General features: G+C 32.7%; 12 protein-coding genes across 25 annotated transcripts; 5 read left to right on the forward strand and 7 right to left on the reverse strand.

Moving 5' to 3' along the window:
* The first annotated feature begins 4,964 nt into the window (after positions 1-4,964).
* LOC130807236 (protein translation factor SUI1 homolog) lies at positions 4,965-7,752 on the forward strand. Of its 3 annotated transcripts, XM_057672379.1 has the most exons (5): positions 5,027-5,122; positions 5,468-5,506; positions 6,577-6,681; positions 7,067-7,326; positions 7,419-7,752. In XM_057672379.1, the coding sequence occupies exons 3-5, from the start codon at positions 6,645-6,647 to the stop codon at positions 7,461-7,463; spliced, it is 342 nt and encodes a 113-aa protein (XP_057528362.1). In that variant the 5' UTR covers positions 5,027-5,122; positions 5,468-5,506; positions 6,577-6,644; the 3' UTR covers positions 7,464-7,752. The 3 variants fall into 3 exon arrangements, with proteins under 3 accessions (XP_057528361.1, XP_057528362.1, XP_057528363.1); XM_057672378.1 differs by lacking the exon at positions 5,468-5,506 and having other exon boundaries at positions 4,965-5,122; XM_057672380.1 differs by lacking the exons at positions 5,027-5,122; positions 5,468-5,506 and adding an exon at positions 5,172-5,246.
* Positions 7,753-9,629: 1,877 nt separating this feature from the next.
* Positions 9,630-26,414, reverse strand: LOC130807237 (uncharacterized). Of its 9 annotated transcripts, none has more exons than XM_057672387.1 (5): positions 26,274-26,414; positions 22,072-23,888; positions 21,842-21,985; positions 16,257-16,329; positions 9,630-11,013 (listed from the first exon to the last, which is right to left on the reverse strand). In XM_057672387.1, exons 2-4 carry the CDS (start codon positions 22,525-22,527, stop codon positions 16,297-16,299), a joined length of 633 nt encoding a protein of 210 aa, XP_057528370.1. In that variant the 5' UTR covers positions 22,528-23,888; positions 26,274-26,414; the 3' UTR covers positions 9,630-11,013; positions 16,257-16,296. The 9 variants fall into 9 exon arrangements, 8 of the variants coding, with proteins under 8 accessions (XP_057528370.1, XP_057528365.1, XP_057528369.1 ...); XM_057672382.1 differs by lacking the exon at positions 16,257-16,329 and adding an exon at positions 16,968-17,199; XR_009040545.1 differs by lacking the exon at positions 9,630-11,013 and adding an exon at positions 16,918-17,199 and having other exon boundaries at positions 16,085-16,329.
* Positions 10,568-10,953, forward strand: LOC130808265 (2S seed storage albumin protein). The gene is made up of 2 exons (XM_057673746.1): positions 10,568-10,895; positions 10,949-10,953. Exons 1-2 carry the CDS (start codon positions 10,568-10,570, stop codon positions 10,951-10,953), a joined length of 333 nt encoding a protein of 110 aa, XP_057529729.1.
* LOC130807240 (2S sulfur-rich seed storage protein 2-like) lies at positions 12,809-13,949 on the forward strand. The gene has a single exon (XM_057672390.1). The coding sequence runs from the start codon at positions 13,012-13,014 to the stop codon at positions 13,435-13,437; it is 426 nt and encodes a 141-aa protein (XP_057528373.1). The 5' UTR covers positions 12,809-13,011; the 3' UTR covers positions 13,438-13,949.
* Positions 24,758-26,502, reverse strand: LOC130807238 (protein NDR1-like). Its single transcript, XM_057672389.1, has one exon. The coding sequence runs from the start codon at positions 26,500-26,502 to the stop codon at positions 25,867-25,869; it is 636 nt and encodes a 211-aa protein (XP_057528372.1). The 3' UTR covers positions 24,758-25,866.
* A 6,880-nt stretch (positions 26,503-33,382) lies between these two features.
* Positions 33,383-35,697, reverse strand: LOC130807241 (polyubiquitin). The gene is made up of 2 exons (XM_057672391.1): positions 35,344-35,697; positions 33,383-34,714 (listed from the first exon to the last, which is right to left on the reverse strand). The coding sequence occupies exon 2, from the start codon at positions 34,712-34,714 to the stop codon at positions 33,569-33,571; it is 1,146 nt and encodes a 381-aa protein (XP_057528374.1). The 5' UTR covers positions 35,344-35,697; the 3' UTR covers positions 33,383-33,568.
* A 5,958-nt stretch (positions 35,698-41,655) lies between these two features.
* On the reverse strand, positions 41,656-53,398 carry LOC130807242 (chalcone--flavanone isomerase). Its single transcript, XM_057672392.1, has 4 exons — positions 53,206-53,398; positions 52,505-52,663; positions 47,383-47,606; positions 41,656-42,049 (listed from the first exon to the last, which is right to left on the reverse strand). The coding sequence occupies exons 1-4, from the start codon at positions 53,312-53,314 to the stop codon at positions 41,867-41,869; spliced, it is 675 nt and encodes a 224-aa protein (XP_057528375.1). The 5' UTR covers positions 53,315-53,398; the 3' UTR covers positions 41,656-41,866.
* A 5,509-nt stretch (positions 53,399-58,907) lies between these two features.
* LOC130807243 (pentatricopeptide repeat-containing protein At4g04790, mitochondrial-like) lies at positions 58,908-80,198 on the forward strand. Of its 4 annotated transcripts, XM_057672394.1 has the most exons (17): positions 58,927-59,188; positions 63,615-63,662; positions 64,780-65,415; positions 66,052-66,228; positions 66,866-66,930; positions 67,365-67,472; positions 67,711-67,824; positions 68,574-68,669; positions 68,779-68,877; positions 71,726-71,845; positions 72,417-72,521; positions 77,918-78,082; positions 78,189-78,316; positions 78,409-78,553; positions 79,032-79,249; positions 79,610-79,773; positions 79,865-80,198. In XM_057672394.1, the coding sequence occupies exons 1-16, from the start codon at positions 59,020-59,022 to the stop codon at positions 79,770-79,772; spliced, it is 2,556 nt and encodes an 851-aa protein (XP_057528377.1). In that variant the 5' UTR covers positions 58,927-59,019; the 3' UTR covers position 79,773; positions 79,865-80,198. The 4 variants fall into 4 exon arrangements, with proteins under 4 accessions (XP_057528378.1, XP_057528380.1, XP_057528377.1 ...); XM_057672395.1 differs by having other exon boundaries at positions 58,908-59,188; positions 78,409-78,487; positions 79,610-80,198; XM_057672397.1 differs by having other exon boundaries at positions 58,908-59,188; positions 66,052-66,153; positions 78,409-78,487; positions 79,610-80,198.
* A 1,316-nt stretch (positions 80,199-81,514) lies between these two features.
* Positions 81,515-82,439, reverse strand: LOC130807244 (protein CHLORORESPIRATORY REDUCTION 41, chloroplastic). The gene has a single exon (XM_057672398.1). It carries the CDS (start codon positions 82,330-82,332, stop codon positions 81,646-81,648), a length of 687 nt encoding a protein of 228 aa, XP_057528381.1. The 5' UTR covers positions 82,333-82,439; the 3' UTR covers positions 81,515-81,645.
* A 1,182-nt stretch (positions 82,440-83,621) lies between these two features.
* LOC130807245 (probable beta-1,3-galactosyltransferase 14) lies at positions 83,622-87,831 on the reverse strand. The gene is made up of 5 exons (XM_057672399.1): positions 87,334-87,831; positions 86,824-87,059; positions 86,205-86,304; positions 84,938-85,051; positions 83,622-84,429 (listed from the first exon to the last, which is right to left on the reverse strand). The coding sequence occupies exons 1-5, from the start codon at positions 87,720-87,722 to the stop codon at positions 84,207-84,209; spliced, it is 1,062 nt and encodes a 353-aa protein (XP_057528382.1). The 5' UTR covers positions 87,723-87,831; the 3' UTR covers positions 83,622-84,206.
* Positions 87,832-94,715: 6,884 nt separating this feature from the next.
* On the forward strand, positions 94,716-99,233 carry LOC130807246 (uncharacterized). The gene is made up of 4 exons (XM_057672400.1): positions 94,716-95,515; positions 96,918-97,487; positions 97,661-98,169; positions 98,463-99,233. Exons 1-4 carry the CDS (start codon positions 94,819-94,821, stop codon positions 98,967-98,969), a joined length of 2,283 nt encoding a protein of 760 aa, XP_057528383.1. The 5' UTR covers positions 94,716-94,818; the 3' UTR covers positions 98,970-99,233.
* Positions 99,234-101,464: 2,231 nt separating this feature from the next.
* On the reverse strand, positions 101,465-121,527 carry LOC130807247 (uncharacterized). Its single transcript, XM_057672401.1, has 20 exons — positions 121,141-121,527; positions 120,888-120,976; positions 120,699-120,796; positions 120,368-120,422; positions 118,524-118,612; positions 118,321-118,387; positions 118,179-118,241; positions 117,803-117,964; positions 117,616-117,709; positions 117,460-117,536; positions 117,301-117,376; positions 117,138-117,181; positions 114,639-114,706; positions 108,879-108,964; positions 107,852-108,009; positions 106,424-107,762; positions 105,979-106,262; positions 105,326-105,535; positions 105,071-105,227; positions 101,465-102,031 (listed from the first exon to the last, which is right to left on the reverse strand). The coding sequence occupies exons 1-20, from the start codon at positions 121,250-121,252 to the stop codon at positions 101,724-101,726; spliced, it is 3,636 nt and encodes a 1,211-aa protein (XP_057528384.1). The 5' UTR covers positions 121,253-121,527; the 3' UTR covers positions 101,465-101,723.
* Between the last annotated feature and the right edge of the window lie 5,178 nt (positions 121,528-126,705).

Raw genomic sequence — 126,705 nt, forward strand, 5'->3', positions numbered from 1 at the left:
TCAAAGTACAAGACAAAACATGTTCGATTAAGTGTTCAAAGTTAATGTCATTGTTATGAATATTGGCACTTGCTTTAACATAACCTATATATGGAGTGCGTGTTAATATGGGACCGTCTCAATGATACCAGAATCGAAGGGTATCTACTAGCAAAAGTCAAAACCTCCATTGATACAGCCAAGGATTTTAACCAAATCGCTGTTAAGGTTGTTCTTAAGGGTACATTATTTGGAGTAAGCCTGGAGGAAACTTGTTATGGTTGTTGAATCTCAAGCAACCATGAGAATAGGAAAGAGAGGGAGAAGAGAAGAAATTTAGAAGAGGAGAAGAATATTGTTTTATTTCATAAACTCTAATAGATCCTCATGTCTCCTTTTATACTACTAAGACTATATCACTAACACCCAATTATAACTAATTACAAATTTACTACTAAATGTACCTATAACATACTTTCCCCCTTCAAAAGAATTGTCCTCAAGTCTATGTTAAGAAATCTAAACAAAATACAAGACAACTTTTAACTATAACTAAACACTATAAAAAATGCCCAAATTAGTGAGAAATGAAATAAGATTATCATTTTGCATCCTTTTAACATAAGACCCTGTCAACATAAGACCCTGTCAACATAAAATCCACATATGTCGGTATTTTCTTATTCCATGACAAATGAGTTCGAGCACCGGAGTTGAAACTCATTATTAGTTGAGCAAGCAACATCATTTGCGTTGAAAATTGTGCTACAATACTTCCATTTTCCCCAACAGTTAATTGAATTTTAAGAGTAACATTGTGATTTTGAGACTCGGATTGTTGATAATGATCAAGTAACAAGGCAATTTTACTATACTTATTCACCACTTCATGAATAAAACTAAAAACATGCATAGAAATTTTGTGTTTCTTGATTTTTAACAACCAATGTGGGTCAAGCACCTCTTTAGTATATTCTTCCCAAAGTATTCTCTTTTTCTTGTACATCTTACATCTTCTTTTAAGCTTCTTGGAGCATGATTGCGCTCTCGACAAAGTACCGATTTCCACAATGCTCTCACATTTTGTACATACCTATTGATGAATTTCTCTTAGCAATTTCTTAGTTTGGAGAATAGAACTTTCAATTGAATGAACTTCAAGAATTTTCCCATATTTTGAAAATAAAATTTCAGGTTCAATTGCCACAAAACATTCATGATTTTTAACTAAATCATGTTCACTCATGTTAGAGGTGTTCATTCGGTTGATCGGGTCGATTTTGGACGGGTATCATTCGATTCGGTTGTATTTCGAATCGGTTATTTTTTGACTGTGCGTTACGACGAATCACACTCGGGTCGAGTCGGTTAGTCACGGTTCGGTTGGAGATCGGTTATTTAAGCTATCGTGTTAGCATCGGTTCGGTGTCGGTTGAAGTTCGTGTCGAGTGTCAATCGGTCTCGGGTTGTCATCGGTTACTAAATGGTTCGGTTTTGTCGGGTACAGATCTCAGGTTCGGGTTTTTATTTTAAAAAAAAGAATTCGGCTACGTATTACTAATTACTATCAACCGAATCAATATCAGATTAAGTTGTTAGTCATTTTTTAATTGATGACAAGATTCCCTTTACTTAAAGCAAAATAGTTAAAAAGCAAATCAATTAGTAATCATTATTACTTTGTTACTTTTACTTGTTTGACCGGAAATTAAAATTATAAAGTTCTATCAATTTTCATTTAATTCGATCAAAAGTAGTTAAATAAAATTTGACCATTGATTATTAACTCTAAATATATGAAACCATGTATTTATAAAATTTAATTTATTAAAAAATCTAACACTTTATTAGATTAACTAATAAGATGATTGAATATGAGTCTATCATACTTCTATGTTAAAAATTGGTTTAGGTCTACAACAGTTCGATATAAAATTCGTTCGGGTTAAGTCGGTTTTAGCCGGATCAAATTTGATTTCGAGCATGATTCGGGTCGGATATGACTCAGGTCGGTCATTAATAGGTTCGGGTAATCTTGGTTGACGGTTATGTGTCGGTTATAAAAATCGGTTACAGCTCAGTTCAGTTTCCCATTTTCGGTTGTCAACCGGTTCGGGTACTGTCGGTTCGATAAACCTAAAAAAGGAACACATTTTCAGGTCGGTTTACTTTCGGTTTCGGTTCGGGTTTTCGAGTCGGGTCACTTTTGAACAGCTCTAACTCATGTCATCAAATCACACAATTAGCGAAATCACCATCCATATGAACAAAGACTTTAAAACCCAACTTATTTTTTGTACATGAATTCATATGATTAACATTTAAAGATTCTTGTGTATCAATTTTTAAATTACACGTCGGTAATGCTTGAATGGTATTTATTTCAAGCATGATATATGAACATCTCTAATGTAATCACATAATCATTTCCTTCGTCATATACTACAATAAATCTCCAATTATTACTACTATGTTGGCAATTATGATCAAGAATTGGTTCATTACACCATTCACACAATCCTTTATCCCAACTATCAAAATTCATCTTTCAAAAGTTTTTTAAGAGATTTGATAACCTTCTTTTGTTTGGCTTCTTCAAGTTGTGGGATAATTGGTTTTTCAAATTGTATGGTTTTGCAGAACTCATCACTCCTCATCTTTGCAACCACTAAAAGAAATCTCTAGTTTGGAAAAAAACTTCAAGAACTCAAATAACCAATGCAATGCCTTTTCACAAATAGATTGTGTGCAATTTAATTGTAGTATTTAATGTCAAGAAATGATATTTCAATAGGATAAAGAAAGAAAAAGAATGAAAGAGAAATATTTGTGCCAAGGAAGAATGGCTCTTGATACCAATATTATGGCTATTGATTCTCAAGCAACATGTAAATAGGAAAGAGAGGGTAAAACGAAGAAATTTAGAAGAGAAGAAGAAATTTAGAAGAGGAGAAGAATTATGTTTTATTTCATTTTATTTCATAAACTTTAATACATCCTCATGTCTCCTTTTATACTATTAAGACTATATCACTAACACCCATTTATAACTAATAACAAATTTACTACTAAATACCTATAACAAAACCTCATACCTAAAGACCATTACACATTAAATTGAAGGTTTCAAGTATCCATTTTCATAAAATAACATGTTATTTATTTGTCGCAACGTTTCCACATGAATAATTGAACTTAAGCAAATATGAGCAGATAGAGTAGAAATTAGAGTACCGCGACAACGATATCATACATCTTTCAATTCTAGTTACTGCCCATTAAATATTAAGATCAACTTATCAATAAAAACCAAATCTTTTCCATGATTAATTGAACTCGATCAAGTAAAAATCATCCATTTTTTAAATTCTACTTTGTACCCATCAAAAATTAGAACCAACCCATCAATTAAAAATCAATAGTCTTCCATAAAATAATGAAACTAAAGTATATATAGAGGAATTGAATGAACCAACCCTATATGAGAAGTGTGACAACATAATGTAAGTCGTAAGAAGAGATTCAACGGCTGATATCAAATGCCCGTTTTTTTTGCCTCATTAAGGGTAATTTCATCATTTTGCGCTATAATAAACAAACCTTCTTCAGTCTTCACCTTCCTTCGTCATTGTTGCACCGCCATTTCAGAATTTTCAACCTTCTTTTCTTCTTCGCTTTCGTCATTTCAGCTGCCAACAATCGCTATTTAATTGTCAAGGTTATTTCAGCTGCCTATAATTGCCATTCAAAAACCTACATTATTAGTAATGGAAAGTATTAATATGCATATATTATTCCATTTAACTCTGTTAAACTATTGGCATTTTAGATTTTAACTTGATATTCAACTTAAATTTGGGTTGTTGATGTTAATTCATATTTTCCGATTCTATTATTCTAGGGTTTAGTGATTGTAATGCTTTTGTAAATATCAGTTCTTATTGTTTTTTAGACAATGCTTTTTTGTCCCTTTCAACTCTATGAAATCCTTTCATTCGCTGTTAGTAACAACGAATAATTTTTCTGTTTAATTTCTTTATTCGTTGTTAATAACAATACATATATCCAACCTCGGGCTCGAACAAGAAGGCATTTATTTTAGGAAGTAAAATTTTCATAAGCTTATTTTGAATAATTTTTTTGATAATAAACTTATTCTTTTCAAATTTTCTACTGCAATTGCATAGGAGATTTACTGAAATAATAAGCAGTATCGTTTTTGAGGGTAGTTTTGATGTGCAACTGCCTAAGGTCCATCTTATAAAGGGGCCCAAATTGAATTAATTCTTATTATTAAAATTTAGTTTGTTGTTAAGTACTCTTATCATTATATGGTCTTAAAATTTGTACATTTATTTGACATTAATGTGATGGAAAAAAAAATTACATGATACATAGTTGGAGAAAAAAAATTGAAACTTTACTCATATAAGGATCCTTTTTATATTTTGCTTAGAGCCCAAAAATAATCAGGAACGACACTGGTAACAAAGCTCGAAAATTTGAAATACATAAGAGAAAAATATAAAAAATTAACAAAATAAACTAAGTTTTAAACTTATTCCAAAAAGTAAGCGTGAAATTCCCAAACCTGAGATTTGGAGTTGTTCGCAGTTACTAACTGCGAACAGCTATTTTGACCTGTTTTTGTGCAGCATGCTGTTCGCAGTTACTAACTGCGAACAGGTCAAAACAGGTCAAATAGCTATTCGCAATTACTAACTGCGAACAGCTATTTTGTCTTTTTTAACCTGTTCGCAGTTACTAACTGCGAACATCCCCAAACCTCAAATTTGGGAATATCACACTTACTTTTAGAATAAGTTTAAAATTTAATTTATTTTATTAATTTATTTTATTTTTTCTCTTATGTATTTCAAATTTTCACAAAGCTCAAAATGGGGCCAAACCAAGAACGAACTTCATTAAAGAAAACTAATGGGCTGGACAGACTTTTATGGCCCAACACCCATTAGTGATACTGGAAACCGACCTAACACATAAAAGCTCCAACTCATCACCCCAATATCAATTGTCGGTTTATATAATCCTCAACTCTCTCTCACCTTAACATTCATTAGCTTTGCTCAGACTTATCCGATCTAGGGTTCATACTTCTCTGTTCCCTCTTTTATCGGATCAGGTATCTCTCTTTTCTTTCTTTAGATTAGATTGTATTTTCTGTTTATTCACCCTTATCTTTGCTTCTTTTGCGTCAAATTTTCGTCCTGTTTCATTTTTTGTGTTTGATTTTGTATCATATCAAGGTCTGTTTTCACTTTTTTCAAATTTCGTGGTGATTTTCGTTTGTTTTTGTTTTTTCTTTTCTGGATTGATTGGTTACGTTCTGTTATTTTTCTCGATCTATAATTATACAAATATTGTTGATTTGTATGATTGATGAATTCAACAGATTAGGGTTTGATATTCTTACTTATTTCCCACTCCTTTTTGCTGATCGATTATTTTGTTTGTGGTGTTGATCTAGACTTTTGGGTGTATGATCTCATCTTCTTATTAAACCCTGGTATATATTTCTTCTCTTCTGGTGTGTTATGACCTTGGGAGATATTTTTACCAGATTATTTGAGCAATTGCTTCTGTGTTCCTTTTTGTCTTGTAATTGGTATAAATTATTTGTTTTTTGAACATTTTTCTGTTGAATTCAGTTTCGTGTAAGTTTGTTTATTTTTGTTTTTTGCGGAATGTTTTAGGAGATGAGAAATTGTTTTGGTGGGAGAGATGGGTGAACAAGATCTTTTCCATGGTGGCATGGTCTGATCAAGGGTTGAGAATACATGGAGGGTTAAGGAATGAATTTTGCATTTTTTTTTTCATCTTACTTGTGCTGGAAAGAATATATAATTTCGCCCAAGGCCGAGCGCTTCCCTCTTTAGTGAGGGGTGGCGTGGTATTCCACGGGAGAGGTTTAAATCGTGGCACACGTTGTGTGATGGGCAGACAGCAAAACTTTTTAGACTCCATGGCAGCTCACTGTTTAAGTTATGCAGCATGAGTGAGGGGACTATCTTACATGTGTCGTTTGTTGGTTGGTTTTTCTTGGATTAGAGTGTTTGGTTGTCTTGGCTTCTAAAATTGCTCAAGATTGTAGCTTATAAGTGTTTTGATGCTTTCTTTACTTGTAGAGTTTTTGCTCTGTTCTCAAATTCTTGGTAAAAGGCAAAGTGAGCGTAATCTGTCCATATTTTTGTTTTATGTTCTGCTGTAGAAGGCAAAGGGCTACTGGTCCAAGATGCTTATCGAGGTTTTCAATACATCAATGTCTTACGGTTTATTACAGCTGATATAATGTCAATCTTTTTCAATTATGATATGATTTGTTCTTGAATGATTGTACTTTATGTCCTCCAAATTTTACCAGAAAGAAGGCTATTTAAGAATTGTTTAGATGCATTATTATATCATCTTCGTCCATCTTGAATCTTTTTTACGAATTGGGGGGTTATTTGTTGTATTTGATTATCGTCTCAGTCACAGGCTCACAGCACATGCTGGAAGTAAATTATAAGTGATACTGGATGGGTTTTTATTTATACTTTGTGCCTTTTTTATGAGTTTTTTTTTAATTTTTGGTAGGTCTGAGCAGTTTATATTATTAGCTTCAACTATCCGGTCTGCAGATCGTTATCCAAACCCTAGTTTTCATGTCTGATCTTGACATTCAGATTCCTGCTGCTTTTGGTAAGTTTACCGAATTAATTATGATTTGTGTTTCTGTTAATATGGATATGGGAAGTGATATTGTTAGTGTATAAGCACTAGAAGTTCAAACTTTTGGCTATGTTCTTGTAATATTTTAGAGAATTTCAAAATGGAGTCTTATCAGTCTTTGAGTTTTAGATTTACTTGAATCTGTTATGAAAATGTATTTTCGTGACAAATAAAAACCCCTCTTTGGGAATAACTAATAGGCTGGAGTCCTTGTATTTAGTGAAGCTTTTTCACCCTGTTTTGGTGGAAAATAAACCACCTTTTGGCGGAGCGACATGAAGGGTGGTTCGATTTGCCATTCATTATAGATTCTCTTTGTCTACCTATCTCAATCTTTCTATAATCAATTTTTCAGATCCTTTTGCTGATGCAAATGCTGAGAACTCTGGTGCTGGGTCAAAAGATTATGTGCACATCCGTGTACAACAGAGGAATGGTAGAAAGAGCCTAACAACAGTACAAGGATTGAAGAAAGAATTTAGCTATAACAAGATATTAAAAGACCTTAAGAAGGAGTTTTGCTGTAATGGTACTGTGGTTCAGGATCCAGAACTAGGCCAGGTGATTCAATTGCAAGGTGATCAGCGAAAGAATGTGTCTACCTTCTTGGTTCAGGTACATTTTGCTTTCTACTGTATTCTCTAGATTGCTATAATATACAATAATACGTTAGTAGGATAAATCATCCGGATTTTGTTTGTCAACAGGCTGGTATTGTGAAGAAGGAGCACATCAAGATTCATGGTTTTTGAGGTGCTACAACTCTAGATCTGTGTGCGTGCTTGTTCTGCGTCATACCTCTAATCTATGATAGCGAAGTTGCGGACTCCTCTAATATAATAACTCTGGTTCCTAGCATATGTTTAGTGTGCATTACAATAAATCTGTTTATTGGCATATGTGTTTAGTTTTAGTAGTGTTTTCTGTTGCTGTGCGATGCAGAGCAGCAGCACATGGAATATGAGACTGATGTGGCTGTGTTTGACAGTAATAGTCAATATTATTATGATATAATGATGAAAGTTGTGCTTGTTTCTGCTACTTGTTTGACGTTAAATGCATTTTTGGTTCAATCTAAACTAAATTTTATCCAATAACAAAATGAATTACAAAACCAAAATAGTAAATTTAATAAATGAAAATCATCGTATAAGTGGAGATGACTACATTGAATAAATTTTTAGTAAAGCCTTATTTTGTTATATATTATAAGAACATATGACTATATTGTTAGTAGTATTCTTTAGTCTTCTATAACGAAGATTTATTTAACTTCAATTTTTGGAAAAAGTGCTCAGGATAATTTAACATTTTTATGATTTTCATACAATAATTCCACTTATTGGTTAATCTTAAATAATTTAAATTTTAGGAATATTTGCCTAGAGTAAATTATAGTAGGAAATTTACTAAAAAAGTAAATTGAAAATGATGATTGGGTTCACTTTAGGAAAATACTTCTCAAAGATGGTATTATTCATGGTTAATTAATAAATTAGATTATTGTGGAAAAATCATGAATAGGTTGAGTTATTCTAGATAATTTTTCCTAAATTTTTTTATGTAATGTATCAAATCAAATATTTTAGCTTTGAAATCTTGAGCAAAATTATAAAAAATCTGAATTAATTATTATTCGGTTTGAACTGATTTAGTTTACAATATATTTGAATAATTTTACTTTGAAACCATACTATGTGAAAGCTATTCTATCAAAGAATATCATAATCACTTTCGTAATTAGACTTGTGCAATGAGTTAGATAGGGCTCACATAAAAATGCACTGAATTGGGATGAACTTATATAAAAAATAAAATGAGCTTAAATAGGTTGGTTCTCTTGATCCGTTTCAACTCGGCTTGTCTATTTTTAATTTTATTCGTTAAAATTATCACTAAAATAGGCATGTTCTATTGAGTGTATTACTTAATAAATTTGTTACTTATTTTTGTTAAGTGTAATTAAATTATTGACTATTATAAATTTAAAGTAATTTATTTGCAAGAAATAGTTAAGAATCTACATAGTCCTTTTTGTGCTCATTTTATTTACATAAATAAATGATTTGTTTAAAGTTCAGCTCATTTAAGATTTAATTTGTTTAAATTCTGCATATTTAAGGATTGGATTCGAACCCCAATAAACCCTCAACCCATCGCACAACTCTAATCATAACATTAAACTTGTTATTCTCCCTGTCTTCCACAACATCAAACTACAGCAGCTAGTTCTCTACCAAAAAGGTGCATACTAGGCCTGTACAATGGGCTAGATACATGGTTGGGAAATTGAAAAAAAATAAACTTATTTTTTTTAAGAAAATCTCAAAATACGCTTCGAGAATTTTAATTCCTCAATAAGCGTCTATGTGTCGGAGCCTAAGTTTATTCGCTTAATAGCGAGCTAGAAGTGAACCGATGCTAAGTAAGAATGTTGAAATTTGGGCACAAGCTTTTAGGGTTTTGTGGTTTTCTCTGCTTGTCGTGTTGTTTGCAATTGAGAAATGAACAGTCGCGTCGCGGGTTTCCTTCCCCAACATCGTAATTTTTGTTTTTTTATTATTGTCCCCAGGGCACGTACCAGAGGTGCCCCTTTAAAATTTGCCCCCTGATGATGGATATTTATGTTGTGTCTTAATATAGAAACTAATTCTGCAAGTTAATCATTAATGATAATAATAAAGAAATAAACGAGACAAAAATTTTAAGGTGGTTCACCAATCAAAGGGCTTACATCCATCATTCTAACATATGATAATATTATATGTTTGAAGGAGAGTTACAAAACTTGATAGAAATTACAATGGAGGTTAAGTGTAAGGAAGAGATGAGCTGATAAGGAAGAAAGCTAAGCGAGAAGGTTGCTCTTACAAATGAGACTTTAGTGCAACATTTACCAAGGATACGAAAAGGTATATAGAGACTTAAGGCTTCAAAAGGGCAGCAGCAAGTCACGACAACAAACTGACAAGCACAAGCAGAGAGTTGGCTCGACCCTGTGCTTGTTTGAGCACTCAGCCGCTCATCCGAGCACAGGTCTTGTTAGCAGTTGTTTGGTCCTTCGTTGCAAGCAACGTGTTCCTTAGTCCGATCATCACTGCTCTTCCACCTTGCAGGCTTGCACTACGTCTAAATGGGATGCAATGCACACCCAAACTATGCATATATCCCAAGCCCCCACTATCATTAGTACAATATACTTTCCTATACAACCAATCACAAATGTGTATTTATGTTCTCTTCTAACTACACTAACATGGATGAATAAGACTCTCAACAATCATGTTTTGATTACTTGGTGAACCAAGTCACCAATAATCCTAACAGATTTCGCGTTACATTGAGCTATAATTATCATCAATGTCATCATATGACCGAAAAAACAAAATATGCACACATTTTGATCATAAATTAAGTAGATATCATCCCATAACCACATACAATAAAAAGAAGAGCTTTAATAATAACTCATAAAATATATACATTATCTTTAATTCATCGTGCTTATATATTTGAACGTGTAAACCATCTCAACACTCACATCCAAAAACGACATTCATATCAAAATTCGAAATTAAATCAAAAGCCACGTAATTAGCATGCAAACACCACACAGAAAAGGACTAAATCTACATGCATTATAAACACCATATGTCCATATCTTTATGTAAAAAAATCCAACAACCCAAGCTTTTCTAGCTTACTAGCTCTGATGCTCATCATCACCGACCACGTAACCGCCATGCAATCGCCTTTAAACCCCTATAAATTAATTCAATTCATTGATCAGAATATCCAACAACTCAATCCAATCAACAATTTAAACAAACCCACCAAAAAAAGGTCCAATTTTTCAATGGCAGGAATTAAGTTTATGATCCTGGCAGCTGCAATGGCAGCCATGGTAGTGATAACTCAGGCCACCATCATAACAACCGAGGTCGAAATCAACGATGATTCAAACCCGATCCCGATATTTCACCGGGGCAAATGTGACCGTCAGTTACAGAGTCAGTGGCCTAACCATTGTGAGGAGTACATGATGGAAGAAATGATGGGTATGAGGCCAAACCAAGGAAGGGGATACTTCAATCAGTGTTGCAATGAACTAAGAATGATGGATAGGGAATGTCAGTGTGAAGCCATGAAGAAAATGGTGCAGCAAATGGAGAAGAGTGAGCGTGGTGAGATGATGGAGCAAGCCATGAAGTTGCCCATGATGTGTGGCACCATGCAGAGTAGGTGTCCCATGCGGGGCTACAGAGGCATTCCGGTCGTGTAAGTGCGCTTCATGGGCAGCATCTGCAGGATCATTATAAGTACGTACTATCAGCAGGAAGAAGATCGAATAAAACATACGCTGGATAGCTGAAGTTTTAATCTTGTTTAGTTAAATTAGCAAAGTCGTGTTGTTGAAGGGATAATAAGTAATGGATGATTTTAGAGCACATCGTCGTGTGCTTTAATGTTGCTTTCCTTTAAGCTTTATGGTTGTTGTAATCGGATGCATGCTTTGATGAGCTTTATATGATGATTAAATAAAACTTGGCTCCATCATTCCGATATATAGTGTTCGTTTCTATTATTCAAGACTATATATATATATATATATATATATATATAAAGTTTGAAAGTAATACAAAGTGAGATAATATTATAAGTAGAGCACGAATCGATTTTATTTTACACATATAAATTAATGTGTTGGTATATTATCACAGTATGCTAAATTTACTTTATAAATTGGGCAGTAAACAATTAATAAGCTCTAGTAAGAATGCGTAGCTAACGAGTCTTAGGCTATAATATTGGCCACCATGGTATTCCACCATGGTATTCAGGCTCAGTACTAGAACAAGATAATTAAGCACAAAACAAGATAATTAAGCAACATATAGTGGTCAAGGTCACGAATGATATGGCCCTTGGTTTGGTATTGTGGAGGGATGGGTTTGGTATTGTGGAGGGATGTTAAGTGTACTTCCAAGTCCCACATCAAACAGCTGAGACTCTTTTAAAAGACGACCTCAAAACAAGAAGTTCGTATTAATTGGACTATTTAGCCGATATATCTAATGCGGCTCTAAAGGACTATTTAGCCTATATATCTAATGCGTCTCTTAGAGAAAACGTCAACAGTAAGAAAATGTATTTGAGTCAACATCAAACTATTCTAAATAAGTATGAGTCATTTAGTAAGGTGTCCAAAATATGATCTATATGAGCTCCTAATGTTTTACAACTGATGAGTCCAACAGATTACCTCGAATATGGTTAATCATTAATTGTATTTGAGTCACATCTAAAACTTTACCAAAATAACTCGTTTAGTCATTTACCATAGTATACAGTATATATCATTAAACGTTATATAGGTAATTAATTATTAATATTAAATTGTGGTAATTAAAATAAGTATTAGTTTTATCCCATGGGGTAATAGAGCGGAGCTCCCAAAAGTGTGTATTTTTCTTTATGGTTTTTTATCATCCTTTAATATCATCTTTTAAAATAATAATAAATTAGATAAATAAAACAAACATAATCATATTCATAATATCATCTATTTGCACCATTTTTTATTTTAGTTTGTCACTTGATTTACGCCATTACTTTTTTAGAAATGGTATCACTCTTTTTCTTTCAATCTCATCAACAAATTTATTCTCTTGATTAGCACTTAATAATTTCTATTATTTACTTATTTTTTGTCTTATTCTCCAATTTAATTTTCTTCTTCACTATATTTCACCTATATTACAAATATGAAAAGAACAAAAAGACACCAATTTTTCATTACCTTTCTGACCTTTTAAAATCAGTCATGTGGCAAGTTGCCGAACACAAAATTAAACATTATTCTGTTGAGATGGCTTGTCCCACATCGATATATTAAAGATGTAGTGACACTTTATAATCATTAGAACTCTTCAACCCATTGTTATATGGTTTTGAGATAGTATCTCCATGGCTTATATAGTGTGTACCTTGTATTTTCCTGATTATATACTGACATTAGCAATAAGTCCAATTCAACTTAATAACTTCAAATGACAAATAATCAAATATGCGTGCGTAATAATCCTTAACGTGTAAACTATCTCAACATGCACTTCTACACCACACCAAAACACCATATATGACCCAAAAAAATAGCTTCATGAGCCACACGTACTTAACATGCAAATAGATCTACAAACTCTACAAATAACCCATGATCACCACTTCTCCAAACACAAATCCTAAAACAAAAACCATCAAAATAAACAATCCATCCAGAGAAAACAATAAAAGGCATCAATGGCAGCCAAAAATCTCCAGCTCCTCCTAGCAGCCATAGCTACTTACCTCCTCATCTCCACCTTCAAACCCGCCGGCGCTACATCGAACAAAGGGCAGCTAAGCTCACAGTGCGAGCGACAGCTCCAATGGGAGAAAATAGATCACTGCAAGAACTACCTAAGGAGTGAAATGAACATGCTGATGTTCCCAAATTCAGGGAACCAAGCATGTTGTTTAAGGGAATGTTGTGAGATGCTTCAAGAAATGGATGAGAATTGCGTGTGCGAGGCGGTCAAAAGCATGGCCGAGGAGGAGACGGAAATCATGATGAAAAGGGGAGAAGGAAGGCAAATGGGGAGGGTTGTACTTAAGAAGGCCATGCATTTGCCTCAGAGATGTGGTATTAGTGCACAATGTGAAGCTTTTTCCAGGAATTATTACTAATTTAGTATAAATGTATTATTAATTAGTTAATAAAGGTACATGATCGTGTGCATTTCTGTAAGATTTGGTTTTTAGTAGCTAGCATAGTTTAGAAATAAAAACAAAGGCCCAATCGTATCGTTCGATCGCATTGTAAAAACTTTCAAAATAAATAAATTGATATTTCTCTACCTTGCAAAAAATGTAAAGAAATCGTGTTTTAAGACTGTTTTGATAGATTTCGTGCGCTTTTGAGATTAAAGCAAAGGTAATAATTTTTGTTCATTCTTATTTATGGTACAATTTTTAATATCAATTGTTTTGGTAATAATTTTTGTTGATTATGGTACAATTTTTAATATCAATTGTTAGTTGTTCAACGATCCAACCCACGGAGCAAAGTGTAACAACCCGACTTAACACAACCAAGTTTAATATACGTTTATCATAAACCTAATACAAAACTACGAATTCCCACGTGCTCAGCTTAATATAACATCCTTGGAACTCTAATCAACTCCGCTAACCCATCGTTTCCGACCGGATCCGATCGGAACTCTAATCAACTTCGCTAACCCATCGTTCTCGATCGGATCCGATCTGTAAACAACTAAAAGATGGAAATAACATGAGATTAAATTAACTATATGAGAAATAACAATCCAGAACAACAAAACATAGTAATTCAAAAAGAAGTTTAAAAGCAATATCAGTTTCCTAAATCTATGTGTGCATAGGAAGTCTAGTTGAAAGGAACATCCATTGAGGCTAGTCAATATTTGAATGACAATTCACCTCAAAATAGGGAGTAAGGGAGATTTTCCCTCTCTACTCCCTCAATGACCAGCTCGTAAGCCCGATCCATTAACCATATCAATATCAGCGTAATCATTCATAACAACTTGATCAACAATATAAATTTCACAAACTTTAATAAAACAATTTTCAAAAGGGCATTATTATTTGTCGCCACCCTTTTCATTTTATCGCCACCCTCCCTCATAATGAAATTACGAATTTGCCCCTGATTTTTAAAAATTTACAAATTTGTCATTGAGTTAATAAATTTTCATTTTCATTTTTTTTTAATTTTTTTTAATTATTTTTATTTATATTATTTTTGTTATTATTATTATCATAGTTATTATTATTATTATTATTATTATTATTACGGTTATTATTATTATTATTATTATTACGGTTATTATTATTATTATAACGGTTATTATTATTACGGTTATTAATAATAATAATAATAATAATAATAATAACATTAATAATAAGAATAATAATAATAAAAAAAATTAAAAAAAAATATCAGTCGCACAAAACGTGCGACTGACAGTCGCACAAAACGTGCGACTGACAGTCGCACAAAACGTGCAACTGACAGTCGCACAAAACGTGCGACTGACAGTCGCACAAAGCAGTCGCACGTTTTGTGCGACTGATATTTTTTTTTTTATTATTATTAATTTTATTATTATTATTATTATTATTACGGTTATTATTATTATTATTATTATTATTATTATTATTAATATTGTTGTTGTTATTATTATTATTATTAAATTATTATTTTTGTTTTAATTATTATTGTTATAATTGATGTAAGAAAGGAAGCATAAAAATTGACAAACACAAAACACACAGAATTTACGTGGTTCACCGACAATGTGTCGAATAAATCCACATGCAGAGGAGAGAAAAATTTTATTACTAGAAGAAACCCAAAATACAAATATTGGCTAGATTATAGAAAATAAGAGTTTATAAATTACTCTAATACATAAAACCTTAGCCAAAACAGATTTTTTTGGGATAATGCAAAACTAATGCCCAAGACTCCTTTTATAAGGAGAAGAATAACAAGCCTTTGTTATTCTTCCGATGTGGGATAATGATAAACATTAATCTTCCAATGTGGGATAATGAAAAACATTAATCTTCCAATGTGGGATAATGACAAACATCAATCTTCCAATGTAAGGTTATGTCTTGAATCCCACATTGGAAGATTGATGTTTGTCATTATCCCACATTGAAAGATTAATGTTTTTCATTATCCCACATTGGAAGATTAATGTTTATCATTATCCCACATCGGAAGAATAACAAAGGCTTGTTATTCTTCTCCTTATAAAAGGAGTCTTGGGCATTAGTTTTGCATCATCCCAAAAAAATTTGTTTTGGCTAAGGTTTTCTGTATTGGAGTAATTTATAAACTCCTAATTTCTATAATCTAGCCAATATTTGTATTTTGGGTTTCCTTTAATAATAAAATTTTACGCTTTCTTTCTTACATGAATTATAACAATAATAATTAAAAAAAATAATAATTTAATAATAATAATAATAACAACCACAATATTAATAATAATAATAATAAAAAAAAAAATACAAGTCGCACAAAACGTGCGACTGGTTTGTGCGACTGTCAGTCGCACGTTTTGTGCGACTGGTATTTTTTTTTTAATTTTTTTTATTATTATTATTTTTATTATTAATTTTATTATTATTATTATTATTATTATTATTATTATTATTAATAACCGTAATAATAATAACCGTTATAATAATAATAATAACCGTAATAATAATAATAATAATAATAATATAAATAAGAATAATTAAAAAAATTTAAAAAAAATGAAAATGAAAAGTTATTAACTCAATGGCAAATTTGTAAATTTTTAAAAGATCAGGGGCAAATTCGTAATTTCATTAAGAGGGGTGGCGATAAAATGAAAAGGGTGGCGACAAATAAGAATCGGGTTTTCAAAATTTAAGTCTGGCCAGACCTAAAAGACTGCTACTACTCACAGCAAAAAATTACTAACCACAAAAAATGCCTCAAAGAGTCGAATCCAAATCACGATATCACCTAGAAGGGTTCTTCGATGATCTCGTCTCCTGGAGCATAACAAGGTCACAGTATCACTAAAGAGCGCTTGATACTCCTATACTAATATATAACTTATTACGTCTCCTGCTAGAACTATAATTTAACCAAGTCTCTATTTTAGACTTTCAAACCATTGAAATTGTTCATATGCTAACCTAGTCCAATTCATATTATCCACATTCTTACCCAACAATCATCATTCTATTTATACCCATATCAATAATTCTCAAAAGAAATAGTCCAAACAAGAATATCACATTACCTACTATTTTATCAATGGCAAAAATTTCCTCAACAAACCCGTAATTTCAATAAGCATCAATTTGATATCAAATAATCCAAAATTCATCTTCTCTAACAGGACGGCTATACACACTTAATCTGTAGGTAAATTAATATATCTTATGTAGAAATAAATCTTGAGGTGAACAAGGTAATAAAAAAAACTTAAGAAAGAAGGATGTTTATGTATAACAATATATGAAAACAAAAGATAAAGAATCAAGCATGATTTGTTAGGAAAACAAGGAAAATAAAATATATAAAGAAAAAGAAATATGAATACAAAGATAATAACAAAAGAAGGTAACTAGTACCTTCAGAAACTGCTGCCAAGTACCAAAAAATAATGAAAACCAAATCTTACATGCTTCTCAAAGAAAATCAGGGAATGGAAAAGTGCTAGGTTGCATGCGTTTCACAAAACAGAAGACTGGCAGCCTTCTTCTTTCGACCGTAACGAAGGCTGACCGGTGGTGTAGGCGCTGCTTGTTTAACGTATCAGGCAAAGAGGTGTTGTAGGGTCGGCTTTCGGGGACAAAGGGTTGTACACGGCTATTGTTGCTTGTTTGAGAGCCAAGAACCGAGCAAAACTGGATCTGGATGAGATTAGAAATTTAACAACTAAATGGGGAAAAGGTTGCTCATGTTATTGAAGAAATTCAACAATAAATCAGCCATTTTCAGAAGAAATGGCGTGAGAAGGAAGACAGGAGGCAATTAAAAGGTTTTTAAAATGCAAAATTTTCATTAATAAGAAAAGAAGGAAAAAAAAAATTATTCCCAAACCCAAAAATAGCTCTCACTCTAATACTATTATTATTAGAGAAAATTATAATAAACTATCTATTCTGTACCTTTATTTGCAAAAAACTACCTTATTTAAAATTTTTTGCAAAAAACTACCTTATATAATACATTTCTTTGCAAAAGACTATCTTATAACGGTTTTTAGCGTTTTGACTGTGTAAATTAACCGTTGACTATCACGTAATAGTCACGTGAGCTTATAATCCTTTCCTTCTTCATTTCAGACTCTTCAATGCATTTGCTCCTCCTTCTTCATTCGAAAAACCCTAAATTATTCCTGTAATTGGTCTTTCTTCCTTCTTTCTTTCAATCCCTTGATTTACAATCCCTAAATCATTCAAAGAACCCAATTTTTTCCAAGTAATTAGTAATGTCTTCTTCTTCTTCAACCCAAAATTCGATACCTGAAAAATGTGGGTGTAGAGTTCCCTTTGCAAGGAGGGTTTCATGGACCAAGGAAAATCCAGGAAGAAGGTTTAAGACTTGCGTTTTTTATGATCCTGATACAAATTGGAAGGGATGCAAAAAGTTTAAATGGGTTGATGAACCTGAAATGACTGTTTGGCAAAGAGAAGTCACTAACAACCTTGTGGAGGACAAGCGACAATTAGCAACCGAAATCAAGATTTTGACATCAAAGGTTTGTTGCTTGGAACATAAAAAGGAACAAGCACTTTCAGAAATTAAAAGGATTAAGAAGAAATGGATGAATGAGATGAAGCATGGAAATCAGATTACAAGCTTTGTATTAGGGTTTTTCTTTTGTTTTTTGATGGTGTTGGTTGTTTTAATCACGGCTAGTAAATGAAAGTTATGACCTATTTAAGAATTTGTGTTAGTGATTTCAATATGCAATGGAAGGATGATATCTTTTGTAAAAATGATTATAATGAATGAAATGTCTTTTTATTTTGGCTATCTGATTTCTCTTTTGGTATTGTTGTTTGCTGTTTGTTATTTGGTTGATGTTTTCAATAACATCAGTATACATACTGCTTGCAGTGATCAACATCAGTAGCCTTATCAATGTGTTTCAAATCTGTATTTCAGCACTGATTCAAGACTAAGCAACTTGCACTAATGCTTGCTGCACTGATGAACTGATTTGCAGCACTGACTTTCAGCACTGATTTAATCTCTATGTAATACTGCATTACCAATTAACTTCAGCATACTCAAAACTGATTCAAAACTGATTTTCAACGCTTATCAACTTCAGTAGCTATGTAATAATGCTGTCTTTGTGTATGAAAATTAGATGGCTCATTTGTTGTTTGTTGTTTGCTGTGTTTGGAAATCAGATGGCTCAATAGCAATGTACATTAGATGGCTCAGTTGCATACAGCAATTTACATATTGCTTGGTTCAATTGAACTTAACCCATACAACATACAGCAATTTGCTTACATACAGCAACTACATGCTGCACAACACAATGCACAACACATGTACAAAACACTGATGAACTTACTCATTCAGAACACTTGTGTATGCAATGCTGCACTGATAAACTGCAAATACTTCACTGTGCAGTACCTAAAGTAATGACTAATCAACTACTGTTGCATAAGTTACTGCTGCACACAATCAAGATGAACACAATTCATCACAGTAACTGAAATCATCACAGATCAAATTTTCAGTAGTCATATCGAGAATGTTGCACACAGTGACTACTTCTCAAAACACATTAAGTTTACTGCAATTGACAAATTTACTTAATTCAAGATAGTAAGTCAATGAAACAAAGTACATTCTCAGTTCATATACTGATTTGCTTACATGTAGTACATTCTCAGTTCATAAACTTATACTAATATATGTCTTACATTAAATCAACACATTACATTCAACTTCAATTTACTTATACAGCTCTATATTTGACTTTGTTGATCCATTATACATGAAGTAGATGCTGCTGTTGCACTTTGCGTTTGTTGTTGACTACTGGAGCAAGGAACATCATTTGGTGTGGACTGTTGAGTAGAAGAAGATCCCATTTTAAGCCTTCCACCCTTTGACTTCATCTTTGTTGGTTGTGGTTTGGCTGGATTCTTGCATCCTTTTTTGTAGTGACCTAAGTCACCACAATTACCACATCTTCGTTGCTTGAATTCTCGAACAGCAGTTACAGGCTTCTTACCTCCTTTACCTTCATCAGTTTCCTCTTTTCTTTTCCTCATTTTACGCCTTCCAGGCATCTTTCGAAATGGTGGAGAAAGAGGTTTGGCTAAAGTGGTTGTCGGCCACATTTTGTGTCCTGGCATACCATAAAACTTTGGAGCATACGTCTTTGCATACGTTTCTACAAGATACGCATCATGGACAAATTCACTGGCATCTAATTTTCTAATAACAATACAAGCCATGGCATGTTTACAAGGGATCCCAAGAAGATTCTAGCTTCCACAAAGGCAAGTCTTATTGGTCAAGTTTACAACGTAAGATTCTTCATCATCATCCACCTCAAACTCAGATACATCCACTGGGATTACCCTCAAACCATATATTTCCTTTGAATTTTTTTTAATCATTTTGGTGATAGCTAGCATCAACACACCTTTAAAGTTACTCAACCCTTCTCTTTTGGATGCACTTCTTTGCATCACATATCTCCTAATCCACTCCATAAGAGAAATTATGGGCTTCCCCCTTACTTTCTACCTGTTGGACCTCTTGAGTTTTGATGATGACTACACTTAAGCAAATATGTGTTTAGAGATTGTGTGCAGGTCGATATCCGATTAATTGTGATCGTTGATAGTACCTGTGGCTTAGTTCATGGAAATGTACGTGTCAAAAGGATCCGAAAGATGTTAGAAGAACTATATCGCTTGGGATGTAAAATGGAGACAGCAGGTCTACTGTTCCTAAGTTGGATGTTCTAGCAAAACTGGATTCTGGAAACAGCGCACTGTTCCTGAACTGGAGTCAGCCTACGTTAACTGGAAATTCTGGTTATTTATTTATAATTATTATTTTTAGTTAATGTATTAAATAAAGTTGATTTGTTGCATTTATTAGTTATTATAATTAATTGGCAAAAAGTTTTCTAAAAATTACTTTACGTATGAGCCTCTAAATAAAGATCCTTTATTTTAGGATCTATTTTTAGTAAATAGTGGATTTACTAAAAATAGAATTAGTTGTTGTTGAATGGGTCTTAGCTATCATTCTAAACCGTCTTTATTCCTAAAAGTTAGCAAGTAATCATTCCCAATCAGTATAACCGTTTCTATTTATAGCAAACACGTTCCAGCAATTAGTACTGGAACAGGAACAGCTGTTTGTAAAACTGCTGCCTTAAAGGGAACAGAACCTATTATTAGGGAACAGCGGTTATTGCTAAATAACAGTGGGCTTGAATTGGTCAACTTTAAATGCCTATTTTTAGATTAACCGTAGGAAGACTTGGTTATTAAAATCCACATTACTCCCATGATCTTTTGATAGGGAATAATGGGTTGGAATATTCCTTTTTATTAGGAACTTTAGCTCTATAAATAGTGGACTCGGTTATTCTTCAAAACTCGCCTTAGTATGAGCCATTAAATCATACGTAATTATGGGAGAATTTTTACAAGAAAATTTTGTTTTAAAAATGCCAATTAATTTATAATATTGATTTTATTTTTAGAGAATTTTTATCCTTTTTGTAAGGGTTTTTGAGAGAATTTGTAATTAGACTCGGGTGAGTCTAAGGGGGAAATTAGATAGCTTTTAATGAAGCTAGAGAAGAGATTAGCTTTGAGTAAAGCTAAGAAGAAAGCTTCTAGTGAAGCTAGTGGTGAGAATTAGCTTTTAGTGAAGCTAAGTTTGTTGCTTTGAGTGAAGCAATTTAAGAGAGAAGAGTTGGCCTAGTTGATGCGCTTCGAGTGAAGTAAGATGTTTAATGTAATTGTAACGAGTTGCCTTAAACATAGTGGAGAATTTAGAAATCCCGTGGGGTCGTGGTTTTTCCTTCTATTTAGGCCTAGAAGGTTTCCACGTAAAAATCGTTTGTCTCTTTTAATTATTTCACTCTAAGTTTAAACTTTATTTATTTTATTCAATTCCGCAAAAACAGGGCAAAAATGCTTAAACTAGTAACAACAACAATTCACCCCCCCCCCCCCCCCCCCCCCCCCCCTCTTGTTGCTGTTCCCGTTCCTAATTGAGTCTACATTACCAACACATTATTGAATGACTCACAACAATTATTTAACAACATCCCAGACTTACTCCTACTAGAAAAAGCATGCTTAGACTAGTGTTTAGCAGGAATAGCAGCTAGATATTCATATGCTTCAACAGAAATATTCTTTATTTCATTCATTTCTCTATCAAAATGAAACTGTAAAAGGTAAATTGTTACTAATTATGTAAAAGGAATAGCAGCTAGATATTCATATGCTTCAACAGAAATATTTAATTGTATACTTGATTCCATACCTTGTTGTAAGCTCTTGCTGCTTTCCAAAAGTGATGTTTGTACAACTCTCTAGGGAACTTGATCTTGAAGTTAGCCCATATATGCCTACAGCAGAACCTAATTTCAGTTTCACGAATCACTGAGTTCAAAGCTTCAATCAAACCCTACATTGTCCACAAATTAGTATTAGGGTTATAAAATTAGTTACAATTGAAACAAGATATGTGTTAACAAGTAATTACGTTCATACCTTTTGCCTATCGCTCATGAAGGTAAAATCTTCACATCCTGCTTGTACCCAACTACTCGATGGACTAACCGACTTTAGGTCTTCTACGAGGAGATTTAGAAACCAAGTCCAAGTTTCTATGTTTTCTGTTTCGACCACAGCACATGCAATAGGGAAGATGTTATTGTTCCCATCCTTACCTACAGCAGTCAGCAAAACCCCAGGGAATTGTCCCTTCAAATGTGCCCCATCAACACCTATAATAGGCCTACAGCCAGCAACAAAACCCTCCTTACATGCTGGCAAACATATATACATCCTTTGAAACAAGGGTGGAGGTGTGTCCATTCCAATGCATTTCACGATTGCAGTGCTTCCTGGGTTAAACCTCCTTATTGCTTCCGCATAATCCCACACCCTGCTATACTCTTCACTAGCATCACCAACTATCATTTTCTTAGCAATTCTTTTAGCCATATAACACTTAGAATACTTCACTTCACAACCTAACTCTCTGTTAACCCGTTTCTAAAATGCCTTTAATTCCCAATTTGGATTTTCCCTCCAATCCTCTATATATTTCTCAGCTAAATACAAAGCAGTGACTTTGTTATTTTGGTGTTGGTGACCACAAGTGTGCTCGGGAAAATAACTCCTTATTTGAAGTGTCTCCTCATCTTTCAACTTCACAGTATGAACCTTAAAATAACACTTCTTATCCTTCCCACAAACACAGTTCACAATTCTAGCTTTCGATTTCATGCAATCGCATTTATTGTAGCAATACACACTTATCCTACTTCTACCATAATGCAGGTAATAATAATTGTAACCACATTCAATAGCATGGTACCTTAATGCTTTTCTAAAGACATATGTCGAAGGAAACTTAAGGCCTAAAGACAAATTGATCTTACCCTTGAAATCAACCTCAGGATTGAATGTAGGATAGCTGCCTATATCTTCCTCATCAACATTCAATGCACTCAAATCATCATCATCAGACTCCAGTTCATCATCATTAAAGTATATGTCTCTATTGTTTTCTTCATCAACCTCCTTATCTACTATCAATCTAATTTCATCATCACCTATAAACACATCATCGAGACCATAAACTACATTTTCTGCAAACAAATCAGAATCATCCTCATATTCATCTTCATCACCACAACTATAATCATCATCACTGCTATCCTCAAAATCAGAAAGTTCTTGCTCTATGTGGCCTCTCTCATTTGGTGTAAGGTTTAGGGTAGAAATAGCAACTGAGTTATTTGTTTTAAATCTAGGGTTAGCACTTACACATTCTTTATAACTCGTATATGTGTTTGGTGGTCCCATTTGCCCAACATCAACATCTACATTTGCTCTTTCCAACTCATCTACAACCTCATGTGCCACATCAGATCTTTCAAGCTCCACCTCATCTACCCTAACATTACTCAACTCAGTTGCCAACTCAGAATGCTTCTTTTTCGAACTACTTGCTTTTTTTCAGATTTTCAATTTCTTCATCTTATTGATTTATCTAATTTTAGGAACCCTAATACATTATTCAGACACAACAACAATCAATTTACAAATTACAAGATAAAAAACAGGAAATTCAATAGGAAAAACCGCAGCAAACGAAGCAGATTTGTAAAACGAATTAAATTTTAAAGAGAAAATAAAATACAACAATGAAGAACAAAACCATAATTGAGTAGTACTACATACCTCTAAAGATTAGAAGTTTCAGCAAGATGATGTCGCAAGGAAGACGGTAGCGAATTCAAGAAGCTAGAGGACTGATTTTTTCGAATGAAGAAGGGGAAGCAAATGCCTGGAAGAGTCTGAAATGAAGAAGAAAGAAAGGATTATAAGCTCACGTGACTATCACGTGATAGTCAACGGTTAATTTAAATGGTCAAACGCTAAAAACCGTTATAAGGTAGTCTTTTGCAAAGAAATGTATTATATAAGGTAGTTTTTTGCAAATAATTTTAGATAAGGTAGTTTTTTGCAAATAAGGGTATAGAATAGGTAGTTTATTATAACTTTCTCTTATTATTATTATTTTGATTCTCTCATTCTAAATTATTAATTTCTCAAATATTACACAAAGAAAAATGGAAATGAATTTATAGTGTGTGATCTCTTTAACAGTTTGACATTTACTTGATTATATAACTGAATTAGATTTAACTCGACTTTAAAATAGACTTTCAAATAAATACTAAATAATTCGATTTCAAATCGACCTGAAACACTTAAATTAAAATCAATTCATCAATGACCCGAATGAAAACGATAATCTATATATTTGTTAATGATACTTTTAGAATTACATTAACCACTCTTTTTTCTTATTCTACTCCTTTATATGGAGTTGGAGTGGTATATCAATACAAGCTCATTCTCTATCTTATGAATATTTTTAATGATAATTTATATATTTGTTAATGATAGAATATTTTAAACAATGAAAATATTATAATTAAATATAAATTTGATGGAAGAAAAGTTTAAACCATATACACCAAAAAAAATTTTAAAGAAATTTAGTTAAAAAATATAAGACCACAACTAATAAAAATAATATTTTTATAAAATTAGTGAGAAATATGTGAAGACCACAAGAAATATAAAAATATTAAAATGAAGTATATTAGTTTATTTTTGTCCAAAATTTGTGATATAAATAAAAAAATTTTAATGAAACAATAAATACAACACTCAAAATGGTAAATGAGAACTTATTTAAAAAACGAAGGGAAAATCGAAGAAAAATTAGATTAATCAAGATAATTTTTTTTTTATAATTATTTGAGATTTAAATTTACATTAAAATATACACAAAAAGTAAATAAGAAAAATAAATGAAAACGGAAGATGTGTAAAAAACGTGAAGAAGTATTTATTAATAGATAGAAAATAACAACATAATAATCCAAAATCATCAATTTCCACATAAAATATGGAATCCATACTGTTATGAATGGTATTATGAATGGTGTGACTTGAGTGCAAAATTAATTTGTGCATTCATGTGTAACTCTTGGAATGGAATTTAATAAGTGTGTTAATGTGAGTGTATTAAGTTGAATCTTGATGATTGTGATTTATGATGGTGATTAAAAGTATGGATTAATGAGGTAATAAAGTGTGAATTATTTATGGGAGTTATGAGACTTAATGAAGAAGTGTAAAGGTTTAATTCAAGATGCTCTACTATGCAAGTCGAGAAGCTCTCTAAAGTGCCGATCGACCAGCTCGTTCGACCGAGCGAGCTCCAGGGTGGGTCGAGTGAGCAGACAAAATAAAATCAGAAACTTTATGTAGCCCGCTCGACCAAACCGCTCGATTGAGCGAGCCCCTGTTTTGGACGAGCAAAGTCTCTGATGCTCCTAGGGTGCTGTTTTTGACTCTTCAAGTATTTTGGGCTGTTTAATTATCATTTATTCATAATTTTAATGTACTTAATGTTACTTAGTGTGATCTCTCCTATAAATAGAGAACTCTCATACACACATAAAACACAACCCAGCCAAACACATAACCTTCTGATTTTATCTCTTACTCAAATATTTCAATTGTAAGAGTGTTTTTTATACTCCTTTGATATATTATAAACAAGAAACTACACATGACAGAAAACGTAACCATCATTAAGTGAACCTCCTTAAATTTTTGTGTTTCTTTGCAAGTTTTGCATTATCAAACATTTATTTAGTTTATTGTTATTATTATCGTTCATCAAATCAAAATTCTTAGCATCGTATTGATTTTGACAATTATTTCAAATACAATATAAATTATACAATTGAGTGTTTACCAAAATAGAATAAAAATCAAAAAACCCAAAATGCCCAAAAAATAGAAATTAAAAGAAGCTCTAGTATTCCTAGCTTTTGATGTAAACTTAACCCCTTTCTTCTTCCTCTTAATCAAACTCCCTTCTTCATTAATTAACAAATCAGCCCTCAAATCCAAACGATGTCGTTTAGTCTTCCAAAACACAATCTTAAACCTTACAGACGTATTAAGCTCAACCCTAAATTCCGCCATTGTTGCCGTATCATTTTCCCATTTTACCCTTTTACCATCAATACTAGAAATACGATGAGTTTTCTTTTCATGGCCTTGATAAAAAGCTGGAAAACTAGCATTTCCAAGAGAAATTAAAGTTTGATTAGGTTTATAATAGAAAGTTAGATTTAGGGTATCATAGTAAATACCTTTATCTTTATTCTTCTTATTGTTGAGCTTTAAATCATAATGGATTGTATGATTGTTGTTGATAATCGATGAATTTGCAGATTTGTTGAGGGAAAAAACATCAAAGTTTTCAATGGAGCAAACTGGGTTGTTTGATCTGAGATTTAGCCATAAAAATAGAGCTGTTAAACCAGATGTGAAGATGAAGCTGCAGCAACATCTGCAGCAACTACTATTTTCTGCTGACATTAGTGGTTTTAATGGAGTTTTGGAGTGGTTTTAATGGGGTTTTGGAGTGGTTTTCTGGTGAAGGAAAGATGGTTTTTGATTCTAATTTGAGATAACAGCTGTTTTTGAAGGGGATTTCGGAAAAACAATTGAATTCCAGTAAAGATTGAAAATGATTGGAGTAAAAGGCGAAAAAATAGTCCGATGTATACTATAGGCCTGTAGCCGTGGCTGTGGCTGCATAAGTATCTCAATTATTGTTTTCAAAAAAATTATTCTAAATAATGCAATCTATTTGACCATTACTCGGTTAATAATTTCACCTTTTAAAAAATTTAAATAATTCAACTTTAGCCTTTATTTTGTTGTGAATAGATCCTCAAAATAAATAAATAGACTATTTCAAGTTACTACTAGCTGTTACATTTAACAGGTCATCATCTTTCTTCTTTATAAGTTTGCTTCCATGGAATAACGTCATATTCAACCCCTAAATTTTAATAATAAATTTTCATATATTTAATTTAGTGAAAATCTTAATAAATTTAAAAGGTATGAACTCTAATTCTTCTTCTTTTCGAAGTGTTGGTTCAATTTCCAGAATTTATATGAAATGTGAGCATGATTCCAAAGCAAAGTTGCCAAAGGCCAAAAAAGATTCTTGGGCTAGAGACAATTTTTATTCATGTCCAAAATGAAGCTAAGAGGTAGATGGAGACTTCAATGAAGTCAAAGAGATTTTTACTAGAAAAGTCAAAGTTACTGCTTAAATAAGTTAAAAGGAAAAGCAATTTACCGGTTGTAATCGATTTTTTGCAAAAAAGATCTATTCGCAACAAAAGGCATGCAAAGGTCGGATTATTTAAACATTTTGAAAAGGTGAAATTATTAGTCAAGGGTGGTTAATATGTTGGATTATTAAGGACCATTTTTTCTTATTTTTTAAGCATTAATTATCAATCACTTTAATTAATGCGATTTAAAAGTGATGATTAAGATGAAGATAATGGGGTTGGAGGTGGTAGTTAATATTTTTTAGTTCGTCTTATTAATTTATTTTACTTTTATGATTGGTTTTTTTTGAAATGAATCTAATAATTCATTGATAAAATATCATTCGACATCTATAACAGAATAACAATCGATCAAGTACATAGCATTTTTAATCAAACAAACTTCTATATAGAATAAGTCACGATCATTATAAAGAAGATCTAATACTGAAGTCTTTCCTCTATCACATCGCTATTTGATAAAGTCTCCTTGAAGGGGGTCTTTAATCTAGTGTGGCTTTGAAGTATTGATAAGTTTAATATCATTGACTGTATTAACAGAACTGACATCCATAATGACGCCAAATACCTTTTTACCATCGAATTGATGATAAGACTTCAAAATCTCACCATAAGAAACTTTAAAAATCAATATATGAGAAGATCAAATCCAATAAATGGATAGAAAAATTCTATAATTTAGTGAAAATGAATTTTTTGTATAATTGAAAATGAAAAAAGGAAAATAAAGGAATTAGGGGCTTATCAGTTATCATCAACAAAAAGGTTGAAACTTAATAGTAGCCCCAAAATTAGCAATGGAGAGTGTTTTTTAGAGAAAAAAAGAGATAGTTTTATTATTGGTTAAGACTCACGTTAGTTCTGATATTTTTATTCAGGCACCCACTTTCTCATAAATTACAGATTTGATCAATTTTCTTAACTAAGGCAATTTCTTGAGACAGAGAAAGCATTGAAAAAAACCATTTGTAGGTGATAGAATAGTTAATTAATTACTCATATTGTAATTAATGTCTTATTTGTTTTATTAGAGCTATTCACCAATTATTTTTAATTTGGATTTTATTTATTTTTGAGTTAAAACATAGTCAAGTGAAATTCTGTTTGAATCGTTTTAATGTAAATTTTATCAATATCAAAACTTTTATAACTTTTAATTCCACACATTACACACAAATAAGGACGTTAAGAATTGAATTAAATCATTGTCAAATGTGTAAAAGCAAATAGGATATTTGACTATAATAGTAGGGAGTAGTTGTAAACTAGTAAACAACCGATGAGGAATAAGCTCTACTAGATTGAATGACGAGACAAACACTAATAATATTTTTCGTAAATTAATATATACATTAGAAAAATTTATTTTCAAATCCTACCTTTAGGTGGTTGTCTTTTAAAAATTTTGCCTTTAATATATTTTTATGAAAAATCCCAAGTTTGTACACATTTTTACATTTTCTTTTAAAGGTCCAATTAGACTCCAATTACCTAATTACTCCAATCAGACTCCTCTTCTCAAACCTCTCTCTACCCCTCCAAATCACCACCATTCCCCATCCCAACCTCTCTCTATCCCTCCAAGTTGAGTAACAACATCAACAAAACATTGATGGAGGTGCTGCTGATTATGATGATGAGGTTAAATGAACCTTAGATACATATTTTTCCTTTTTCGCCAATTTTTAAATGGCAAAATGATAAGAAACTATCTAATCTATACCCCTTTTTAAAAAACTATCTTATGTAAAATTTTTTGTAAAAAATTACCTAATACAATACAAATATTTGCAAATGACTACCTATTAACAATTTTCATTTGTTGACTGTTAGTTTTACCCGTTGATCATCACGTGACTGTCACATGACTTAATAAATCTCTCCTTCTTCTTAATTGAGCTTCGACATTTTTCAAAAGCATTCTTCAATTACTCACTCATCAATGGCGTTTGGATCTGGAATTTCAAAAGCATTCTTTCAAACAGGCAAATTCATCCATCGAACTTCCAAAAGTTAATATATTAAAATTTAATAGTATACTATTAAAAATCAATCAATATATTAAAAGAAAAAATTAAAAATTTATTAGAAGTTAATAGTACTTCAATTGAGAAAATTTCCATTCATAGAAACATCCAATACCTAAAAACATTAAAAATCAATATATTAAACGAAGAACTTAAAAATATATTGAAAATCAATAGTATTACAATTAAGAAAAAAATTCATTCCTAGAAACATTCAATACCCAGAAACACTAGAAATCAATACTACTAATTCAACAATGAAATTCCATTATTTTTCCACAGTCTAGTAGCAAAATAAATCAGTTAACAACAAAATGAAAATGATCTTCAAAACACAGTTAACACCAAAACGAATTCAATAATGAAATTACACAATTTTTCCACCAAAATTAAGAAACATAAAAGTTGATACAAAAACGAAAGTCAAGATTTAGTTTCTAAAAAAATAGACCTACAACAATGAAATTCGAGACCCAAACGCCATTGATGGGTGAGTAATTGAAGAATGCTTCTGAAATTTCGAAGCTCAATTAAGAAAAAGTATACGTGACACTCACGTGATGGTCAACGGGTAAAACTAATAGTCAAGAAACGAAAATTGTTAACAGATAGTCATTTGCAAACATTTGTATTATATTAGGTAGTTTCTTGTAAAAATTTTTATATAAGTTAGTTTTTTAAAAAAGAGTATAGATCAGATAGTTTCTTATAATTTTGACTTTTTAAAATATGTTTTCAATAAACTGAAAAATCCCCATGAAATTTTCTGCTCTAAATTAAAAAAAATATAGAATAAATTTGCAAATTCCAGGAGAAAGATAGAAACTTTTAAATGTGGGAAAAGGGTTGAAGCTGATTAAACAATCTTTCTTTAAGAAATTAAAGCAACCCGTATAAATTTTTGCCCCAAAGTACAAAAATTATAGAAAATTTCACTAGAATGATGGGACTTAATGTGTTTTTTCTCTATTTTTTTCAAGAAACGAATGAAATTACTCATCTGGTTCAACAAATTGAAGCAACACACATTAAAATTTTATCCCAGAGTGAGAAAATAACAAAAAAAGGTAACATATTTCAACAGAAAGGTGAAAACTTTGAAAGAAACAAATGAAAACAAAGAAGGGAAAAGATTGAATCTGATTTTTAACTATTATATTTAGCGAATAAGATTTTTTTTGTGAGAGTGTTGGATCACTTCCACTATGACATTATTCTATGCAATCCCCTGACTTAGATGAGGGATTTCCTCACAGGTTGGTCATCCACCACTTGGGTGGTTAGATACAACTGCATATTTTGTTCTGCCAATTTTTTTGGTCGTTTCACATTACATATCAGTCTAAATTTCAGAGAATAATGAAGATAAGAGGATGCAGAATGGTGGTGGTGGCGGTGTTGATTGAGGAAGAGTAGAGAGAGGTTGGAGAAGAGGGATTTAATTGGGGTAATTAGGTAAATTAAGTTAAAATAATAATACAAATTGTTGTGAGAGTCGGTCTCTTCTAGGAATGCATTAGATAAATAGGCTAAATAGTCCAATTAATACAAATTAAAGTGAAAATAAGAATGTAGGCTTCTTGTTTTAAGGTTGTCTCTTTGAGAGACGGTCTATCACAAGAATAGCTGAAATAATAAATTTTATTAAAAGTCAAAACTTATTTAGGAGACTATCTCACCTAAATATTTTTTATACTTTTTATACTTCCACCATTACGAGTTTAACAAATGACAAAAATATTTTGTCTTTTCTTTTTTCTTGTAAACACATGGTACAAGAGGCAATCAAAATTGGCTAAAAAGTGTGCAATTTGTGATTTTTCATAATTATATGTTTTATGTGTGATTTTTAAAAGACATATATCTAAATCTAAAAATTATTAATTACCTTACCATCTTTTATTTAGGCTGAAAAATTGTTATTACTGCGACATTAAGTTCCGCTTTACAAAATTAGTATTGATTGATGATTGATGATTGATGATTGATGATTGATGATTGATGATTCTAAAAAAGTGGTTTGTAAAAATAAATTTGATTTGACTTTAAATTTAATTTGTTGAAACTGGTAAACCAACTGAATTGGTAGTTGAAGGCGAATTTTGCAAACCAATATGAAGTTCAATCGGATTGATGTTGACCTTGAAGGTGGATGTTTGAACTGAATGATAATTGATGTTTTACATAATTAAAATTGACCTAAACTTCAACCTAATTGAACTCAAATTAAACTGATCCAAAACCAAAAATTTGAACACTAAAAATTTCTCAAAATAAGTTTGAAGGAAATTTTATTTCTCAAAATAAGCGTCTGCATATCAAAACTGAGATCAGATATGAAATATGTTCGTTGTTACTAACGGTGAATAAACTAAGTAGTCAAAAGTCAAAATTCTTTGGTAGGGACAAAAAAAATTAAACATGGTTGTTCAAATAACAAATGCTGTATTCCCCTTAATTAACCACATATTTTGAAATTCAATCCACATGAAACTATTAAAAATTAAAGGTCACCACGCAAATTTAAAAAATTCGTGAAAAAATAAAAAAACTCAATCACCACATGGAATTTCTCATACGCTTTACTCTCAAATCCAACTCACACAGTCACACTTTCCAATTTATATTCTTTATGTGAAAATTTGAAACAAATAAGTAAAAAGAATATTAAAAAGTTACAAAATAGACAATTTTTAAAAATATTTTTTAAAGAAAACACTTTTTTCCCATAGCACATATTCGGGTGAACAAAAAAGCTTAGTCAAAAAAGTCAAGGTCTTTGTTCGCTATTAGTGACACCAAACAAAGATTTTAACCAAACATCTTTTTGCTCGTTGTTATTAACAGCGAACAATTACAACGCTAAAATTTTAATTGCTATATTTTTAGGGTCAAGGCTAATTCTTTTAATTATTAACTTCCCTATTTAATTTCCTAAAAATTTGGGGTGATTTAAGGTGCCTAGTTATTTTAATTAAAACCTAAAATTAATTTCTCTATTTTATTTCCTCTAAAATTGAAAAAGTTGATAATAATGAATTAAGTGTGATTTTATTCAATTATAGAAAGTTGATACCGTAGCTTTTTAATAATGAAAAGCCTAAAAATTTTATGTATTTTTTAATTAAAACTTAAAATTAATTTTCCTATTTTATTTTTTAAAAAATTAGGAAATTTGATAATTATGGAATCAAAGGTGATTTTATTCAATTATAGAAAGTTGATAACCATAAAATAGGAAAGTATTAAAAGCCTATAAATTAGCCTTATAAAATTGACAGACCCAAAAAAATATCAAGTGGAATTAGCTTTATAATGAATTGTAATTGTTACTAACAACGAACAAAGACTTTTTTTTTTACCAAGTTTCTTTGTTCCCCAAACCTTGTGTTATAGGAAAAAAGTACTTTGAAAAATATTTTCAAAAGTTGTCTATTATACGATTCACATTAATGTTGCTAATTCCATACGAGACTTACTATGGTAGGATAAAACTTTCAAACTATAACAAAACCCAAAATGTTACTACTATAATCTAAATTATACCTATATTTAATCTAAGTTAAACAATATCCAAAATCAAATCTTACTCGAAAGTCGAAACGAACATTCAACAGTCAAGTGGGCTAATCAACAAAGCCACATAAACACCCAAGACTCATTATACCCATAAATAAACTGCAAAACTCTTGAACCGTTTCCGTGGATCAACAGAAATGTAAATGAGTTTGAAACCCAATAGTATTTTTGAGAGCCTCAGAAGCTACAAACAGGAGTGAATTCTCCTACAACAATCAACAATAACCATCATCTTACTCTCACTCACACTACATGATACTTACATTTTGCCCATTTCATTTCGCAAATGACAGACCCATAATTTCTGATTTTCTCCATCTAGGATATTTAATCATCAAGATATCTATCACCAAAACAATGAAGGACTCGTATGGAAGTTCTGCCTACGATCAATCAACACACTGCCATTACAAATTCAATAAGCTAGGAATCGCTTTTCAAACGGAGTCATTTAAGTGTTCAGGTATGTAGTATGCAACACCATATCTAAATTAGGAGTAATTTTCAACACAAACTAAGATTTATTCACATAAACTGCAGAAACATAGAAAAGGGTACCAATTATTGTAATTGATATCCAGTAGTTCAATAACATTTCAGCAAGCATAATAGGAAAACTACTACTGAACAGAGTTTGAAAATTCAACCACCATGAAAAGCTTAAAACCGACCACAAGCTACGAGAGCTTAAAAACCACCACGGAGACGAAGGACAAGGTGAAGAGTGGACTCCTTTTGGATGTTATAATCAGCCAAGGTACGTCCATCCTCAAGCTGCTTACCAGCAAAAATCAAACGCTGCTGGTCTGGGGGAATCCCCTCCTTATCCTGAATCTTGGTCTTAACATTATCAATGGTATCCGAGCTCTCCACCTCCAAGGTAATGGTCTTCCCAGTTAAGGTCTTGACAAATATCTGCATTCCTCCCCTCAAACGAAGCACCAAGTGGAGGGTACTCTCCTTCTGGATGTTGTAATCCGCCAAAGTACGGCCATCCTCCAGCTGCTTGCCAGCGAAAATCAACCTCTGCTGGTCTGGGGGAATCCCTTCCTTGTCCTGAATTTTGGTTTTCACGTTGTCAATAGTATCAGAACTCTCTACCTCCAATGTGATGGTTTTCCCGGTAAGGGTCTTGACAAAGATCTGCATACCACCACGCAGACGGAGAACCAAGTGAAGAGTTGACTCCTTCTGAATGTTATAGTCTGCCAATGTACGACCATCTTCAAGCTGCTTTCCGGCGAAGATCAATCTTTGCTGATCTGGGGGAATTCCCTCCTTGTCTTGGATCTTGGTTTTGACGTTGTCAATAGTGTCGGAACTCTCAACTTCCAATGTTATGGTCTTTCCAGTGAGAGTCTTAACGAAAATCTGCATTCCTCCCCTTAAACGAAGGACCAAGTGAAGAGTGGATTCCTTCTGGATGTTGTAATCAGCAAGCGTACGGCCATCTTCAAGCTGCTTTCCAGCAAAGATCAATCTTTGCTGGTCTGGGGGAATTCCCTCTTTGTCTTGGATCTTAGTCTTGACATTGTCAATGGTGTCAGAACTCTCTACCTCGAGGGTGATGGTCTTTCCGGTGAGAGTCTTGACGAATATTTGCATGCCTCCCCTTAGACGAAGGACCAAGTGAAGAGTGGATTCCTTCTGGATATTGTAGTCGGCAAGAGTACGGCCATCTTCGAGTTGTTTTCCAGCAAAGATCAAACGTTGCTGATCTGGGGGAATTCCTTCCTTGTCTTGGATCTTGGTTTTGACGTTGTCGATGGTGTCAGAACTCTCGACCTCGAGAGTAATGGTTTTGCCAGTAAGGGTTTTCACGAAGATTTGCATCTGCATCAATTATAACGCAAAAGATGAAAAAGATTGTTCATTGTTCGTCTTAAATTTGAAGAACGGATAGAACAGGAACCAAACTTCAAACACAATAGATTTCTATCAATATCCATCGCCTGATGATTATTTTAACAGTAATCAACCATCAAATAATTTTCAGAAAACCACTTGTAGATCTCAGAAAGCCCAATTCAAGAAACACATCTAAATCAAAAACCTGAACCGAATTGGAATTTACAATCATTGTAAATCTCAGAAAGCCCAAATTTTAGATTTTTATAGACTACAGATAGATCAGAAAACTTAAGCTAAATAACAGATCTGAATCACAATTTTAGCTCATATTTTCGAAAATCGCAAACATCACAGAAAGCCCAAATTCAAGAAACAGATATATACATCGAAAACCTAAACGAAACAAGAAGTAAATAAAATAATCAACCGATTATCGGTTCAAAACTTTCAAACCCTAAATCGACAAAACAGATCTGATGATAAACGAAAATACACAATTTATTTCAAAGAATTAACAATTTCAAATATCAATGAAATCACACAATTTCAATCGAATTACAAACACAATAAAAAAAATCAAACAAGAACGAGAGCAATTAAAGAATTTTTACCTTGAGAGAATTAAAGATTGATTGGAAATTGGATTGAGAAACGGAAAGTTGAAGAGAAACAGATGACGAAAAATCCTCGAAGAAAAGGGGCAATTTAAAGAAATTGTAAACCGACTGAATTAAGTAAACAATAAAATTCCTTCGAATCAGAAATTGCCACGTGTAAAAATGAAATAGCTTAACCTAACCCTTACGGCGAAAGCTACTTTTCTTCTCTTATTAAGGCGGTTCAACAAAAGACGAAGATTCTTTCAATTCCTACCACTAGCGGTAACCGATAAGGACGGACATGGACTACATATCAGGTATGTTGATAGCAAACTAAGGGTAAAGATTGGATTATTATAAAATAAAAGGGTGTGCTGATAGAAAAGCAAGAACAAAGATTGAGATTATTCACACCGGATGAGTGAAAGGTTGGATTATTAATATCAATTTTTCCTTTAATTTATTAAACACTAATCTTTAAATGAGACGGTCTCACAGTGAGACCATCTTTATTAGTTGGCCCAATATACTTTTTTTGTCTTAAAGTAATTACTTATAATGTTAAAATAATTACTTATAAATTTAAAATAATTACTTTTCATAGTTTTAGAGTGATTACTTGTAACCTTAAAACGATCATTTTATGATCTTAAAGTAATTAATCAAAGTAATGGGCTAATTATATGGGTCCGTCTCATAGTGAGAAAGTTTCATACAAGACGAGCTGGTTATTAAATTTTGTTATATTCGATTTTAATTCAAAGAAAAACTTTAAAAAAACACAAAAAATAAATACTTCTATGTGATAAACAGTAAACATCTACTTGACATACTATAAACACTTATTTCAGGTACCATAAACACATATTTTACGTACAATAAATACATACAATAAACATAAACTCATACTAGAAGTTAGAACTATTATAAACACTGAGTTTATGGTTTGTGAAGTAGGTGTTTGATTTACGATAAACATTGACTTTGTGGTATGTGAAGTAGGTGTTTAAGATTATGTGAATGAAGTGGTTATGATATATGAAGAAGAAGGTTATGATATTATGAAGTAGTTGTTTATGCATAAAGATAAATATATTTTGTTCATTCATTTGAGTTTACAATGTATGACCCACAGATCTATCAGATATCTTGTGTTAAGTTATATGGTGCAAATTCATAAGTACATTACAAAGAAAGTATACTTCTACTTGTTACACAAGACATCGAGTAGAGTAATTAGTTAATTAGTTTATATTTCTTGAGCATCAATTTAATGACAAAATAAGGAGTTTTGGACTTCTATTCTTTTATTCTAATTATTTAGCTTTATTGACTTTTAACACATAAATTAAAAAATTAAATATATAATTAGTTAAATTGTAAAATATATAAAAATACAAGAAAGTATATAAGTAAAAGTGATGAGATCATAATAAAAATTAATTAAAACGAATTAAAATGATAAAAAACAAATTGAATGGTATGAGTTGGTAGGTTAAATTTGAGTGCATATGCATTGAATTTGTTAGGTCGATATAGGTTTTGCCGTCAAGTCAAGCGGTTGGTATGACGGAGATAACAAGTTGTAAAGTGGATAGCCCGATAAGATTGATGATAATGCCGTTGTCGTCGCTTTCAGAATTTAAAATATCTTTTGCTAATTATTGATATCCATCCATTTGCAAAGCTGGAGTGATTAGATTTTGGCTTTCTTATTTTTTTTATAGGAAATTTTTCATTAATAATATTTGCAATCTGCTAATAATAATTTCACCTATAATTTATTTTTAAATAAATTCATTTAAAGGATTTCTTGATAAGACTAAACCCACCTAATGTTTAATAGGTTACTAAACATGTAATTAAGAATTCATTCTTAGCTAATCGCAAATAGGTTGTATCATTCTCAGCAAAAAACCCCTTAAATAGGTTTATTAAAAAAAACATAGATAAATTTATTGTTAACGGATTATAAATCGGATGTATTATCAATAACAAATTCCTTTTTTTAAGATAAAAAGCTTTCTTATTATTAAAAGTTTTCTTTGAATTAATTTAAAAATAATAAGTTAGTGGTTCACGGCCTTTTTCCATCCTTTGGAGTTGTGACTAGGGTCTACCACTCTAATTTAAAAATCTGGATCCACTTAATTTGGGACTCTATGAAATTGGATTGGATCTGACTCCGTGATTTTTTTTCATCTTTTTTACAATATCAATAATCAATAATCAATAAGATATATTAATGAAGAAACGATTTGAAACATATGTCACATTGACATTAAAAATTTTCCTGCCTTTTTTGAAAGGGAAACTTTTGATATTTAGGAAAACAATTAACTCATCAAAACATGTAATATTTTGTTGATTGACTATAATTATATGTGGTGATCTATTGAAATACTATATTTCCCTATATAAACCAAATAAATAATATATATGTAAATCTTTATTTTAACTTAGATAATAAATCATCATCATTATCATATAATGAATAAGCTAACTAATTTAGCTATTTTTCAACTAAATCACCCCTCCTATCTATCATAGTTGAAGACTTTTTAAATTTTATTTGTCTCGACTATCAATAATTACTATGAGTATATATTTTAATATTGTTGTATAATAATTTATTTATTCACTTTGATGATAATAATATCATAACAAATAATATAAAGATTTAATAATAAAGTTTATATTGTAAATGAATTAATTTTATAAAATAATATCATTATTTATATTAGTAAATATTAATAGCATCTGTGTTTTGCATGGGACTCTATTTAGTTATATATTAGCTATCATGTGTATTTAATTATTTGATTTGGAATTTTTTTATAGTTTAGAACAATTACATGATTTGAAACTCTGTTGGTTCATATAATTTGAAATAAGGTCGTTGTATCTATATCTTAAAAATCAAAAGACTTGATGAAATATTTCGTTTTATAAACTTGAATGTTGGAAATCTTGATATATTTGGTCTCTAAATTAGTATAAAGTATTAGAAGATTTTATTAGTCAAAAATATTTACATAATTCTATACTAATGGATGAAAATAGTAACATATATTTTTAAAAAAATTTCAGGAGAAAATAAAATATTATTTTCATTCTGGATCCAGACCCTAGACTCACCAAATACTATGAATTTGGATTTGAATATGGGTCCAATAAAAAAATAGGTATAAATCCGAGTCTAGCTAGACCTGAACCAAATCTGATCTATGCCATCCCTTGACAATCGTTTAATTTTTAACTCTACCACTACCACATGAAAATTGGTGCAATTTTCTCCCTTTTTACCCGTAGAAATCATTTAGTCTACACTAAATAAAAAAAATAAATTAAATTTGAAATATTCTTTTATTTTTTTTACAAATTGTCAATTATTAGAAGTATTTGCAAATATTGAAGTGCTCCTAATTGTTATTATTATTATTATTATTATTATTATTATTATTATTATTATTATTATTATTTTTCTAATATGACATTATCTCTCTTTTGTTCGCTGTTAGTAACAGCAGACATACCTGATCTTAGCATCGAACATGAGCACGCTTATCTTGAAAATTATAATTTTCCGAAGCTTACTGTGAGAAATTTTTTCTAAAAACCTTTGTTTCGGTAATGAAACGAGGAAGTGGAAAAGACACTTAAAAATACCTGGAAATAAGGTGTAGTTGTGCGGAAAGTGCTTATGATCCTTCCGGTGATGAGACTTCAAATCCTGCAATACACCGTTACCCTTGCCCGGGGTGGTTTCCCGGAAAACCCCTCCGACACTCAAGTCAGATCGGGAAACAAAAATCAATAAATGTATTATACTAATGGTCGGATTATATAAGCTTTTTTCCAAATAAATTATTGCAAGAAGTATTTTTGGTAAAATAAATTGAGTATAAAAGAGTAAAATTGTGTATCATTTTATGTAGTTTCATGAAATATTTATAACAATTTCTTGTAGGGACTTTAGAGGTGGTTGCTAGATCATGGGATGATCATGGAGATAATGTTTGTAGATATGAGAATAATAGAGAGTTATTTTAAAAAGTGACTAAGAATGGTGATAGTAGTGGACAAAGGGGTAATTAGGATTTGATTAAATGTGTTATTATTGACCTCATAACAAGCTTATTTATTTCAATTTTTACTTGAATTGTAGGAATTGAACTTGGGTTAAAATGTTATTAGCTAGGTTGAAGTGTAAAAAGAATAAAGAGGCGGCCCATGATCGTATGGGTGTCAACGTAAATAATAAAATGAGTTTTTTTAAAATTCACAAAATAAGTTTTAGAAATTTTTAATTTTTAAAATAAGTGTATTCATATGTAAGTCTAAAATTATGGTTTATTCGCTGTTATTAACAAGAATAAAAGAAAGACAATGTCATAATTTATGAAAGGACAAAAAAACTAATATTGTTTGTTCTGACGAACAGCGAACCAACATTGATATATTTTTTTTATCCATTGTAATATTTATGATATTGTTTTTCTATTGTTCGTCGTTATACTAACGAACAAAGAGTTTTGACTTTTTTTGACCAGTTTCTTTATTAGTTGTTAGTAATAACGAACAAATATCTAACCTCAGCTTTAGCATAAATAAGCTCATGTTGGAAATTTAAATTTTCCAAAGCTTATTTTTGAATATTATATAATTTTTTTTTTTTGAGTTTTCAATTGTAAAATCTTTTAGAAAATTCTAGGTTTGTACTTTGTCATAATTCTACCATTTAACTTCTTCATTACTAAAACCATATTACACACATATTATTTCATTTGTAATACCAACCCACCATCAAACTCAAAATTCTATACTAAACAAATTCTACTCAATCCTAAACCAACAAGAACAAGTCATATTTGTGTCTTAATTTCTTTCACAATCTTATCCAATCCTAATTCAGATTTCCATTCATATTTATCTCTCCAAGTCATTATCAAATCATGAATAGTGTTCATTTCCTTGTATAGCAAGGAAAAATGAACATGAAGTACTGTAAAAACTATAAGCTCATTAGTCATTATACTTAGACAACATACTTTCAAATCATTATGTATTTCCTCGGTTTCAATTTACTTCTAATGATTGATTTTTTACAATTTACTTGTAATGATTGTTTTTTTACGCAGTTTAATGTATTAATTTAATTTTTAGTATCTCTAATTATGTATGATAAAAAATTATAAAAATTTGAAATTAATAATCTTTGCAATGAGATAAATTAAACAAGATCTCATTTAACTATGTTTTAACCTATAAGTTAAAAACTAATCACAAGTCAAAAGTGATAAATAAATAGTGTCACTTAATTAATTTGAAACGGAGAAAGTATATTTCAACTTTATCCATCCTTTTTTCGTAGCTACTTTATTAAGCTCATTACCTTTTAACTTATTTTGACCTTAATTAAAAAGTTATTTACTATTACTTCAAATAAACACAAACACGTATAAATTGAAAAGAAAAATAAAGAGAAAGAATGACGGTATATATTATAGTTTTTACTCGTGTTAAAATTAGTCAAATCTTCCTTACAATGTGGGAGAAGTAGGGGCTCAACTCAAGTGTAAGGTTGAAGAAAAGAGAGTTAAAAGAGCACACACGTGACACATGGATCTTCAAGTTCAATAATAAAATGATTAAAATCCATGAGCTTGGTTTAAAATTAGGGAACCAAATTATCAAACTCCTCCTTTGTTCAATGTCAACTCTCTTTAATGGCAAAATCCTTCTCCAATGCTCCATATTCAAAAGTTAGAGAGATGTCGATTGGCTAACTGTTAGCTGCTAACATATAAACGATGGGCTAATCCTCCTAGGTACGAGCTAGCTGCTAATATATATATATTTGATGAGCTACTCTTCCTAAAACCAATTAGTTTTAAAATTAAACATCATCGAACTTATGTACAACCAACTCTCTTTTTATGTGGGTCTTGTGTACAAACCCCTTAACAAATTTATCAATAACAACTAACATCCAATATCAATTAACTTTAGAAAAAATTCCAAACTAAACTTCATGTAGAAACCAAACTTGAGAAGCTAAGTTCAAAATTCAACTCATATTCCAAACTATCCAATATCAAAAATTCCAATAATATGTCATTTTATCTTTACATTTTCTTATTTGTATTTGTTTATTACTTGAGTAGTTTTACTATGTCACTTTTTATTTTTGTTTAATTTTCTATAGTATCTTTTTTAAATTGTATTATTAAAAGTGACATCAAACCTAATAATCTTATGAGTTGTTCTGAAAAGCACAAAACTTTAAGTGTGACTTTTCATAGCACAAACCATAAATACGTTTGCATCACCTTTAAAAATGTGGTCCAAAGGGAACTTTTAACAACCCTATTAGTTGTTTTGGAATAAATGTTTATCAACGATTCAAATTAATTACAACAGAATAATTGCAACATTAATTGAAAAAAAAGTTTTTATTAGATTTGTAAAAGCAAATGAGTAAATATAAATCCAAATTCCCATCCTACATTTTAATGAAATGATGGGTTAAATCTCACTGCTTGTCAAGCTTCTCAGAATTTAGTAAATAAAAAATTCTAGCAGCCAAACTTTGTTTTGCTTCAGGAGAAACGCCATGTTTGCCAATAATGGACTCTAAAATTGCTTCAGACAAATTTTTGTTCTCTATCACAACATTTCCAGCTTCTGGAATGCTGTCATGCTTGGAAAATCCTATCTGAATAACATTAGAAAATCCAAATACACCAACTTAATATATGAATGTGACAATCAAATTGGACAACGATCAATTATTTTATTAAATAGGACTTTTGAGGATTTTAGTATAGTTTACATTAATTTACATTGCTTTTGCTTTAGGCCCTGTTCTCTTCGTCTGATCTGATTGGATCTGATCTGAATTTACTAAGGTTTGATTTGATCTGATCTGATCTGGTCTGAATAGGTCTGATTCAGTCTGATCTGAATCTTTTTGATCTGATCTGATATGGTCTGGTCTAATCTGGTCTGATTTGATCTTATTTGATTTCATAAAGTTATTATTATTATTATTATTATTATTATTATTATTATTATTATTATTGTTATTATCATTATTATTAATTAAATTATTTGATGATAAAATTTTATTATTTAATTAATTAATTCAATAATAAGTTAGTATTGTTAATTATTATTATTATTATTATTGTTGTTGTTGCTGCTATAATATTAGGTGTTATTAATTGTTATTTCCAATTATTAATAATAATAATAATAATAATAATAATAATAAAAATAACAATAATAATAATAATAATAATAATAATAATAATGACAATAACAATAATAGTAATAATAATAATAATAATAATAATAATAATAATATATTAGTAATAATAATAATAATAATTTAATAATAATAATAATAATAATAACAACAACAATAATAATAGTAATAATAATGAGACAGCCCCTATTTTAGAGGTTTAATTAATAGTAATTAATTAAATTAATTTTGGGTTATTGAATTTTAAGTATGTTATTTAAGTTAATTGAGAACAAGTAAAAGATTCTATTATATTTAGGTATCAAACGTATTAATTTTGGGATCAAAATAAGTTGTATGATGAAAATTAGGTAAAAGAAAAATGATTAAAATGTGAAGTGTCATGTGATGACACCTAAACCATGTATGTGTATGTGTAGGTGATTGAGTGTCATTTTGCTTATGACTCATCACCCATTTATTCAGTTGAAGAGGATTGAAGACCAATATATTCATTCATCATCTTTTTCTCTTCATTTTTGAAGAAACAAAATTTAAAAAATTATGCTCTAGAACAAGGTTTCTGTCCGAGTGTTTATGACTATTTTTGAGGTAGTTGTGAATATTTCTGGTTCTGGAGTCTTCATAAGAATTGTAGAGCTCCGAGTCGCAGTTGCGTGGGCACTTGAATCGCCCCAAAGTTAGTTCTTATGAGGAGTTATGTCCAAAATATTAACAGATTGTCATTAGAATCGAGAATAGTCAATTATGAGATTAATTGTTCCAATTGGGATTTCAAATGGGTATTTCTTTAATCATATATTTAGGATTATATTGTATTTCTTTATTGGGTAATTATGGATGGTATGAATTTGTTGAGTATTATTGATGGCAATGCAAAATGGGAACTTGGATTGTTATCTTTTAGGTTAGAAGTTGATGCACACAAGGTGTTTGTTCAAATGCATAAATGAAGTTTTTTGGTTTTTTAATCTGATTTTTGGTTGAAGAATTTACTCATATAGGTAACCTACAAACATCTAAAATCATCTAAAGCTAATTTAAGTATTTTTATGTTAAATTGATGATGGGAAAAATATTGGTTTGATTGCTTTGTTTATGTAATAATATTATTAGTATTTTAAAATGATTTTAATAAAAACTAATCATGTTATAAAAATTATATTTGATTAAAACGTATGTTAATATTGTATTTATTTAAAGAGGTTACAAAAGCATATTTTGTATGTTATTGACTTATAAAATATGAGTCTTGAAATATCTTATTATGAAAATGAAGTATGATTGTTGATTTTAAAGAAAATCAATTGAATTATTGTTATGTTTTATATTGAAATATTCGACATTAAAAAATGTCTGTTTTTGGGTATCGGCAATGGATATTTATATCCGGATTACTATGAAATCCTATAGCTTGATAATAGGTAATGGTTATTCGGATCGGTCTCGAGCCCCCGATCCCGTTTCGTTCTTGCAACAAGAACTATATTTTCGGTGATGACGATCACCCGTGTTCTTAAGATATAGATCAAGCCTACTTCCTAACGGTTCATATATTCCCACGTTTTATAGTGCTGTTATATTATTATATTCATATGAGGTTTGAATAAATACGTTTGGTGTATAAAGTTTTGTTTGTTTCGCAAATGAAATCATATGTTTCATTTGCCGTATTATTTAGCTATTGACTTGTAAAGTACTAGCCGCATATTGATTTTCGCTATTAACTTGTAAAGTTATAGCCGTGTTTTGATTCACTATGAACCAAAGGTTCTTAGTCGTATTTATGTCGATACCAAACGGTCTTTTAAAAGAGTTTGGGTTTTGATAAATTAATGTTTCATAAGGAGATATCAAATGAGCAAAAGATTAAATTGAAGATGTTTTTTAATGACTAGTATATAAATGTAATAGTTTTTCGGATTACTCAACAATTCAATTGTTGACAGTCTTTGATGGGGCCTATCCCTTACGGAGATAGATCCATTTTTAGGTTAGCTCTACTGTGGAAACGATGCCTACTTGTATTATGTGTTACGTGCGAGGCATGGGCTTCTTTTTGAAATTCATAATGTAAATTAGATATTTGTAAATTAAATTGTAATAATTTTATAATGTTTTATAAATAGTATTCACTTATTTACTGTAAAAAGTTTTAAATACTCTGATATTGGTTTGCTATGGCTATCGAGCCACAGGTCGGATTCAGCCCAGACTTCTATAAGTCTTCCGCTGTGCTTTGTAGACAGTATTATTATACTGTTTAGCTGGTTTGCGATGTTTCAAATAATAATAATAATAATAAGTAATCATGATTTGATCTAATCTGATCTGGTCTGGTCTGGTTTGATCTGATTTGATCTGAATTGATCTGGTCTGGTCTGATCTGATCTGATCTGATTCCAATAAGAATAAGTAATTAGTTCAAAAAATAAGTTGAAGAGAACAAGTCCTTAGTTAAATTATTTATTTTCAGGCTTCAAAATTCAAAAAATAAAAAGTAAAACAATTAGGACCTTTAAGTTTATAATTGGTCACATTAAAATTGTAAGTGTTCACTCTAAAACTATAAGTGATCCCTTAAAAGTTATAATTGGTCACTTTAAGATTATAAGTGACTATTTTATGTTTATAAGTGATCATTATATGGTTATAATTGGTTATATATTAAGATTATAAGTGATGATTTTAAAACTGTAAGTGATCACTTTAAGTTTATAATTGATCACTTTCAGAATGTAAATAAGCATTTAAAGGGTATAAGTGATCACTTTAAAGCTGTAACGGTACATTAGGTTAAGCCAATAGAGATGGTCTCACAATGACACTGTCTCATTTGAGAATTTGTATATCCACGCACTACTCACCAAATTTATACCCACACCCCCTAAATTCACCCTGAAACCGTCTCATTGGAGTTATGATGTTTAACTTAGGAGTATTCTCATGTTTTATAAAAAAGAGAGATTCATTCGGACCAACTAGTCAAGCTATTCTTGGTTTGTTTGGGCATATGTTATATGGTCAAGCTTATATGTGTGTGGCTTGTTTGAATGGGCGGATATGTTGAAGCATATAGAAGGACATTTACAGCCCGTTTGGTAGATGTTATTAAACGGTGGTGATGGGAATGAAAATTAGAGTAATTTCGATTGAAAAATCTCTTGCTACCTTGATGACCATGCTGGTCCAACTTCAATCATCTCATTTTCTTTATAAATTTCATTTCAATGCATTACCATTAGGAGATGTCGTATTAGGTGGTAATGGAAATTAGTATACAAAAAAACATTTTTATGATCAAAGTTTCATTACCATGGGAATGACATGGAACTTTTGATGATATTTTATACTATAAATCATTCTCAGTACCACTATTTAATACCACCAACCAAACGGGCCGGACTTTAAAAGCTAGGCTTCAAGGGTGGGGAGTAGTTTGTTGAAGAGCCTTGGTGTAAGTGAAAATGCCACTTAATGTTAGGAAGGCTTTGGATTTTTCTTGGTAGTGCTACATGCACTTGTAGGGACAAGGTGCTCAAGTAACCACTATAAGTTGCCCAGGCAAACAAGTTAGATGAAACCAATTATAGCACCAATAGTTTTGGCCTCGGCGAGCTCATCATAGTTGCTAGATCAAGTAGGTTGTGCAAAGCTCCATTTTGTGTTCTTTTGGTTCCTTTTGGTTGTGGGTTATAAATACACCTTTGGGCACTTGTTTATATCTACGCCAGCTAAATCTTAAACTTTACTATCTTCTTAAGTCTATCTTGCTTTTGTATTCTCGCTCTCTATTCTTTTACATTCTAAAGTTTATCTCCTCTTTATAATACCTTCGTTATAGTCTTGTTATATGGGATGAAATATTGACCCCTTAAGAAGTCTTTGAAATAAAAGACTGATGTAGCAGAGATGCGTATGTTGAGATGAATATGCTAGCTTACGAGGATTGACAGAATTAGGATTTAGGATGTGGAGAGAGGTTGGAGGTTGCCTCATTATCGATGAAGCTACGTGCAAACAGGTTGAAGTGTTTTGGACATATGAAGAGAACGACTGTTGACTCACTCGTGCGAATGTTGAAAAGCCTCATAGTGGAGGATAAGAGAAGTCGATGTACATCTCTCTGAGCACCTGACGAGGAATAAGAGAAGTTGGAGGCGTCAAATTTGTGTCCCCATTCTGTTCTTTGTAGTTTCTTATTCAGTTTTTTTTGTTGACTATTTACTTGGCCTTATGTTATTCTGATGGCCCAATACTAATCTAACTTGTTTTGTGTTTTAACTAAATTGTGGCCTAATAGAAGACGTAACCCAATAGATGTACCACTTAAATTTCTTGTACTTATTTATTTTATTGCATTGTTTTTCATCATATTGCTTAGATTTTAATCTAGTTGGTCTTTGCTCTACCTTCACGTTACACCATTTAGGCAGATCTTCTAATTCAAAATATGTTATACTCCATATATATATATATATATATATATATATAACTCAGAGGTGGAATAAAAATAGGCAAATTCTTCGAAAGTCTTGTGCAATTTCAAAAGTATGATATTTTCTAATGACTTTGTATTTTTAAACACTTAATATATACTATATAATTTAATATTGAGTCTCTTAATATTTTGAGGTCCTGTGAGATCGAACCTTCTCTGATATAACTATTTTTTACTTGAAAAAATCTTTAATTCAACAAAATTAAAATGATAAAGATAGTCATAAAATTTAATAATAAGTTTTAAAGGGGCAACAGAAAATGAGTTGGGTAATACTGACCGTTAGTGATCGAAGAGGAGAATGAGTAAACAAAATAGAGTGTCCAGGTGGAAAATTTTCATTCTTAAAGGTTTGAATGAATTTATCAACAGCTTTAGCTTCTTCATCACTGTATATTCCAATGGCTTTCCAGAATGCAACACAGTTCTCTGTTACCTTTTCTGAATATTGTTGTCCAGTTAATGGTAATATCATGGTCACTTGAGTAAATTTCTCAAATGGACCTACAAATATTTTAAAAATTGTAAGCATTAAACAAAACTACGATTTTTTAGCATTTGATAAACCAAATATATGTGTCAATTTCCATTTTAATTAGAACGGTAAGAATTAAACTCATAATCTTAATTAACTGGAAACATAATACACAATTTATGTTTTATAAAAACATAAGGGCATTGGTCGGACTATCATGAAAATAATACATCAATATGTGTCACACAAACGATTTCTTGATAAATGTCTGTAGACATGGTCCGCCAAACCTACTATGTCTATTATATCTAACTAAAAAAATTAGAAAATTAAGGAAAGGATATTATTAAACTTTGCTATCCTTTTTATTTTATCGTCACTCTTATTTTAATGAATTGACGAAAATATCCCTGAACTTAAAATTTGTTGTATACACTCTTATCTCACTAAATAACACGTTTATCACTCTAAAAACACTAAACCAAAACTTAAAATTTGTGGAGCTAAAGCTAAGGAATTCAAAACACAGACAATAATTCGATGTAATTTCTAAACGAATTTATTTTAAAAAAAACCGAAGACGAGTGGTGTGCGACTCGTCCTTTTTATTTTTTTTTTGTTTTTCAATAATAATAATAATAATAATAATAATAATAATAATAATAATATTAATTATTAATTATTAATTATAAATTATAAATTTTTTAATAATAATTATAAATTAATAATTATTAACTTAAATAATATATTAATTAAATATTTATTAATTTAACTTATTAATTTAATAATATTTATTTTAAATGTTTATTAGTTTTATATGTATGAATTATTTAAAATTAATGTAATAATTTTGATAATTTAATTAACTATTAATAATAAATTACGATAATAAAATATTACGTTAAGTTAATTAAATGAATAAAAAATAATAACTAATGACCATATTAATTCATGATTGGAAACGATTAGTAATTAACATTAATAAAATCCCACCTCTAAAAAGATTATTAAATTAATAAGTTAAATTAATAAATATTTAATTAATATATTATATAAGTTAATAATTATTAATTTAATATTATTATTATTTTATTATAATTAATTTTCTAAAATAAATAATAATAATAATAATAATAATAATAATAATAATAATAATAATAATAAAAAGCAAAAAAATAAAAAATAAAAAATAAAAAAAGAAGCGCGTGACTCAACCTCGGCTGAGTTGCACAAAAACGCGCGACTTGACCGCGGCTCAATTTAGAAATTACGTCGAATTATTGTTTGCGTTTTAAATTCTTTAGCTTTAGCTCTACAAATTTTAAGTTTTGATTTAGTGTTTTTAGATTGATAAAGATGTTATTTAGTGAGATTGGAGTGTATACAACAAATTTTAAGTTCAGGGGCATTTTCATCAATCCATTAAAATAGGAGCAACGATAAAATGAAAAGAATGACAAAGTTTAAGGATCTAGCAATGAAAAAATGGGTATCCCACAATACGCTGCCACAGCCTAGCACAACCTAGGCTTTGGGAAAACGAGCACAACACAGTATGGCTTGTGTCCGACCTAAGTACACCTTCATTAAACGTCCGATCTTAGAATATAAAGTAGGTTGTGGATACCAAATTTTTTTTTATATGGTGGTATTTAGTTCATCAGTGAAGTTAATAGAAAAAAATTAGTAGCATAAAAGATAAATGATAATTATAAGTTGGTTAAATTATTTATTTTAGTAAATTTAAGATTAACTTTACTTCTCAGGTACCACTGCGTGACTATAATTTAATCTTTATGATTGACTGAAAATATATCCCCATAAAAATCCTTAATTCTAAAGCACGGTATGTTATTAACATTTTTTATGCTCAAACTAATAAGTTTAGTGCTTCTATTTACTTTTATACAAGCTAAGGCTACAAATATAATAATTTTGAATCTAACGATCCTAAACATCAATTAATTAACCGAATTGAAAAGAAGGACAAAAAGGAATTTCTTGCGTGAGTAATATCAATTTTGACACTATTTTAATCACTTTATTCCTAAAGAAATAAACTTACTAAAAAAGAAATATTAGCACATTAGCTAGAAGTTTTTCTAGAAGTAGAGACATAGAGTAAATTTAGCATGTTATCTACAGGTCAAGATCAAAGATAGTAGTTAGAGTAAAGAAAAATTAGCACAAAGAGTAGCAGAACCACACATCTTACCTACCACAACTGTCCACACCACAACGAACATTCTAATCACATTTAGATGTGATAAAGTAGTACAATAGTCAAGGCCTGAAAGTTGACAAAAGTCATCGAAAACTGACTTAAGGTGTTTTTTTAATAAAAAGTCTCTTAAAAGGTGTTTTTTACAAAAAAAAATTTTAAAATGTGTTTGTTTACAAAAAACTGATTTTATAAGGTGCTTCTTTACAAATTACTCGTTATTAAATTATATAACCTTTACAATGAGGCCCAATATATAACCTTCATAATAAGGGGTCTCAGAGCCTTAAATATTAGTTTAAATTAGTGTTTCTTTACTTAAATGATTTTTTAGGTCTTGAATTTTTGAAAAATTGTCAAATGAACATGAACTTAAATATTATTATCATACAATTTTACTTCAACTCTATGCATAAAGTTGTACATGGAGAAATATATACCACATAAAATTAGTTGATAAACAGTAGTTACTATAGAAACTATAGCAACTATTAAAATCCAGAGAAAGTATAACATATATTGGGGTTTGAGACATTTTAGTTTTTGAGTATCAGCTCCTCTTGTGATAGATTATTAAAATAAGAAACTTATATTCTCATTATTCTTATTAATTGGGCTATTTAATTAACACTTGTATGGAGCGCGTTACACTGTAAAACCGACTTATATAACAATTTGTGTTTAAGTAATTTCAACTTAAATTGATGAGTGAGGCCCAAATTATATTACATCTATTACGACCTCTCATACAAGTGTATTTTAGGCTAAACGTATAAATGTAGCGCAAATCTTTTTAATAATTCCACTTGATAAGAAGGATAAATGATATTCATGTAACTGAATAAATTTGGCTGTCATATTTCTATATTACATTTCACCCAATTTAATATTAGTATGACTTTTATTAAAAGACTCAAATCATAACCTACACAAACTTGGACGTAGATTCTTCCATGTGAAAGTCATTAATACTTAAGGGCCAAAATGAGGTGATACTCAATCCTATTTCTACTATTCCTATTTACTATTTGGTCACTATGCATTTATCATCACTAGATCTGGGAAAACGGTCGGTCGGTCGGGTTTTGGGTCGGATCAATTTCGGTCGGGTCATTTTCGGGTCGGGTCAGTTTCGGATCGGGTCAGTTTCAGGTCGGATCACTCTGGGTTTCGAGTAGGTTCGGATTGACCCAACGGGTTACCATAAAACATTAGAATATCCAATCGACTAATTCAACGTAAAAAAAAATCATTAAAATGTCTAAAAAAATCATTAGAGAAATTACATGTACGATTTTCAAAAAATAGTTGGTATGTCAGGTTCATTTAAGTGCAAGAAAAATAGGGGAATTAATACTTATTTTGAAAGACTTGTATACGCGCTTTATAAAAGTTATTTTGTTTATTATAATTGTAACGTTAGATAAAAATGACGTTAAAATTATCTTCACAATTTTCATGTTGGAAAGATATACAACTAACTAAGTACTTATTTCGTCTTATAAGATACACATTTTATAATTTAGGGTAGCGACATTCGTTTTTTGAAAAGCTCATTCAAACGTGCGAAACGTTCGTATAAATTATATTGATTTGCTTACTGAAATGTAGAAGAATTAAAAACTCATTTGACTGATTTAACAAGATACATGTATTCAATTAAGATGATTATAACGTCCTGTTTTTAAAGAAAAATAATTACGATGGCTAAAAAGACGTTAAATACGTGTTTTTTGAGATGTATTGATGAGTTTTAGGGTTCAAGTGATATACTCAATATGTTGAGATACTTTGAAAACTAAAATTTTATTTGAAATGAATTCTAACATTGAAATTACTCTAAAAATTGATATTAAATCTGTCAAAACGGGTCGGTTTCTGGTCGGTTTCCGGTCGGGTCATTTTCGGTCGGGTAATTATCAGGTCGGTCATGTTTCAGATTAAGTCGCTTTCGGGTCGGTCGGGTTCGGGTTTTGTCGGGTCGGGTCCCGGGTTCATTTTCGGGTCGGATCAAATTTTTCCAGGTCTAATCATCACCCTTAATTTATATATATTGCTAATCTATAAGTGATTTTGTTTGATTCGTTTCAATGTAAGGATTATTAATATCAATTTTTTAATTATGGAAAATTAGATATTTTATAGTTCAAATATTGCCTTGCTAAATGTGAGAAAGGTAGATGAACTAGTAGACTGAATAAAAAAGAGTATAATTGTAAATTTTCTAGGTGCGGTTCTAGGGCCATTCAAGATGTTCGATCGCCTAGGGCCCTAGAAAAACAGAGGCCTCATATTAACAAATTCTTTATAGTTCATCCATCATATGTAACTCTGTTGGTGATATATTTTTCTATAATATTGTTGATTAGAGATTCAAAACCTACCAACATTAAATTTTTACGAAAATTTTAATCTTTATCTTATCATTAATGATTAATGATTGACAAAAAAACCTCAATTTACTAAATATTAAGTAAATAAGACTATATACTTTTTGCTCCACCTCTAATTACTCGTAATCTAACAAGCTTGGTGAATATTGTAATTGTCAAGAGACCAACTCAACAACCATATGGTAGTAGGAAGATTAGCTCACCCACTATATATGCAAGTCAACAACCCACTATTTTATCGATGTAGGATCTTGTCTCACATGTGAAGTATTTCCAACAGTAATGACAATATAGAGATAGATTTAGCACATACCAGTAACAATATCGCTGAAAAATTCATCAGAATCAAGCAATTGAGTAGTGGTCTTGCCCTTCCACCTATTTGCCAATGCTGAAATCCCAGACTTTTCTAAGTACACTCCTATTGCTGTAAAATTTACAAACTTTCCTTGTATCTCTAATCCTCTCGCACCTGCTTACATTCACATTCATATAAACATCACCATAAAACAGGAGCGGTTCAAGGTCCATTCAAGATGTCCAACTGTCTAGGCCACTAGAAATAAGAGCCTCATTTATTAACAGACTTCTTATAATTCATTAGTTAAATATATAACTCACTTTATTAACAGACTTCTTATAATTCTAATGAAATGTTGGCTAAAAGTTCAAAATCTACAAACTTTAAATTTTTTTAAAAAAGTTTTAATCTCCATTTTATCATTAATAATTAATGAAAGACCTCGAATTATTTCAAAACATTATATATTAAATAGGGTCTTTATACTCTTTGCTCCGATTCTACCATAGAAACATTCATTATATTTAATACTTGTAGATAGCAATAAGAACTAGGGATATCTAAAGTCGTCTAGGATATGACCCAAGTCATTTGATTAAAACCCTTATAAATATTCGATTGGGTAAGATGAATTAATTAATATTATTATATAACACATAAAATGATATGTTATGTAATGACAAAGATGAGTGTTGGACTCATTCTATACTGACCTGCGCCGGCAAGGAAGAAGGATTTATCCGAACCAGGGGCCTTGACGGCAGACGGGAAGACGTAATCATCAACCTTAATGTCGTCAGTGAAGAAGGTGGATACAGCCATTATGAGATTTGTGAGATGAGAAAAGATAGGAAGAAAGGGGGAGTATGAATGAATGAGAATGAAAATATTGAGTACATTAACCACTTTTATAGATGGAAAGTTGTAGTATGAGTTCTAGTTCTTAACGTCAACTATAAAAGTCAAAACAAATTGAGTATTGCTAAGTCTAACTAAGGAAATTGTATTAATCACCTTAAGTAATTAATGGTCTTTTAATTTTTAACAATGATCCAAACTTGATCATACTAGTATTGGTTTGTTAAAAAAGTTGAGATGACATGAATTTTCTATTGATTAAATTGGTGAACTTTTCTAATTTTTGAGTCTTTTTTATTAAAAAAATCAAAAAAAAAAAGCTTTCGCTTAAAAGTAAATTATAAAATATGTCTTTTTTAATGAATTAACTAATAACTCAATTTATACTTATATACAACTTATAGACTCATTTAAGTATTAATGAAACCTTTATGATGTGAAAATTGAAAGATCGAACAATTAAATGAAGACTCATTCATGACTCGTTTAGGACCCTAAAGTCACTAGACACAGGTCTGGATTCGAGTCTAAAATTTTCAGACCCTACGAGTCTGAGTCCATAAAAAATTATTAGGTTTGGATCCATGTCTAGTTAGATTCGATTCAGACCCGATCCATGATCAACAAAAAATTATAGCAAAGTTAAAATTAGTAAATATGATAATAATGATGATAATATGACACATATGTTGTGATACCCCATACTTAGCTTTAAAAAGGATTGAAGGACTATCTATATGAATAAGGTGCATCTTCTTTTCTAAGGAGTTCATTTGCTAATAACTTTACAATTAAGCATGCTTGGTGAGAAAAAATCTTACGATGGGTGATCTCCTAGGAAGTTTTCTAAAGTGCGACGAGTGAGTCCAAAGTGTGCTGAAAGGACTTGTATTGATCTATGCGGCTAATCTGCAGTCTCTATGGTAGTCACCAGCGCTCTGATAGTGTCGGGGTGTTACATATGTACTGTTAGGAGAGGTTTGGACTATTTGGTGGTTGACACTTAAATAAAATCTTAAACCAATCTGAATTTGATGCATGTGGTAAATCTATGCATAATGGATCAGTCGGACAACTAAAAGATAACAACTATTCAAATTACAGAGCACAAAGACTAATTAATATAAAATGTCGATAATACCCTTGGATTCTTTGACCCGAGTCATGACACTATGATTGGTATGTTTTAGAGCACCGATTTTGGTCTATTTCATACTTATTTTGATGGTTTTTAGTGACATTTGATTATATAATGTGCTCGATTGAGTAAGAATTGAGTTCAAGGCTTTATATATACCTTTGATTTAATTCCTTGATTATTTGATGCTTTTGAAGTAATATTGGACAAAAGACTATTATATGCTTAAGGTAATATGTGTAATATAAAATTGAAAAGGGAGCAAAAGATAAGCGAATAGGAGAAAAAAATAGTTTAGAAGAGTGCAAGGGTAAAAAGTGGTTATACTGCAAAATCTTTAAATGTAATTTTGACACTTATTCGCTCTTTTAATCATAACTTCTACATAAGTTGTATTGATGCAAGACCAATTGAGTTGGAAACTAACCTAAAGCGCCTTCAATGGTATATCACATGCCCAATTTCGATAATTAAGCAAGAAAGGACGACCATTTTAAATTGTGATGTCTGTTAGAATGTCGTTGGATCGACAAGTCGTCGAGGTCCCAGATCAAAAAGTCATTCGAACCTTTGCTACTGCACACATAATATTATTATTATTATTATTATTATTATTATTGTTATTCTTAATATTTTATTTATGACAGCAAACCATTTCTTTCAAATTTATTAGTTTGGTTTAAATTCATCATTAATAGTTCAAGGGAGAGGGTTGCAGAGTACATGGCCAGAATAAACATTCACATATCTTCTTGATGGTGCAAATGAGGCTAGGTGCGCTGAGATGAACCTTTTATATCTGATAGGTGTTGTCTTTTATATGCTTTAACATAGTCAAACTCATCTCCCAAAAGCATGTTGCAATAATATGAGCTAGTACAAGACATACATTCGGTGTGCCACACAGGTAGGGATGGAATGGGTATTGGATCCGACTTGGATCCGTATCCGTTTTTACGGATTTGGATCCTTAAGAAATGGATCCTTCAGTTCCGGGTCGGATCTGCATCCGTTTAAATTTCACGGGTTCGGATCCGGATTTTAGAAAAATACCTAGATCCAGACCCGCGAATCTAGAGGACCCGTTTTATATATATATATATATATATATATATATATATATATATATATATATATATATATATATATATATTTTGTAAATTTGTAATCTTCCATTGATGCACTCTTTTCCCTCCCATTTCCCTTACTTTCTGACACAGACTACTCCTATTCCTAATTTCCTATTTCCTTTACGGTCCGTCACTCCATCGCTTCTTGCATTGATGAATGATTGACTTTTGTTAATTATATAAGTTATTTTGAATGAAAGATTATGTATCGGCTATGTTTATTTATGTAACAAACAACTTTAATGTGTTTGTTGGAAATTTTCAAGACAATTTTAAGTTGTATAATTTTTTTGGGTGATCGATTGTGAAATTATACATATTATTATCATTAGGCTATAAATATAGCTTTATTGCAATCTCAACACCATTCAAAAATTTTAAAAAAAAAAAGCAAAAACAAGTCAGACCCGTTTTGAACCCGAATCCGGTACTAGATCTGCAGTATCCACGAATCCGAATCTGGGCCTTGCAAAACTGGACCCGCGAATCCGGATCTAGATCAGGGTCTTGCAAAACTAGACCCGCGGATCCGGTTCCGAATTCGAATCCTGATATACATATATATATATATATATATATATATATATATATATATATATATATATATATATATATATATATATATATATATATATATATATATATATATATATATATACATATATACATATATATATATATATATATATATATATATATATATATATATATATATATATATACATAATATATATATATATATATATATATATATATATATATATATATATATATATATATATATATATATATATATATATATATATGTATGTATATATATATATATATATATATATATATATATATATATATAATGTTTATTGTGTTCAAATTGGATTCATTAATACTCGGAGGATCCAAAAATGAAACATTCTGCCATGAGTAATGTATTGGCGTCATAAGACTTTTGGTTAGCTTGGCTTAGAAAGTTTATTTATTGAAAACTCATCACAACAAAATCAATGTAATATAAGGAAAATGTTGGAAATTCTATGTAACCAAACATATTTTAATTCTATACTTCATACTTTAATATAAGCACTACATTGTATATAAAATTATATCAAAATATAAATAATAAATTAAGATCATTTAACCCTAAAAATATGTGTATTCTAATTCTAATAATTAAAAACATATGTACAACAACAAACCACATTTTTAACAAAATACACATAAATCAAAATAATTAACAAATTAATAACATAAACTTGAAAAATGTCAAACTCACAAATAATTGATATCTTTAGCACCAAATTACAAGTAAAACAATAAAAATATGAACCTGCAGGTTAACAAAATAAATAGAAATGTTAGCCCTAAATTTCGTGGGTTATGAAACTACAATGAAAAACAAAAACAAAAATAGTATAAAAAATGTTAGCCCTAAATTTCGTGGGTTTTGAATAGCTTGCAAAACTTAAAGGTTTAAGAAATTAATAAGAGAAATTATACCTTAATTTTGTGGGTTTTGAAGATAAATAAGAACAAATGCTTAAAGGTTTCAAAGGGTTTTGAAGAACAATGGTGAAATAAAAATGTCGTGGAAGAAGAACAATGGTGAAATACCAGCAGCATTTTTTCGTGTGTTTTGAAGAACAGCAAGGAACAAAGTAGTTTGTTTTGAAGAATTCGAAAATGGAAGATGAACAACAACAGTTTGTTTTCATGGGTTTTGTTTACAATACGTAACATAAATGAAACAGTACGTAGCATGACGAAGAGTATACTATAAGGTGCGTTTTTTTTTCTAAAAAAACAGATGGTTATATGTTGTGGTTCTTGGAAGACCGCAACATATAGTTTGTTATATGCTGCGGTTTTCCCAGAACTGCAGCATGCAGCATATACGCATCCTTTTTTTTTCCTCGTTTTTTCAATTTTGTTTTGTGCTGCGTTTTCTAAAAACCGTAGCATATGTTTCGCAGCAGATGAACTTTTTTCCACTAGTGATACTTCATTACTATTCAACAAGTGTTTCAAACTACAACATTCATTTATAAATTAAACCATACGACGAAGTTTTTTATACTCAATAAAACCTAATACACTACCCTACATTACCGGTTGAATTTCCTTATGATCCTCTCCGTTTCTTCACTCCTATGCACAGTCACAATTTCATACAACCGCTTTTTCAAGCTATTTAACTCACTTTGAAGCTTTTCTTTCTCTTCATCAAGCTTAGTAATGATATCATCTGCTACAATGTACCCTCCAAATCAAACCACCTAAAGTAACTACAGCCTAATGCTTTATCATTATATAACAACACATGCAAAAGAACAACGACAATAATTAAAGTCACTCAAATCTCAATCATATTCAACTTCGTAATCATAGTGACACTTCTCTTGCACAATATTAATGTTTTGACATCTAAAGACATAGATGCTCAACACTAATTATTAAATTAAATAAATTTATCAAATAACACAATCAAAGATCATCTAATAATTAATTTATATATAAAATTCAAATTAAATTGAAAATGTATTATAAATAATTAACTCATCAATAAAAGAAATTAAGCTATACGCCTTAACTAAAATTGTAATCACAATATGTTTAAAAATAATACTTGAGAGAAGATTGAGACTTTGGATGATTTGAATGTAACACTTGTTCGCCGTTAGTAACAACTAAGTAACTTGTTGGAGCACTCATAATGGTAAAAAGAAGTATAGACAACTTTTGTTCGCCGTTGGTAACGACGAACAAATAAATGCTAGTTAAAGATGGCCGACTCTTTATTCGTTGTCAACAACAAATAAGAAGTTGATTACCTTTGATCAACACTCATTTGATTACTACTACTTATGACGAACAAAGATTTTCTCGACTTTTTACTTTTTGAACCTGCTCTATATTTGTCCATTGCTAATAAAAGCGAACAAGGTTCTACCACTTATTTAACTGCATTGACACGTACTCCTTCTATCTTCATTTGTTTTTTCCATTTACTTTTTTCACAGATCCCAATGCAAATTTAAAATTTAAATAATTTTAATTATCAGTCTTTAAAAATTCTATAAAGTTGATATTCCGAAAGTATATGTTAAAGACGAATCTATCAAGATCCCACATAAATATGTTTTTTTCATATAAATCGACGAAAAATCATAATTAAAGTTTGACACTAAAATTCATAAATTCTATTTTTTCCAGAATCAAACAAATATTTTATTGGGGAAGTTAAATGAAAAAGGCTTTTTTTTTTTTTTTTTTTTCTTCAAAGTTGCTTCAAAGAGTAGTTGAAAAATGTTTGCTATCACTACAAAGTACCACAACCTTGCCCAAAAGAGGCCCCTTCAAAACCTCCGACGATTTGAGTGCTGAAGTTTGCCATGTGACGCAAGGAAATGCCCGGTCCCCGCGTCAAAACCGAAGGCCTGAGCAGACTCTTTCGCACCACTTTCCACGGCACCGCACCACCTCCTTCCTCTACAGCCGTCATTTCCTCTCAAAAGAAATTGCGCAAACACTCTCCTCAGCTAAATCATAATGTTTCCGCCAATACTATTCTCCCAGGTCTTCTTCAATACCCCTATTTTCCGTCAATTTATATGGGGTTTGCCCAATTAATGTGTTTCTTGTTTGTTGTTGTGATCTTATTCTACGCTTTCTGTTCTTTCAAATGTGAATTTAGTTGTGGGTTATGACTGATGATGACAAAGAAGAAATATATGAATTACTATTTCATTTGATTTTATGCTACAGATTGTATTGTGACTTTGCTGATGTTAGTTTGGTTGTACCAGTGACTTGAGTTTGAAACCTATGCACACGATTTGATTATTGTATTTTGATGCGACCTTGTTTTTACACTATGGTTCTTGGCGATATAGCTGAAGTTCAACATGTTAATTATGAAGCTAGACATTGAGAAGTTTTATAGGAATACGAATTTCAAACTATGTCAAGTCAAGATGAAAACAATGTTGATACAAAATGATGTTCACTAGGCTCTTGATGGTGTAGAGAAAAGATCGTTCCTTTTATTGATATAAAGGAGGAATAAATGGATTCATAAGCATTATCCTCCATACAACTCTGCTTCTCAAATGATTTTTTGAGGAATGTTTTAAAGAAGAGTGTTTGAAAGGGATTTAAGAAAATTTGGAATCACTCTACATAACCAAGAGTTTTTATCAACCGTTTACACATGAAGAGTCATTCTGTATGGTATCCATTTATAAGAAAGTAAGCTTATGAAAACCCATTTTGATGAGTTTTATCCAAAGCTTAGGATTTGCAAAATATTGACGTCTCTATTGATGATAAAGATTTGACTATCCTTGTATTATGTTATTTTCCATCTTTTTACAAACATTTTAGAAGACTTAATGGTAGGGATATGTGGTTGTTAGGAAGGCTGCTACCCAAATGGACTTAATTGACTCCTATTTGCATTGAAGTCATCAAATGAGTCTACTGATATATATTTTTTTTTTGTTTAAGTAGAGGCAAAGGTTCAAGAGGTTGGACTTGTAATTATTACAAGGAGAAAGGCCATATTAAAAAGGATTTTTTTAATAAAGAAAAGATTTATTAAAAACTATAAGAAGAGGATGCAAGAAAAGGGATGAGGCATCATATAATAATAAATTCCAATCTCTTTGACAAAGATCTCATAACAAATACTCCACAAACCATTAGCCTTTGACCAAAGTGAGGCTAGGAACTTGACTCTCTCCCAAACTACGTCTAGTGAAAGAAATCCATTAATAAATGTTCTTCTATTTTTCTCTGTTCAAATGATTTAAAGAATGGCAAAGATGAACAATCTCCAAAGATCCCTTAAATTCAAAAACAAGAAATCTCCATTGAAGGAAGGATATTCAAGGTTCCATTTAGGCCTCTCCAACGACTCTAAATAATTTTCTTCAATATCCTTTGCAAATTTTTTGTGGAGAATCTGGTGATCAACATCTTCCAAATTGTTACATACATAATGAACCATTGTGGATTACTATATGATTGAGGGCATCTTTTTTGAAGATTCTTTAAGTTGTTGAGTTTTCCTAAAACCACAAGCCATGAGAAAGCTCAAACTGTAAAGGGAAATTTAGCTTTCCAGATCAACTTGGCTAAAGGGGAATAAGGGGGATTATGAGGTGACAAAGTTAAAAAGAATAGAAAGAAGCGCATAAGTAAATCAAAAAAGGGCTAAGATTCCAATTCTAGTGATTAGGGTTTGGGAAAGGATGAACATCTTCAAGAATGGAGAAACATTAAATAATGGACTCACAATCTCTGTTTGGAGGGTCATGTTTAAAGAAGAAAGACCAAAAAATCTTGAATGTATCCTCATGAAATAAAAAGAGTCAATACAAGCATTAGTTTTAGTGCACAAGTTATACAACCTAAGAAAGAGGTTTCAAGAGGTTGATCAGTTGCCCAACTATCTTCTTATAATCTAATCATATCTCACATTCCAATTATAAGGTTGATGTAAACATATTATTAAGAGGCGCGAGGCGCATGAGGCATTAAAGATCCTTTTTTTTCGAGGCGCAAGGCGCAACTTTTTGTATGCGAGGCACACAATTTCGCTAAAATGCTCCAAAATCAATTTAAAAACACATCTAATACTTAACATATAATTAACCTAAACACTACTTTAAACATAAAGTTGTACAATAACTCGATAAGTTGACAATAAAGTCTTGAATTAACAAAAGAAATAAAAACTAAAACAAAAACAAAGGTAAAAGAAAGGAAACAATGGTTCTTGATGCTCAAAATGTTTTGTGACACGGTTAAATAAACACTTAAAATTTAAATCAGAATCATACATCGATGAAGATGACAACACTTTAATTTTATTTTTGCTTTTCCGTTTATCATTCTATATTATTGCTTTAGGCAAGAAAGGGGGTATATTTTTGCTTTCCATTTAATAAACAACTAAGAATTGAGGGTTATTTCGCCAATATTAGGCAAAGACATGTTATTTATCAAAAATCACATCTAGCATAAAAAATACGCGCCTTTGAAGAGCCCCTGCGCTTAGACTTAAGAAGGCGTTTAAGTGGTAGCCTATTAGCGCCTGGAATGTGCTTTTTAAAACACAGTGTAAGGTAAACTAGAGTGTAATAAAGGGATTTCTTTCCAAGGACTAAGACGAGAAGAGGACATACCAACAAGCATATCCTATCCAGCGTCACGAACACCATATTTGTAATATGCCAAAGTGAGTTTGGTTTTGAAAGAAATCTTTAAAACCATTTCTTAAGTAAAGCACTATTTTTGTCGACAAGTTTCCAACTCTAACCCATGAATTTTCTCTAGGAAGCTTCATCTTACTTCATCCAATAAGACGATCTTGTTTGTATCCCTTAAACCTATCCATATAATGTTTCATATCATCTCCATGGTTTTCATGATGTTAGAGGGCGCATTGAAGAGGAAAAGGATGTAACGGATAAATATGAAATTGGCATGTCCTATAGTGTAAAAACAAGTCCGCATTGTATTACGTTGGGGGTGTTGTAAATGTTTTCAAAAAAACAAGTTGATATTTCAAAGGAAACCTTGAGGCAATTAGAACAATATGAAAACAATAATAATTGAATTGTAACTATACTTCAAGTAAAGTCTTTATTTATATGATAGTTAATACTAAATTTGGACTTTTAGAGTTGAGAATCGAATCCTGTTCAGTTGGAGAGCAAATACTACTTTTCCAGGTAAGGTCATGGGTTCGGTTCTCACTTAGCCCTCCCTCTGCTTAGCCTACTGTAGTCATTTTTTAGACTTTTAGAGATTAGAGATTAGAGATTAGAATCAGTTTGGAATTGATGCTTTAAGCCCAATTGAATTCTTGAATTTGGCTAGTGACTTGCTAGGTAGATCTATCAGATTTGTGCATTTGAATGCAAATGTATATAAATGCTTCAACCGAGCCAGGATGAGGTATTGAGCTCATGGTTGTATTAATAAACGAACCTGTTACATTAAGAACAATATATGCTATCTTTGCTGATAGCATGCACGTCTACTCCTCTTCAGATTGCGAGTTTTAAACCTTCTTTATGCGAATTCATTGTTTTTTTCATAAGGCCAGTGCCTCTCACGTGCAGGCACATGTAGGCACCTAGGTCCACCCCTAGGTTTGGTATGATCCCATCATCGGAAAACTTGTTAAATCGGTAACTGGACTCATGTTTGGAGTCTGAATAAGTTGTATTCTCCTTTCAACATTTTGTACTCTCCCTGGGTCCTTGGAAGGAACGAAAAATCTGTCATGTTAAATATTCATTATTGAAATTGATTGGAGTTTTTATTTATCAGTATGGCTACTGTTTTAAATATGTACAGTAACTGTGTCGGGCCATAGGATTATTGTTTTGGTACTGTATGTAGCATGCTATGATAATCTTTTGATGATAAGCTCTCGTCATGTCAGCCCCACATAGAGATTACTGTGGCCTGTGGGAAAAGAAAAGGAAGAGTCTGCTCCTAGCACCTAAATTGGAAAGTGAGGTTTTACTATAGATGCATGATATTTCATACGCCACAATATTGAACTGCTAGCCTATTCTTGAGTTGGATAGTTTTCCAACGTCATTCAGTAGCAAGGCTACTGCTATTGTTAAATGTACATGTGCATCCAATTATTTTTTTGGACTTTCTAAGAAAATATGGTTTGTTGTGGTCAAGAATTAGATATTGAGTTTCTATATTCATCTATAGCCGTCTTGTACTGTTCATGAGGACTTAAAATGAAATTATAGTCGACGTAATGTAGTATTTGTTTTTTTTTACTTGAGTTGGCTTTGGTGGAAGTGTGGAATTTTTGGTTGATATTTAGTGGTTATGTAGGAAAGTTGATTCACAAATGACTTGCATGTTTTGAAATTGTGATTTGATAATGTTTGTCGTGGACTACACTATGATGTATCCATATTGGTTTAAGGTGAGGCACTTATTCTAAGGCTTATTATTTGTGCAGGGGATTCAACCAAGCAAGAATCACACAACATATCTTCAATTTTGATTGGTATGTTTTTATTCAATGTCCATTAGTAAACTAGTTTATGCTATTGTAAATGAGTTTTTTACCTGCATCTATGTTAGTTGAACTTGTATATATTAAACACTAGTGTATGTCAAACTCCTAACCGTTAGACTCGGCTATTTAATGTGATAATTCAATGTTTTTTGGCCCAAAATGAAGTGTCAAGTCTCTAAAACCATATTGGAGAGTTTAGTATATGCTAGATGTGCTGAATTGGTGAGTCTTGTTCGGTTTAATCAGAATTTTGATTTTTAACATGATAAGGATTAATTACTGTCATCAACTAGTTGCACTCTATGGTTTCAACTTTCATGAATGAGGTGATGCTTAGCTCATGAGTGATCACAATACTGCTCCACTTGTATCACGACTTGTTGTCCAACTTTTATTCAATCTCCCTATAAATCGTCATTTTGTTTGGTGTATAAATGTTTACAACTATTTCCTTGGTTTTCTTTTATTTTTTTTGGTAGGCAGAAGATGCTTTATCGATGCAAATGTATGTAATGGCGTTTTTGAAAGCTTGTAAATTTCTTGATTCTTGAAGTGGAAAATGTTGTGTCCATTATTTCGATGGGGCCAAAGATTTACAGTTCTTTGGTTTCAGATTATAGTGGACTTAAGTAAGATGACTCATTAAATCACGTGCACTTCTTATTTATATGAATTTGCACATGATGTTTGCTACCAATGGTCAATGTGCCGCAACAATGACCCTTGCTACAATCGCAACCACAAGGTTCTCTTGCAAATTTTGTATACTGAAAACTCTGCTACTAAGTTTCAAGTGTTTGTTGTTTGGCAGCCTAACATAATACCATGTCCGATGGCTCTCTTTGCAACATAAGGCTGTATCAGTTTGTAATGTATAAATTCCTTGATTTGGGATTTTTGAGTCTTGAAATTTTATTTTTACCCCTATAATGCTGTGGGGATCTGCTATATTCTCCGCTTACTAGGTCCTCATGATCATATAATCAAAAATCTTATACCGACTCATAAAATTATCTTCTCATTTTTTACTTATGAAGAACATAATGATTTGTTGTTCTCTGTTATTTAATTATGAATCTTTGTGATGATACATTGTCTGCTTTAGGTATCAAAAGCAGGAAATCAAATGTCCGAGTTGATTCAGAAGTGGATATTAAGGATGATGAATTAGTGGATGAAACTGACTTACCATGGTTTTCTAATTTATTTAATAGCAGCACACCAATGCGCCGTAAATCATTAGTTCGTTTCCGGAAGAACAAATGGATCTTCAAGAACACCCAAAAGTTACGTTTTGATACATTGCTTGGTATGTGCTTGGATAAAGTAGGTTCAGGCTCGACTTTTCAAATGTTATATAAACTAGGTAGAGGGACTGGTTTGAAAGAGTACGAAGCATTTGTAAAAGGTTGCATACAGACAGCAAGAAGTCTTCAAGATGAAAAGGCTAAGTTAGAACAAATATTAGAGGCATACCGTATTCTCCATCTGATGAAGGAACGAGGTTTCCCAATAGGAGAGGATGCATTTGGCCCTTTTCTTTTGTATCTAATAGATATGCATATGGATGAACATTTTTTCATTCTTCTTGAGATTATTAAAGACGAAGATCCTAATTTACATCCACGGTTAGGTTACTATGAGATGCTTTTTTGGATTGAGATGAATAATGAGGAAAAGATTGAGGAGCTTTGCCAGCATATTACCACTAGTGAGAGCAAAACAGGAAGCTTATTGCACGGTGCGCATTTCTTTTTTATATTTTCTTGCTTCGATTTTCTTAACTTAGCTGATTTTGGCTTGATTCATCACTCTCCATTGGAAATTGTCTTAAATATTACTTCTGCAACTAACTTGATGTGAAAGTTATCAATCAAGCACTTATCTTCTGGGCCATATTGTGTTCAATTATAATTGATAGCTAGATATGACTTCTATGAGATCTTTTCATTGCTTTCAGTAGGAACTTGTCTTATGTACTTGTACCAGCAATCTTTTGACATCTGACAGATACTTTTTTTATCGTTGTTTTGTATCACTTGTTATTGCCTTTAATGTTATCACGGGTTAGTGGTGAGAAACATATTGTATCTGATATATAGCTTACTTGATTAATGATTAGACTTGTTCTTGTATTATTTATTATATTGTGGCTGATGCGAAGAATGTACTTGGTTTTAGTCTTTTGGGCTCTAGCAAGGGTCTTAAGGTTTCTTTGATAATATTATATACCAATGAGTTAGATTACTTCGTTAGAAAGAACTGAGAGACATGACTACTGTCTGTAAACTTTTATGGTCAACTTGAATTCTTATCCTCCATGTTAAGATGTTTCCCTACGGATTTTAATTGCTTTGTGTTTTTCCTTGTGGTGCAGAAAATTATTTGCTTGCACTTTGTGAAAAAAATAGGAAGAAGGAGGTTCTTCAGGTGCTAGAGATCATAGACATAACCAGAGTATCCTCATTGTTTATTGCTGGTATTTTTCAATCTCTAGGACGACTATCATTGGAAGCTTCTGCTGAGAAGTTTCTCTTGATCTTGAAAGAGTGTGGTATGTTCAAGTGAAATTACCTTTTGGTCTTTATGCGGTGCATTCCTTTTCTTCATATTTTATTTATTCCAAATCTGTCATTTAACTGTCTTGAATGTAAAGGGGATAATAAACGTTTTAAACAAAAATATGGTCAACTCTAGCTAGGATTAACCTTTTTCTTCTTTCCGCCTAGTAGTGGAGGACCCATAAGTCATAGTCAGCACAATATATTAGTTGCTTTTATTGCTTGAAATGGCCTAAATTCGTTATTTTTATACCCCGTTGTGACCTGGGTATTTAGTATCATTAGTTGTGTTTTTAATCAGCACAACTTGGTCTAAACATGACCACTCGACCTCATTTGCAACCTGACACTTATTTGTTTGATTACTAATGTTAGGGTGTCAAACATTGTGTTGGATTTGGGAATTGGTAGAATTATGAATGATGTATATCATTGTGGACTAAAATTGGAAATAAATCGTCTGTTATAGTGAATGGCACTATAAGTGTGCTGTGACTAGGATTTTTATTTGCCGTCCATTAATGCAATTTTCTTGTCTTGTAAATTTGTGTGAATCACCACGAGAAATGATGAGTTTAGTTTCGAAATTCCTGTATACTCTTGTAATATTCACATCGTTTCATTTTGCAGATCACATGGCTCAAAGTATTTCAGATTTGATCTATTCATATGTGTCTAGCTTCAAAAACACAGCGGTGAGGAACTTCTCATGACTTGGTAATATCCTTGTGTCCGTCATTGTACAGTTCCCGTGCTCGATTTTGTGCATTCAATCTCATATTTAGGCACTGTATAAGATAATTTTCTTGTAATGACATGATTAGTACAGGCATTGTATGTTTAATCTCTACTGTGCTGCATGCATTCAGTTGTCTTTTTCTATTGGTTACTCCTATCTCGATGCTACTTGCTTATGCTGTAAAGTCTTTCTTTATTACTAACTGTGTTATTGTTGTCATACAATGTGGATGTTTTTGTGCGTAACGCTTGTTGGATTGCTGTGTTTTTGAGTTCCCTTTTAAAGTCTTAACAGAGGAGTTATCATGCCATCTATCCTGACAGTGATTGGTATTGAATCTTTCGTCTTGAGATTGGATCAATTACTGATTAAACTTATTGCTTTTTGAAGGTTGAGGATATTATTTTGAAATTCAAAGAGATGCATGAAAAGCTGGACCTTGCAATCTTGGCTAAATCATACGAGAACCTGATTGCACTTTGTCTTGATTCCAGTAAGGTATGTGCAAACCATGTAGTGTCGAGGTGGATCTTCACTAAATGTTAAGCTACTGTGATCCTTTTCATTCCTTTTCTTTTCTTTTGAGCTGTCTCTTAATTTAGGGCGCAAAAATTTGGGGACTAAGGAGTGTTAATTTAATTTGAATCTTGTTTTTCATTCCTTTTCTTTTCTTCTTTTGAGCAGTCTCTTAATTTAGCATGACTGAGTTCTTTCCTTGCCTGTAATGACATTATAGGTTCATATGGCTTTGGATTTAGTTGATGAGATGTTTGAAGCAGGTTTATGCTTATCCACAGGAGCACTCAATGCCATATGTCATGCTTGTGAGGAGAACTGTGAGTTGGTGCTGGTATGCCTTCTTTCAAACTAGCCAGTTATGGCCATTTCATCCTTTTAAGTTGATGTTAACTGTGAATTTATGTAAGAGTTGGATGTAAATGATGGACATTATTGTTTTGTGCACACAAATTTTGTGATTTCCATCTTGCCATACCTAATTCTGAAACTTGTGGATTTTACAAACCAAGGGCTTATTATCATCAACTGAATTTTAGGCAACTTATTACTTATTTTTATCAGATCACTTAAAACCAGACTAGACCTCTTTATTTTGCATTATTGCCATTAGAATCAAACCATTTTGCAAAAATTTAGACCGGACCAGAACCATTGAAACCCAGAAAAAGTCATATCAGATGAGCATTCAGATTAGATCTTATTAATTATTTTATGTGAAGCAAACATCCAAGTCTGAACTGATTTAAATGAACTGTACTACTTTATGTTGAAGAACTAGGCTAAATATGTGTAAGTCCTTTAAAAATCTCTAGGAGTTACTGTAGTGTTTAAATCAAGGGTTTATTTTCTTTCAGGGTAGGAGGGAAACACATTCTCTTCGCAATGTGTACTGGCAGTATAGTGTATCCAACTAGCCTTATACGTCATGATAGTGGGATCTGATTGTATTGGGGTAGTTGGGTTAATTTCAGTTATATGTTGAACTTTGTTTGACTTTACTTGCTTAATTTGAATAACCCACTCTTGTTGGTACTGAAGCTTTCTGTTCTTTTTATTTTCCTGCTTTTTCTGTGATGATAGGTTCGCCGGATCTATTCACTGCTCTGCAACCACAAATTGAAGCCAAATAGTGAGACATTTAGAAGTATCATCTCCTTGAACGTTAGAATGAAAGATGTGAGTTTGTACTGCACACGTTTTATGCCATTTTCCATATAACTGCTTCAGAAAACTTTTCATTAGAACTGTCTTGTGTCACTAATATATCTTTTTCTGCTCTTTATAGTTTGATGGTGCATATGCTGTTTTGAAGGATTTGGGAAAGATGAATTTATTGCCTTCAGCTAGTATGTACAATGCTATTCTGGGTGGTTATTTTAGAGAGGTCAGTTTTCCAATCTTCAAGGTCCTCCTTCCCCTTTCTCATACGTGCTTGCTTGCCCTATTTGCGCCTTTTTGTTGGCATTTTGAGGTTAGCCTTTAGCATATTTATGCAGATAATAGTGAGCAATATCTGTAGGGTCTTTGGTAACTCACAGTTTTATGCCGATAGCAAACATTTCTGTAGGGTGTTTGCCAATTAGCAGGTCTCAGTGTTAATTGCGAAGTATAATCAAGTTTGATTATGTAAAATGACATATAAGGAATCACATTGATTTGCACTAATAAGGGAGCTGGGGTTAGTGAGTGATCTAAACATTTTTGATGTATATCTTTCATTCTTTACAATCCTCTAATTTGCAATTTTGAAGAGTTAGCTTATCCAAATCTACTCTTCTAATCTACATTACATAGTTAACTAAATCTGCATTTAGGGTCATATATACTATGTTATTGCTCTAATCTATCCCTTCCTATAAGTTCCCTTGTGTGTTTCTTGTCTCATTCTTTTCATTTTCAAACAACTGTAATAAGTGTCTGTAATATCCAAATCTACTCCATATGTTTGGTTTAGGGAAAGAAAAGGGTTATATTTTTGCCTTCCATTCAATAGACAACTAAGAATTTTGGGTTATTTCAGTAATATTAGGCAAAGACATACTATCTATCAAAAATCACATCTAGCAAACGAGGCGTGCAAGGCGCAAAAGGTGCGCCTTTGAAGAGCCTCTGGTATCGTGCTTCGCCTAGACTCAAGGAAGTGTCTAAGTAGTCGCCTCTTAGCGCCTCACACCTTGGCATGCCTCAAACACACTTTTAACAAAACATAAGATAACTATGCCAAATCCTTAATTTAAAAAGATTGGGGTCGACTCAATGTCACATGAGGTAAGTCAGTATGATATGAGAAACAAAAACGGAAATGAGAAACTCTAATCTAGAGTTTCAAAAATGTAGGAAGCGAAATTTGATATAAATGAAAACTATTTTTTATTTACTAATGAATAATGTTAGACCTAACCTCGAAATAGAAAGAAAAAAAAAACTATATTTAAAAATGAAAAATAAAATGATAATTGACAACTCACACCTATAAGAGTAAATAATAATGTTAAGCATAAACTCAAAACAACAAAAGAAAAAATGATAAATAAAGTCACTTAAGTGTCTCATACTCACAAACTACTTGGCTACTTGCAAAAAGAAAGGAAGTTCTATTAGGAAAAGACTAGCCAACCAACAAGCATCTCAAAGTGACACTTATCTTTTCTTCGTTTATCTTATCTCACTTTGATTTTCTCACTCCCTGCTAGAGGTGGTTTTTAATGTAATATGGAGAATATTCTAATGTAATAGTGCCCAATGTTAATATTCTAATGTAATAGAAAGGAAGCACAATGCAAATCATCACATGTGGTTTTAATGGTAACTTCTCTTCGTAATGACCTAATGTTGGGTTTCGTTAAATCCAGAAACCCCTGAATATGTAGGATGCATTCTCACTGGTAAATAAAGAGATTATGTTGGATGCTTTTATAGGAGAGAGAAAGTGACAAAGGCAACAATTAATGTGTTGACTGGGGTGGGTAATCTTTACTTCGTTGACCCCATTGAGTTTATGCAGATTCATTTCCCCATGTGAGAACTTTCACGAAGATATGATTCAAACTCAATTGAACGGAAGGTGTAATCAATGGTGGGGGATAGGAGCACCTTTTTTTTATTTTTTTTATTTTTTATGGTGGGGGAGTGGGGGCACCTTTAGTGCAAAAAGACGATTTCGGTGAAGGTCGAGGTAATGGTCCGAAACTGGATTTTCAATCAATGCAACCTATATTTCAGTTGCTGTAAACTCAAAAAACCTCTATGATATGGTCGCAATAAGGTGACGTGACCTTGTTTTTGCACTATAGATAAGGATTTTCATACATTTATTCATTCCGATTGAGATTGTAGGCTATAAAAAAGCAGTTGTACTCTTGACCTTAAAAAAGATAGGAGAATATTATTTTATTTTTTCAAGAGTAATGATATCTTGGTTGTATTGATTTTAAAAGAAAAAAAATACCATCTTACCTTTATCCCTGAAACTCCAAAGTCCAAAGTAACGGTTTACATTCCTTGATTTGTTTTAGATTCCATTTCGGTAACATTAGTTGTGCCTGTCGAACTAGTTAGTTGAGAATTGAGCGCTCAACTGGATACTTGATAAGCTTAATTGATACTTGCTTGTTAAACTTACTATTGATAATTACTTTTTAAAAAAAAAAGAAAGAAGCAGCCATACCAATAAGCTGCTGTTTGTTGGTGCACTCAACATCTATGCTTTTTTCTATCTTGTGCACCTGAACCTCATGCTTATACTTCTTGTAATGGCCAGATTTTGTAATTCTCCATTCCAAAAGAGTAGATATTTTTTTATTGATTTTATTCTGTGAGCTATGTAGATTTTGATTTTCGAGATTAATTAAAAGTATGCTAATTCTGATTTTATGAACTGTCGAATGAACCCACATTCATGATGGAGATACAAGATAAGGGGAGAGAGGAAAGAAAGATGTTAAAAGTGTTTTCTTTAATTTTTTCTTTTCAGATCTGAAAGTTTTAGGCTGTTTTACTAGTAAACAGGAATAAATGGCCCTTGTGGAACATTTTCAACTTTTCTTTGATGTTTGTTTGCAATATGTTGAACCCCTTGTGAGACCACTAGAATAATATCTCAGTTTTTAATTATGTATCACTTAACCAAACTTATCAGGTCTTTTGGTTATTGACCCTACAAATTACTACTAGAAGTTCATCTACTAAGGTGGTAGATATGCAATAACAATCTTTTTCTTGTCGTTCTGCAGAAAAACATGGGTGGTATGCTAAAGGTTCTTGAAGAAATGAAAGATGCTGATGTCAAGCCCGATTCTCAGACGTTTGGCTATCTGATAAGCACCTGTACGTCTGAAGAAGATATTATTAAGGTTGTCATATGTTGCAAAAAGGATTAGTTTTTCCTCACAAATCACTAAAAGATTAGGGTCATTTTGTGCTATTTTATGCTTTACGATTCATCAGTTGTGAGTAGAGTTTGATATAGTCTCCTGTGATGTTTATTTTAGTCTCGTGTGGTCTTGCTCTTTACTAACCATCCTATCCATTGGAATATTTCTATGAAACATTTATTTGATAGATGACCCCTTCTTGGCAAGAGTCATTTAGTTATTTATTTTTGTGTAGTTTTAAATTCGAACTGTTTTATCGTATTTGTTTTGTTTTATAGAGGTATTCTTGGAATTTTTAGTGCTGTAAGCATTTAGATTTCATTATATATAATGACAAACAATTTTTTTAAGTTTTGGGTGGACTGGTGTTGTGGAAGTGGGTATGTGGGTGTGTAATAATTATAATCTAAGATGATATTTCCATTTTTGACCGTTAATCGAAGTATGGAAAATTTCTATCCCAAGCTGGGCATTTCTTATTATCCCTTATTGTCTTATATTTGTAATCCAACTTCTGTTTCTGACCCTTGTCTATTTAATTCGTCTGCAGTATTATGAACAACTGAAGGATGTTGGTGTTTATCCTACAAAACATATTTTTATGGCACTTATAAATGCATATGTTGCATCTGGGCAATTTTCGAAGGCCAAGGAGGTATACTTGCTTTTATTTAATGTGTTATAGCTCATTAAGTTTTGTTGATTTTTTTTTCTGCACAATCATGAAATCAGGAAAATTGGGTTGAATTTTTCATTAATTAATTAATATCGTGAGGATCAAAATATGTTGTTGTTGGATGCTGTGATGCAATATGAATTATAAGTACTCATGAAATTCTTGATGTTAAGTTCTTTACAATATGTATGTTTCAGGGAAGTTTCTGAGACATTCCCTTTTCCCACTTAATATCCTATAGCTGAGTAGTTTTGTTTTTCTTTAGGTTTATTGGTAGGATGATAAATGATAAGGACTAGATGTTATGCTGGTCAACTTGTCTTATGTACTAATCCATTGCTTGCTATTCATGGTGTATCAAAAAGTTTTGAGAGCATGTACGAGCGCTTGTCAACTTAAGTAATATCTTTAGTTATGTTATATAGATGGTGTCCTTTAAAGATATTCATGAGTTTGAGTGCTAGTGCTCTCTCATTCAAGGATCTTCTTGGATCTATGTATATATCTATTTACTCTTGAACTAGAAAAGAACCCAAAAGAGAAGATATTACTTTTACACTCAGACCCTCTCTCTTTGGTTTGTTATTTTTTTTAAATAGTTGCCTAATAACATAATAACTGAGGAGATATGCAAAGTTGGTCCAACTATAAAGGTATCAAACTCATGAGTCATACTATAGAGGCATGGGAAAGAGTGCTAAAACTATGTATGAGAAGATATACCAACATATTGTAGAAACAATTTGGTTTATGCCATGGAAATCCATGTTGGAAACTATCAATATGATAAGAAAATTGGTGGAGTAATATAGGTTTAGAAAATAGGTCTCACACATGGTTTCCATTGACTTGGAAATAAATGCACGACAGGTTCTTGGGGGAGTATTCGGGTGCACAATGAAAAAGAAGGGCATTCCCAGGAAATATCGTGTAAGATATGTATTGTGAAGTGAAATGAAAGCTTTACGTTATATCAATGAAAAACAAGATGAGAAATACAAACAAAATCAATGGAACAATGGACACATTTATTTATGAGGTATCTTGGATACCTCCCCCTCAACAATGATTTATTTATAATGATTATAAATAACCCTCCCTATCTTGAGAACAAGCTCTCAAGATCACAAATACTAACTCAAAAAAAGAACACTCTTTTAGTAGACTCACCCTAGCTTCTTTACATGTGAATTAACCCTCTCACAATGTGTTGTTGTGGTGATTGATTCTATGAATGATGTATACTTTATATAGAAGAGGAATACATCATTCTAGAAATGCATTTTGAATGCCTTACACAAACCAGAAACTGCCCAGAAGGGATCCTAGGCTGCAGCTCGTTCGAGCCAACCTCTTGCTCGTTCGAGCAGCTTCTTCCAGAAGAAACCTGTTCTGCACCTACTGTTTTGCTTTCTCGTGTTGCCTTGTTCGAGCAACATTTTTCCCATGTCTTGCCTCGTTCAAGGCATGGTTCCACACTTTTAGTAAAGCCTCAAACGCTTTACATCGGTCACTTCATTGATCGTTCCAAACCTTAAAACATCATATAGTTCGACACATCCTCACCGTTCTTCTCCAAAGTACAAGACAATGCATGTTCGATTATATGCTCAAAGTTAATGTCATTGTTAAGAGTTTTGGCACTTTCTTTAACAAGAAGTGAAGGCAAATGTTAGGTCATGTGGAAGAGCAACAAAAGATTTTCCAATCTCAATTGAACTTCACTAATGTTTGACCTTGAGCCCTTTTCTTTTGTGGTGGTCTTAGATGAGATGGCTCGATCGTTTAAAGGAGATATGTTGGGTGCATGTTGTTTGTTGACAACATTATTTTAGTACCCGAGACTATAGAGGGTATAAAGACCAAGTTTGAATGATGGAGAAGATTTGGAGTCATTAGAATTTAACAAAGGTAGGAATAAGACGCAGTTAATGAAGTTTCGGTTTAGACTTTAGCATGAATGACATAAGTAGAGGAATTATATATAGTTGTTAGATAAAGAAATTGTTCCAAGTGAATGCTAAGGGTATATTTTTAGGACAGTCATTAGACTAGCGGCTAGCGCTACTATATGCATTAGAGTATAAGACTTTGTAATGGAGGTAGCAGTTCTAACGATTAAGTCAAAAAATCAAGAGTATTGCAGAGCAAGGACGGAAAGAGATGACATAATGATTGTAGAAGAACAAGAACAAGAAGAAAGAATGATTGGATAAGAAAGGAATGCTTGTATTTATTTCATTATTAATGAGCAATGTACCCACCCTGATCTATTCAAGTGGATCAGAAACTCCCAATGTAATTGAATAAAATGTAATGGTAACAAGCATGAAATAAATCATCCCAGCCCACAATCTATATATACAATATTTTCTCAACAGAATTCCCATAACAGAATTCTAAATAATGCTAACAGATTGCTAACAACTTAGTAATCAACTGGATCCAAATCTAAAGAAAGAACTTCCTTCCAGAAGCTGCTCAATCCCACAGCAACTAACCAACTATTGAATTATTGGCTTGGGTCAACATCCACGCCAGTTGGCCTGCACCTCACACATTCATCACATTAGCCACCCCAAAGATATTCATCTTGTACTTAAGGTGAAACTGAGTAAAGTGAACAGAGATATTCTGAACATGTTCCCAAGTAGCATCTGATTCAGGCAGCCCTTGCCATTTAATGAGGACTTCATCCACAACCTGAGTGTTATGAGCATTGCGAAAAATTCCCAACAAAGCCCATGGAGCAACATCCAATTCCAGAGCAACATTAAGTTGTGAAGTGAGAGAAACAGGCACAAAATAAGAACCCCTAGCTCTGTTCAATTGAGAAATGCGGAACACAAAATGAATTTTACTCACTGAAGGAAGAGCTAGTATGTAAGCCACCCACCTTAGCCAGTATCCCAAAGGGGCAATAGTACATGGTGGCAAAGAGTTCGTCACAGGGGCGTCTATCCTAAGATTGTTGCCTATAAGGTTGAAGTTACAAATAAACAACTTCCTTAACCTCAAAACTGACATCCACCAATTGTTCCTTTTGGTCTTCTGGATTTTCGGATAACGGTAAAGACGCACGCTGATGGGATCCGTGCCCTCCTTAAGCACAATTTGATGTTCTTTGCAGCGGAAAGGGGATAACACTGCTGGCACATGAATGTTAAAACATTCTGTATTATATTGGGAACAACAACAAACTCCTTCGTATGTGTGTCTCTCATCTCCTCTGTATTCAATTCTATCAAAATACCACCACCTTTGTTGCGAATAGTTTTCAACATAGATTTCTGAGAAATTTTCGGACCTACCCAATGTTGGATCATCCTGCAAAATCGCCTATATTCCCTTCCATTGGAAATGCATTACTTGCAAGTTGCAACTTCCAACTGGTAGATACTATCCCAAGCTTCTCTAACCACTTTATTGAATAAAATCAGAATGCGGAAAAAATGTTTGAGATTAGGGTTTGGGTTTCGAATACTTGGTTTGTATTGAGTCTTAATGATGAATTACACTGATATTTATACACGAACTACTAAGCTAATAAAGGTAACAAAAATAACAACTTATACTACTTTCCTAATTTACAAATATACTGATGTATTACTTTATTTCCTACATTTATAACCAATATAACATCAGAATACCCTAGTTGAGTGGGAAAAATTCTCCGCAATTTCTAGTACATAAAGACCTAAAGTCACCTCCTGATATTCTCTCTGGCCTGTACTAGTTACCTCCTGTCCCCAAAGTCACCTCAAACTGCACTGTCAATGACACGGGAATCTGCAGGTGCTGCCAAATGCTTCTATTCAATACGGACAGCCCAATCCATAGTCTTTTTCGGGGTAGGGGGCTCCAAGAGCCTAAGTTCAGTTCTAATCTTCCCTCCAACCCCTTTTAAAAATTTGACATTATGATATCCGCAGGTACAAATTCTAACGAAGCAGCACATTGTATAAATTGTTTACAATAACAATCTACAGTACCTTCTTAATAAATTGAAAGCCACTGTTCGCAAATAGAACCTCCTTCACGAGATCGGAAATGTCGAAGCATCATTTTCTTCTTGACACTCCACCAGTCCACCTGGTCACGGAACTTCTCTGGTTTTCCCACCAAAACCAAAGAAGAGCATCACCTTCTGAAGCGTTGATCTTCTTGATCTTGTCAAGTCTGTAAAATGCAAAGTATCACTCTGCCTTATAAATCCACCCATCAGGATTCTCCCCATTGAATATGGGTAAGTCCGACTTTTTATACTTCCAATTGGATAATTCACCATGGATATTTGGGCTTTGTCTTTCACTGAATGATTGTTTGCCTGCGAAATCTGTGCTAACAGTAGAACAAGAACAAGAACAAAGAATGATTAGAGAAGGATTACTTGTATTTATTTCTGTATAGATGAGCAATGTATCCACCCTGAACTCTTCTAGTGGATCAGAAACTCACAATGTAATGATTACAAGCATGAAATAAATTACCCCACTCCCCATTCTAAATATACAATATTTTTTCAACAGAATTGCCCATAACAAAATGCTAAAATAATACTAACAGAATGCTAACGTAACCAACTGGATCCGAATCTAATAGAGAGATCTTCCTTCCAGAAGCTGCTCAATCCCACAGCAATGCTGACCAACTCTTGTATTCTTTCCCCTCCTGTTGTACGTGAAACGAAGCTTTGGGCTTGGATCAACATCCACACCAGCACCTCAGCTAATTTGTCAGACTTTCATGATCATGAACAGCCAAAATGACGATTTGTAGCAAGTGGACATACTTTGAAGGATAGAATTCAAATTGAAGATGAAAGATAGTTGTTTATGGTGGTTAGGGCATGTGCAACGACAAAGTGTTGGGGAATCGGAAAGGAAATAAAAAGTTTGAACTTAGAAGAATCAAACAAAGAGGAAGACCAAATAAAATTTAGAGGGAAGGTGCGGAATAAAATGAAAAACCTAAATTTATTGGTTAAGATGGTAGATAATCGAAATGATTGGAGAAGAAATATTCATGTGGAAGACCACTGAGACTAATTTGTAGTTCATATAGCCGACCCCAATCTTTTGAAATCACAGCTTTGACAATGTTATTGAGGTGCCCATAATTATGTAGTATCCAAGAAAACTTAGGATAATAGGCTTTAAGGAAAAGAATTAATCTTTTATTGTTACACAAGCTTTAATTGAAAATAAGTATTTACTCCATGAGTGGCTTCTCTCTGTGACATTCACATAAAGCTTAAGAAATGTGTTCTTTTCTTGTCATGTATCTGATAAGGGTTTTCTCTGCCATTTGTCATGTGATTTGAGCTTTGAACTAATTATGATCCCTGAGACTTCTGATTGTCTTTAATGTCTCAGGTTGTCCTAGATAAAGGGATACCGGTGAAGAACATAAATGAAATTAAAAGTGCTCTTGTCTCATCCCTTGCGTCACACGGACAAATATCTGATGCTTTAAAGATTTTCGAGGAAATCAAACAGAGTGGCTGCTCTTTGGAGCCAAAGGCTGTTATATCTCTCATAGTGAGTCGCTTGGTTGCTTGTTCTTCATAACCAGATACTTTAAGTTTCCTGGAGAATGACGCCTCTTTCTAAGATATTGTACTGCCATGCTGCATCTATATTGCAGGAACACCAGCAGTCTAGTGAAAACTTAAATTTATTGCTCCAGTTGCTTGAGGACTTGAATGACGTACACTATTGGGCTGATGGTTGTTTCAGAATTATCTTATACTGTATTAGGAATAAGGAATTAAGGTCTGTTTATTGTTACTTCTGTAGTACTACCCTCCCCTAACTAAGCATATTGGAGCCTATGTTTAATGGCCATATATGTTTCTCTTGTGTAGAACTGCCATCAGTTTGTTGAAGAAACTTGCAGATAACTTCCGGGATGATAACTTGGTTTGCGAAGTTATTTTTGATGAGGTCTTTCCTTCCTCCTGCTTCATCAACAGCAATAGAACAATGCCAAAAACCTTAAGGGCTTGTTTGGTAAGTGGTACTAAATGGTGGTAATGGGAATGATTTATAGTGTAAAATTTCATCAAAAGTTCCATGTCATTTTCAGGGTGATAAAACTTTGATCTCAAAAAAGTTCTTTTGTTTACAAATTCCAATTACCACATAATACCACCTCTCCAGTGGTAATGCATTGGAATGAAATTTATGAAAAATAAAATGATTGAAGTTGGACAAGCATGACCATTAAGGTAGCAAGAGATTTTCAACCAAAATTACATTAGTTTTCATTCCCATTACCACCGTTTAATATCACCTACCAAACGGGCCGTAAGCACAATACTATGTGGTCAACTACATGAACCAAAACAAATCACTGAGATATTATCGTTGACCTGTTTTGGTTAATGTATCCCCTCAAACACTTTTGTAGGAAGTGACCTAATTATGTAGTGCTAGCCCCACATCTTGAGTATTTTAACACTGATTTATCTTAAAATTTCCTGTTTAGGTATTTTCACTAATAGCACACGAGGAGTCTCCTGATTTGCAGATTGGCTTGGACTTGCTTCTTGCTATCAAGGAAGACCTGAAGTTGCATCCTTCACGGAAATGTCTCGATTTTCTTCTGAGTGCCTGTGTGAGTAAGAAGGATCTACACAAAGCTCAATTTGTTTGGAATGAATATCAGATAAATGGCTATCCTTACAACATTTTGAGTTACTTAAGGTAAGCCTAATGCTTAGAACCGCGGATTGCTCTGCTGTTTGTGTAAATATTGATTTTAATCAAAATCAATGCTCTGATGTTTGACCGATTAAATTATAGAAAAAAATAGCAATAGTTGTATTTAGCTCCTTAATTCAATCAGTAGTAATACTTGCTAAGATGTATAAACCTGTGCTCTCGAATATGCTACCGGCTTAAGTGAAGTGAGAAAAGACGGAAAGGTGATGACTAACGAGTGCATAGAATTGTCATCACTCGTGATCAATTTGATCATTTCATTCCATTTTCTCATCCTTTCTTGGTTCATGCGCATGTTTTGTTGTTTTTTGTTTCCCTTATACTCGCTATTGGCTGGAATAGGATGTATCAGGCATATCTGGCTTCAGGAGATATGGCAGCAGCTGTCAGTTTTCTCAACAAGGTACCAAAAGATGATCCCCATGTCCGGTCTGTTATCCACGCGTGTCGTGTGACTTATGGAAAGCCCAAGGACCAGGAGAAGAAAAAGAAGAAGAAAATCTAACGTAATCAGATCTCTTTTGGTAGAAAAGAAAACCAGTGCCGTTTTCTGACTTGTTTCTTCTCATGGATGTTCCATTTCTCAATTTGGCGTAGGTTTCTGCTTAAATCGGGGGAGAAGGAATATGGCTAATTAATTTACCCAAATCATCTTGCTCGCACACACAGCCCTTGCTGATATATTCTTGATGAGAATCCTCCATCCTACTGAGCTGCTAAAATTTTTGATCCGTAAAAATAGGCTCGGAGCAAAGCATTAATTATTATATTTATTATAGATCTTAATTATTAACTATTAAAATGTCATTATTCTGATACTTTTGGATGGGTTTGTTGCACAGGCCCTTTTTGCCCCCTTACAGAGACGGCCTTGATTGTACTATAATTTTAAGAAAATCAATGTAGAGCCATTGGAATACAATTTCATTTATGTCAAGTTCCTTCTTGTGGGGAGTCAGGCTCCAAACCTTACTTCGACATAGTATTATAAGTTTCTATAGGAATAATGAAATAGATAAGATAAATTATTAAAAAAAGCACGAAAATAAGACGAAAATCAACTTATTTCCAAAATAAGCGTTTAATTTCCAAATCTGAGGTTTGGTTCTGTTCGTAGTTAGGTGCTTAATTTTTTAAAAAGGCAAAGAAGTTGTTTCCAGTTAGTAATTGCGAACATGGCTGTTGACTTTTTTGACCTTGTTCGCAGTCACTAACAGGCCCATTATGCTCGATGGTGTTCGCAGTACTAACTGCGAACAGGGTCAAAAAAAGTCAACAGCCCTAACTGCGAACAGCTTCTTTACCTTTTAAAAAAATTAAGTACCTGTTCGCAGAACCAAACCTCAGGTTTGAAAATTAGACGCTTACGTTTAGAAATAAGTTGATTTTCGTCTTATTTCATGTTTTTTTTAATAATATATCTTATCTATTTCAATAATTCGTTTCTATAGTGGCTAGGAAGTTTTGTAAAAGCAACATTTATATATTTGTCTATCAATTACTAACAGAAGCTCCAAACTTGTTGGAAACATAAAACTAATACTAGTATGATGGTCTTCCGTAAGCATCAATTATGCAGTATGATTACCCATTTGTAATTGATTGTTGGTTATACGTTGGATTACTTCGACTTATCTAACCAATTAGTAGTATAGACTCTCTTAAGAGTAATTAATTTTTTTTGTTATTTCAGAGCGATAGACATCATAATGTTTTCATTTTTGTTAATATTTTTATGTATTTCTCTTGCCTAACATTGAAATCTAACCCTAATATCCCTCACAACAACCATTATTTTTTTACTTTTTCCATTTGTTATTCTAACATTTGTTCTCCCATCATCAACTTTTTATGAATGGATTGTTCGTATAGATTCGTCTCACAGTGAGACAGTCTCACACAAGACTGATTGTTCTTCTTTTGCCATTACCTTTGACTAACTTTTTTATTATTGTCTATTTTACCCTGAAATTTTTAAATATAAATGAACAGATAAATCAAATACAAAGACATGGAGAGTAAAATTTTTAAACAATGTATTTGATAGAAACTAAAACCAGGAAAAATTTTAAAACTCAATGACCCAAAATTTAAAAGCTCGATATTCCCATCTAATCCTTATCAAATAGTAGGAATGAGAATGATTTATGATGTAAATTTTCATAATATGTATAATGTCATGATAATAAAAGTTTAATCATAAAAAGATTTTTTGCTCACAATTTTTCATTAACACTTAATAACACATTTCAAATAATAACGGATTGGAATAAATTGTGTGAACAAAATGAGATTGTTTTAAATAAAATAAACATGACTATTAAACTTGTCTATAAATATTCCTACCAAAATTATACTAAGCAGACCTGAAATGATCATCAGAAGGACTTGGCAACCAAAATAGCTTGTCTACACCTAGCCTTAGCTTGTTCAATCCTTTGATTAAGAGTTTCTTCCTTAACAGCAGCTTTAACCATTGCCAAATCCATTTCCATTAACTTCAACACTCTAAAAAGTTCATTTACCATTCTATCTTCAACTTTACCTTCATCTCTCAATATTTCTGCTTCTTCTCTTACTCTTTCAGCCACTATTTCCCCTGTTTTTGCAAGTAATTCTGTTGACCCAAATTCTCTACCCATTAACCCATCTAGCTTATCTAAGAAATCCATGATCACATACCCTGTAGGCTTCTCTAAGTTAATGGGATTAGTCCTCTTCCACCCAATCTCAAAATTTGGAGGATCCGGTTTTACAATTCGAGTCTGGATCTTCCTGTCACGGATGATTTCGGATCTTCTTCTTTTCTCGATGGGAAATTGTTCAGCCGGGTTTGTAGCTTCAAATTCTCGGCTTGGTGTAGGGAAGTTATCTGCCGGTTCGGGTGTTGATAGAGATGAGGAATTTGTTGTGCATTTGGGTATGATTGAAGTAAGGTTGTGTTTTAGGTGTGTTAGAGGAAATGGTGATGGGTAAGAAAATGTGTGGATGGTTTTATTTGGGTGCGAGAGATTCAAGTGAAGAGTGGTTGTTTGAGAGAGAAATTGAAGAGTGGAAGAAGCCATTGTTAGTTGATGCAAAGAAAAAAGAATAGTTGTAGGGAAAGATAAGGAATTAAGGATATTATCTCTTTTTGCTTAGTTTGTGAGGCAAGAGGCAAGAGTCAAGTTCTCATGTAAATGTACAAGACTAGAAGGATATACTTATATTTACATCTAAACAAAAAGAATATAATAAAACTAATTAATTAATTAAGGCAACCCAAAAAATTTAATTATTAAAAATAATTAATTCGTAAAAAGTTTATAGAATTACACCTTAATTTCACTTCACAACCAACCATATTAGCAATTGAGAGATAACGTTGAAAGACAAATTGAGAGTTTTAATGGAATGAAACTAGAAATTCCGATTTGTTTTTATACTCTTGTTCATTATTATTAATAACAAAGAAACACAATAACAAATACTTTGGGCATCACAACGGCTAGTTAGAATAGACAAGGAAAAAAGTAAAAAAAAAAAATGGTCAACCGACCGTTGTTATAAACAATGAACAAGGGTGAGATGATCAAAATAACTGAAGCGCTTGTTCATTGTTACTAACAATAATTAGAGTATTGATTTACTTTGACTTAGGTTCCCTTTTTTGTCGTTGCTAACGGTAAACAAGACTTAGTTGACTTTTTGGCTTTTTAAGTTTAATTTTTCTTATTCGCTAATAGTAATAGCGAATTAATATAGACCTTAAATTCAAATTGAAAGCTACTTATTCAAGTTTTGATGCAAGCTTATTTTGAGAATTTTTTTAGAGAAACTGCTGATTTATTTTAAATTTTCTGATTTAGTTTACCACCTTAAAATTTAAAGTTGGTTTTAGGTATTGAGTATGATCATCAAACTTTAAAGTTCTAACTGACTTTTTTCTTAAATTTGTTGATAAGTTTGAGGCTTTTTTAGCAATTAATTTTCATTATTAATTATCAAAGAGAGGGGAGATATTTACAGAACATTATGACAACAAAATTGAGAGCAAAACCAAAAATTTCCCCATTAAAAAATAGTTTCAGAATGTATATGAAGGCCACTTCCTTGGATTGTTTGCAACATATGTTCAACATGTGCTTGTGGAGTTATAAAACCATTAAAAATGCGGGAGTGATTCAATCATCGTAACGTCTAAATATCAGACGAATTCATGAGATATCTCTTGATACGGTCCATAACACGATTATTTATGAAAACCTTTATAATGCGGCTGACGTGATGCGACAGTGTAGTTATAGAGTTGGTTGAATTAAGAGTCTAGGGAACATGTTTATTACCAGAGACCTAACTTCCATAACCTAAGAACATTTAAGAAGCAGGTGACATTAACAAAATATAATCAACACTGTGGTCATGGCCCCATTTCAGCAATCAATCCTTCATGAATAATTAAAATGGTCTTATTACCAGAAGGGCTATATAGCAAAATTAAGTTCTTTTACCAATAATCTCTCTTGAGACAAACCTTAAACGCTAACAACAAACTTACTGCAAATTAATTGTGTTTAGTCCTTGTTTAGTCATTAAGATGGTCTTCTTACAAGATGGATCAGACACCAAAAATAAGTCTCTCAACCAACAAATTCTGTTAATAAGACAAATCCTAAACACTAGCAATAGACCTAGTGCAACTCAATTGCGTCCAGTCCTTAACAAGAATAACGATAAATATAATTTGACTTATAAAATGATTTCCGGCCAATAGCCTATAAGTATACTAAAATTCATAAAAAAAAATAAATAAATAATCTTCTATATCCCACTCAGATTGTTACATTATGACTTTCAATACGACAGCTTTTTAATCTAAATATAGTAAAATGAGTGGGACGGAGGAGTAATGCAAAAAGTCCCTCAAGTAAATGAATTGAATACAAATGTGAAGTAGTATTTATTCGTTGGTGGTATTGTTGTCTGTGCACTCTTCCTTGTTATGTAGTTCCAATAAACTTGTTTCAGGATCACAAAGACCAGAACATTTAGGTTTATCCCAAACAGCAATAGAAGTTGATGTACAATTGTTTGAACATAAATCAGCAACATCCTCATGATTTACGTTCATAGCCACCATCCATGCTCCAATCATCACATCTTCGTTTCCAAACATTCTAAAACTGCATTGTTTACACATATAGAGACCCTTCAATCAACCATTAATGATTTCGAATTTCAAATTTGATAAATTCAAAGAAACAGAAGAAGTAATAAAAAACTAAAGTTTCAAAATTAAACTCGTTGTAAAATGATTTTTCCTACTTAGAAATGATTGATCAATTGTCCATGTATATAATCAAACTTAAATTTTTAAGGTATGTTTGGAAATGGTTGTTGGCTACTATAACGAGTTAGAAGTTTTGACTAATATTGCTAGCTGATGGTTGTTTATAAGAGAAAACAGAGTTTAAAACGCCAAAAATCAATGAAAAGTCTTGCCACAGTAGTTATTTATTTTGGATGTGACCAAATTTTCAACCGTTTGGAAACCAAAAGTCAACTCAACAAAAAGTCATTTGCTAAGCAAACCCTTAATTAAAAGATCAACATAGAGGGAGGATTTAAGTTTGGGCATGAAGAGATAAGTGTCACATTTGAAATGAGAAGAAATAAAAGTAAACAACTTACTCATCATCACTTATGGAAGCCAATGTTTGGACAACTTTGGCAGATAGGACATAAATTGGACCATAGGCATGGAGGAAGTACTGTGGGCCAAACAGATGAGCCAAAGGTTCATACCTGCAAAGTTTAAACTCATCTTATGTTACCATAAATATCACATGAGTAACTCACATTACAAAACACCAAACAAGATAGCACATAACCCTAATATCAGAGATGTTAGAAAGAAGGGCTTATAGCCAATGGGCATATAACTAGCTTTGTTCAATATGAACCCCATTAACCAAATCTGAGTATATAACTTAATCCAGCTTAATAATGACATTTGAATCAAATTTAACTGAATTGACATGTTTATTAAGCACATACATAACAGTCTCTTGAAAGGAAATCATCAAAACTCAATATACTCAAATAGAGGCACACCTAGGATTATAACTCACAAACATTTTGGTAAAAATTAGCTGTTTGGCAAATGGTTGTTAGTTAGAATTGTTGGCCGGTTTAACCAACTAAAAGTGTTAGCTAATAAGTCAGTTGTTTTCATTAAAAATTATTTATTAATCATTGGTTGTTTATCAGAAAAAAAAGGTAAAAGCCAAAAGCTAGTGAAAAGAGTTATAAAGAGTAGCTTTTTGGTTTTGGCTTTTTAAGTTAGCTTTTGCAATTGACTTAAAAGTCATTTACTAAATAAATTTATTTGCTGTTTGACTGACCACAAAGCCAAAAGCCAATCATAAAGCAAAACGTCAACCAAAAAATCCACAAAAAGGCATTTGTCAAACTAACTAGTCTCTTGAGAGACCGTCTCTTTGAGAGACATATCTCAAGCCCAGCCCATTAAAGATTAATTATCTATTTACCGTATTCTTAATGTCTACTTATATTATCCTTAATGCTTACTTGCGATATCCTTAATGCATACTTTCAATATCCTACTAACATCATTCTTAGTGCTTACTTATAATATTTTAAAAAATATATAATGGGCCGACCTAGTTAGAGATGGTTTTCAAAGAGACCGTATTTCACTAGAATATGTGTTGTCAAACATCCTCATATCTAATATCCAAAGAAAGTTGTGTTTTCTACACATTTATAAAGAAGAATAGACTATGAACACAAGATGTTTATTTATGCGTGGCTTCTATAAATATTCTAGACGACTCTCTTGGTAAACATGGTTGCCGTTGCATGCACTTAGATTGTGTGTAAAAAACTCAAACAATGTTAAACAATCTTAACCAAATGACCAAGATAAATCACTAACCATTTAACTTTGGGAGTTTTGAAGACTATTCCATGTTTCATGCACCCCATATAAGTTCTAGGATTCGACCGTTCTTTATCTAGGAGGAGCGAAAGACGATCTGTTCATTACGACAAAAACAAAGTATAAAACTTTTAAGCTTGACGTAGATAGTGAGCACAAATGAAAGGTAAATAAAAGCTCGGAGGTCATTTAGGTCCGCTCCTTTATATAAATAAGACCAGAGGTAGTCCTCAGCATATGCAAGGTGTTCGACCACATATTAATTTATAATGCTTTTGCTTTAATTTATTTATAAGAAAAATTGACATTAATATTTCAACCTTTTACCAATCTATTGAGAAAAATCTTATCTTTAGATTATTTTCTAATAATCTAATCTTTATAATATGTTTGTCTACAATATATCATATTACTAGTATGATATACTGCTAGCAAACAAAAACAAATGTTGGACTATTTAAAGACAAATATAAAATTATTTAAAAATAATCTAAAAATTAAATTATTCATAGCGAAGAAGAAAAAAATTGAGTTATAAATATCTTTTTTACTTTGTAAAAATTTTTAAAAAAAAATATAAAACAAAGAGGGCTTTAAAGTTGGTAAAGAAAATGACCTGGTCTGAGATAAATATCATCATCTGCTTTGACATAGTATTCAGAATCATAGAGTGTATAAACAGCTTTCAAGAAAGCTAACGTTTTGTAAGGGAGTTTTCTGTATTCTTCAACTAAATCCAACTCAACAAAATCATCATATTCAGCAATTTCGTTTTTAAGCTCTGACATTTTCTCTTCATCATCTGTTCTGCCTATGATGAACCTGATTCTCAGATCAGTACCTTCTTCCAGTCTGTAATCATGCTTCAATTTTTAGAATCCATTATGTCTAAATTTTTTAAAAATTACTAAAAAATAAACCATCCATAATATTAATCTCGTCATAAAAAATTTTTTAAAAATATAATTTTTTTTAATATTATATAGTAAATATCTGTTGAGAACAGTTACGAAAGAATGATCAATTTCATATAATTAAAAGTCAAACGATGGCAATACGATTCCATTTATATTTTGTGATTCGTTAATGATGAATTTATGAAAATCAAAGAGAAATAAAGTGTTACCGTTGAAGCCCATCACGAGTAGAAGGCAACCATGTTTGGCGCAAAGCACGACGTCGACCAACGGATCCAAAACCCGTAAATATACCAACAAATCCCTTTACTTTATACCTCTTCTTTATTTCCTCCTTTACTTTCAAAGAATCATCCGAAATAACAACATCAGTTGCAACACTATTATTTACTTGATCACATACCACTGCTACCTTTGTCGATTCAATGATTTTATTGTTATTGTTTAAAAAAGAACCCGAAAAAGCAGCTAGCCCGAAGATTAGCCCGGCAATTCCAAGTACAATGAATAGTATTTGTACTATATTTTGTTTTCCGAATAAGGGTATTGGGTAGGTAGAACGTTGATGGAAGATTTTTTGAAATTTTGATGAAATCATTTCTGGGTTTGATTTGATTGAAATAAGAGTATTGGTTGATTAATTGTTTTCCTAGAAATTATATGTAGCTCACACAAAGTCCAAACTAACCTATTCATGGTTGCCTTCCTGTTACTTTCCTTGATGCATTAAATATTTTTTTATTATTTATTGTATTTATTTAATATTCCACTGACTTGCATGTCCAAGAAATTCTTAGTCACTCAATGATGTCATAGATAGAGGTGTTCATTCGGGTGATCGGATCGGTTTCGGACGAGTGTCATTCGATTCGGTTGTATTTCGGATCGGTTATTTTCGGTTTTGTGTTATAACGGGTCACACTTGGGTCGAGTCGGTTAGTCACGGTTCGGTTGGAGATCGGTTATTCAAGCTATCGGGTTAGCATCGGTTCGGTGTCGGTTAAAGTTCATGTCGAGTGTCAATCGGTCTCAGGTTGTCATCGGTTACTAATTGGTTCGATTTTGTCGGGTACAGATCGGGTTCAGGTTTTTTTTTAACAGAATTTGGCTACGTATTATTAATTACTATTGATCGAATCAATATCAGTCATTTTTTAATTGAAAACAAGATTCTCTTCCCTTAAAGCAAAATAGTTAAAATGCAAATCAATTAATAATTATTATTACTTTGTTACTTTTACTTGTTTGACCGGAAATTAAAATTATAATGTTCTATCAATTTTCATCTAATTCGATTAAAATTAGTTAAATAAACATTGACCATTGATTATTAACTCTAAACATATGAAACCATGTATTTATAAAATTTAATTTATTAAAATATCTAGATTAACGAAAAAGATGATTGAATATGAGTCTATCATACTTCTATGTTAAAAATTAGTTCAGGTTTACAGCAGTTCGATCTAAAATTCGTTCGGGTTAAGTCAATTTTAGCCGGATAGAATTCGGTTTCGAGCATGATTCGGGTCGGATATGACTCGGGTCGGTCATTATTAGGTTCGGGTAATCTCGGTTAATGGTTATGTGTCGGTTACAAAAATCGGTTACAGCTTGGGGTCAGCTTTTCCATTTTCGGTTGTCAACCGGTTCGGGTATTGTCGATTCGATAAACCTAAAAAAGGAACACATTTTCGGATCGGTTTACTTTCGGTTTCGGTTCGGGTTTTCGAGTCGGGTCACTTTTGAACAGCTCTAGTCATAGTCGCTTAGAATAAATAAGGGAGAATTCAGGTTCAGATCTGTCTAGTTAAAGTTATTATTTGAATGATTGTCGAGTTGACCGATATATATATAGAGGAGAGTCATTGGGTTTGCTTTAAACTTCATCCGTTCCAAAATAGGTCTAAATTAAAATTTTACACTACTCATTTATCCTGTAAATTTGTATTTAGTTTTTAATCTATAAGTTAAAATATAGTCAAAAAAAATTTTAATGGATTCGTCTTAATGTAAGTAATATTATTTATTAATATTCACTTTTTATGGTTTTTATTATACAACATTGAATATATTAAGAATGAACTTAATATATTAGAGTGTGTAAAAAGTTAAATATTACAAATATTTTAAAATGAAGAAAGTACAACCACCAAAAATAAAGAAATTAAAAAAAGATGACAAGATTGTTGGCGTAGGTATTTTTAATAGGAAGGGTATCATCAATCATGCACCGATGTCTTAGCTTGCATAGTTGCATGTGAGAATGATGAGGACATTCTTTTTTAATTCAATCTCGTGAGATCTGGCCAAGTTATCATCCATATTCATATTAGGGAGGGAACCACAAATTAAAAGTTAGGATTAAACCGTGGATTGGTAGTAATGGGCTAACATGTGTTAGGTTTTTAAGGAGTTTATCAATTAATGATAAGGTTCTAGAAATTTCTAATTAATTACGGTGATTTATAAATTGATCAAAATAATAAAGTAAAATAAATAAAATTTAAATAGATAAATTAAAATCACAAGTTTTTCATTTTATTAAATTCTACTATAAAAAGGTGATTTATTAACTTTACAAATTACTCTTATTTATTAAGACCTCTTCGTGAGGATGAGTATAAGGATGATAATTATAGGAATTTTTTTTGGGAAATTAAAAAATGAAGATTAAAAATCACATGATGAGCACATGTTAAATTAATGTTTATTTGAATGTACTTTGTTATTTTGTTGTGTTTGACAACGAAACAAGTTTTTCGAAGTGATTTTTGAGAAAAGTTATTCTAAATAGATTTTGAGAAAAAATATCATTTAACAAATAGTTTCTAATAATTTTCTTTATTATTATTTAATTAAATGATTCAAATCATACTTTAAATTGGCCACATTTTTATATATTAAATTTTCTTAAGTGTTTTTAACTCTTTATTTTTCTATCTCTCTAACTTATCTCTAAAAAAGGCCTTAATTAAAATTTAAAATTCAAAATTGAAATGATATAGACAATGAATTTAATCTTGAAAATGTCGAGGTTAGCAATGATTTCAGTTTGTAGTTGAATATTGTACTTTTTATTAAAAAAAAAATTATAAGCCGCAAAATGTGCAACTTATTCTAGGTCCAGTTGCATGTTTTGCACAATTTGGCCAAGCCAAGTAGCACATTTTTTGCATTATGAATTGATTTTTTTATTATAAATATTTTTTAACAAATTGTAATGATTATTTAATTTTTTATTATATATGCAGGAAAACTTTGAAAAATTTGGCAATGATGATGTATATTATTCTACTAGATTTATTATGAATAGGCAATTCAAATCAGTTGATGAATATCCTATACAGCACAAACAATTCAATCAAGGAGAATCTTGAGGTTTATGCTAGTATGAATCAAATATATTACCGCAGATAAGCAACTAGATGTGAAGAGATGGAAAATTGGTCTATACAACACTCTTTATATTTAGCTACATAGCACATTAATTGGTTAGGACAAATATTGATGGTGACGTATTGATTGCAGATCCTACATCCATTTAGTTTCTTAGTACATGGCTTTATGTTATCTTTGATCAATACTACATATATACGATATATAACAAGAGGTGGTCACTAAGTGAGATTGTTAGTATGACCCTAGTAAATCACAACTTTTTAGTAATCTTCATCCTGATGAGAGACAATAACGCAACAGTTTCGTATACTTTGTTGTTGGCAAGGTTTAGAGATTTACTTAGGGGTGCTTAAACTCCTAATGTAATAGTGAATGATCGAGATGAGAGGTTATGTTCAGCTGTTGGTGATGTATTTGCATGTAGTTTTCATTTTCTATCAAATATTTCTTACTTTATTTAATATAAGCTGAGTAGTGTATTACATTTATAAATGTAGATGTTTGACATGTTTATGGCACAAAGAAAATGATATGGACAACATTAATAACAATTTATGTGGTACAAAATCTACAAGCGGAGTGATTTAGGCGTACAAATTAAATTCTTTGGTTAATTGCTACATGGTTGATGAACTTGAACATCATTTTAGAGTTATTGTTTATACTTGGTCTTAAAGAAATAAAAATATCTACGTACAATTTACATAAAACTTGGATTTAAGCATAGAAGAGAAGTTTGTGCGTGCACGTATAAATGACATTCGTCCTTTAAATACTACATTGGTAGCGATAATATTTCTTTTGATACCCTGTTTAAGACAGTGTACGCACAAATGACAAATCAACAATTCAAGATAAGACAACCATCGGAAGAATCTATATGTACCATTCCACAGACGCAGTTTCAGTAAATGCGACCATTGTATTATGTAGTGTCCATTCATGCTTTATCGTTACTTATCGTTGAGCATAAACATAAGTTAGATATTAGAGATTGTGTTTGACAAATGCAATTGTGTTCTTCAGAGTACTCATGGATTACCCTACATTTGTTACAAGTAAATATAAAAATATACGATGTGACATATGTTTGGATGACCCTTTTAAAAAATCCTAAGATACATTGAAGGAGAAAACATCTATTATTTATTTGTCTATAACAACTACAATTTGTTATTTAATTTTCATAAAAATTATATTTTAAACAATAATTTGTTGTAATAGGGAGCAGTACAAGAATTTGTATTTATCAGCTAAAAGTAGTCTAAGATGACACATGGTGCTATTAAATTTTTACATATATATATATATATATATATAGTTAATGGTAATCATTTTATACAGCTGCTAATGAATGATGATTCATCTATTACTATCACATGTTTATTTAATTTGGAGAAGAGTATGTGATATTTCTGCTACACATTTTAAAGACTATTACGGTAGTAGAATAAATTCATGGAATAGACTCATTAGTTATAAGTCATCACGACAAAATAACACAATTGATGATCTAGTCAATTTAACTAGTCCATATTTGCAATTATTGTAATTTATAATGTGTAATTTGTAATTATTTCCTATTGTAATATATAATTATTTTAATTTATAATAAGAAACTTATTAATAAAAATATCATTTTCAAGAAAAAACAATAACATCAATAAATAAAAAGTATGCAGTGAAATAAAAATTCAATTCGAGTACATAAATAATAATATTAAAATAATTTTAAAAGTTTGAGTAATCAGTTTTGCTATCCATCTCAGCAAATGAGAAACTTAGGCCTTCTCTTGGAATAAGAAACGGGTTGGACGACAATTTGAACAAGTCCAAGTACTTAGAAATGGTCTCTAATGGATGCCTATCTCGAGTCTTACTGATAAAACTGATAGCCCAAAACCAGACTGAATGGGAACCCTGTGTTGGTGTATGGGCATCAATATGCCGGAGTGAAGCAAGAGGAATACGTTAGACCAATCCAAGCTTTCTGACTGTCCTCTCTGACAAATACAACTTGATCATGTCGAAGCAAGTAATACACCCAATATATGTGATGTGTGGGTGTTTACTCTATAATGTCCCTCAATCAATCAAGTAAGGAGTCCAGTCAAATAGTATAAACTAATCAACGAAAACAATCTCATTTATAATTAGGAAAAACAATGGAATTAAATATCTAAAATATTACCTAAGTCTCTGACATGTAGTCTCATTTAAATTAGAAAAAAATACAAATTGTTGATGCATGATACCCGATAATTGGCCCACAGAAGTACTGGACAACTCTCTATACAACTAATTAGACATATCTCAAAGTCTGATGATATGTCTTCTCCTAGTAAGACCCTCCAAAATCAAAGGCGTACACGTACTACCCCACATATAACCCATTCCAACCCAGTGTAGTCAAGTGGGTATACCCATCTTATAACTGCCTCATATTTTCTCCAAGTCCGTGTTATATACTCCATAAATCTTTACAAATTTAATTGTACATCTTATTTTATTTAAATAATAAATTATAATAAAAACTTAATAACCTTAAGTTTTTATATTTAGTTTTTAGTACAATATACAAAATTGATTAAAAGTAGTACATTATAGATATATCGAACGGACAACTACGAGGTAAAGCAGGTGGATATGAGGTTGTGCGGATGGATATGAGGTTGTGCGGATGGATATATGACGAGTGGTCGAGTTAACTTTTTATATTCATATCACCCACTACCCATCAAACTTATATCCATATCCGACCTGTTTGGGACAAATGCAATGTGAATCTGTATAATTTTACCCATATAACGTCCCAAAGATAAAGGAAAATATGAAAGCGATCATGCAGTGAAGTTTTACCGGCTATAGTGTGAAGCTTATGTTAAGGAAACTTTTTTTTTTTTAATTATTTTTTTTTATTTTTTTTATTTATATCAAAGATTAAATTTTTAAGCTAATTAAATTCATACTTTCCACAAGATATACCATTTTACAAAACATTTACTCATCAGAAAATTATAATATGATCCAATGCTTGGTATGATTGCTTTGCTATATACATCATGTGATCTCTGGGTTAGTTTTTATTTAGTACATAGTAAATGAAAAATTGAAAATTGTAGCAACAAAAGTGATGTTGAAGCTGAATTTTTAAATAAATACTTAGTTTTTAATAAGAGCGCTAGAAATTGTTTTTGTTGTCATACTAATTATTGTCATTAATTTTCGAGAGTGTTTGAAAGTGATAGTTTAAAGCTGATTAGAGTATATAATTTGACTAGTTAATTATATCAACTCGTTGAATAGCTGTTTTCGAATACGTTATTAGAAGCAACTTGTTTAAAAATAATTAATTTAAACCAGCAAGTTATTTTAACTAGCTAATTTGTCAAATACTGACATTAAAGATTTACTGAAATAACAATTTAACTCAATTGAGTAAACTTCTATTTTATTTTGATAAGAATGTTTGGTTCTTAGTATCATAGAAACACAAAATTATAGTTTAAGTTTATTGGATTATTGGATTTAGATTGATTTAGTTTATAGTTTATAATCATCTACAATTTTGCATTCTTAAGTTAGCTTTAAATATTATAAGTGAGAAGACAATTTTTAAACGTAGAGAGCATTAGCTACTCCTGTGCCTGGATCAATTTGTTATACACTTTTTGTTTGAAATATTTAGACAATTTAGTTACACAATTACGTATATTGATGCTTCAATAATTAATTTGTTGAACGTATCTAAATTAAATGAAACAAAATCATTAAAACGGAAAAATTATTATTTTTGATAGTCTTTGCATTGCAATTGACAATGTAGCTAAGTGATATACGTAAAACTGATCCACTTAGATTTGAATCCCAAAAAACATTTTTTTTAATACCTCTTTTTTCCTATCAGTTTGGATCATTTTCACTTTTAATTTGTTCAACTTATTTAGCATTTTTTATTTAAAATAAAATTCTATCACATTCTTTTAATATCATCTATATATTTAAATTCTTTTAATCTCATATGTATATTTTTTTTACATTAATTCAATTAAAGCATAGAATAATACCCTCTCCTAACTTCCTTCAAAAATAACCATTTTTCTTTTTAATGTAATTTTATGAACACATTTAAAAAAGTAATTTTTTTTTTAAACCAAACACACAATAAGGTCTTCCCTCTTTCAATCGCCTCCTCCTTTGACTTCTTAAGAACATTATTAGTCTTTAAAAAATGGAGCATAATAATTAACCACTAAACACTAACACTAAACACTATCTTAGCTCCCACAAAAATGGATCCAAACTTGTATAAAGCAGCATTAACAGGAAACCCACACTTGTTCATCCAAAACCCTACTAAACCCTTAAACCAATATGATCTTCTTGCTCTAACAACAGATACCCATGATAATATCCTCCATATTGCTGCAGAAAATGACCATCTTTCTTTCATTTCTCAAGTTATGGAGACTTCTCTTCTTCAACCCCATCAAAAAATCTTACTCATTTGCCAACAAAATGCCATAAATGGCAGAAACCCACTTCACATAGCCGCAGGACGAGGCCATCTTCAAATAGCTAAACTTCTAATCGAATCTTACAACTCACTTTCAAAACTTATAATCAGGGATGAAATTAAGAACAATAATGTTGAAACTAGATTGGAAATTAGGGTTTCTTTTAGGCAAATGGAGGATAATGATGAGTGCCCTTATCCGCCATGGATAGCAAGATCAGCACAATACGGAGAAACCCCTTTGCATACGGCGATAGTGTGTAAACATGAAGAAGTAGCAGCGTTAATTCTAGAACAAGATCTGGAAAAATTGTGTAGTATAGATGATTTTGACGGCAAGAGTCCACTTTATGATGCTGTTCATAATGGGGTTGAATCAATTGCGCTACGAATATTGGAATCAGATTGTTGTTATAGTCTTGGTCATGTGTATAACAATAAAACGCTTCTTCATGGTGTTTCTGCTATCACAGGTTTGTAGCTATGGTTTTCTTTTTATTTTTTCTTGTTGGAATAGTACTTAATCTTGCATAGTTAATAGTTATTGATTCGTGTATATTTACGTAATATTAACTTAGTCATTTTGTCTTGTTTGATTCGTATTATAATTTTTATTATGCGCGTAATTCTAAGATAAAAAGCTGGAAATATTATATTGAATAGTGTCAAATAAGAAGTTGCCATCATCATCATATTCAGAATATCATTATGGTTGAGAAGAGAAGGTAGGCGATAACTCAAACCCATAAAGGAGTATGCGTTCATATCTAGTAATTTCAACTTTAGAAAGTATATAACTTAGAGGGGAATTTCTCACTTTCAAGCAGGAAGTCTTGACTCATAGTTTGTTGTTCTGGTTCTTTTAGTTTTAATGAAAATATATACAAAACTCTATGCCTTGACTAATTGAGATGGAATGAGTTCGAACTAATTAGAATTTGTATTTATATATACTTTGAAGATGTGTGCTTTTGTTTATGGGTCCAAGCCACTTTTTTGTTTGACTCAAAAAGGAAAATAGGAATATATATCTACAATTACAATATAAGTGAAAATAAGATTCATGAGTGTCTTGGCAAAGGAGGCAAGATACCTCTAAATTTTATCCTTTTTGGAATATGAGATACCTATTTTGGAGTTTTACTTGGATACTAATCCACATGATCAACTAGTGCTTAAGAATGGTGGCTTCGTTTCAGACCACCTTATCCAACGTACCTTTGTGCCATGCTTTTTACCATGTTAATGGTAAGTGGGAACTCGGCCCGTGAGTGCTTGTCGCTTATTATTGGTCTCAAGTCGGATAAAAGAGGAGGGTGAACGGTAGAGTAGTGACAATTAGCTCAGTAAAACTTAGTCACACTCACATCCCTTGATCATTAGCAATTTTTTTTTTTGGATTAAGACTTTGATATTGTTATTGTTGTAATGGTAAGCGGAAATTCATGCTATTTAGTCAATCCTTCATACTATATCCTTTTCGTTTCAAACCTATCATTATCATTAAAAAATTTCAAATTTTTCTTTGGCAAAATCATCTAAATAAGCTTTAATTTTTGACAAATTCGAAAGCTTTTAAAAAATTTAATACTAATCTTCCAAGCATTAGACACAAGTTCTCCCATCTAAGTTTTGTCACCATAAATTATAGAAATTGAGGGAGTTGTTCCCTTGTGGTCATGGAGAAAAATTTGAGTATAGGGTCGAATTTGGGTCTGAGAACAAGCATAACCATTACACTTGTTCATGCAATATAATGAAGATCATCTTTTGATGTTTAAATTTGTTTCAACTGTTGCATTGTTTGAAGACTTATCCGTTAACCTTAAGATTTTCCTGATGTATCTTTTTCTTTACTTTGAATATAATTTCTAGAACAAGTAGCCATGAAACTTCTTCAAAAGCATCCAGAACTATTTAAAAAAAGTGATTCAAGAGGAGAGATGTTCCTTCACGAGTGGGCGCATAGAGGTGAACTGGCATCACTGCAGTGTCTTTTGAAGGATAAAGTTTTCTCAAATTGGAGTGCAGATTACAACTATTTACTCTGCCTTAGAAACATCTTCGGTAACAATCCTTTGCATTGTGCTATCTTCTCTAACAAAGTAGAAGTCCTAAAACTCCTAATTGATACTTACCGTCAATTGTTTGATCCGAATGGAGGACAACTACATGAGTTTCCATGGTTACATCAGAATTATAGGGAGGAAACACCCCTACATTTGGCCATAGAGCGCGGTGGAGAAGATATTGTACTTTATTTGTTGTCTTTAGATTCAAGATTGGCAGGTATTCCTAATTTTCAGGGCAAAAGTCCACTCTTCCTTGCAGTGGAATGTGGAAGGGCTAATATTGTTGAAGAAATTCTTCATCATGGGACAGGTCCCTTTCTACTTGGCGGTCCAAAAGGGAAAAATCCTTTGCATATTGCCTCCAAATGCCCTGGTACAAGTGCTCTTTATTTCTTTTGCCCTTCTTAATAACATGAACTATATATTTGATTTTTAGTCTATTAATGGAGATTAAAATCATCAGTCTTGATCGAAAGTGGGCACCTTTGGAATTTATCGATTTACCCACGAAGTAACTCTGCCTTTTGTTTAACTGTAATCCCTCAGGTATGGCGGGGTATCTTGTTGAAATGCTAGGTCCAGGTGTGATGGACATGAAAGATGAAGATGGGAAAGCACCTCTTGATGCTGCAGCAGAAGCTGGCGACATAGAACTAATGAACATGGTTATGTGCCATTCTAGCATAACTAGTGCTCCTTATGCCTGGATCAGAGCCTGCAAAGCTGGACATCTGGATGCTTTTCTCGCGTTCATGAACCGTGCTGGTGACTTTAGACAGCTTTGTTCTGAGCAAAGAGATACACCGCTTCACCACTTCAAGTTCAAAAGCAGAGAGGAATATCAAAAAGTATTTGAAATTCCATTGATGGGGCAGCTGAAGAATGCGACTGATTCAGAAGGTGCAACACCATTGCATAGAGCTATAGAACGAAAGGATATTGTGTTTGTTGAGCTGCTTCTAGGTACTCATGGTATTGATTGGACCATCAAGGATAATACGGGTGAGACACCTATGGACTTGCTAGCTAAACTATGTGATGAACTCCCCGATTGGGTAAGTCTTATGATCAACCTCAACATTTTTGTTGTCTTTGTTGGACAAAGTCGTGTAGAACTGATGCATTCTACACTTACACTGCTCTCTTTAAGTCTAAAAACTTTGTAATTCTCCAATTAATTACCAGACTTGTAGTTGAAAGAACTTCAAAAACAGTTATTAAAAACCCGGTAATTTTTATTGATGGATGTTAAAACTATGTACCTTGTACTAGTGTCAACTTGTACTTCTCCGATTGAATACCGTCGCTTAATGGCTTACTAAAAGTCTCTACTACACATACGTTGCAGGATGCAATGTGCAAGCGTATTAACATGAATCCAAGAATAAAAACGACCTACATTCCATTGAAAACAAACTTGGCAGAGGTACGCACCACACTATCAGTAGTTGCAGCTCTTCTAGCCACAATAACCTTTGCAGCAGGATTCACAATCCCAGGAGGGTATAATGATGATGGATATGTGATTTTAGCGAAAAAAGCAGCCTTTATAGTGTTCTTGTTATCAGATACCTATGCAATGTGTTGCTCCATGTTAGTCTTGTTCTGTCTCATTTGGGCCATGGTCTGTGATCCAGATAAAGCGCTCGTACTAGTTGATGGCAGTGTCTTTTTACTGCAGCAATCGCTTTATGGAACACTGGTGGCATTTATGTCTGGAGTCTACACCGTAGTGTCTCGTGATTGTTTGTGGACTGCCATTGTTGTTTGTGTAATGTGCTTTTTTGTTGCAGTTGCAGCCAACAAGAGTGTCCTTTATAGATTGCTTAATAAGTTCGTGCCTTCTGCAAGATGATTGCTATATATTGAGTTTGTAATGGTACTAGTATTTGTTGGTTTCAAGCTCTGCTAACAGAAGTTTTGGGACGATGAAATTTAATGGTGTTTTGATAGCTCGAATTATCAAACCGAGTTCAAGGTCGTCCCAACATAGTACCCGTTTTCTTATGAGTCGTTGTGTTGTTCAGCGTGCTGTGTGCATTTGCTAGTCTTGCTTTGTAAAGTACATTATGTTATAAGACATGAGTCAAATAAGGACTCTTATTGTGTTGTTCAGAAAGTTGAGCGTTATTATAGTTCGTAGCTCTTTTCATTTTGTCGCCACCTCCTATATAATATTAAACTTTCAAGATTGCCCTGAGTTACTTTTCAAACCTTTAATAATATTTCTCTAAAAACTCTCTTCGAACACTCATTGAACTAAAACAAGCTAAAATTAAAAATTAAATTATGGCCAACAAAAAAGAGCATCAATATGATTCAGTAAGCTTCGGAATCGATTCAAATTTTTTTTAAAAAAAATAAAAACATTGGAGAGAGGCAATCGTGGTAAGCTTTCAATATTGCCCTTTATGAAATTTCATCACTTTATCTCAAATTTCTCTCTAAGAAAACTTTCTAAACTAAAATTCAATATCGAAATACTATGGAAAATGAAAATAATCACCAAAATGATTCGGTAAGCATCGATAACGATTGTTTATTTCAAAAAAAAATGCTTGTGTTGAAATTTGCTACATGTTCACTCTTTTGGCTATAACTTTTAATAGGAAAATCACATAATTGCAATATTTGCGGCATTAAAACGTAGACTTCAAGATCTTCTAGTGATATATTATATGCCCAATTCCGATAACCGAGCAACAAAGGATGATCGTTTAAAATTTGCTTGTGCTGCAATTTGATATATGTTCAACATTTTTTGCCATAACTTTTTATAGAAAAATTCGTATTAATGTGACATTTGTGGCATTAGAAACTAGACTTCAAGAGCTTTCCAACAGCATATTATATGTCCAATTTTGACAATCAAGCGAGAAATGACGATCGTTTAAAGTTTGCAGTGATTTCGATTTTCAATCGCGCGAAATCGGACCGTGGTATGATCGCGTAAAACGCGCGACCGAACTGCGGTATGGCCGTGCAAAACGCGCAACCGGACCGCGGTACGGTCGCGTAAAATGCGCAACTCCGCCGTAGTCTGATCGCGCATTTTATGCGACCATACCGCTGTCCGATTGCGGACGACTAAAAATCGAAATCACTACAAACTTTAAACAGTCGTCATTTCTCGCTTGATTGTCAGAATTGGGCATGCAATATGCCGTTGGAAAGCTCTTGAATTCTAGTTTTTAATGCCACAAATGTTGCATTAATACGATTTTTTCTATAAAAAGTTATGGCCAAAATGTTGAACATATATCAAATTTCAACACAAACAAATTTTAAACGATCATCTTTTGCCGCTCAGTTATCGGAATTGGGCACATAATATATCATTGGAAAGAACTTAAAGTCTAGGTTCTAATGCCACAAACATTACAGTAATGTGATTTTCCTATCAAAAGTTTTCTCCAAAAGAGTGATCATGTATCAAATTTCAACACAAAACTTGTGATTAGGTTTATTTTTCAATTTTAAAAAATTGTTTTTTTTAAATTAATATTTTTTATTTTAATTTAATGATTATTTACGAATTTAGTTTAGTAATAATAATGGTCGATTTTACAATTTATAATAAATTTAAGGGCAATTTAGTAATTTAATTAAAAAAGGTAGCAAAGCTTAAGGTTTGGTAATTGATGAAAAGACAAATCACAAATTTTTATATGAGAATATCGCAACGTAAGACGTGTTTAGTATATGGATTAAATAATCCAATTAATACAAATTATCGGCATATATGTCTTTTGTTTTAAGCTCATCTCTTACGGGAGTGGCCCAAGAGAAATCTATTTAATGCGATTTCTTGTGGGTTTTGCCACGGATTACTCCTTTCGATGAAACACGCAACAAAAAAATATTTTTATTGTTGTGCTTCAAATTTTTAAAAAAATGTTTATGTTGAGGCATCGTTTAACAAAGAATGACTATCACCGTGCATCAAAAGGGTACTAAACTAATATATTCATTTATATTATATCATATTATCATACACTATTTCGTTTCGTCCATACAATTTGCAATAAATTTCTTCTGAACTATTTCATCAATTTTGATACTTTTCTATTAGTCTATAACCTTTACATTTTTTTAATCTTATTCACAAATGCAATCTCTTTTTTTACATCTTCCACTCAGTAATTTTATTGTTTTGCTTATTCTTTCACTAATATCCAACAAAAAAATACACTCACATATTCACATAGTAGCGAAAACAATAAAACAGAAGAGTAATATGATACTGCGAATTCTTTAGTTACCATGCTTGACACGAGTTTAAAACTAATTGGAGAAAAAAAAAGGGAAAAAATGGCGATCACCAAAACCACCTACTTAGATAGAAGACAGGAAATTGTTGTAAACCAAATTTAAATGCAGAAAAAAGTCGACTATATTTGTATTTTCCATTCTTGCCAAGTGCAAAATTTCAGTCAAAATACAAAAACTTTGTGAGTGCTACTTATTATCTTTTAGTCAACACACTCGATTCGTATACAGATAATATATATGACTATATATACATAAAAAAATCATCAAAATTTTACCAAACAGGGGAATTTGCCCCTGTTTCCAGATCTTGTACAAAAACTAATGAAATAAATAATAGCTAACCTTGAGTTTTCAACTGTTTCAATAACCGCTGAAGACTTTCAATGTGTTGGCCTATTTCTTTGGCACGATCAAGGTGCTGTGATGAAGTTTCTGATCCACTGATGTCGGCAATCAGGGCAGAATATTTGGATTCCATATCCTCAACTTCCTTCTCGAGTGATGAAATTATGGTTTTCATTGATGTGTGAGGGCTATTTCGAGTGCTATTTCCCAGTCCACTAGAAGAAAAGCTACGCTCGTAGACAGCATTTTCTCCCCAAGTGAGCTGTCTAGGGCTAAAAATTTTGTCCAGGCCTTCATTTCCTGCAATGCATGCCACAGAAAGAATACTGATTACTTAGTAAGTAAAATTGAAATGAAAGATGAGATAGGAAATAGTATGATTTCAATCCTAACAATCAGCAGCAAAAATAAGCTGCACTACAGTGAAAATTTAATTATCACTTGCAATGAAGAAAAATAAGATTGAATCAGTTTAAGTTTGTAAAAATGAATATTTGCAAAGAAAGACAATTGAAAACAGCAAAAATAAGTTCACTTCAAGGAACCAAAGTTGTCAAAACAAAATCTTTGCCAGAAGTAAACGAGCATGTCCCTCGTGAGCAAATGGGCTTGAGATCCTAACTAATGAAAACCAGAAAGCAACTTTCAATCTCGATAAATAACAGCTCAACTCGAACATAAGTACAATCTTCTCAATACAATTAATAAGAACCCCTTATATGTTGCAATTAAAAGCTCAAAAAATTCCTCAATCCCCCAATTACCCCAATAAAAATATCGCTCAATATTTCCCCAGTCTCTATTTTCTGCCCCACCCACTTTGGACACAGGAAAACAAAAATTAGAACATATAAGTCATCACCGGGGTCCCTCTTGCCGAATGTCCCATCACCACCGCCATTAAAGTCACCAACAAGTTATTACAAGTAACCGATAACGGCAATGTTTAAAAAAAAATACAGTTATAGATAGATACCAAAATCAGATATACATCCATATTTTCCTACAAAACATAGTGTAAATACAAGGCTGAATTGCATCGCGTCGGCCGCATTGTAAAGGTTTTCAAAAAACAACCATCTTCCGTTGTAAAAGTGTAAAAATGTGTTTTGGTCCGTATCAAGGGATATCTTATGGTTCGACTAATATGTTGGCGTTTAGGATAACCGCATCACTCTCATTATCACATCACCGTTCCGTAACCACGATCGTGACCACATTTTACATATGCACCAAAACCAGTTATATTCCCTCATAGTGCAAAAACAAGGCCACATCACTATATTGTAACCATATTATAAAGGTTTTTGAGTTCGCCACAATCCAAACATAGGTCACATTGACCGCGAAATCCATTCTGCGACCGTGACCAAAACTGTATTTTTGCACTATAATCTCCCTGCCCCAAAAGATAAAATTGTTTATCGACGGTTTTTATAAAGTTTGTACTTTGGCCATAGTGTTGGGGCTTCCACTTATTACTTGTGGTCTAGGCAGTGGCATGTGGCAGTGGTGGATGGGATGGTGGCGGTGGAGAAAGGCTTGGAAGAGAAAGAAGTACAATTGGCACTGAGCTAAAGGAGGGGAGAGCGAGGAGTGATTTGATTATTTTAGGCGAATCAAGTGAGGAATAGACCAATCAAGTACATTCTTATTCTTAATAAGTGCAATCTATCAATCCCATTATTGTTACTTTTCCAGAAAATGCCACTAAGACTTTTCTTTCTACTCAAGCTACTTTTGTCCATAACATAGCAATGTAGCATACACCTTATAAGACCACTAAGTAGGAAAACCCAAAAAATAATATTGACGCCATTCTGCAGATAATATGGCATCATGTATTTTTTTTCTCATCAATTCATCAGTTATTTCCATTAACACTAGTCATCATTATAAGAACAAAGTATCGAGCCCTCATTGTTATATTCATCTTTCCCTCTGCTGTTTTTCCAGGTTGGTCTTGCTGAGGTTTCTCAACCTGACTGTTAAAGGATCTAATCCAACCCTATAGTGGATTAGTGATAGTGAAGTGTACAATATTTTAACCTCAAGATATTCTGATAATTATTATTAATATTTTAATTTAGTTATTTGATAATTATTTATCAACATTTTAATTAAGTCATTCATCAATAGTGGTTACAAGGGAGAACGGATTCAAGGTGCACCACCCATGTATATCTATGAGAAATAAGAACACAAGGGACCCTAATTTTCTGATCTCACTAAAACCAAGGTAGCAACTGCCTGAATTCCTGGTCTCATCAGAACCAGGTCAGTAATTAACAAAGGAGACTGGAGAAGATAATATGCTTGGAAAAGAAAGAAGCCCCATGAAACAGGGAAGACCATTGAGGGAAGACAGGACCCTTCGTGGCTAAGCTTTAGCAGACTTGAGGGAGCAACAGGACAACATACCCAGTAAGAGTCAAAGCATAGGAGCAGTGGTAGAATTAGGAAAGGCCGTCAGTGTACTATGTCTTCTATCAATTTGGTGATAATCATTTCAACTCAGAGTTGCCAATTCTCTTGTTCTAGGGTAAGAGGAAGCACTTGATTTGGAACAAATTTCTATACTGATTATACCTGCTTTCAATATAAATTTACAACTTTTTTTTAGTTTGATCAATTTATTTATATGGATATCCAATTTTCACTCATTGATGTGCTTCACGGTAGTGATGCTATGCAAATGGTATTCACGTGTTGTCATTGAAAGGCTGATTAGTTCATCATTTGGCATTCAAGTTTGATTTGCATCTGATATTAAAAGCTTTATCATGGATTAATAACCAGGATGCTTTGTTGGTAATCATGTGTTGTATAGTTGCGCTCTGAAACAAAGCATCCTCACTTCCATTTCAACAATATTGTACTCTTGAGCTCACTTCATCTGCCAACAATTTGAATTCATAGAAAATACCATTCCAATTGGCATGTAATGTCATCAGTTAGAACGGTACTTTCTCATTGCAGAAGAACTCTGAAGGCCATTCTCCAAATTCACATAAGCCACCTAGATTTTTTTGTATGGAAGAGCAAGTCTCAACCATCTTGCAATAAACGAGTCCGAAAAATAGGTTAGCTCTACCTTTTAAAGTAATGTGTGTTCTCAGACTTGATGTCAAGGTCCAAATTTCTACAATCCCCTAATTTAGTGCCACTAAATGGGTTTATGCACTCCATTATTCTAGTCCTTCAAATCTTTAATTCTCCCTTCCCCCTAATGCAAACCCTCAGGTTATTTTACAAATACATATCTTTGCGCATCAAACCCTTAAGTTGCGTCATTTTGTGATATAAAATTGAGCTGCCGCACAGAAATTAAGAATTTACCTAGGTTGCTTAGCTGATTGATGGCTCCTTGACCAATTGAACCCTCTAGTTTCAGAAGCCGCAAGACACCAGCAGCCACTCTTCCGAAAGAATCAACTTCAGATTTGCAAAGAAAGGTAAGATGCTGCAACTCATCCTTGGTAACAACAGCCTCAATCTGCAGAATGCAGTTGATAAACAATGAATACTGAAACCAATGGCTATCAGACATCACTTTACTTACACGCTGATACTGATAATATTGGATATTTATACCGGGTTATCAACAGAGAACTTAAGGTTTTCGATTGTCCAGTCGCCTGTTATGTCACCAAAGTCATCTTCAGAGACAACCATACGAACTTCCACATTTACCCCTCCAGCTTTCTTCATATCTGCTAATCCAGAACTTCTAGCAGGAGACGGCACGGTAGAGCTGGCAGTCTGGACTTGAGGTTTCAAAGTCTGCAAACCTTCAACGCCAATCTGCACAAGTTACAGATCAGTTATTGTACTCTGATACTATGAATGACAAGTAGAGGATGATACTAACTAAGCCACTCAGAAAGTTCAAAAGGTTTAAACTAATCAAAGAATGTTGAACAGAAACATAATCAGCAGATCTAACTCGCTTTATTTTCAAAATTTCGAGACTATTGACTTCTCAACGCTGATAAGAAGCAAGAACTACCCTCAATTTCCTGAAGTTACACAAAAAGAAATGAAAGGATTTTTGTCACTTATCAGTTTAAGTGTTTAGAAAGTTCTCAGATGAAAAAAACAAAGCTGTCATGATAGACGCAGATGCTCAGTTCCAGGATATTAAGAAAAAATTAAGTTACATTTTTTACTCGAAATGCACAATAATTTCTCTAAATATTAGGGATTTTCTGTTTCGGTAAAAAAAAGAATAAAGAACAAATCATCACCGTTATTAGCTCCACTGGATATTTGTGAACCTTAGACTTCACAATACAATCCAGTGAGTCCTTCAGATCATTTTTTCCCTTAATCTTCAAGCTCTTAAAACAAGAATGCCAACATCTTTCTTCCCTATTAGCATTTACACGGTTATCTGACCATGAGCTTTCTACTGTCTCTTGTGCCCCTTCCAGAGCAAACAACCAATTTCTCAACTCAACCGACACATCCACATCATCTGGCCTTCCTAAGTGAGAGAGAATAGTTTCATGGCTACTTTCACATGTTCCATCTGCAAATCAAAAAGATTGTGTTATTAAAGATAGTCACACTGACAAAGCCAAGCAAGACAGCTCGGAGATTAGCAAGATCAAGGGAAAGGAGATATGATGTGCATGAATTGAAGTACTAGATGAATACAATACAAACATATTAGCAAGACATATCTCATACTTTCTTTAACGTAATCCACAGAATGAGGCGGTGCCTTGAACACCTTTGAGAGTGGACTGGCAGACAAGTTCTCTAGCCCTTTTAATAGCCCTTCACTAGGGCCCCCACCAGGCCCAAGAATTCCGAATCTATGCAATAAGGCTTCAGCATAGTTCATCCCTCCACCCAACCGAACACCATCTATACAAGCTGACACATTCAAGCTGTGGCAACCAGCATCCTGAGCTTGAGAAGGAATAACATGCACAATATTAACATCAAGGAAGGCAGAATGCATTGCCTTTCCACTTGAACGACTTTCATCTTTATGTTCAATCCATAACACAGGTCTGAGCTGTGGATGTCCATTTTCAGACAATGGAGACCCATTTGTACAGGCAATTGAAATTGTATCATTGTCGGTTAAAGAGTTATCCTCTACATCTACACAATCCACTTCCACAGTTTCCCAACGTACAGTGGATGATATAGCAATAGCGCCACCAAGTGTTCTGTGACCTACTTTAATAAACAGATTTTCACCAATAAATTGAACCAAAGGCTTCCCTGGAGTAGTATTGTTTGAATCCTCAACAAATTTTAATTGTATGTCTTTTATGGTAAAGCTCACAGCAGTATCGCTTGGAGCCTTAGAAATCAACTCACCGTTCCAGGATTCTGTTCTTCGGATTGTCGATTTATCATTCTTTCCTACTAACGCTATTTTTTCACTTACTTCTCCAAAATAAGAATAGAGATCTAGGACAAAAAACAGCTGCTCTACCGAAGTATTAGAGCAATATTGTTTACAAGCAATACCAATTCTAGCAATACCCCCAGGAGGAGGGACATGAACTAGTAGGCTACCATCTAGAGTTGCCATAGCTACCTCAACACAAGCTTCCTTCACCTCAACACATCTCCATGATCTCATAGAACAGGAAGAAGAATTTTTCTGACCACCTAGGATGTCAGATGTTTCAAGAGACAAATTTATGTATGATGCTCCAGCAGACCATTTTTTCTGACTAGCATCAATAGGTTGATTGTCCCAGAGACAAAAACAAGCAGGATCTTTCTCCAAATCCAGCACAAGCATTTGAAGAACCGGGCTTTCAGACAAAAACAAATTTTTAATGTGAAGCTTGGCTTCAGACACCGAATTCTGGAATCCAGTTTCGCTACTGAATGCACAATTAGCTGCCTTAGCGAAATCTAGCGGAACTGTAAGATCTAGTTCATTTAAAGTGAACATCATAGAATTTATGGAATAATCTGGTAGGACAGAACCAGAATTGACAACAACTCCATCAGCTAAAAAGGAACATATTCTCAAACAGGACTCTTCCTGAAGATGGATCTGCACAAGAAGAAGAGAACACAAGAATTAAAATACAAAAAAAACATATCTGATTGGAAAACCTTAAGATAACAGAAAACAAATCATACCATAAGAGGCATACACGCTATTACTGTCTGTGATGCAAACAATGGAGGCGCTGGTGAAGGTGTCACCTGCAGAGAATGGATATTTATAAATGAAGCACCTTCATTCACTTGCCAATGTTTATCACCCAGCGGGTATATTGGAGGAGAGAAGTCCTTTGCTGCCCAAACAACAAGGAGTTGCAATCAGAAGTTAATGAGAGTATAACCCACCAATGGACAGCTTTCCGTAGACATAAGTCATGATAGTGTGACAAGCACTCTCATCTATGAATATTTAAAACTATAACACTAGTAGAACTGGGAATATTCGGCAAGAAAAAAGATCAAAATAAGAAACTATTTTAAAAATATTCAACAGAAGGTAAAAGAATCTATGAAACGCCCAATCCACTCAACTTCATTGTTCTGACCAGGGGCAACAGGCTCAATCCCTTCCCCTATGCACACTCCAGCCACCTCAAGCTCTATATCTCCCTTGTTGTTCATATTGTCTCCATCTTCCCCCAGCTTATTTAAATATTTGTTCATGTATGACTGAAAGATACGGAAGAAACGATTTTCACAGCAAATGCAAAATGGGAAGAGACAGGAAGAAAAAGTAGCCAGAAGTAGAAGTGTGAGAGAAGGGCAAAAACAAGGGAGGCACACATGGCAAGAGGGAAAATGAATAGACTACAACAAAAGAACAGGAAGATCAAAAGAGTTTGCAGGCAAGAGATGATGCAATCTCTGGTGCTTACTGAGTAATGTTGTAGCTGAGACAAGATGAGGGGGTCCTTAAACTATTTCCTTCCATGGGGGACTTTTCATTTTGTTTGCTCCACCAGATGGAGAGGTTTCCCTGGAAAATATTGCAGCATTGTCTGCCAATCAGGATTCAGGATTGCAGCTAAAAACGTAAATTATCCCACAAGTCTTATTGGAAGCGATTTCAAGAGTAGGATATATACAAATATATAGTCCAAATTTGGATGTTATCAAGACAAGTTTTCAAAGAAAAAGTACACAAAAACAAAAGTACTGATACCAAAGTCAGGAATCTTCTGCAAATCTTTTCTGAGTGCCTGCATTGATGGTTGTATTAGAGTGCATGGAGGTCTAGAAAAAGTATCCCTGCATGGTGAAAATTCACAAGAACATCACATTTATGAAGTTAAATAGCATCATTAGTAAAGGCTCAATTTTGAAACTTTGATGCCATTAGCGTAGCTATAAGCATAGGTCTACGGACGAACTTTCGAAGTGAGTCCCATCTAACAAGGGTAAGCAGTAAGCAGCTCACAACTGTGAGATAAAAAAGACCACCTTTTTCCTATTCAACAGGAAAAGGGAAGCCATTCAAACTTTCACTGCAAAAGATTGAAAATTAATATAACTAGTAAACTACCAAAAGACTTGAGTAATTGACATCCAGATTTTTATATCAGTGGCAACCCGCATTCGACACATTAAATACATTTAGAACCAGTTGCCTTGTGACTCTGTCTACCAGTATGAAAGTTCTGATGTTCTTTCTGATAATTAACAGATCTCAAAGTTCAGTAAGCAAAGTAGTACACAGAAATAAAACAATATGTAGACAATGAAACACCAGAAGTTATTTTAGCAAACAGTTCAAGTTATTCATCAAAAATTGGAAATGTAATCTCTTAGCAGAATGCACTAACTTTTTTTTTTGTCAAGGAAGTTTTTTATTAATGAAACAAAATACATCAATGGGATGAGGAATCCCAAAAATCGATCATCGAAAATTCTCATATTCTTTTCTAACCATATAGACCATAGAATGGTAAAAGAACAAATCACCCACATCTATTTAAGATCATTATCTCATCCCATACCACAATGGTTAATCAAAAGAAAATCTTCAATCCTCGTAGCAACGCATTCTTCACCCCAAATTTAAAACAACCTTTGCCATAGTTCTCTTGCTATCTTGAATAGAAGAATATATGATCAGTATCTTCTCCATTCTCACAACATAAAAAAAGAATTTTTAAATTATAAAAAAAAAATAAAAAAATAAAAAAAAAAAACCAATGGGGATTTAGCCAGAGGAAAAGAAAGGGGTCTATGGGGATGGGAAACCAAGAGAAGGATTTTCATGAAATAGGAATCTGATTCTTGAACCAGATTCAATTGATGGACAAAAATTTTAAAAATATCTAATAGCTCAACCACCAATAGGATATCCCTCTCTAAAGGATCATTCTGAAAGATAAGTTTCAGGCAATCTAATTGTTATCCCCCACCCAAGAATAAAATTACATAAGCGGCAAGTTGTGTTTTGACGAAAAATAATATAATTTAGGGAAAAGTTCTTTGAAAGAGAATACCTCCAACCAAACATCATCCCAAAATTTAATGATATTACCCCTCCTAACTTTTAAAGAAGTAAAAGATAAAAAGGAATGAAATACTGTGAAATTAACTTCGAAGGGCCAAGACAAGTGAATGTTGGACTAGCTTTTCCTTCCCAAAAGGATGTAGTTGAAGCAAATTTGCTTCATATAATCCTGTCCCACAAAGAGTTTGATTCCCGCGGTGATCTCCACAATCACTTCCCTAATAACGTTGTATTTTTTGCCCTCAAATCCCTACAACCCCCCTTGTTCAACAAGAAGCTTAATTCTTTCCAAACTGATCAAATGGTCCATTTTTGAACGTCCTATTCCTTTCCAATGAAAATCCCTCGTCATCCTCTTTAAGCTTCCAACAACAGATCCTAGGGCCTTATATAGGGACAAAAGATAGATAAAATTATTTCTCAAACATGATTTAACAATCAAAATCCTTCCTCTAAAAAAGAACATAAGATTGGGGCCTAAAAAACGTTATATGTTTCTCCCCCTGGGTCTTGGAGCCCCATATACTAATGAGAACAAAAAAAAAAAAAAAAACCCTTCCATGTGAGTTCTAAGAGGACTGAATTTGAAAAACACCCCATCAGAATCTCTTTAATTGTAGCCACTCTGGTATCCCATATTATGATGACCCCTCCTGCAAAAAGGCCCAATCTTTCCATCTCTCTTCCCATATAGTTCTCAAGAGCTGTTACATTGCTTAATTTTGTTTCTTGCAAAATACCTATGTCCAGTTCCTAATCTTTTCTCCCACCTCCCCAACCCCCCCACATACTACAAAACGATCTTCATTTATCTAATCTACTACACCCTCCCATCCTATTCCATAATGCCCCGTAATTGATTGAACTAGATGACTTTCTTAATTCTCTAATCTCTATCTCTTCCACCAAATTTTCCATTTTCCACCCATGCATTAGATTAGCTCCCATCCCAGCTTACTACAAATTATTGAGGATGTGTCAGTATTTCTAGAATACACACTTAGTATGGATGGCTTTGAAGATACCTAGGCTTCCTCCTCTATAAGACATTTGAACTGCGTAAATACAAAATTGGTCCTTTTGTATCCCCCATAGAAGCTTGGCCCCTATCCTATGCCATCCGAATAGCCCCTCTAACGAAATCCTCTTCTCTGTTTCCATCGAGACTTCTTCATTAATCTGGTTTTCCTCTGTTTCTTCTTCTCCAATGTCATCCTCCATATATTATTCTTCGTTGTTTGACACCTCTTCTTATTCTCTTTCATGGCTCTGTTTGTTTGCTTGATGATCTTCACCCATATTTCCTCCCTTGTTGGTCCCCATTTCAAATTGGTATTTCCAAAATATTGCATCTCCTTCAACAATTCCTTCTTCCCTATGACGTCTTAGACAACTTTCTTGGTGTTTGAACATTACTCCCTTTGAATTTGTCATTCTTGCTCGTGTTTGGGGTTTTCTGTTTTCTTATAAATGTGTGTTAGTTTTGTTTCCATCCTTTTCTTTTCCTGATTCCGCAGTGTGTTATTGGTTTTAATTTCTTGCTTGGGCCCGATCCCATCAGATAATATATTCATGGGGGAAGTCTCCTTAAATGGGTACTTTTGCCAGGTTTTAAATAATTCCACTTGAACCTATGTATAAAACTCCTAGCCCCAAATTTGCATTTGCCTATGAAATGGGACTATAAAACTTATATTTGCTTTAAAATACACATTTTCCTTTATGTTTTCCTTGCTGTATAGATTTCGATTGGTTGCCTAATGAATTTTTAAATGTGTTTTTACTCCAGCAATAATGAAATTGGGGAAAGCAAATGAACTTTTTCTTCTTTAGCTCTGAACAATAGACCACTCTAAACCTCACCAAGTGTGAGTTAAAGTCAGAGTTCTGCTCTCATAGTTGTCGAAAATGGGATCTATGTTCAATCAAGTACTGTAATTGATTTTTCCATATTTCTTTAACTTGATACCTGTAAGACAAACTACACATGATAATAAGGACCACCATTGTCATTTAAGCTTTCACTAGTCACTTGCATTGAGCAAGAAGTGAGTATGTGAGTCAGAGCCACGGGATCAAGGCTACGTGTGGAGAGGAGCCCCTGGCCTTTTGAGTGGGTGTAGCATACCTCTAGGTTCAAAAGAAAAATTATATACATCGGCCAAGAAATTTTCCTTTATATATTGGTCCAAATTTAAGGCCTTAATAGAATAGATAAGTGTATCTTAAGATGGATATGTGAGAACACTCCAAGGGATAGAACTTAGATATTAGATGGAAGCTTGGAATTTGGAGTTCCATATATGTGTCAACAGTGGATTTTGAAAGCAGTTAGAGGAAGGCCAATGGCCACTTGGGGGTGTAATTAATGATACTCTCTTTGATCTTATTTTTTCATCCAATTTGGAACGTGGGAAGAAACCAAAGAGGGTTATAAAGTGTTAAAGATTCTAAAGTTATGTGATTGTTGAATGTTGGGAGAAATTATTAGGTCCTTTGAAATCATAAATTGTATAGGAGAGATAAAAATGGAAAGTCTTAACATTCAATAAAGGGAGGAGTACAAATAAAAATAGAAATCATAGATACGTGATTCTCTTTTAAGTAAAATTGTGTTCAGAAAAATAAGGTTATTTTTGCCTTAAAAACGTCTCAAAATAGAAAGATTCATAATGAGAAAAACTTTGTGAAAATTACTCTTGAGGAAAATGAAAAGAATAAAATAAGAATGAATAGAGTACGAAGAAAGTGGATTGTCAAAAGCAGCTTAGTACTTGGTAGTAACGAATGAAGGAACACAAGTGGGGAAGATATTGGATCATGAAGCTCATGCCACCAATCCATCTACCCACTAGGATGACGGCAAGGGTTTGATAATGTTGTTGATCACCGTCATTATAATATTTTGCAAGCAAGTTCTTACAACATGTGTTTACGATTACTTAAATGCTCTTTGTTACTATAAAGTAAAGTGGGGTACATCCAACCCCATTAATCTGTAACACCTACGGCACCAGCTATATTGAAGACATACCAGTGAAGGGGCAAAAGAAATAATAGATGTTTTGTTAATATTGGGCTGGGTTGTTATTTGGTTTATTGTATTTTAGTCGGGCTTTTATATTATTTGAAGGCCCTAGCGTCTTAAGTCTCGGGAGGGTTTCTATAAATAGTGATAGTCTCTCATTGTAAGGGATATGTGTAGAACTTAAAGGAAGAATTCAGAAATAAAGGACTTTACACAACACTCTAAGTTGTGTGGGAGTTTACATAGCACTCGAAGCTCTATGGTATATCATATGTGCAATTTTTCTGTGTTCTTTTGTATTGTTCTTGGTGTGTGTGGCAGGGTTTATCCCATAATCCTCCAACTGCCAACTAAGCGGGGAGACACTTAAGTGACACTAAGGCAATCTAATGACTACTAAGTTTTTGAAAATATAAAAACAACAAAGAAATCTAAGATTTCACCCATATTCTCTTTCAGTCGAAATTAAAATAAACCCTATACACAGATTTTTATATCAAAATTCTTTTAGCAAATGAACGCGGGAAAAAAAAAAAAGAAAACCAAATAGTAATCTAATGGCCTAGATGAAAAACACAAAATATTGCCCCGTCTAGTTGGAATCAATTTTCCATCCACTTCCAAATTTTTCTGCTCAACCATCAATCCTAACCCCCATCCCTCTCTCTCTCTCTCTCTTTTTTCCAACCCATCCACGCCAGCCATCATGTATTCTACGGTTTTATAAATATTATTTACATTTCTATTGGAGGATTGATCAGACAATCTAGAAAAGCTCAATCAGCAGCCATGATACTTATGTAAACACTACAAAATGGACATTAGACGTATAGCTTGAATTTTCAAAGACAGTTTCCAAGCCTCGAAAAATTTATTCAAAGATCCACAACATGCCATTGCAATTCAATTAAATACAACAAACATGAAAACAAATATAAATTTAATAAGAACCAAAAGAACCAAACACTTGATGACATGACAAAGGACAAATATATTGGTTCACCTAGTGAATTTGCTGCACCAACTCTAAAAAGCCCTAATATAGGTGAGTGAGGGACTAACTCACATAAACAAAGGGCGTAATCACAAAACTTCAATGATATTAAAAAAAAATTGATAAATAAACACTTAGTATGGTATGATCTCAAAAATGCAACACAACAGCATACAGAATTTGAGTTTCCACTTCAAGATATAATTAGATAATATAAAAGGATACACAACAACAAGATAAAGGCATTGAACAGTCTAGGCATCCAACAACCTAAGGTGATTTATAAATTAAATAAACAACCTGGAATATAAGAAAGTATATTCAAAGAGCAAAATGTTCTACAAGTATTTATAATGTAGTTCATGATAAGAACCGAAAATTACAAATAATGAAATAAAAATCAATTATTGAGGTTTACCTTAAAAAAAGCCCACCAATTATAACTTGAGTCAAATTTTTGGAACTTTCTCTATCTGATATGCTTGTCTGATAAACATAATGAGAGCAATCAGCTGAAGCCCAAACAAATAGACTCGGAAAAGTCAGGATGAAATATGTGCACAGCAAGACTAGTTGATGACAATCAGTGAGGGGACAAATATGCGCTGACAAATCATGGCAAGTTAATTTAAATAAAGGTAAATGAATAAACAATCAAATATAAACAGGGTGCATGAACTTTTCCGCTCAAACAGAAAGTTTCTAATTTTATATTTCCACTGATTATGGAGTAATTTGCTGAACCAACACAATCTTAAGAGAACATTCTCAATCTCAATGTGATATAAATGATATTCTTCTATTTCAGCAAGAATCTGAAGCAGGAGAGCTTAGACGAGCAGCAGATGTACTCAAACTAGCAACCAAATTGCAATATTAATAGTATTGGGAGGCAATTATCTCGGATAAGCAGTCCATGTACTCGAATGAACATGGCTCAGATGGCTGCTCTCAAGGTGAAGGCTGAAGATACTCTTATGAGGGTCATTCTTGGACAAACGAGTGATACAGGAAGTTAAAGAGGAGTTCTAAAAGACTCCAAGCTATTGAGGAGATTCGAAAGGCCAAATTGGAGAGAGAATTAGATGTGGGCAGCCTCCAAGCAAAGTTTTAGTGAAAGAACATTCAGGAAGAGCCACCATTTAAGAAGAGTAATACTCTTAAAAGATTTCTCCATTTAGAGGGTTTGAGAGAAGCTCATACGAGAGCTTGTGAGAGCTAGTTGAGTGCCCTAAATTGTGAGGAATGAGGATTAGAGAAAAAAAACACTAAATGAGCTTGAGAACCAAAAAAGTGTTGTTATTGTTGATTACATTAATGAGAAGTTTTATCAGTTGAAAATGAGCAACTTAATTACCATAACTTATGTGTTGTTATTGTTATTGACAGTTTGATACAATTGTTGTGGTTATGGCTTTATTGTTGTTTGCTACCTCTCAAAGTCTCAACCTTAGATTTCCAGCAAATTCATAACATCTAAAAGGTAGCAAGGAAAAAAGTTCTAAAAAGATATCTATAATATTACTTGCATTTAAAATCAACACCAGAGAGGAAGGAGGTGCCAACAAGAACACTCAATTCACACAAGAAAGAGCGAGTTGGTCACATAGATTCTCCAACCAGTCCAACCAGGGGAGTTCAGGAGAAGCAACATGCCTAACCAATGCTTTCGGTATGCCCTAACACCTAAAGAAATCCTGCTACAGAAAATGACCCACTAAATCATCATCATCATACCCACGCAATATATCCCGCTCATAGAAATGATTCACTAAATCCGTACAAGCAAATGCTTCAAATTCCCAAAACAATGGTCAGCACTATGAAGCAATAACAGACTAAGCGGAATAACAATAACAGCTTTACAATGACTTGAAGTAATATGATTCAATAGCCCAACTTGGAGATATTTATATCTGATTCAGCATGCAATATTGAACAGAGTTGTAGTGGAATGTCTCTGTGACACATAGATTTCATCTCAGTACACATCAAACAAAGGTTGGCAGTTTAAATCTGGCAAATAAGTAATGCCCAGCCCCACAGACAACAACAGTTGACTTCATGCTTACCAAAATTCAGGGATTGTTATCTTATCAATGGTATAAACCAACAAATGAAACTTTCCATAAAGCCTACTTAAAAATTGCAGCAACAATCATAATGTCGCGGACGCTACCTTATGGTCTTATGACTCATTTTGGGACATTTCAATGTGAAATGTTAACTTGAAAATATACATTTTATCATAGTAAATCAAGTTTTTTTGGAGCATATATTTAAATTAAAGCATATAAAGGACCTTTTAAAACCTAATGCACATTAAAAGAAGTATATTATGTTGACTAATGTGTTAGAATAATAACTTATGATGGTTATTACTCCGTGATTTTATTACAAGTCATGTAGTGGGATTTGCAAAAAGTACGCTCAAAATTGGTTATAAAAAGGCCAATATTTAATGGAACGGTCAACAGCCACATTTTAGTCCATGTTCCTGGCTGGGTATGCAAAAAAAATTCCCAGTGAGTTTTACATGCTCATCAAAAGGAATCTATGGATAGCTCCATTATTTTCTCCGTTTTGATGGGTATGATTTTGGATTCATAATAAAGATGCAAGACTGCAGCAGACTCTAGAAATTCGACAAAAATTAAAGAGGAATCGGGCTTATGAGGATTGGGAATTGATATTTTTGTTGAATACTCTGTTTTGCTATTTTGAAGGATTCTCAATCCCTCAACAATGAATCTTTCATTCAAGACAAAGAGTTTTCTTTTTGCCACTGCTATACAAAAAATGCACGCAGAAATCAAAATCGGTTTCCTATTTTGACTGATCCAAAAAGTGGCATCACCCAAAATTATGCAATGTAGAACCAAAACCAGACTTCATCAGTAGTTACACAAGAACATACCCGAGTAAAGCAGAGTGACTGCATCAGAAGTTCAAGCCTGAAGTCTGCAAATGTCATGGGAAAGGTATGTTCATCTTATGCACTACAACCATTAGATTCTTCTAGCACAACAGCACCGCACGCAGCAAATGAAAAAGAGGTAAACAAATTTGATAGAATTGACCTGTGTCTCTAATGCAGAGAAAAACATGGTCAACAATGATGGAGACTAATGAACGTCCGGCTGCTTCTGTAGATCGCTGAGGATACAAAAAGCATACTTAATAGCAGCTATGCAGTATACACCTATATTTTTAAACTAATATACAAGGTGAGGCAAAACCTGTGCCTTCGGATCAACATCTCCTCTGTTAAGGCAAACATACAATCCCGTTAAGAAGCGGAGAAAAGCTCTTAAACCTGTTCAACAGAATAGTAGGTAATTAAACAGAAAGGTAAATAATTATCTAGGACCTAAATCAAAATGCACATCTCTAACCTGGTTCACTCAAAGCAGGACAAACAGCTTCAATTATATGTAATCTGGCCTCAAGCCCCAGAGGATCATTAAGCTGTGTCCTCTGTACCGTTATCTGATGGAAAAACAGACAAAATGCTAAAGAGGTGACTTCTTATAGACACCACTAGTAAATAAACACCCAACCAACTTCTAGATGACAGCTTACATAAGCCTGCCCAGATATCCCCTCAAGAAAGCGTTCTCCACCAAAGAATACACGCTTTGCTCCATCATCATCTCTCTTATTTGCTCCCTCTTGAACACGGCCATCCATAAACATGTCAGGATGAGGGAGGAGATCAATGGACAGAGATCCCCACTCAAGTTTCTGGCAGAAAAGACAACAAAATAGATTGAAAAAAATCACCAACGGTTAAAACCAGAACATTGAAAGGCCAAACAAGAAAACCCAAGCATCACAAGAAACACAAAAATGTATAATCAACATCACAAGAAATTTTGACATTTCAGAGGAAAAGGAAATGATCAATGGAATTGAAAGCTTTCACCATCTAAAAAGACGTGCAAACTAGCATAATTACTTTGAAAACATAGATGAAATCCTTGTTACTGGAGAAATCTCTTGCTTCTTTAAGATTGACAACCTACAAAAAGTTGTGCAAGTATAATTATTTACTTCAGATTAAGAAAGGGACAAAAACACGAGAGATCAAGTATACCAACCTCCCAATTTTCATTAGTGGTGTAAAGTAGAAGGTTACGCATAGTAATCGAAGCCATAGGAGGTGTCCTACAAAACAAGAGAATGACAAAGATATGAATCCAAAACAGAAAATGAAAGTGGAAAACTCAATCATTCAAATTCATAAATATTGACGAACAACAAAATTTGACATTAGTACAAAAGATAAAAGATTGATGCCTACCATGTTGCTCCACCTTGGCGACAACCAGCTCCTCGAGTTTCAAGGAGAAGGTTTACGGTCTGTACTTCTATAGTCATCCCGTCTGCAATCTAATGCAGCAACAACAATTAGATATGATGAAAATAAATAGCACGTACAATTGGCATTGCTGGTAGAGGACCACAATTTAGTAACTTGATTAGGCTCAAGGCTCAAAGTGAAGATAGTCAATCGATAATGTAATATATTCCCATGCTTATGACACAGAAATCCTATTCTACCAAATGCATGCACACCAAAGGATTACATTTGGAGAAAGTTGAAGCAAAAGAACCCCTCAATACAAAGACAAGAACGAATACAACTTCATATGCAACTCTAAATGCATACCAAGTTCAACCATGACTCATAAGATTGCAGCAGAACCTTGTAAAAAGAAAGGCGAGAAAAAATTAGATTTACTTAGGAAAGATCGTGTGACAAAATTTAAATCACAGGAACTAGAGGAACAAATTTCACAGGTAATGTGGAAGGTATGTGGCTGTTGCACCCTAATATTATGGTCTTCATAAGCTAAATATTTTTACTATAAGATTGCAGCGCAGTAATTGGCTTATATATAACATAAATCCACACCTCAAGAGAGCATTCATAAACTAAAATAAATAGCGGAAAACAAATGAAAATTCTATTCAAAATATACATCAAGGCTTCCAGTATTCCTCTACTCTCACGTCTCCAAAACATCATAGAAATACGGGGTGAAGAGAGTAATGAGTATTTTTCCTAATTTTCAACAATTTTCTTGATCTATAAAACACATCAATGTAGGAACTTGATTTCCTTGGACATTGCCAAGTAACCTAACTAAACAAACCCTAACACTGCAGTTGTTGTATAGCAAGAAAACTATGTTGGATAAAAGCAGCATCTTCTTTTAAGGTAGTTACTACCTAGTAGGGATCAAACATTGATTCAAAAATAATAACCTAATAGAAGTAAGTGAGCAATCCCTAGTAAATGTGGACTTGTTCCATTAGATCAATATTCTACAAAAAGAACCAATAGCCATACTAGGCAATGAAAAAGTACTGAACACCCGCAAACCCTCAGAAGATGAGATTAACATTTTCCAGACAAAGCTTGAGATGATTATATATTATTGATGGTGTCCAAGCACAAAACAAAGGATAGTAACATAATCTGTCGGCAGCAAATTCTTCAGATCTTTCAGCATCAAATTAGCTAGATCCATAAATCTATGGAACAGGCAAGCAAGTTGTCACAAGTTTACAAGGTTGCCTCATTTAGGGATCAAGAACGCGCAAAAACTATTACTCCCTCAGTTTCTTTGAGTTTGTATCTTGGGACTCAAAAAACACTCACAATTTTGAGTTTTAAGGTGCCAACTCAAAGGGATGGAAGGAGTATTACAGTAAAAAGTTTCTTTATAAATTATACAAAGAGACCTCAACAAAAGAACACACCAATTACAGATTAAGCTTAGAATGCTCGAGTACCGCACCAACCTTCAACAAGTTGGAATTTAGCCAGTATGAAACATTTAGGATGAAGAGAAAAGCAGCATTAAGAAACCTCACCACTTTCTAAGCTAAATTCATTAACCAAAATCAATTAGGTTGCGAATCACACACATATAATATAAGCAGTCTTGTTTTTCACCAAAAGAACTTCCATTTAAACTTCTCTCAACTCATATCTGAACTAATATGCACTTATTATTAGTCTTATAAATGAAGCTGGTGTACCTCAAGGCCCGTAACTATATTTACCTTCCCCGAAACTTTCTTTCAGGTACAAAAAACAAAGCCATATTAAATAACAGCAGACATAAACAGATTTACCTTATCAGCAAATCCATAGCCGCTCCCCCTCCCTGAACTACTAGTAGACTGAGCACTGCAAAAACATTCCTTAACTTATGCTTAAAATATTTACAAAAGTAAACTACTTCCTCTATCTATTATTTTATAAGCTGCAGCATTTATCTTGCATTAGTTCCACAATTAATATTAATATATATTTAATAATAAGCACATGAAATTGTCAAAAGTTGATAAGACGCATTTAAGAAGTTCTTCATGACTATACTCTTTTCCTAAAATCGCTAGGAATAATCATAGTAGAGTTTGCAAAAGTCAAATTATTGCGACTATTCTACAAAGCAATGATTACCTGCTGGTATCCGCATCTGCATTCTCTTCAAGAACCAAATCAAGCCTATCTATTTGCACAACAATTGGCTCTACTTGCACATTGCTAACCGACGGTAACTAAACTCAAACAATATTCAAATTAATTACTGTTTTCCAATCAAAATTCATCAAATAATGATAAATCAAACAATTCATTAAAAACACATACCACAATTTCCAACTTTCCTACTTTCGCTGTCGTAACATGAATCGCCGGTGGCAATCCCAGGCTGGAATGTAAAGCATCTCCATCAATATCTACCCAAAAAGAGTTCATATTCACACATTAAAATCAAAAAGTATCTCAAAATTGATCGCATTAGTCGCTCATACATCGTTCCTCTAGCTCAATTCAACAAATCAAAAAATTTAATTTAATTTTTTTTTAAAAAAAAAAGGTCGATTTGATTGCAGAAATGAACCTAAATTGGAAAGTTGAGCAGTGCGTCCCTGTAATTTGAACTGATCTCTGGTAAATGATTTTAACCAATACTTTAGCGTGTATTCCAACGCTTTAGCCAAAATCGACTCCATTTTTTCTTAGATTTAACTCAGTAGAAAGTTCAGACACCTTTATTCGTGTTAGAAAAGCGGTTTTTAGATCCCGGAAAACCAGAAATGGTAGACGGAAATCCGGAATCTGTTTAGGAAGTGGTTTCCCGGGAGGAGGAAAGAGGATCAATGGAGGTGGTGAAGCTTTATTTGTGCATGGAGGAGTGTGATTATTGGCTCGTTGCATACAGAATGGTGGGGTAGAAAAGATGAAAGAGGGAATAAAGGTGAGAGGTGGCATGTGTGGTAGATTGAAGGGAAAAGTGCGTGGCACGTGTACACGTGAGAAGGGAATTTGGGTTGTTGGATCATGTTACATACAAGTATGCACGGGTGTTAAAAACACCCAACCCGTCGATCCATTGACCCGCTGATCCGCAATATAAACGGCAAGTCAAAATTAAAAGAAAATTAAAACTTTAGGGTTGGGTTATGGGCCGATTTAAAATAAACTGGGTATCTGGCAAGTGACCCGTTTGATAAATACATTTGTTTTTTTGGGTTTTTACTCTCACATAATCACTTGTCCTTCCTTCTGTTCAAACTGCGCTTGATACCTCCTGATCACTATACCTTACGAGTTACGAATAATACAAACGGACTTGATAACTCGTATTCACTATGTCAAATTGTAAACCACGAAAATCTTCATTCTTGGCATAAAACTAGTGTCCAGTTTAGACCTCTTTGGGATTCGAGGTCAGTATTTAGTTTTTCCATGGCCGTGTGTATCCTTCATATTTTCATTTGTCTTAAAACACTTTATAAATAATGTTATTTTGGTTTCACCTCACACACATATATTTATATTGCTTGATTGGTCTTTTGCAAGAAAGTTGCAGGTACTGACGTACTGTGATACATTATAAATGCCCATATGCACCAAGAAGTGTAATTTTGTTTGTGTCTAAATACTTCAATTAAGCTAGGCTAAACATTATTTCTGTCTTTCCTCAAATCTGCCCAGATTATTCCCATAAAAACAGCCAAGTAATTAACAATCGAATCTGCCCAAAAAATCAAAATATAAAACCGGGTACCCGGTGTCCAGACCCGACTAATTCGAGTACCTGAAATTCGGGTACCCGCATTAATTGGGCCGGGACACGGGCCATTTAAAAAGGTACCCGACTAACCGAGTACCCGACTTTCCGGGTACCCGAGATGCCAAGTACCCGCTAATGAACTCCCCTACAGGTATGGGTACGAGTATGGGTATGGCCCATGCTCAAGGGAAAATTTGAAAATAAAAAGCTCATTTTTTAAGCAAATTTTCAAACTAGAATACGAAAAATTTTAATATGCAAAATAAGCATTTTCATATTAAAGTTGAGATAAGGTGTTTTTTCGTTCTTACTTTCGGTGAACAAAGGAACTGGTCAAAAAAGGTCAAATTAGTTGGCTTTTACTTTTTTGTTCAGCTCCTCCATTCGTTGTTACCAACAGCGAACAGATACGGGGCAAAAACACATACACTAGCTGATCTTCTTCCCCCTCATTTCCCCCTAATCAGTTGCCCTAAGTTTTAAAAAATTGACATACAACTCTCAAAAACCTCCATTAAAATTTCTTCAATCTTTTAAATCACATCTCCTTTCTCAAATTTAACACTATTAAAGTGTTCTCGAACATAGTTGGATTGCTCTGAGGTAAATATTTATTCATTTTATCGAATTTTAAGGTTTGTACTAATGCGTTATCTTCATTCAAATGTGGGTCACATATTTGCAAATCAATAATACTCCACTAAGACATCCTTATTTGATTAAATACTAGCTAATTAATTGAATTATGCTTTTTGATGGTGTTGAAGTTTATGGTGACTTGAGTGCACCAATTGATTTGTGCATTCATGTGTGCTTAATGGGATGGGATCCTATGAGTATGTTAAATTGGTGAATTAAGTTGGTAACTTCGTGTGTGTGTTAAATGTGGTGTTTAAGAACATAGATTTAATTCTTGGAGTTATGTGTGTCTTAAACATGGGAGTTAAAATTAGCGTGATGAATGATAGAATTTAATGAAGAATTGAAAGGGTTGCTGATTCTGTAAAAGATGTCTTGAATGAGGCATTAGAAGTTTAGACTTGCCTTGACGATCGTAAAGATCAGAAGCAAACAGAAGGTTACTGAACATAGTGCTCAAATAAACAAGAGTAATGCTCAAACGAGCACTTTCCAGGCTAAAAATAGTAGTTGTTGCTATGCTATTACTCGAACGAGCACGCCTAGTCAGAATGCTTTGGATTCAGTTTTTCGACTAATCAAGTTCTTGGAGCTGATTACTGTTTTTTAATTCTTAGCATTAAGTTTGTTTTGACTCATTAATGTAATCATCCCTATAAATAGGGAGCTCATATGTACATCCAAACACATCAAACACAAACCTCAAGCCTAAATACATAGCCTTTTGTGATTCTCTTAATCAATTGTAATTCTTCATTTGTAAGAGTGTTATACTCCATTGAAATAGTATAAACAAGAAATTACACACAACAGAGGACGTAGCCATCATTAGGTGAACCTCCTTACATCCTTGTGTTCTTTTGCATTGTTTTATTTCCTTTAAAGGCCACATCAGAAGGATTGATAGAAATGAAAAAAAGAAAAATTTTAGTGATGATGGTGCTAGGGACGCAACGAGTGGTGTCGATGCTAGTTTTGTGAATGATAGTGATGATAGTGGTGTTTTAGTTGTCACACATGGATACAAAGATAGTGATGAGTGGATTCTTGACTCGGGGTGCACATTCCATATGATACCCAACAAAAGTTTCTTCCAAAACATATGAGAGTGTTGATGGGGAAAATGTGACCATGGGAAGCAATATAACATGTATGGTGGTCGAGGTTGGGAGTGTGAAAATGATAATGTTTGATGGAATGGTGAAAATGAATCTCATATCTTTGGGTAATCTTGATAAGATTGGGTGTAGGATCACTTGTGAAGGTGGAGTTAGGAAGATTGCTAGAGGGTCACTTGTGGTGATGAAGGGGAAGATGAATGGGAAGATGAATGGGAGTTTGTATGCTCTTGAAGGTTCAACTATCTCCGGTTCGGCGAATGTTTCCACAAACACAATGTCCGCTCATGAAACAAAGCTTTGGCACTTAAGACTTGGTCACATGGGTGAAAGAGGTATGTATGAACTTTCTAAACAAGGTTTATTTGATGGTAAAAAGTTCAGGAACCTTGGGTTTTGCGAACAACGTGTTTATGGGAAACACAAGAGGGTTAGTTTCAAACCCGCCATACACAACACCAAGGGGATTTTGATTATATGCATTATGATTTGTGGGGGCATTTAAGAAATCCCTCACTTGATGGTTGTAATTTCTTGTTGACTTTTATAGATGACTTCTCAAGAAAAGTTTGGTGTTACTTCATTAAACATAAAATGAAGTTTTTGATGTTTTTATGGAATGGAAGAAAATGATAGAGAAAAAGACCGGTAGGAGCATCATGACCTTAAGAACCGATAATGGTCTTGAATTTATTGATAGTAAATTTCTTCAATATTGTGCTAGTGAAGGTATTGTTAGACATAGAACTTGTGTGGGAAGGCCACAACAAAATGGTGTTGCGGAGAGGATGAACAAAACATTTTTGGAGAGGGCACGGTGTATGCTAAACCAAGAAAATTTAGGGATCCACTTTTATGCCGAAGCGGTGGCTACAACATGCTACTTGATCAATCGCTCACCTCATACCGCCTTGAAGTTCAAGTCACCGCGGGAAGTGTTGTACAACACTCCGGTAAATTATTCTAGTCTTAGAGTGTTTGGTTGTCCGGTTTATATTCATGTAAATGATGGAAAGTTAGATCCTAGGGCTAGAAAATGCATATATATGGGATATGGAGTGGCCGTAAAGGGGTATAGGGTGTAGTGTGAAGAGTCAAAAGGAATAATTACTTCTAGAGATGTTATATTTGATGAAAATAGCATGTTAGTCTCTAGTGTAGAATAGCCCATTGAAAATGATGTAAATAATGTTACAAATCCCATTGATGCACAAGAGGAGGTACAACCTCCCAATATTAAGGAAGAGGAAATTGATGAGGATGTTCAACAAAAATCTCTTTTTTTGTCCACAACAAGGCAAAAGAGGAAGATCGTGGCTCCAAGGAGGTCCGTTGAAAAGTGTGATACCCTAAAATTTCGCTTTAAAAAAGGATTTTTATACTACTCATATCAACAAGGTGCATTTTTTTTCTAGGGAGCCCATTTGCTAAGAACTCCACAGTTAAGCGTGCTTGGTGGGAAGTAATCTTAGTATGGCTGACCTCCTGGGAAGTTTTCCTGGACACACACGAGTGAGGCCAAAGTGTGCTGGAAAGACTTGTGTTGGTTTGTGGGGCTAGTCTCCAGTCTCCATAAGTAGTCACCGGCGATCTGTTGGGCCGGGGTGTTACAGCACCTTCTTGGTTTGTTTTCTTGTGTTGCTTTGGGATATTTTCCCCTATTCGGCAGTCATTCTTCAGAAGCCCAAGCTTTTTGGCACTTAGTGCACCACAAAGGTTTCCAGTCATACTTAATAACATAGCCATCAATGACATGAAGTGGTGGATTGGCTCCGATAACATAGCACACAATAGCGGACTCTTAATAACGGACTTCCTCTATATCTTCAAAAGTAACTTTAACATTTTTAGGGTTAAAAACCTTATCTGGTTGGTTATATTTTGGGTCTCCGTACCTGTTGGTTGTTTCTGGTGGTTTTGTCACTTGGTTGCAGATGTTGGTTGCTGCAATTGGCTTTTCAACTGCCAATATCCACAATTTTGTGTTGTTGTCGGTTGGTCCTTGGACAATCGAAGCCCAACTCAATATCCTAACACCATGTTATGTGCTGACAGTAGTTTCCCCCATATCGATTTTTTTCGTGAAAATTAGGATTTAGGCTTTCTTACTCTGTTTCGCCTCTACTCATTGTGGAGGGCTTAGCTTCTTGTTCATTGGTGTTTATAGATGCCCCAACAGTCATTGAAACCTCGTTCCTTAGTCTACCTTGGCCCTTAACCATGGTCGACTCACCAATACGGGTTAGGAATCCAGGACAAAAGCTAGAGAGAGAAAGAAGAAAGATAAGAGTTCAAAAACCTTTTTGTTTAAAAATTAGTTTAATAAAACTTATTTTTAATACAATTCCAAAAGTGACGCTATCATACATATTATAGTAATTGATAATAAAAATAAGACTATATAATACTTGGTAAATAAATTTTCATTTTGAATGATATCTAATGTAGTAATTTAATATTTTATATATCTGATTTTGTATAATTATAAACTATATAAAGGAAATATTAATAAAATACTTCTTTACATTGAAACAAAGAAAATACTTTCATACATTTTTTATTTATTAGTTGGGGTTCGCGTGCTTCGCACGCGTACCCCTCAGTTACTCTGTTGAGTTGGATGTAAGTAGTT

Source organism: Amaranthus tricolor, chromosome 3 (assembly GCF_026212465.1).
Source record: "Amaranthus tricolor cultivar Red isolate AtriRed21 chromosome 3, ASM2621246v1, whole genome shotgun sequence".
Classification (NCBI taxonomy): Eukaryota; Viridiplantae; Streptophyta; class Magnoliopsida; order Caryophyllales; family Amaranthaceae; genus Amaranthus; species Amaranthus tricolor.

Excerpts from the sequence above, each read along its gene's own strand:
- LOC130807245 (XM_057672399.1), bottom strand. The coding sequence starts at position 87,722 with ATGATTTCATCAAAATTTCAAAAAATCTTCCATCAACGTTCTACCTAC. Across the intron at positions 87,060-87,333 it reads ACTCGTGATGGGCTTCAACG|ACTGGAAGAAGGTACTGATC; the intron begins GTAACACTTTAT and ends GCATGATTACAG. Across the intron at positions 86,305-86,823 it reads TGATATTTATCTCAGACCAG|ATCGTCTTTCGCTCCTCCTA; the intron begins GTCATTTTCTTT and ends CGTAATGAACAG.
- LOC130807236 (XM_057672378.1), top strand. The coding sequence starts at position 6,645 with ATGTCTGATCTTGACATTCAGATTCCTGCTGCTTTTG. Across the intron at positions 6,682-7,066 it reads TCAGATTCCTGCTGCTTTTG|ATCCTTTTGCTGATGCAAAT; the intron begins GTAAGTTTACCG and ends TCAATTTTTCAG. Across the intron at positions 7,327-7,418 it reads TGTCTACCTTCTTGGTTCAG|GCTGGTATTGTGAAGAAGGA; the intron begins GTACATTTTGCT and ends GTTTGTCAACAG.
- LOC130807247 (XM_057672401.1), bottom strand. The coding sequence starts at position 121,252 with ATGGAGTCGATTTTGGCTAAAGCGTTGGAATACACGCTAAAGTATTGG. Across the intron at positions 117,377-117,459 it reads ATGTTGATCCGAAGGCACAG|CGATCTACAGAAGCAGCCGG; the intron begins GTTTTGCCTCAC and ends TTGTATCCTCAG. Across the intron at positions 107,763-107,851 it reads TAGCGTGTATGCCTCTTATG|ATCCATCTTCAGGAAGAGTC; the intron begins GTATGATTTGTT and ends CTTCTTGTGCAG.
- LOC130807242 (XM_057672392.1), bottom strand. The coding sequence starts at position 53,314 with ATGGCTGTATCCACCTTCTTCACTGACGACATTAAGGTTGATGATTAC. Across the intron at positions 52,664-53,205 it reads CTTCTTCCTTGCCGGCGCAG|GTGCGAGAGGATTAGAGATA; the intron begins GTCAGTATAGAA and ends GAATGTAAGCAG. Across the intron at positions 47,607-52,504 it reads TTTCAGCGATATTGTTACTG|GTCCATTTGAGAAATTTACT; the intron begins GTATGTGCTAAA and ends AAATATTTGTAG.
- LOC130807243 (XM_057672394.1), top strand. The coding sequence starts at position 59,020 with ATGCCCGGTCCCCGCGTCAAAACCGAAGGCCTGAGCAGACTCTTTCGC. Across the intron at positions 67,473-67,710 it reads TTTGTCTTGATTCCAGTAAG|GTTCATATGGCTTTGGATTT; the intron begins GTATGTGCAAAC and ends ATGACATTATAG. Across the intron at positions 71,846-72,416 it reads CTGAAGAAGATATTATTAAG|TATTATGAACAACTGAAGGA; the intron begins GTTGTCATATGT and ends ATTCGTCTGCAG.
- LOC130807246 (XM_057672400.1), top strand. The coding sequence starts at position 94,819 with ATGGATCCAAACTTGTATAAAGCAGCATTAACAGGAAACCCACACTTG. Across the intron at positions 95,516-96,917 it reads TGGTGTTTCTGCTATCACAG|AACAAGTAGCCATGAAACTT; the intron begins GTTTGTAGCTAT and ends TATAATTTCTAG. Across the intron at positions 98,170-98,462 it reads GTGATGAACTCCCCGATTGG|GATGCAATGTGCAAGCGTAT; the intron begins GTAAGTCTTATG and ends CATACGTTGCAG.
- LOC130807244 (XM_057672398.1), bottom strand. The coding sequence starts at position 82,332 with ATGGCTTCTTCCACTCTTCAATTTCTCTCTCAAACAACCACTCTTCAC.
- LOC130807237 (XM_057672382.1), bottom strand. The coding sequence starts at position 22,527 with ATGGCTAAAAGAATTGCTAAGAAAATGATAGTTGGTGATGCTAGTGAA. Across the intron at positions 21,986-22,071 it reads TCATGAGCGATAGGCAAAAG|GGTTTGATTGAAGCTTTGAA; the intron begins GTATGAACGTAA and ends TGGACAATGTAG. Across the intron at positions 17,200-21,841 it reads CAGCAAGAGCTTACAACAAG|ATCCAGTTTTGCTCGGTTCT; the intron begins GTATGGAATCAA and ends AATCTCATCCAG.
- LOC130807241 (XM_057672391.1), bottom strand. The coding sequence starts at position 34,714 with ATGCAAATCTTCGTGAAAACCCTTACTGGCAAAACCATTACTCTCGAG.
- LOC130807238 (XM_057672389.1), bottom strand. The coding sequence starts at position 26,502 with ATGTCAGCAGAAAATAGTAGTTGCTGCAGATGTTGCTGCAGCTTCATC.
- LOC130807240 (XM_057672390.1), top strand. The coding sequence starts at position 13,012 with ATGGCAGCCAAAAATCTCCAGCTCCTCCTAGCAGCCATAGCTACTTAC.
- LOC130808265 (XM_057673746.1), top strand. The coding sequence starts at position 10,568 with ATGGCAGGAATTAAGTTTATGATCCTGGCAGCTGCAATGGCAGCCATG.